Genomic DNA, 144,179 nt, shown 5'->3' with positions numbered 1-144,179 from the left:
TTCATAAAGACATTGTTATTCAAAGACTTTATAAACAACCATCTCATTCCTCAGAATCAGTCACTGCAGATGCCACCTCACGAGGCAGTTTGTTCATATACTGTAGGAATTATACTTTTACTGTGGTGGCAGTTAGTTCCATGGGAACTTATTCCCATTCCTCCCAGGCAATTTCTTTACCATTTTTTTGATACCCGCAGAATACATTTCTCTTCCTGTGATTCTTTTAAGTGGAGATTGCTATCCCAATTTTTACATGCATTGTTCTGGAAATTGTTTTTATAGGTGTCTTATTGTTGATATATTTTATTACAAAATCACTGTGAGGTGTACATTCGGAAATGCGTTTTAAAAATATGTTGATCCACATTGTGAAACGCTAACATGTTTAATCAAGCAGCATAAATTAAATTCAATCTTCCCCCAGTTAGAAACGCATCTTATTCCACAGAGAAAATAATGTCAAATCTCATAATGTCAACCCAGGCAAAGGGGTATACGAAGCTGAAACACTTGCAGCTTTATTTTCTCATTGGTATTGGTAAAATGGTGAATTGTATCACAATATCTCACAGTTTGTTTCAGTGCACAGAACCAATAGGTTTTCCTTCTGTCTTTCATAGCTTGAGATATTTCTTAATCAACTTTAGCTTGCTGGATCTCCTTTCTTTCAGGTGATGTTCCTGAAGGTGGCAGGCAGGGGACCGAGAGATGGAGAAACGTAGTAAAGCAGAGAGTAAGTGCTATGAAATACAATGAGAAAAGGGGAGAATGTGGGATTCAGAAATACCGCATTTTTCACTCTATAAGACACACTCCCCCCCCCATAAAGTAAGGGGAAATGTGTGAGCGTCTTATGGAGCGAATGCAGGCGGGAGGCTCTGCTCAGCCCTCCCTTTAAAGAGCCCCGTGGAGCGTGTGTCCTTCTCCCTCCTCGGGGAAAAGCCCCCAAGAGCTGCACACATCCTCCATGCGCTATTTAAAGGGAGTGCGGTTCTTGGGGGAGCCTTCATCCCACTGCCCGGGAGAGGCTGCGTGCGGCTGTCCCGGAAGCCAGAACAGCAAGAGGCTATCCCAGAAGCCAGATCCCTCTTGCTGTTCTGGCTTCTGGGATTCAGAATATTTTTTCCCCTTGTTTTCCTCCTCCTCTGCTGCATCTTATAGAGGGGAAAATACAGTACCTGTTAAGGGTTAGGAAAGAAAGGTGATGTAGCTGTGAGTTGGAGGCATGAGAAATGCAGAGAGATGAGAAAGCAAATCAAAGGACAGATGGGCACGCAGAGAGACTGGTGGCCCTGCAAAGAGGTGGGCTCAAAAATAGAGCAAAAGGAGGAGGGAAGGATTCCAAGAACTCTGTGGTGGTGCACAGAAAGAAAAGGAGATGTCAACAGAGTGGGTTAAAAATAACATACAGAAACCCAGCCAGATTATTGTTAACTAAAATTCTACTCCAAAATGCTTGGGAGTGCTCAGTGCTCAGTGTTGTGAAACAGCGCTCCCAATCTGAGGTCACATAATTCCAATTTTACTCTGGTCGCAAAAGCCAGCGTGTGACTTCAGAGGTCTGCCTCCTAGCCAAAGGAAATAGCTTGCCGCTTCTTTGCTAAGCTCATGCACCAATGATGCCTTTAAGGGAAGCCAATTGCCCCCGTGACTGTACTCTTGCATGCTGTGGTTTCGCTGGAAGCCCAGAGCCCTTCCTCTAAACAAGGATGCGTTCAGCAGGCGCCGAAAAGAGTTCAGTGAAGGCTCCTGCTTGATAGCAAGAGACAGGGAGTTCCAAAGAGTAGGTGCTGCTACACTAAATGATTGGTTTGAACGGGTGTTGTGTAATGCCAATTGCATTGTGTAATGCCAATTGCATTGCAGTGTTGAGTGGCCACATGTCGGATAAGGTGATCTTGTAGGTAAACTGGTCCCAAGTTGTTAAGGGCTTTATATGCTAATAGTAACACCTTTAACCTGGCCCAGTAGCAAATTGGCAACCTGCACAGATCTCTGAGAACAGGTGCTATATGCTATATGCTGACAAGACAGTCATCCTATAGTGTTCTGCACTAACTGCAGCTTCCAGTTACAGATAGGTAGCCGTGTTGGTCTGCCATAGTCAAAATAAAAAAATTCCTTCCAGTAGCACCTTAAAGACCAACTAAGTTAGTTCTTGGTATGAGCTTTCGTGTGCATGCACACTTCTTCAGATACAAATAAGTTCCATTTTCACTAAGATCTCAAAGTAGCTGTTTTACTACAAAGGAATTTCAGAAATAGACTGGAAAGAGAAGCTGCTGAATTGCAACTCATTACCAAACTTAAAACCATGGAGAGACCTGGTCTGAACAAAGACATTGGATTCTTATCTCATTATACATGACTAAGCCATTTTTCACCTTCTCACCCCTTGCCTTTTCCTGTAAGACCTATTGCAGTCGTTGAGTCGTCAACAGGCTCAGCTATCTGCCAATCTCCCATTCCCACCACCCTTCTGAGTAATACCCCTCCCCACCTTCTCACTATATAGAAGGATCTGGCAACTTCTGTTTCAGTGTATCTGAAGAAGTGTGCATGCACACGAAAGCTCATACCAAGAACTAACTTAGTTGGTCTTTAAGGTGCTACTGGAAGAAATTTTTTTATATTGCAGCTTCCAGATAAAGCATGAGGTCTTGCTAAGACGTATAAGACCAAATGAAATAAGTGTTGGAGATGTAATAAGACTGAGGGTACATTCTATCATAAGTGGTGGCCTGTAAAAGGGTAAAAGAGTATTGGGAAATAATTCATAATGAACTGGGGGGGAAATGTTTAAAAGTACTTTCCCCCCCCAAAAACAGAGTCCTTTTTGTTGGGAATAACTCAGACAAAAATTCCCAGGTGTCGGAAAAGGTTATTTATGTATGCCACTACTGCGGCTCGTGTTTTGTTAGCCCAAAAATGGAAAACGAGCAAAGTCCCAACTAAAGAAGAATGGCAACTTAAACCGATGAAATATGCACAGCTTGCGGACCTGACACACAGAATAAGAGAACAAGAGGAACATACGTTTAAAGAAGACTGGAAAATGTTTATTGAATATATGAGGGGGGATTGTGTACACTTGAAAATGTTGGCCGCATTAAGATAAATTCAACAGTGTAAATAAGTTTTGATGGATGTAATAATGGAATATTGAATGGTTTAGTTTATATAAAATATGCAGGGATTTATGTTGTGCAAAATAAATCATGGAAAGAGAAGAAGGGAAGTCATTGATATTTTAAGGTTGTTTAAGTGAATATTCTAAAATGTAAAACTGAAATTTAATTAAAAAAATTAAACTTGAGGGAAGCCCCACACAGAACACATAGCAGTAATCCAATCTGGAAGTAACAAACACATGAACTACTGTGGCAAGGCTTTCCCGGTCCAGCAATGGCCATAGCTGTCAAACCAACCACAGCGGCGGTGGAAGCCTCTCAGGCACCTGAGGTGGTGCACCCAGGGGCGGGGCAAATTGCCCATAGGGGCAGGGTGCATGGTTCCCATAGGGATGGCCCACCCCATGGGCGCTGGGCGCCCCATCCTGCCCACTGTTCGCTCAATGCCCTCCCCAGCTGTAGGGCGGCTGAGGCCCCACAGTGCACCTCGTCCCTATGGGCGCTGTGCTTCCTGTTCTGTCCCTATCGACGTGGTGGCAATCTGCCCAGGGGGGATTTTGTCACCCCCCCGTCAGTAATGAGACCCCACACCTGCCGCACCCCCCCTTTCTCTGCCACTGACCTACCATAGTTGGTAAAAGGCACATCTAGCTGCACATCTAGATAAGCAAATTTGCCTTTCTAGTCTACCTCAACCTCCAGTGACAGAGCTGGAGCCAGAAGCAGCCCCAGACTGGGACCTGGGATCAGACTCACAAAGCAGCTCAGGGTTGGGAGGGGCAGCGTGAGGAGCAAAATGTGCCCTCGAAGAAACTGTGCCTGGGGCAATGTCCCCCCTCACCCTGCCCATGCTACGCCTCTGTGTTGAGATAGAAAATGTTCCCCAAAGTTTGGAAAATCCTGGTGTACTTTGAATAAACATTCACAAACTTTTCTATTGATGACAATCAGCTAAAGAGTTTGAGGATCTATACAACTGTGTAACATGCAGAAAATAGCATTCTTAGAGAAATCAAAGACTGGAACTGAGGGAAGCCAGGGGGGTGGGGTGGTTGATTTTTGTACTCTGGAGCCAAGTGAGGATTCCTAGGTAAGATCCTCCCTCTATTGTGTGGGCAGGTAATCCCTCCCCTACCTGGCCTGGTCTCCTTGGCAACGCTTCCCCCAGGTGGGATTGGACAACTGACTGAGGTAGGCGGAGACCTCCAGGTATCCCACCTGAGGGAAGGCAAAGCCAAGCCTATGCTGTTGGAGCCGCTCCAGATCTAGGGGCTGCACGCGTCCACGCAAAGGGCGCCCCCCATTTTAATCGGGGAGCGGTCATTGTGTGGGAGGTTGGGGGGGAGGAAGGAAAAATGGGGGGGAAATAAGGATGATATGTTTCTGGATAATATGTTTTGTTTTAATTTTGAATAAAAATGCTAGAAAAGAAAAGAAAAAAGAAACATCCTGGTGTAGGAATAAATAATAGTTTGCTTCAAACCATTGCGTATTTCAGGAGCCTACGAACAATGAGATGAAGTGTGAGGGAGCCAGTGGTTATTCTCTTTGAAATAAATGTGAGGAGAGAGCGATGAAGCCAAAGCAAATCTTCTGCAAGTCCCCTTGGGGCCACGGTGGTCTCTAGAGGCCACATTTCAGAGCCTGAAGAGATCTTTGAACTTATGAAAGTTCCTGTTTATAGCACAAATGGGTAAGTGGTGCAATTTGGAGCGGGATAATATTTTCCTTTCACCCTAGAAGAAGTGATAGATAAGACGTTGTCTAAGTATGAAGAAGAAGGCGTTGAAACTACTTCCCTACAAGTATTGGTCAGATATTATTACGGAAGAGTAAAATTAGAACATGGAAAACCTTGTTCAAAATGACACGGTTCGTTTTAAGCTGGAATTTACCATTTATTCAGAATCAAATGCTGCATAGATCTATGCCTAAAAAAGAGACTTGTGTTCTTGGGTCTTTGCTGTTATTAAATTTCAGTATGACATAATTTGTTTAAGACTCAGCTTAAGTTATTAGCTTTGTTTCAATATGTATTTTTAATGTTAATGTTTGAACTCTGTTTTCTATAATACGTATGCACATGTTTATAAAGCCATTTTCACTAATATAATGCACTTCTGTAAAGCGTGTTCTCCTTCATGGAGAGCACGTGTTGCGGTGGGGGCCGCCAGGACACTCCAAAGTTGGGGGAGGGCTAATTGATCGTTGGCCACTGATGCGATTGGGGCTTCCCTAGTTGTTGGGAAAAAGTTAATGTTGCCATTTGTTGATTGACAGCCAGAAATGCTAAAACTCCTTGCACAAGGCTAGAGCTTCCTCTTTTCGACAGTGCATCGGTTTGCCCGTCCCCCCCCCTCCCTAGAATTAGGGTTGTTCGCTTTGACCTTGCTATGCCTGTCATGGGGTTGTCTGCTCTTGGGGCAGGGGCCCGGTAGGAATTTTGTCCATCTGGCTGATTGGCTGGGGCCATTTGGTTTTTGCCTACTGCGTAGCAAATCGTCACAACTTGTAAGGTTGCGGTTAGGCATTGGTTTATGGTTTGGTTGGTTGAGGGGCATGGATTGGCTGTGCCTGCCCCTCTAATGCTGCTGCTGCAAGGGATTCCGTTAAAGGAATTGGGGGCTAACTCTTGCTTGTCCACTCTGCCAAGGGGGCTCGGGCCATGGAAGAGCCCCTGGTTGCATTTGGGGTGAGGGCAGGTTCCCTGCTCTGCGTAACCCCCAAGTGTATTCCCCTTTTCTGACTTTTGCATCGTGCGGAATGTCAGTCTGTCCCCATGGTGGAGGCAGATAGTCGCAACCAATGCCTAAGCAACCACTCACAAATTTGTATTTCAATAAAGTTGTGGCCAAAATTATGCCAAAAATCTTAAACAAAAATTCTGTGTGATGTGTGAGTTATTGGGGTGGCCCTGGGGACCTCGACACGCAAGTTATTTTAACTAAGGCACACTTTCCCCTAATATAATAATTTTTGTAAACATTGCATGGGTGGAGAACTGCATCAAAAAATTCGGATAAGTGTGACTCCTGGAAGATGGCTGTGTTTTAAAATTTGGCATTCAATGTGAACCAAATCAGATTTCTCCCTTCATTGCCACTCTACACACATTTTTTTTTTCCTTTCAGCAAAGGCTTTTAAATGGAACAAACAAGAATAATAGAGACTATGATTTACATCCTAGGAATCTGAATGAACCCAATTATAACTTGGTTTAAAAATAAAGAGATGGGTTTGAAGTTATCTCCAAAATCATTATAAAAATTAATTAGTGAGCTGTGAAAAATAATGAACCATCTTCTTCATCCCATGTTATTTTTGGATTATTTGAAACGAAAGTACAAGATGAAGAATCAGTTAATTATGTGCCAAGCTGTTTATGGCAACTTTAAGTAATCTAGTTTGCCTTTTCTCATTGCAGTTTCACTGCTCTCCTGCCTTGGATTAGTGATATTTCCAAGAAATGCAAGAATAAGATGTGTTGTTATACTCTGGTGCCATAGACATGCCTTATATGCCAACCAGAAAGCTAAAATAAGTAATAAGACAAAGATTATTTGGCTCTCTCTCTCTCTCTCTCTCTCTCTCTCTCCCTCTCTCCCTCTCCCTCTCTCTCTCTCTCACCCCCCCAAACAAACAAACAAACAAATAAATAAATGTGCTTTTCCTTAGCTTCTTAGAATGTGTTGTCCTTGGATTTTAAGGCACAGCGATCAGAAGGCCAAACAGACCTGAACTATTTATGTCCCTTTTTTTCTGGGAATTGTCCTCCCCACCCAGTCAATTGGGGAGAGACCACAACTTAGAGAGAGAACACAGAGTTAGCATGTGCAAGGCCCCCAGAATCGGACCTCCGGAAAATAGTGGCTAGAACTGATAGCAGGATGAGGAAAGGCTTTGGGGAGCTGCTGCTAGTTAGATGAATGTGTTTTTATTTTTATTTTTATTATATATATGCTTACATATGGTATAATTATTCTTAGGGACATGGGTGGCGCTGTGGTCTAAACCACTGAGCCTCTTGGGCTTGCCAATCAGAAGGTTCGCAGTTCGAATCCCTACAACGGGGTGAGCACCTGCTGCTTTGTCCCAGCTTCTGCCAACCTAGCAGTTCGAAAGCACACCAGTGCAAGTAGATAACTAGGTACCGCTGCGGTGGGAAGGTAAACGGTGTTTCCATGCACTCTGGTTTCTGTCATGATGTTCCATTGTGCCAGAAGCAGTTTAGTCCTGCTGGCCACATGACCCGGAAAGCTGTCTGTGGACAAACGCCAGCTCCCTCAGCCTGAAAGCGCTGCAACCCCATAGTTGCCTTTGACTGGACTTAACCGTACGAGGTCCTTTATCTTCTTCTTCTTCTTTTAAAAAATAATCTTAGGTGAATCTGCTGAACTACTGAATCATGACATAGCAACTTCCATTTATGGGGGGGCAAATGGACTTTTGCAGTGATTATTTTGCACGTGAAGATCCCCCAACCCCCCTCCAAAATAAATCACACAGGACACAGAATATTTGTTTAAGATTTTTGGCATTAATTTGGCCACAACTTTATTGATTACAGCATGTGAGTGGTTGCTTAGGCATTGGTTCGGACTACCTGAACCTGACCGGCAGGAACAGGACTGACAACTGGAACCTGCAGAGGTCAGTAAGGGAAAACATACTGGAGGAGCACAGAGGCAGATTTCTGTCTCTTAGTTTACCCCATATGCTCCCAGGAACTCTGGCCTGGCCCTACCCCTGAGAGGGGATCGGACAGAGCAAATCGAGCCCCTGGATTCCTTTAACGGAATTCTCTAACAGCAGCAACAAAAATGAGGGGCAGGCACAGCCAATCCATAATCCCCTCCACCAAAGAATGAACCAATGCCCAACCGCCAACCTTACAAAGTTGTGGTGATTTGCTACACGGTAGGCAAAAACCAAATGGCACCAGCCAATCAGCCTACCGGGCCTCTGCTCCAAAAACAGACAACCCCTAGATAGGCACAGCAAGGTCAAAAACACAACCTTAAATTATAGGGAGGGAGGGAGGGCAGGAGATCCACTCCACGATGTGAAAGAGAAAGTACTTCGCCTTGTGCAGCCCCTTAGCTGCCAATCAAACCCCAACCAACAGAAATTTTCCCCAGCAACAAAGGGGCAACCAATGAGGTGCGTAGGGCATCCAATTGGGCCCGCCCCTGTGACAAGAAGGCAGTTTAGCAATCTCACCGCAACACGTGGCTCTCCATGATTTGGAGGACACAATTTCTAGAAATATAGGTGCTGGTACTCACCATGAAGCCATTACATTAAGTGCCACACTTTTTAACAACAGCAACAACAAAAGAGGTGCCGGTATTGCATAGCCTTGAGTACCCCCTGGAAAAAGCACTGGACTTTCAGTATCTATTGGCAAAAATGGCATTTTTATCCACCAAAATGGATATAAAAATACAAGTCACTGCATCCCTGCACCCAGTTGTGCATGCTTCAAAGTCACTGACAAGTACATGTAGTACAGTCATAACTCTTCTTGCAAAAGCTTCATGTTGCATTTTTTCAGGTTAAGAATGTGGCAAACCCGGAAGTGTTTACTTCCGGGTTTCGCCGCAAGTGCAGAAGCGTTCTGCATGGTTTGCACATGCACAGAAGCGCTCTATCGCGCTTTGCACTTGTGCAGAAGCGCCGCACTGGTTATGGACTTTTAGGGGTGCGAACGGCACCCCGGAACAGATCGTGTCCACAACCAGAGATACCACTGTATATGAAACTAGTACACAGCAAATATTAAGTACCAGGTGGAATGGGAGACACCAAGAAGATGGCATGTCAACAAGTGACTAAAGGGGTTTTTCCACTTGCTTTGTGGGTAATAATAATTTTTCCTGAAAATCTTCAACATACAATACAATTACAATAGAATTACCAGAGCTGACATTTGTTCATAAAATTTATTGCAGAGCCATTAACATCAAGCCAATGAATGCAGTTCCGTTTATGAAAGATGTAAGCATAATAATATGAAAACCACACCATAATCTTGGGTAAGAGAAAACATAAGGAACAGAGCATGCAAGAGAAACGTAAAACACAATGATTAAATGTAAAAACTAAATAGAATGTGAAAATGCAATCGCAACCTTTAAACTTAACTGTACTAAAATAGAGAAAAAGACTGAAGCATCAAATAAAATGATTATTATAAGCAATAATTATGGCATGTGAAACTAGCAATGATTTCAACTTCACTGAAACTCCCACCAGCCAAGACTGGTTATTTTTTTTCTTAATATTTAAGACAAGTTGCTATATAACTGCACTGCAGCAAAGCTTTAACTACAGCAAAAGTTTAAAGGAACAGTATTTAGAGGAACTTTGAGCCAAATAGTTGTAGTAGCAGTAGCAGTAGTAAAAGTAATAATAGAAAAAGCAAGAGTAATTAACTAATACATTTAAATTGCATGCAATAGTTTAAAAGTTAATTAAAAGAATGTTAAATGATACAGTGTTTGGGTATAAAATAATTCAGCATGTGTTCATTATAGCAGGTGAAAAGTCAGCTTTCAGCTTTCACATTTTGGGCAAATATTTGGGCATGTATTTGGCCATTGGCCTTGGTAAAGCACAGCCAGGCAGTGAATATATTGCTAAAGGAAGAGGAGAAGTGATATTGGTCAGTGACAACATTAATCAGATTTATTTATTTATTTACTTACTTAAAATAAATTCTGTAAAGCGTGTTCTCCTTCATGGAGAGCACGTGTTGCGGTGGGGGCCGCCAGGCCACCCCAAAGTTGGGGGGCGGGCTAATTGATCGTTGGCCACTGATACGATTGGGGCTTCCCTTGTTGTTGGGAAGAAGTTAATGTTGCCATTTTTTGATTGACAGCCAGAAATAGTAAAACTCCTTGCACGAGGCTAGGGCTTCCTCTTTTCGCCCGTGCATCAGATTGCCAGTCCCCCCCTCCCTAGAATAGGGTTGTTCGCTTTGACCTTGCTATGCCTGTCATGGGGTCGTCTGCTTTGGAGCGGGGGCCTGGTAGGAATTTTGTCCATCTGGCTGATTGGCTGGGGCCATTTGGTTTTTGCCTACTGCGTAGCAAATCGTCACAACTTGTAAGGTTGCAGTTAGGCATTGGTTTATGGTTTGGTTGGTCGAGGGGCATGGATTGGCTGTGCCTGCCCCTCTAATGCTGCTGCTGCAAGGGATTCCGTTAAAGGAATTGGGGGCTAACTATTGCTTGTCCACTCTGTCAAGGGGGCTCGGGCCACTGCAAGAGGTCCTGGCTGCATTTGGGGTGGGCTGAGGGCAAGTTCCGTGCTCCGCGTAACCCCCAAGTGTATTCCCCCATTCTGACTTTCGCATCGTGCGGAATGTCAGTCTGTCCCCCATGGTGGGGGCAGATAGTCGCAACCAATGCCTACGCAACCACTCACAAATTTGTATTTTAATAAAGTTGTGGCCAAAATTATGCCAAAAATCTTAAACAAAAACTTCTGTGTGATGTGTGAGTTATTGGGGTGGACCTGGGGACCTCGACACGCAATAGAAATAACATACAGTGGTACCTCAGGTTACATATGCTTCAGGTTACATACGCTTCAGGTTACAGACTCCACTAACCCAGAAATATTACCTCGGGTTAAGAACTTTGCTTCAGGATGAAAACAGAAATCGTGCTCCAGTGGGTGGCATGGCAGCAGCAGGAGGCCCCATTAGCTAAAATGGTGCTTCGGGTTAAGAACAGTTTCAGGTTAGGAACAGACCTCTGGTACAAATTAAGTACTTAACCCAAGGTACCACTGTACTTCTGAGAAATGACAGATCTGAATCGAAATGCCCTGTTGGGTTCACATACTGTTGGGGTTGCCCAAATGTCAATTTCAGAGTCTGTGTTTTGGTACCTAGAGACTTTCTAGGGTGCAGAAATGTGAAGTGATGGCACTGAAATCATATCTTCTTGTCAGTGTGAGGTGAGTTACTGGATTGCTCATCCCCTCCCCACACTGAGGAATTTTGTTGATTCTTTTAACTTCTTGAAATCACAAATTGAAATGACCAAAACTATCTGAAGTTATTGCTTTCTGTATAATTCAATTCAAAGTCAAAAGATTTGGGGGTTTTTTTTGCAAAGTATTTGAAAGCTAAGCAAGGCACAATTACCCTAATTTCTTGCATTTCAAGCATTCTCTAGACTGCATACTGTGCAATGGGTTGTGGGTTTTGGGGTTTTTTTTTTGCAAGTTAAATATAAATGCTGCATATACATCTCTTCTAATTAATCCAAACACAATAGATATGATCAGTTTGAAATTGCATTTCCAGAGACAGTATTCCTTTCCCTTTAGAAACAACTCCATTTGCTTTTTTCTCTCTCCTAAGATGCCCACACACAAAAAGAATATGCATCTCCACAAATTTGGCAGCTGGTGGTGGAACAGGATCAGTCTGCTCAACTTAAGAAACCACATACCCTGAAGACCACCTGTCAGGGAACTGACATCGGAGCGAGAGGCGAAGGGGAAGCTCCCAGATGATGCTGGCGAAGGACCCAGCACCAGGGGGAGAGACAGCTCAGTAGAGGGGGAAGCCAATCAGCGCAACACTGGGGATAAAGGGAGGCAGACGGGAGAAGTGGAGAGAGGGCTCAAGGACTCTTCACTGGACATCAGTGAGGAGAGCCCAGGTCCTCCGCTACCCACGCCTTCCCTGCGCAGAAGACTCCCGCGCAGTGAGAGGAGGAGGAGACTGGGTGTCAAACAACTTTTATGCTGGAAGAGGTTCAAGAAACGCCCACTGACAGATTCTGCCAGTGACTGAGGCAGCCACGATGAGAAGGGGGTGTGCAGTCAGAAAGGTTTAACAAGGCAAATTAACTGAGAAAGGCACCAGTTTATGCACAAGTAACTCATACCCATTACACCACCTACCATTCCTTTTTGCTAAACTGCACTATGAAAATGAGGATTCTGCTCGAAAATAATGATATCCTGGGAAAACCCTGTATGGCTGCATTTGAATTGCCCACGGGCAAACAATTTCTCTTTAGCCCCACTTTCCATCAGGAAGTCATTTGCCAAGTCTCAAAGGGAAATGAAGAATTTATGGATGAACTGCTTGGGCAGGCAGCAGCGTTGTTTATTCACATTATAATTATGTAATTGCTGGCTATGGGCACACCAAGGTTGTTTAGGTAATGATGCTCTGAAATATGTTGCTCTTAATAGAATTTCTACCTTGTGTGAGGTTGGCCCAATTATTGGACAAATGGGAATTTTGTCTGGATCAGTAGGCCTCCAAGTTAGAATGAAACACACAAAGCACACCTTGATGTCAGTGTTACCTGTTACGCTGTGAGGCCAATTCAGAGAGGTATAAATGATAGAAATGAACAAAGGAACATAGGAAAATACCTTATTCCGAGTGAGACCATTTTGTGTGTTCAGACCCAGAGACCTCCCCCTAAATAAATCCACACTTGACTCAAATTCTAGTTTTGGTTTTTTGCGGAATTTAGGCCACATCTTGATTGATTACAGAAATTGAGTGGTTGCATAGGCTCTGGTTCAACTAGCTCCCTGCACCCTTGCAGGCAGCGCTGACCAAGGGCACCAGCATATGTCAGCCAAGGGTGAACAGCTGGGAAGGTGAAAAGCTGGGAACAGACTATGTTCACCACCCAGATGTCCCCCTGGACTCAGGCATGGGCACAACCCCCTCTCGGGGGTTGACCAAACCACGTGTATCTTTAAAGTTTTGGGGGCCCGGCCTAAAGGAGGCTATAACATATGCCACAGAGAACACCCGGGCCTCGAACTTGGACCAGCAAATTGACCTAAGTTTCATACGGATTTGGGACAGCAGCTCGTAAGAAATAGGCTTGCAGCCTTTGTTACTTGGAGGCTGCAGTCAACTCCAACCTTCAATTGCCCTGCAGACCATGAAGTCACAGCACGAATCGGTGGAAAAACATGGGTCTACTGAAGAATGTGATAGCGGCTATGTGTATCCTCAAAGTTTTCGAGGCTCAACCTAGGCCATGAAGGTGTGTTAAGTATTGCAGAACGTTTTCTGTGGAGGGTGTAACATTAGTGGAAAGGGAGGATACTTTGGACCTGAACCCCATGAAATCACACCAGACCTTCTTATATGATCTAAGTGTAGAGGGTGCGACAGATGCTAATACTCCCTTAATCACTTCACGTCTCCAAGGTTCCACAGGTGCTCCGGAACGGGTTCTGGCAGTGGCTGAGCCCTGGGAGCTAATGCTCGGAAGCGAGGCACTGGAGGACGAATGATCGGAGTAGGCGCGACACCCTCTCGGAACGCGATGACTGCTTAGCCAGTATGTTGACCACCACCTGGTTATCAGTTCTGAAGCACACCCGGCGATTTTCCTCAGTCCAAATGTGAACAACCACAACTAAGGGGGGGGGGGACTCCAGAAAAGTGAGATCCCGCGTGATAGCCTCGCCTTGCTACTCTGCTGGCCATTGTTGAGCGCACCAGCGTCCCCTAAAGAATATACTGAAGCCCAAGGACCCAGCGGCATCAGTGAACCTGGAAATCGGAGGACAGGTTGAGGATTTCCTGCCATAAGGAGACTCCATTGTAGCGTTCCAGAAACGTGAACCAGATCTCAAGGTCTGTCTTAACCGATTTTGGGAGTCTAACCCTGTGGTGCGGTTTGTTTGTTTGTTTGTTTGTTTGTTTGTTGCAGCATTATGATAAATTCAAAAGTGTAAATAAGTTTTGATGGGTGTAATAATGGAATACTGAATTGTTTAGTTTATATAAAATATGCAGGGATTTATGTTAGGCGAAATGAATCATGGAAAGAGAAGAAAGGAAGTTTTTAATATTTTAAGGCTGTTAAAATGAATGTTCTAAATTGTAAAACAGAAAATTTAATTAAAAAAAACATATTTAAAAAAGGAAAAGAAATGAACCCTCTAGGGAAGAAGCACACTTCACCATGGAGGGTACAATGCCATGGAGAAGGTTCTTCTGGGATTGGTCTCCACCAATATACGTTAGTTGGCCCCACCGGCAAGGCCTCTTCCATTGGTCTTAAAGCCCAGGATGGGCACTATTGGAGGCTTTGTGACTGACAGCTGTACCTGTATTTTCTAACCAGGGAGCGACTTTTCCAGTGTTCTTGGTTCACATTCCTTTTGAGAGTGCACTGAAGTAACCTATCAGAACTTGTTCCAGTATTTTCAGTGCTGTTCTACAAGCCAACTCTCTTAGGAGCAACTGGAAGAGTTTTGGAATTCTTGATGTCTGCATATCACTTTTATGACTTTATTTTTCCACTTCAAACAAATCCTTTCCTAAAACTGAGTCTGTTGCATCCTAATTATTATTTATTCTTAGTGTCGGTTGTTGGTGTCTCTTGCATTGAGTGCTAGTAAGCTTCCTTCACCGTTGCCCTATTCTGGCACGAGCTGCATTTAAAGTCAGTGTTAAGTATTTGTAGGTTTCTGTGTTTGCTGATCTTTGTTGTGTGTAACACATTGTGCTATAGTGTTATGCAAGTGCTACATTAGTGTACGTTTTCACATTTTAATAGTGTGACATCTGCTCAATCAAGCATGAAACAGAAGAGGCAGAGATGGCAGGATCCATTTGCCCTCCAAATCAATTCTGAAGGCATCTAGAACAAAACCTTCTGAACCTGTCTGAAATGAGACAGACGCAATATTTTTTAGTTGTTTTGATTCTTTGTCATTTTTTTATTATGTTGTGATATTTATGACATTGTATGGCCCCTTTTGAGCTCCTTTCTGAGGAAGGAAGGGATAAAAAATGAATAAATGATAATATCACTCCTTCCTCTCCCTGTTGCCTGCTTGGCATTTTCCTTTTTCCAGTGAGCTTTGGAAACATTCAGAAATGATCAGCATCAGCATCATCAGCACTTATTTATTAATTGCCTTCTAAACAATCGTCCCAAGCTGATTTACGCATAAGTTTAGTTTTTTAAAAAACATAAAACCAGAAACATAAAACCAGAATTTGTATAAATTGGGTGAAAGCACCTTGCTCATGCAGGTGGCACTGTGGTGTAAACCACTGAGCCTTGGGCTTGCTGATCGGAAGGTCGGTGGTTCGAATCCCCGCAACGGAGTGAGCTCCCATTGTTCGGTCCCTGCTCCTGCCAACCTAGCAGTTCGAAAGCATGTCAAAGTGCAAGTAGATAAATAGGTACTGCTCCGGCAGGAAGGTAAATGGCGTTTCCGTGCGCTGCTCTGGTTAGCCAGAAGCAGCTTAGTCATGCTGGCCACATGATCTGGAAAAACTGTCTGCTGACAAAAGTTGGCTCCTTCGGCTTGTAGCACCCTGCTTGTGGTTAACACTTAGCTGGAATGAAATATTCAATGCAGCAATAGAACAATTAAAATAATAATTTATTTGTCAGACAAATAAATGACAGGCACAGTGGTATATGGTTACCAAAAGCTCTGCCCACTGCAGCCCTGATGGCCAGCACTTATATTTCCTCAGCCCAGCCCCCTTGCTCCTCCTTTGGCTGCCTCTGTCCAATCAGCCTGGTTGAAATTCCTATTGGCTGTTTGCTAGAACCAATCATAAAAGATACACCCATTTCCTATTACCTTTTATGGGAGACAAAGAGCTATATTTCCTTCTATCCATAAATGGCAGACAAGTAGCCATATATCTTACATTTGCCTCGACAAGGCACCTTAATTACCAGATCACCTTTTGCCTTATTGCCCTATTGCCCCTTCACTCCAAAACAGATGGCTAAAACAGATGGCTCATGGTAACAGAGATCTTGGGTTCACCTTCTCACACACCATCAATGAAATAAGAATCTAACATAAGAATCTAACATTTCTTACTTTCTAAATCCTTTGCATAATTACATTTAGCCAATAAATTTCATACATTAACATAGATAGCTTTTTAGAAGAAAAGGCCTTTGCAAAGTAAAAAAAGGAACTCAGTAAACAGCTTCAAAAGCAACCTCTTCAGTTTACAACTTCCTTTCCCAGCCAGCTGCTTTCCCCATTAGCTCTTGCCCTTTAACCTTAGGAAAATATGACTCGAGTCTAATGGGAGGCACATGGTATTATTTTCTAATAAACAATAAATCTTACTATTTACCAACTCTTAATTAGTGTTTTTGCAGCTTGATTGTATTCTGTAATTTGTAGGGTCAATGTAACCTTTGCTCCCAGCCTGTATTTCCCTTTTACAACTTTGAGAAATTTGTCTCCTGCTACTGCTATAAATCAGGGGGGCCCTTGAGCAGGAAGATAAACAACTGCCAGAGTACTCAGCCAGCTGCTTTATGTCTGGCATGAAACATACAAACATTTGCAAATATATCTTTAAGCTCAATTTAAAATACAGGCCTTGATCAGATGCCTCAGGCTAGTAAAGCGAGATGAGCGCCGCAACCCCAGAGTCATCTACAACTGGACTTAACTGTCAAGGGTCCTTTACCTTTACTTTTACCTTGCTGAAGCAGGTCTGAATTTCAGGCAGTAAGTGGCAGAGGTCGATCTCCTGCTCTCCTGACTTCTAAGCAGGGAGCTTGGTGCTATGCCATGCAACATCATGGAGCCAACCTGCCACTCTTACAATTTCATGCATGCACAGCACCAAGCTCCCTGCCCCTTGACCCCCCTCCCTCTGGTAAGCACTAGTGACAAATTGTGTTCAAAAGCTGGGGGAGAAACAGCACCCCACTGACTGCTGCCAGTTTCAGAAACAGTCTCCTTTGCATGGCCAGGCGCGACAGCCCCAGCCCTCAGGGAACGTGGGAAAGGACTCCGACAATGTTATGGAATTAAAATTAGGCCACAACTTTATTAAACTTCCAAATGTAGGAAGACCTTGGCTTAGGCCTTGGGCGGGTATCCCTCCCAGTCCCCCCCCCAGCTGGGGTGAACTGGGGTTCATCAGGGTAACTGGGATATAGGGGTGCTCTGCGAGACATACGTGTAGCAGGCAGCCCAGCCCATATCCCTGCATATAGGGTCGTTCACTGACAACCTATCAGTGTATGGCCAGTGACCCTGGAATTGCCACCGCAGGGGGGTGAGTCACCACTACACCCTCCCCATTATAGGGAAGAAAAGACTAAAGGATTCCACCCAAGGCCATAACTGCCAAAGTTGTGACGAATTGCTACGGGGAAGACAAAACCTGCCAATGCAGGAGAATTTCTTCCCAGTCCTTCAACAGCAACCAGTCAAAGACCACAATAGCGCCAGCGAAACAGGAAGAAAAAGTTAACCTGCAAACAAGAAACATTAAACAAAGGGAGGGTAGGGAGGGTGAATCTCCAGAGCCGTCTGCCTGGCTAATACTGGCTTCTCCCCCTACTTATAATGGGTCTGGTCCCACTTCCCAGGAAATGAAACTTAAAGCTGAGGCTAGGCGTGAACCTCTGAATAATACACTGAGAAGCAGGCCTTCTACTAGCAAGTTCCCTGGGAACTGTAGCACGCGATTCCGCAAAAGGCACCCACAATATAGTGTGAGTGCTTATTCCTTTAAGAACATAAGAAGAGCCTATTGGATCCATCCAGTGGCCCAATTAGTCCAGGATCCTGTTCTCACAGTGGCCAACTGGACGCCTGTGGGAAACCAGCATGCAGGATTAGAGCACAAGGACAAAACTCTTCCCTTCCTGTGGTTTCCATCAAATGGTGTTCAGAAGCATTGGTTCCTCTAGTTTTGGAGGGCACAGCACAGCCGTCCTGTCCAGAACCCATTGGAGTACTTCAGGCAGAATATGCTCTTGCGTGGCAAGGCCCAGAGCCCTCCCCCATATCTTGGATAATAAAACACACGGACACCAATATTTGGGTCAAAATAGGCCACAGCTGTATTGAATACAGTGGTACCTTGGGTTACATACACTTCAGGTTACAGACGCTTCAGGTTACAGACTCCGCTAACCCAGAAATAGTACCTCAGGTTAAGAACGTTGCTTCAGGATGAGAACAGAAATCGCATGCTGGCGGTGCGGTGGCTGCGGGAGGCCCTATTAGCTAAAGTGGTACCTCAGGTTAAGAACAGTTTCAGGTTAAGAATGGACCTCCAGAACGAATTAAGTTCTTAACCCGAGGTACCACTGTACAGATGAAAGAGGTTTGGCTTGGGCATGGGGCAATCAAAATACTCCTGGTCCACCTGCTTGGTCAATCCAGGTGGGGGTTTCCTAAGACTTACATCCAATAGGGTGACCCCCGCAGTTTTGTTTTGTTTCATTTCGTTTGTACCTACGGGGCCGCCTCTCCTGGTTTGCCCTGTGGAGGACCTTAAGGTCCATAAATAACAACACTTTGGAGGTCCCGAGCCTCAGGGAGGTTAGACTGGTTTCAACTAGGGCCAGGGCCTTTTCAGCACTGGCCCCGACATGGTGGAACGCTCTGTCACAAGAGACCAGGGCCCTGCGGGATTTGACATCTTTCCGCAGGGCCTGCAAAACAGAGCTGTTCCACCTCGCCTTCGGCTTAGACTCACTCTGACCGCTTACATGGGTTTTGGTATATAAATTTTCCCTTGGCTTTTTTGCTGGCCCATGTAAGACCAGCATGGATAGCTGGCTCGGGTGAATATCTGATGTTTCCTCCCTTTATGGTCTTGATTTATGGGCTACTACTAAAATGAGGCTGCATTTTAAGCTGTATTTTAAGACATATTTTAATTAACTGTTTGTTTGTTATTGTTGTTGTAAAAATTCAAGAAAAGTGAGATCCCAGGTGATGGCAGTGCCCTGTCAGGAGCTCATCCTACACTCGAGTAGGACCCTGGCAGAGACACATGCCCAACTGGCATGTTCTCTCCCTCCTGGTCGATCATTCAGGAGCTTCAAAGGCTTTCTTCTGCCCGAACATCACAGCGACTGATGCCAACAGACATCGGCACACTTAGGGATCTGCAGAGTTTGCACAGTCCGTGTAACAGAACTCAGTAGCTCAGCATTTGGCTAATCTATGTTTATTTACATATAAACACACACGGAGCACCCTCCCTCCCTCTCTCTCTAGCATCAGACAGCAAAAAGAGAAAGGACAAAGGACAATAATCCCACTTCATGGAACACAGTAACACAAACATCCTGTCTCCATCACTTCCCACACTGTGGAGTCAAAACATACACCATCATGTGATAGACAACAATCCCATGACTGCAATCACGGAGCAGGAATTCTAACAGTGACACGGTCAAGACTCCCAGTGACTCAGGTAGCTTTGCCACACCCCTGCTGCTCATAGGGAGTGCACAGGGCCTGGCCTGCCTGAAACCCTGCCCCTCTGGGAAATGCAGCAGTTTTCTGAATACCTCAAAGTGCCTTGCTTTATCTCAGTATGCAGTCTTCTTCTGAAGCCAAGCCATAACCCTAATGGCAACTATCACTTCAGCCTGTATAACATCTGACTAGCTCTCCACGGGCAGTGATTTTACTGTGGAGTGGAGGTGGATACACAACGCAAATGTGGCTGTGTGCAGAACTCAATGATCCGCTGCACCTTCTACGGAACCCGCAAAAATGTCCCCATCGCGAGAATGAGCTTTTGGCCAGTGTCAAACATTGCTTCACTTTTGTCACATGTGGTAAAGGAAGACTAGACAGATTCACCAGTCATTGCCACCCAGGAGAGAAAGCCTCTTCACAGTTTTCTATCCATTTGTACTTAAAAGAGTCGACAAGACTGTCCACCTGAAATAAAAATGTCCTGTCATGCTTTAGCACTTGCTTGTTCCATCAGGTATCTGTCTCTCAGCCATCTCAGAAGCTGCAGACAAATGGAGAAAATGGGAAAGAAGAAGCCCTTCCTAACTTCAGAAGGTGCCTAATGGAGCATCATATTAGAAAGTCATCTTCCAATACCCCTCATAAATTCAAGCCAATTCACTTAAAAAGCATGTCAGTCTCATTTTATTCCCACAACATATCATGCAGTCTATTCCAGGTTTTCCAGCCTTTTAACTGTCTAGAACTTTCTTTAAGCTGTAATCCCATGGTCCATGGGAGGGTGTCCAGTGTGTGTGTGTGTGTGTGTGTGTGTGTGTGTGTGTGTGCCATAGGATGTTTAAGTCTTGCTCTCCAAGATGTCCAGTCCCCATGTGGACTTGCTTTGCGGTGCATTTTGTCTTCTGCTTATTACAGTGCATTCTTTGATCATGGATTCAACATATGCAACTGTACAAGTCCCAAAGAGTAATGGAAGGAAATAACTTAATGAGTAGTGTGGTATACACCTTTGGAAGCTAAAGGTAAAGGTAAAGGTACCCCTGACCATTAGGTCCACTCACAGATGACTCTGGGGTTGCACACTCATCTCACTCTATAGGCTGAGGGAGCTGGTGTTTGTCCGCAGACAGTTTTTCCAGGTCATGTGGCCAGCATGATTAAGCCGCTTCTGGCAAACCAGAGCAGCACACGGGAACACTGTTTACCTTCCTATTTATCTACTTGCACTTTGACGTGCTTTCAGATTGCTAGGTGGGCAGGAGCTGGGACCGAACAATGGGAGCTCACCCCGTCGCAGGGATTCAAACCACTGACCTACTGATCGGCAAGCCCTAGGCTCAGTGGTTTAGACCACAGCGCCACCCGTGTCCCTCTTTTGAAGCTACCACTACTCAAATATTTTTGGGTGGCTTGAATGTGGAGTTCGCACACAATTTGGGCGTTACATTCATACTATATTCTTACATATACACTGCAGTTGTTACTTCTTCGCTTCAGGATAGAAAATCATCAGCTTGACAAGTATCTATTTGCTGTCAAGGATCTTGACAAGCTTCCTGTACAATCAAATTGGATCCCAAATGTGCTCCAAGGACTTATTGCAAGATGCGAGTCTTCAATTATGTTCTCCCGCTGACCTCATTCTTTGTTTACAGACTGGAAATACATTGGGGGGGGGGCATATTCCACAGCTCTGTACAGAAATATGCCAATCTGCTGTCATATCCCCACTAAATTAACTACTATGAGAACTATGAAAATGGATAGATGTTCTGTGCTTGGAGGAAGCTATCTGAGAGGAACAACAGTGGAGGTGAGAAATCAAGACTGAAGGGGAAATGGGACTTCACTATCAAAGAGCTTAATTCTGTCCCCACCTCCCTAGAGTGGCTTTCAGACTTTATACCTTCAATGAACCTTTTCTACGTCAATTTGTCTAGCATGGAATCCTTATGCATTATGCAATATCGTGGTGTAGGGTAGAAACAGCTAAATTCCGGTTTATGACGGGGTCAGATCTATCCTTCAGGCTGGTCATAAATTTTGTTGCATGTTTGGCCCCACTTCACAATAACAATTGTATAAAATATAATACAGAATACAGAATTGTATTTCAAAAATTATAAAATAATTATTTTATGAGTACAGTCAGCTGTGGCCTTTGAAGGCCCCTGAGTGCTCACTGGAAGGACAGCTCCTGAAGCTGAGGCTCCAATACTTTGGCCACCTCATGAGAAGAGAAGACTCCCTGGAAAAGACCCTGATGTTGGGAAAGATTGAGGGCACAAGGAGAAGGGGACGACAGAGGACGAGATGGCTGGACAGTGTTATAGAAGTGACCAACATGGATTTGACAAAACTCCTAGAGGCAGTGGAAGACAGGAGTGCCTGGCGTGCTCTGGTCCATGGGGTCACGAAGAATCGGACACGACTAAACAACTAAACAACAATAAAGGAGTCTCAAAGTGGCTAACAATCTCCTTTCCTTTTCTCCCCCACAACAAACACTCTGTGATGTCAGTGAGGCTGAGAGACTTCAGAGAAGTGTGACTAGCCCAAGGTCACCCAGCAGCTGCATGTGGAGGAGCAGGGAAGTGAACTTGGTTCACCAGATTACGAGTCCACCACTCTTAACCACTACACCACACTGGCTCTGGAACATGTGCCAACTAGGAGGGAAGAATCAGATGCAGAAGAAATGTCAGACCTGGAGGAAGAGGAGGAAGAGGCCGGCCAGGCACGTGAAGGGCCAGGTGCTTCACACTCCCCTCTCTCCTGCACCAATGTCTTCCAGTACTAGGAGGGGATTGAAGAGGGAGGAGCAGAGGCAGCAGAGGAGGAGTGGTTCCTACTTGTGCAACTGCTCCATAGAGCACAGACCTGGGAATATCTGCCTAGACCCTAGATTGGTGTGTGTATCTGGAACTATAAAAGTGACTGTGTTATCTTTGAAAATAGAGTTATCTCTCTGCCATGTGCATTCCTTTGGCTGGGAAGTGCTGTGGACATTGACATCATGTTTTGTTCTGCTATTTGTAGCACACCATAACTTTTTAAAATACATATATATATTTTCCCACAATGCAACTGTGGCTACAAACACCCCCAAAAAACAAATTGAATAAGTAGAATACAGAGTCTTCTCTTCAATGTAATTCTTAGCCCTTACCACCCACAGCAGCAGGCAGAAATGTTCCTGCAAATCTCCTCCCTCCTTTCAAGTCAGTCCTCATTCACACACCCTATAATTAAATTAGAATTAAGAGAAAACATAAAGGAAGAATTTTGTCTGCAGTTGAAAATGACGGGAGAAGCACTTTAAAATATTGTAATTAATTGAATTTGTTGACATGGATGGTGCAGCCAATTAAGACCCAGTGCTTTGGCCCCAGGGCTTTCATCTGAAGCATCAATTAGATGAGAATCCATGCAATTACCCTTATCGGGGTGCTCTAAAAGAGATAGGAAAGGCAAATGCCAATTTTGTCGTTTCTCTTTGTGCATAAAGAAGGGAAACTTTTGAGTAAAGGTGCCTAATTAAATGTCTACTAAGAGAGCTGTGATGATCACAAATGAATGTTTTGATACACCCTGTTTTCATTAGTAAAGGACTTGGAGGGGAATCTACCAGGGTATTCTCCTGCATCAGGAAAATGGCTCAACACGGGTCCCTTCATATATATAGATGATATAGATATGGATATGGATATGGGTATCCATCCCAGAAATTGTCAGTTACCTCCCCTAACTTTCCTCCCTGCAAATATGCGTCTTCAAACAAACACCTAATTGAAAAAAAGCATATAGAAAATATTGGCTCAGTAGCTTATAAATTAGTTTATTTAATTAGCTATTTTTTAAAAACAACAACACAGATGCAATAAACAGATTACCCTTCTAACCCTTTTCTTGGATGCTGAATGGAGATCACCTTGAGCTAAAGAGTGAGGAAATGAATACTAATGCATGCTGGCTTTATTATGCTGGGCTAAACAGGAGTTGGTCAGGTGTCCGACTTCATGAGGAATTATACTGCCATTTGTCCCCTTCCAGCAAAAGGTTCCAACGCAACTCAAGAGATCATTCAGAAGGCCAGGGTTTGCCACCACACATGATCCATATTTTCATAGGTTAATCCCAAATTGGACCATTGGATTCCAGTTCAATATTGAGGTGGGATATTGGTCAATACAACAAAAGATAGATCCAACTGCAAGAGGCAGCAAGAAGCTTTTAATGTGTTCCTACTGTTCCTACAGTAGACCATCAAAGACTTTGTTCTGCCTTAAGAATACCATTTGCCTAACAGAGTACCCCAGCCCACAGAATAGTGTGTTTGTGAGTGTTTTGAAGACAGTCTGTGAACCATTGGTTTGGAATAAAATGACTGTGTGGAAGCTTCTAGAACAAGCATGTTTATGTCCTGATTCTCCTGCCACCAGAGGAAACCTTCAGAATACTCACAACTTCTGGACAGTGGTCAAGTTTTTCAAGGTTCAAACCAACAACAAAGTTCAGACAAATAAGACTTAGGAAAGATAAATATTTAGGTTAAAATATTTCCCACCATTAATGAGCCTTAGACTTTTGAATGGCCATGAATGTTCACATGACATTTAAAGTTGTTTCATTTACCTTTGTATGTTGGTTTAGTGAAGTCAAAACCTATTTAACTAATATGAGTGAATCTTTATTTGCCCCTTTTTCCTTTTTTGAAGAGAAAGCAAATTGAAGGAATTAAAGAAAATCTGATTGGATTAGTTTAATGAAGGCTGACATTTTCAGCAATGTGGAACAAGATAGTTGGCTTCCTTGGATGCTTCTGAGACATAAGCTAAACATCCAACCATTCCTGGCTTACATAAATATTAAAGAATGCTGGCACAGAGGCACTCAGTTATCAAATGAAGATGTACAGATAGGGAACTAGCAAATATCTTCTACTCAGCAACAAACTGACACTGGTTAATAAATAACAGTGCAATGCTGTGCATATCGACTTAGGAGTGAGCCCTATTGAGTTCAATGAGACTTACTACCAAGTCAGTGTGTATAGAAATCAAAGTTGGAAGAAGACATTGCTGCAACCTGCATATCCAACTGGAGAACTGGGTCAAAGAGTACCCCCACATTATAGACAGTGATACCTCGAGTTACAGACGCTTCAGGTTACAGAGTCTGCTAACCCAGAAATAGTACCTCGGGTTAAGAACTTTGTTTCAGGATGAGAACAGAAATTGTGTGGCAGCAGCAGGAGGCCCCATTAGCTAAAAGTGGTACCTCAGGTTAAGAACAGTTTCAGGTTAAGAACGGACCTCCGGAACGAATTAAGTTCTTAACCCGAGGTACTACTGTACTTACTCTGTTAAGAAGAGTGCAACTTATCCAAATGCAATTATAGCATCAGCCTGTCCACTGTTGTCTGACAAACACTGCGACTTTTCGGGGATACTGTGCCTTTAATTAAACACTTCCTGTTCCCAGTTTTTGCCAGCTTTATTTTTTCCCATTAAATGTTGCTGGGGAATTAGTTATCAATTATCCATCACCCATCTAATAATTTGTTTCCCTATATTGTTGTTGTTGTTGTTGTTGTTGTTGTTGTTGTTGTTGTTGTTGTTGCTGGGGAATTAGTTATGAATTATCCCTCACCCATCTAATAATTTGTTTCCCTATATTGTTGTTGTTGTTGTTGGTGGTGGTGGTGGTGGTGGTGGTGGTGGTGGTATCTTCTTCTTCCTCTTCTTCTTCTTCCCTATAGTGTAAAATAACACTACTGCATTAGTATAAAAAAGAAAGAGCATGTAAGGCAACCAGTAAATTAAAGTGCCCACAGAAACTACTGCTCTGGTTTTGGGTGGGGCTTGGACCTATCTGGACCTTGAATATCAGCAATTCAGCTCTTTGACAGGGAGTCAAAAGAAAGACCTGAAGCACAGTACTGCACAGATCTGAGTCTTTTCTGTTCCCCAAACAAGCTCTGCACAAATCTGGTCCAACTGGCCAGCATCTTGTAGGGGAAAACACAAGAGCATTAGAGAAACCCGGGTACCCTGTTAGGTCAATGACAGTTCTCTGTTCTTTCTGGCATGCAGACTGGCTCTCTTTAACGGAACCTGACTTCTGGACTATTGATGTTTGTGTATCAGATTTGGCCAAGCACCAGATCTTCAGGTTTGGCCTTTCAGCTGACTCCGGCTTCCAGCTGGAAGTTTTGCCTTAGATCTCCTAGTGACAGTTGCCCTGTCTCTGCTCAGAGCTCTCACGTGGTCATTCGGCTTAGCTTTAGCTTCAGATCTCATGATAAGACCTTGGATCATTTCAACATGTCTGTTCTGCCTGAGAGACTGGATATTCTTCAATGATGCCCAGGGTCTATTGGGACTCTGACTAATTAATGGGTAATTAATCAGTAATTAACCAGCTGCTCTGAACCAGAATCAATAAAAGAGAAATAACTTGTAAGAAGGAAAAAGAAACGTGGGCGGGAAAGGGCTGCAGCTTGATGTTCAGGAATTAACTGGTAAAGCTTTTAACAGTATGGAGGTAAACATTGTGAGTTTACAATTCACTTTGTTAAAAAATATTTTTTTATTAATTTTAACATATAAATTATAATACATACCACAAAACTTCACATCTTATACAATCTATTTTTGGACTCCCATCAGCACCTCCGATGATCCACCATTCTTATCACTTCTTCTGCATTTCTTTCATTCATATTGCCTTTAATTGTCATAACTAACCATCCTCCCCTTTATCCATTTTTGCAATAATTCAAATAATCCACCTCGCAAAACTTCTTGCAAACCTACAAACGTAATCTGATCATCACAATTACTTTTCAAATAGTCCATAATTTTACTCCAGTCTTCTTTGAATCTCTGGTCCCACAGATTTCGAATTATTCCAGTCAATTTATCCGATTCTGCATAGTCCATCAATTTCATCCTCCATTCTTCTTTCGTCGGTAATTCTTCTTGCTTTCATTTTTGTGCCAATAGTATTCTTGGTGACTTTACAGTTCTCACTCATATGGGTATGTGAAAGTCCACTGTGCAAGTTGGACTTAACTCTTTATTTGCAAGAACATGATCTGCACAGATTTGGCGGAGTGTCTGACCTAATGAGCACAGCATCCCTGGTAGGTCTTGCCCTATGGATCAGTTGCCAAGACTGGCAGTCCCTGCTTCTCAACAACTGTCCCTTCCTCTCCAAGGTATTTCCAAAACAATTTGAGACTGTGCTTACACGAAGCCTCCACCCTTTTTATGGGAGACCAGGGGAAAGGGGATCTTGTCACAGCAGGAAGTGAAGTCACCCATGACTCTTTAGCGGCCTGACTCATCTCTGCCTCTTGACCTTCCTCCTCCCACTTTCCTGCTTCAGCTTCTGAGTCTGAGTCTGGACTTATCTCTGCCCTAGACTCTCCCAGATCATTAGGCCCTACCCCTTCAGCTTCCAGCACCTACTCTCCCCAGTCTTCTCCCTCTGACAACTCATCATCATTCCACCACCACTTCCTAGGCTCTGAGCCATCTTCTCTTGGGGGTTCTCCAGCTGGTCCCCCCCCCCCACGTTTGTCTGCATCCAGCCAGTCCATGAAAACAACCATATCTCCACCACCACCACCATCATCTTATCACACCTTATGTCTTCTTAGATGTTGCTGAGCTCCTTCAATCATCCCTGATCATTGGTCATGCAGGCTGGGACTGATGGAAGTTGGAGTCCAATAATATTTAGAGGGCCACAGGTTCCACATCCCTGGTTTATAGCCTAGCCTTCCTCCTGACATACTAGTTTTCTGGCTGCATGTACAGGTTTGTTAAACTATACAAAAGAGTATTCAAACAGGAATTCAGTCTGCGGTCTGAAATTGTCCAGTGCAGAAATAATAATAATAATAATAATAATAATAATAATAATAATAATAATAATAATAATTCATTATTTATACCCCGCCCATCTGGCTGGGCTTCCCCAGCCACTCTGGGCGGCTTCCAACTGTGTCACACAGTTTTGCCAGTTATGTAGCTCAGAACCAGTTAGTGACACCTTGCAGAGGGAAGGATCATAGCCTTCGGGGCATTACAGGCACTGTGTCTGAACAACTTAATGAACTCAAAAGAGAGGATGTCAGGATGCAAAACACACCATTTCCCAGAACAGCTGGTACAAAACCACTGAAGCCACATGATGTTATTATCACCTATACCTTGTATAGAACTACAGCAGAACTGTCAATTCTGAAGAGATACCATCAATCTGCATTCTTCTGAAACAAATATAGATGTCCGAAGCACCAGGACCTCTGGCAGCAATCCAGCTGCCTTTCACTTACAGCTTAATTTATTTTGTACATGTACTAATTGCAGTTGCTGCATTTATTGACCCACAAGCTGTACAAAAGGAACAAGACTCGTTATTAACAAAAGAAATACGTTAAGTCATAAAAATATCAAGAAGTCTTGAATGTCCCTTTCACAACCTCCCTTGGCTTCTCATTAACAGCCCTCTATAGCTGGGTAAAAATGGTCAATTGGAGTAGAGATGGCTTGCACGGTGTAACAACCCATACAAATTATGAATGGATAGCGACACATGCTAATTGTAGAGTCACTTCATGAAGTCCGCAGGCCATTTATTGCAGAACAAGGGCCCAAGTGTTTCCCTTTGTAATGTATAATAGCTCTTGCATTTAAGGGAAAGCTTCTTGTTCCATCAAGCAGTACATGCTGCTCTGTAAATAATTCAAGCCCTTTTTTCTTGGGCAAGGGGAAGGCGAGAAACATTTGCTCACAGGACTGCCTGAGTGCAGTGACCCCAGAGCTGTGCTTCTTTGTTATGTCAGACTTTTAAAATGTGTTTTTGAGCCATGAGTCATTTTCATGCTCATGTATGCTCTTTGAGTTATCCTAAGGAAATCCCTAGGGCACCTTTTAGCATAAAGGCCAGAAACCCCTGACAAAAATGGCAAAAAAAACAACAACCCCACAGCAATTTAATCTCCAAGGGGAAAGTCAAGAAAAATAGAGTGAATGTTGCGTTACGTCTGCAGCATTCCTTTACGATGGTGCAGGAGGTGACCTCGCTGGAATTTTCAACCAATTCAGTAACAATATTGCAAAGCGTGCATCATATAAAATACAGGCAGTGAATTTTTTCTAGAAAAATTGGTTCTGGAGCTCACCACAAACTTCTTCCTTCTTCTCTTAGAACGGCAATAGCACCCACCTGAGAGATGCTGGAGCTGAGCTCTGGAGAGCTGGGGAAAAAACGCCCTGAGTATAGTTTCAGGTATGAATGACATGTTTACTAATCCTAGTGTCAGTTTCAAGAACTGAAACTTACAGTCCTGTGTCAGGGGAAGAACCTCAGGGAGCTTTTTGAGTGGGGGGGGGAGCAGCCTTCATTTCATGTTGATCATCTTCTTTCAAGCAAGCTTCCATAACTTTTACTCACAGTGATAGACGGGGAAATACAAAGGCAAGTATCCTACCAGTTCTTTAATTTTATTTCAAGGAGTTGTGGAGCGCTTCACATTAAAAAGATTACAAAGTGACTTACAGGAAAACTCAGAATCAATAATACAACTATAAAATAGCAGATAAAATACAGGAAATATCAGAGCAATAATACAAGGATAAAACATCATGAGTTTGGAAATGCCCTGATGAAAGAATTTTAAACATTTTAGGGTCCCTGTACTTATGTTTTCTGCTGTTCTGAAATGATTCTCTCCTTTTTAGAGCCTCTCGCTGCACAATTTCTGGCTAGGATCCCACACCCTACTGTGTTCTTTTATAGTTAGCTAATTCACATTTTCATATTTATTTAATGGTCTTTAAAAAAAAAAAAAAGAGGAGAGTTGAGGCATGATTTCCATTAGTGCTCCAAAAAGCAATGAAATTAAAAATGCATCTTTAGGAAGGTCCAAATCCAAAAGGTGTTGGGGAAGTGGCCCTCCCATAGGTTTGCTTAGGTGCTGGGGCTTCAGCAAAATTGCCGTTGGTCTTGTACTGAGAAATAAGGCAGATACAGCTGTGAGGTGCTTTGAACTACTTTGAATTATGCTAACTACTTATTGATATTATTTAGAGATTTCCCCTTCATTTCCATTCAGTGGCGTAGCGTGGGGGGTGCAGGGGGGGCCGGCCGCACCAGGCGCAACATCTCGGGGTTAGGGTTAGGGGGCACAAATCCACGGGTTAGGGGGCGCAAATCCATGGGTTAGGGGCCACAAATTACTTGCCTTGCCCCGGGTGCTGACAACCCACGCTACGCCACTGTTTCCATTTACTATCTGCATTTTAATGGATCAACTTCATTTTGATACTGAATCTTAATGTAGCAAAAATAATACCTGCAAATGGTTTACAGTGGTACCTCTGATTAAGAACTTAATTCATTCCGGAGGTCCGTTCTTAACCTGAAACTGTTCTTAACCTGAGGTACCACTTTAGCTAATGGGGCCTCCCACTGCTGCCGCACTGCCGGAGCATGATTTCTGTTCTCATCCTGAAGCAAAGTTCTTAACCCGAGGTACTATTTCTGGGTTAGCGGAGTCTGTAACCTGAAGCGTCTGTAACCTGAAGCATTTGTATCCCGAGGTACCACTGTACTTCTGTCTGGTTCACACACTTGCATTTGGGGCGGGGGGAAGACCAGCTGCTATGTAATAATATTTCATGGATAAAAGAATTGCTCATTATGAGCCTTTGGATAAATGTAAGGAATTGTGTCCCACCCAGTCATTTCCAAAGGGAAAGGCATTTCATTTTCCAAATCCAGTGGATTAGACAGCATTTACGCCTATTTTATGTTAAACTATTATTAACTACTGTGCCATTGAGTCTTAGCGCATGCTTACACCTATTAGGATGAATAAAGGGCAGTTTATGCTTGTTCATGTCAGCGTCACTACTCGTGAGGTGAAGGAGTGTCCTGGTGTGTCATCAGATCTCCTTTTTCCATGGAGGAATTTCACACATCCGGCTTCTGCATTATTGGAGAGCACATGCAGGCCACACAGTTCACAAGTAATGTAACTGTTGTGCAAGGTAAAAAAAACCTAAAGGACCCCTGGACAGTTAAGTCCAGTCGTGAACAACTCTGGGGTTGCGGTGCTCATCTCGCGTTCAGACCGCTGGAGCCAGCGTTTGTCCACAGACAGTTTTCTGGGTCATGTGGCCAGCATGACTAAACTTCTTCTGGTGCAATGGGACACTATGATGGAAACCAGAGCGCACTGAAATGCTGTTTACCTTCCCGCCACAGTGGTACCTATTTATCTACTTGCACTGGTGTGCTTTCGAACTGCTAGGTTGGCAGGAGCTGGGACAGAGCAATGTGAGCTCACTCTGTTGTGGGGATTTGAACCACTGACCTTCCGATCAGCAAGCCCAAGAGGCTCATTGGTTTAGACCACAGCGCCACCCACCTCCTAACTGTTGTGTTACCCAGGAGATGTCCTTGTTCTCTGGTGTGTGTGGATCCCTTGACCTGTAAGTCAGGGTTTGTATCCAACCATGGCCAGGCCTAATTGAGCTTCTCTTCCAGGTCTTTAGGAGACAAGTAAACAGATTTCTTTTGAAATTTGCATTTGAGGTGTGAGGTAGGTAATTGCTTTTCTTCTCTGAATTAAGTTACCTACAGGTTTGATCTTATATGAAATTTTGAGGCAAAGGAAAAGGTGCAAGCAGTTTCAAGACAAGCCGAAAAAGCAATACTATTCCCCTTGGTGCTTTGCATGTCCTTTGATTCAAGTTATTTTGAAAACTTCCCACATATTTTTCAGGAAAATGGACCTCATTGCCATGAGAAACCTTTCAGACTTCATATTTTCTTGTCACTGACAGCATGTCAGGCTACATTTCACTTAGCTTCATTTAACGGGCCTCTATACATATTCATAAACAGACTTACAACATTATACTGGCATCTCAATTATCAAGCTTTCCTTCTTATCCACTTTAGAAACTATAATTTAATATGGTAGATTTCCATACTGATTTATGGAACTATGTACACAGAACGGCGTATACAGTTCAGAATCTGTGCTGGGTGAATGAAAAAAAATAAATACAAAGCTTGAAGGAAACAGTATTTTTAGACTGCTTTTTAGGTCTCAGACAGTTTACACATATAATCAATGTAAAACATGGCAATCAAACCATTGTAAAACAGCAACATACAAAGATAATTAATGCACAAACCAGATTAAAACACATTTACCAAACAGCAGATTAAACTGCAATAAAAGACAACCTTTTCTTTTAGACAACAGCTCAGAGGTTTTTAAGCCAGTAGCATTCAAAGGCCTTATGGAATGAAATAAAGGGCTGTCAACCTGGCACAAAATCTGATGCGAATTTAGCGGCTCATCCTCAGGCAAAGTTTATGAAGAAAATAGTTTTAATAAGGATGGTGAAATGTTTCAAGGCTGTGTTATGTGTCTGTCGATTCCTAAGTTGCCATCAGGTCTTACTGAAAGTAAATGTGAAGACAGATAACACATCTAAAGAATTCTAAGGCACACCCAAAAGTTTCCATGAGATTGAAATACATTTTCCAAACAGATGGCTCTCACCAGATTTCACCTGAAATGAATTTGGAAGTTTTTCCTCACATGACTTCAAGGGGACCCAAACATTTTGATGAATCTGTTTTGTCAGACTTCAGAATGGTTCATAGTGAAATTGATATTTTCTATGTTGTACAATACAGTGGTGCCTCGCAAGACGAAATTAATTGGTTCCGCAAGTTTTTTCTTCTTGCGAGTTTTTCGTCTTGCGAAGCACGGTTTCCCATAGGAATGCATTGAAAATCAATTAATGCGTTCCTAGGGAAACGGCTTGTCAGGCTGGCGGTGCGGAGAAGGGCTTTTCTCCCCACCGCAAGCCTTCAGGACAGGTACGGGAACAAAGGGGAAGGCGCGCAGCGCTTTCCCTCTGTTCCCGGGGCTTGAGTGGGAGGAGGGTTCTTCCTCCCCACTGCCAACATTCAGAACAGCATTCTGAATGTTGGCGGTGGGAAGGAAAACCCTCCTCCCACCCCAAGTCTTCAGGAAAGCCATCCGAAGCTGGGCGGCGGGAGGAGGCGTTCCCCCCCCGCCCGGCATCGGAAGGAGGCGTCCCCCCGCCGCCCGGCATCGGAGCTTCGTTCCGATGCCGGGCGGCGGGAGGAGGCGTTCCCCCCGCATCGGAGCTTCGTTCCCCGCTGTCCCGGAGATTTCCCTATGGGCTGTCATCTTGCGAAGCAAGCCCATAGGGAAATTCGTTTTGCGAAGCGCCTCCAAAACGGAAAACCCTTTCGTCTAGCGGGTTTTCCGTCTTGCGAGGCGTTCGTCTTGCGGGGTACCACTGTAGTTGGAAAATCAATAAAGAAGTTTTTTTTTTAAAAGGGGATAGGTGTTTCATAGCACCTTATTTAATACATGGAAACCCTTGCTTCAGTTGTGCTTAATGTGTCTTTACGAGGGAGAATAGTGCAGAGAAGGGCATCATCGGTGCCTCACATCACCATTCTGGTCACCTCTGTACCAGATCATGGTGGGTGAACTTGAGAAGGAACAATGTTGTAAGTTGTTGTAATGTTGTAAGTCCCGCTTGGACTACTGCAATGCGTTCTACGTGGGGCTACCTTTGAAGGTGACCCAGAAACTACAATTAATCCAGAATGCGGCAGCTAGACTGGTAACTGGGAGTAACCACCAAGACCATATAACACTGAAAGACCTATATTGGCTCCCAGTACGTTTCCGAGCACAATTCCAAGTGTTGGTGCTGACCTTTAAAGTCCTAAACGGCCTCAGCCCAGTATCCCTGAAGGAGCGTCTCCACCCCCATCGTTCTGCCCATATACTGAGGTCCAGCTCCGAGGGCCTTCTGGCGGTTCCCTCACTGCGAGAAGCCAAGTTACAGGGAACCAGGCAGAGGGCCTTCTCAGCAGTGGCTCCCACCCTGTGGAACGCCCCCCCCATCAAATGTCAAGGAAATAAACAACTATCTGACTTTTAGAAGACATCTGAAGGCAGCCCTGTTTAGGGATGTTGTTATTTTTTGATGTTTTATCGTGTTTTTAATATTCTGTTGGGAGCCACCCAGAATGGCTGGGGAAACCCAGCCAGATGGGCAGGGTATAAATAATAAATTATTATTAGTATTATTATCCTTCTCTACTCACAAAGAATATTGTAGGATGACTGGGATGTCCACAGAGGGTGGGGCTAGCTGGCTTGTTTCTGCAGGCCCCTCATGTGTTAATGAAGGTTTCCTCAACCCTGGCCCTCCAGATGTTTTGAGACTACAATTCCCATCATCCCTGACCACTGGTATTGCTAGCTAGGGATCATGGGAGTTGTAGGCCAAAAACATCTGGATGGCCGAGGCTGAGGAAGCCTGTGTTAATGCACATGAAATATGACTGAATGGATCTGGGTTTGGCAGCTATTATTTGGACTTATTTATATACATGGAATGATTAGTAGTTGGGTCCTGCCATTTTCTTTGCTGCTGTTCTACAAAAAGGGAGAGCAAAATGTTCACTTAGACATACATATTTTTTCCTGAACCAAAAGTTGTTTCATAAGTTCTCTCTGTCACATTGTATTTCTCTTTCCTATGCTTGTCACATACTTGCTGTCACGCTTCTCCTGTGGAGCAACTTGTGCAATTCCGTGTCAAATCGCCATGACACTATGGCCAAACCAAGAAAAAGAAACCGTATCTCTGCTTTACGTCTTGGGCTCCGGTTGATTTCAGCTATCTGAGCTAAGTGTGAAAGTTCACGATTCAGACAACATAGCACAGAGTTCCCATATTTCTCTCTCCCTCCCCACTTTTCAGTGGGGAGGTTTTGAGTGTGAGCAGAGGAAGTGGTTATTTTAGCCATTTCTTATCCAGTTATTTTTTCCCCCTTCAAATCAGAATGACCTTCCCTAAGCTGCTTTTTCCTCTGTAAGAAGGAAAAACAAGAGAACCCCAGATCTTGTCCCATGGCAGTTGGGGGATGATGTTTATTCTGAGATGAAAAATTCAAAGATGAAAGGGTTAGACATTTCATAGCGCCTCCTCTTTTGCCACCAAGCGGAGGCTACTTTGGGTTAATAATAATTTTTAAAGTGGATACTATCAGAATGATTGTATTTATCATGTAAATCAGGGCTAGAGAACCTGTGGCCCCTGCAGTTGTTATTGAACTACTAGTAGTAATTAGTAAGTTAGTTAGTTTATATCCTGTCTTTTTGCGTGGCAAGTTCCCTCCCCCAATGAAATGAAGACACAGGACACGTTAGTTAAGGTTAATGGGCGTAAATGGCCACAACTTTATTGATTACAGAATTGAAGGTATTGGCCTTAGGCATTGGTTCCTATGACTACCCGGCATGGGAACCGGGAAGGGTTGAACACAAACCGTGGGGGTGTCCTGCTGAAGTACGCCAGCTAGGACCCCCACGGGTGTCACCGCTCGTGGGCGTGCCGGCGGCCCTCACCTTACTAGGTCTCGGACAAGGCAAACGCCCCCGGAGTCCTCTACCGGACTACCCTTTTCTCGGGGAAGGTGATGGCGTGTCCTTCCCCCCCAACCATTTGCATAACAATAGACCCCTGCCAATGCCTAACCATCACTCGAGCAAAGCTCGCCGCCAATACCTTCAGGCCTGTAACCAACCCCTAATCCCTACTATGATATCTCCCAACCATATATCGTTCCCGGCATCGGACAAATGCACGCCATCCCGCCTGTAGAGGGCCTCGTTGCTGAACTGTATGTTTGGGTGTCGGATGATGCACCCGCCCAAGGCCACCACTCTACGTTCCACTGCCCGCTCTAAAACTTTCCTTGCTTTATTCACACCAACTGGGCTCGCACAGTCCCTCCATGTCCTCCTCTCAAGCAACGAGGACCACAGTATTTTGATGTTTGGGTACACTGTCACCAGCTCGGACAGGTCATAAAAAATGTTCCATCTGAGATCTATCGCCTTGCGATATGCGAGGTCGTTCTCTCCTAACTGAATCACCAATGCATCAGGAGGCCCCTCAGAGGCAGCTCTTGCCATCACTGCTGGCTTAAACTCACTCCAGCGCATCCCTCTCCGCACTAGCCACGCCAGCTCCACCTTCGCAGGCAACTTCAGATTTTGCCCCAGCCCTGTACTCATGGCCCGAATCCTGGCCCAATGTACTATACTGTGGCCCACCAACCAGATGTGCACCTTTTTAGATCCTGGAAAGCAAGCAGACAGGGAAAAAGAGTTCAGCGGTATACTTCTTAGTCATACGTTATTTCTGACATAAGCTTTATAAGCATTGGATCTCCACCTCCCCATTTCCTTAATCCTGTTGGTGGAGAGCCCCAGGTGCACTGCGGTGGTGGCCGCCCCGATGCGGAAAGAGTGTGCCGCAAACTCAGCCGCTGGTAGCCCACATGCTGCCAAAGCCATACGCATCACCCTGGTGAATTGCTGCCTGGCCAAACGCGACCCGTCTGCATGGATCAGCAGAGGACCCGGGACCTTGGGCCTTAGATATAGAAAGCGTCTCGTGTCCCTTACCGGACAGGGACCCTTGTCCTGGGCTGCTGGAAGGCGGAGAAGAGTCCCTTTACCCTGCTGGTCTGTCTTTGAACTCCGCACCCTAACTATTAGGTCCGACTGCGACAGGGTCAGGTCGCTTAATAAGATGCCCCTCTGTGCATGGTTAACCCCCCCTTCGCAGACGACCTCCCCAATACGTAGCGCGCCAAAAAATGATATAGAGAACGCAGCCGAGAATAGGCGCGCTTCATACTTAGACCAGCACACCGAGCGTAATGCTTTGTGCATCTGTGACAAGATGTCATACGTTATAGGCCGCCTCCTATCTGCGCTAGGGGGGTGCTGTCTGCGCCATCCTTCCAGTGTCTTGCGTACGATAAAAGCCGCGCACGGGTCGGTCGCAAAAAAGGCTTTGCAGAAGTAAGAAATCCCTGCCGACTGGATATTAAGGGTCTTAGGCGCCCTGCCTAACTCTTTGAGGTGAGCCAAGTAGTGGAGGACCTCCCTCGTTGAAGGTGTAGCGAAGGGCCTAGCGCCCGGTGCTTTACTACGGAATTTTAGGAAATCGGCCCAAGCCCTCTTGTACGAACGCATCGTGGACGGAGCCACAGCACCGAATACTCCCTTCATTACTTCTCTCTCCCAAGATTCCAGAGATGCTCCGGGAAAGGCATCGATGATTGCTCCGCATCCGGCGCTAATGAGCGAAAGCGCTCCATCTGAAAACGAGACAGAGCATCCGCGATGTCATTATTAACGCCAGGTACGAATTTGGCCGAAAAGTATATGTTCCGTTCCAGACACAGAAGTACAAAGGATCGTAGAAGGTTTCCTACTCTGGTGGAGCGCGCGGATTGCCTAGCCAGGACCGCAACCACTGCTTGATTGTCTGTATTGAAACAAACCCTATGGTTGCTAAACTGCTCCGCCCAAAGATGTACCGCTACTACTATCGGGAAAAATTCCAAGAATGTAAGGTCGCGGGTAATGGGCTGACCCCGCCATTCTGAGGGCCACTCTTTGGCACACCATTGGCCTTTAAAGTAGACCCCAAAACCCAGCGACCCTGCCGCATCCGACTGAACTTGGAAGTCAGTGCTCAGTGCCATGGAGTCCTGCCATAGGGATATGCCGTTTTACTTTCCCAGAAATTGCAACCAGACGCCCAGGTCGGCCTTAACTCCTTTGGATAAGCGTACCCTGTGCTGTGGTGCCTTAAGACCCGCCGATAATCTGGCCAAGCGGTTGCAAAAGGGGCGCCCCGGTGCCACCACCCTACATGCAAAGTTCAAATGACCCAGCAGCGATTGAATCTGTTTCAGGGTAATTTTCTTTAGGGGCAACAGCTGTTGAATCATTGCCTTAAGTGCCAAGAGTTTATCTGCTGGCAACCGTGAGGTCTGGGCCACAGTATCCAGCTCAATACCCAAATACACTAAACACGTGGCCGGGCCCTCCGTTTTGTCAGCAGCTAGAGGTACCCCCAATTCCCTTGCCAAAGCTGTAAAGGCCTCTAGGAGTGTTGAGCACCGTGCTTTACTGTCAGCCGCCAAAATGAAATCATCCAGGTAATGCGACACGCCCAACGACCCTGTTCTGTGGCGTAGTGCCCAATCCAGAAATGTGCTAAAGGATTCAAAGGCCGCGCAAGCTACGGAGCAGCCCATGGGCATCGCCTTGTCAATAAAATAAGCCCCTTCGAATGTAAAACCTAGCCATCGGAAGTCCTCTGGACGCACAGGGAGAAGGCGGAAGGCCGACTCGATGTCGCATTTTGCTAAGAATGCCCCTTGCCCAAATCTCCGAATCATTTTTACTGCCTGATCGAAGGAGGCGTACTTCACTGAACAGAGCTCCTGGGGAATTGCATCATTGACTGAGCCCCCCTTAGGGTAGGAGAGGTTATGGATCATCCGAAATTCCCCTGGCCTTAAATAGCCCAGGCCACGCCTCCCCGGCCCGCCGATTGGCGGGCAGGGGGAAGGCGGAGAGGCACGCCCCCGGGGATTCCCTGGCTCTCGCGGGGCTAAACTCCAGCCCCGCGCTTGTGGGAGGGGCCAGCCCGCAACACCCTCTCCTCCCGAGGCTCGGAAATGGCTTTCTCTGACAAGTACTCAAGTTGGCGTACAGATAAAATAAAGGTACCCCTGCCCGTACGGGCCAGTCGTGTCCGACTCTAGGGTTGTGCGCCCATCTCACTTAAGAGGCGGGGGCCAGCGCTGTCCGCAGACACTTCCGGGTCACGTGGCCAGCGTGACGAAGCTGCTCTGGCCAGCCAGCACCAGCGCAGCACACGGAAACGCCGTTTACCTTCCTGCTATAAAGCGGTACCTATTTATCTACTTGCACTTAGGGGTGCTTCGAACTGCTAGGTGGGCAGGAGCTGGGACCGAAAGACGGGAGCTCACCCCACTGCGGGGATTCGAACCGCCGACCATGTGATCGGCAAGTCCTAGGCACTGAGGTTTTACCCACAGCGCCACCCGCATCCCCCACAGATAAAATAGGAACAGATAAATACCGGATATCTGGAAGGTCACTCGTGATATGGGCTGAGCCCAGACCCTATCGTATCTGTTTGCTTTTACACAAGTGTCAAGAACGCATTCAACATTTCTCATGCACGCTCCTATCAGGCTCAGAAATAACGGTAGGAGAAAGTTCACATAGGATTAAAGGGACCCCTGACCATTAGGTCCAGTCGTGGACAACTCTGGGGTTGAGGCACTCATCTCGCGTTACAGACCGAGGGAGCCGGCGTACAGCTTCCAGGTCATGTGGCCAGCATGACTAAGCCACTTCTGGTGAACCAGAGCAGTGCACGGAAATGCTGTTTACCTTCCCGCCGGAACAGTGCCTATTTATCTACTTGCACTTTGATGTGCTTTCGAACTGCTAGGTTGGCAGGAGCTGGGACCGAGCAATGGGAGCTTACCTCATCATGGGGATTCAAACCACCGACCTTCTGATTGGCAAGCCCAAGGCTCTGTGGTTTAACTCACAGCACCACATAGGATTGCATCCTTACTAATTGCACACAGTTCATACAACCAGAAGGGGCCTTATACAGGGGTCAGCAAACTTTTTTAGCAGCGGGCCGGCCCACTGTCCCTCAGGCCTTGTGGGGGGCCAGACTATATTTTGAAAAAACATAATGAACGAATTCATATGCCCCTCAAATAACCCAGAGAGGTATTTTAAATAAAAGGACACATTCTACTCATGTAAAAACATGCTGATTCCCAGACTGTCCGCAGGCTGGATTTAGAAGGTGATTGGGCCAGCTCTGGCTCCCGGGCCTTAGTTTGCCTACCCATGTTATAGACTATGCAAGTCCTTTTTCCTACTCAGTGCAAGAAATTTAGAGGAAGAGAATCCTCAGCAGGTGGTGATCTGGCTATCAGGACAGTCCCACCTGTACTTAACGCAGTACTGTTCCACTTTAAACAGTAATGCTCTTCTTCCAAAACATTATGGGAACTGTAGTTTGTTAAGGGTGCTGAGCATCGTTAGGAGACCCATATTCCCCTCACATAACTAACATGCCCAGATTTCCATTGGAAGAAGGATCGACTGCTTAACCACTCTGGAAATGGTAGTTGTGTGAGGGGAATAGAGGTCTCCTAACAAGTACCCTTAACAAACCATAGTTCCCAGAATACTTTGGGGGGGAAACCATGTCTGTTAAAGTGGAATAATAGTGCTTTAAATGTGTAGTGTAGATGGGACCCAAGTTCCAGGGTACAATTCATCTGGGTCTGATGGACTTAAAATCACTTATGGTAGCTAAGTGTTTCTGAACCAAGTCATTAACAGTCTTCAATGCAACTCTGATCCTTCACCATTCACACTGCTTTTTGTGAGCTTGCACACAGTTTCTCTTTGGGGACAAGATGGAGTGCAGCACTTCTCACCTTCTCTTTGTCCTCCATTAACATTTTATCATCCTTTCTGAGCGGCAGACTCTGCCACTTGCTTCCATTTCCTCTAGCTTTGAATATAGATGAAAAGGCCCTCCTTGTTGCTCCTAGCACGCCCTGCCAGCCTCAGCCTGTTCTCAGTTTTAGGTGTCTTGACATTGTCTCCACCATCAGAGTTTCTCATCTGTATTGCTGAGCAGCTAAGCACTGAACTCATACTTCCTTCCCAAAGAATGACATTTGGCTCACTTATACCAGGCGATACTTATCTGGAAAAAGAGGTGCCAGATCTCACTATGAATGCCTCCCTTGTTCTCTGAGAATGGCAATGGCGTCCTCCTGAGAGGTGCCAAAACTGAGTTCCTGCAAGTTCTGTCTGAAAAAAAGCCCTGCTTATACACATACTAAAAGCTTTTGGGTTCCAATCAGCAATTCCCACCAGTAGGCAGGAGACTGACATGTGTGTACTTTTGTCTTTCAGTTTTGTGCTTGCTCCAACCTTACGTGAAAAATCGTGTCCTCATCACGGAGGGCATGTGTTGTGAGATATCCTGAGACTGACTTCACTTGTTGGTGTGGGTGGGATCGTTTGGATAGCCACAACAACCCGATTGGGTCCTTGGTTGCTGGAGTAATCCTGGCCAATGGGGTTGAGAGAATTTGCAGCCGGGGGACCTATTTATGCCGCTGCACACTGCGTTGAGCTTCCTCTTAGCGCCTCATGCATCAGATCACCCGCCCACTCTCCCTATATTTAGGGTCCATTATGACCTTGCTACTCCTGCCAACCTGGCAGTTTGAAAGCACACCAGTGCAAGTAGATAAATAGATACCACTCCAGCGGGAAGGTAAACGGCATTTCCATGCACTGCTCTGGTTTCGCCAGAAGCGGCTTGGTCGTACTGGCCACATGATCTGGAAAAACTGTCTGCTGACAAATGTTGGCTCCCTCGGCTAGTAAAGCGAGATGAGTGCCGCAACCCCAGAGTCATCTGCACTGGACTTAACTGTCGGCCACGACTGGACCTAATGGTCAGGGGTCCCTTTACCTTTACCTTTACTTATAACCTTACTATGCTGTCGTGGGTCGTCTGCTGTTGGGGCTGGGGCCCAGTAGGAATTTTCCCATTTGGCTGATTGGCTGGTGCCACTTGGGTTTCGCCTGCCACGTAGCACATCATCACAACTTTGCCCACAGAAAACATAGATGGAGGGGACAATTTCACCAAATTTATCCAGGGGAAAGGTGGAAGCAACCTTCTGCTCACTATGAGTTTTACTCTCTTTTTCAGTTGTTGAAAGCTTGGCCACCATATTTCATTGTGGTTCGAGGACCCGATCCCCGCGTAGTGGAATGAAAACACAAGGACACATTATATAAGGTTAATGGGCAAGAAAAGGCCACAACTTTATTGATTACAGCAAGTGAAAAGGTATTGGCTTAGGCATTGGATTACATCAGCTGACTCCACCCCCTCAGAGAGGGGTGAGTCTAAAACAGGGGGGTTTATTCACCAGTAGGTGGAGCCTGTTGATGCTAATCCAACTATAAGTTCTCCCCTGAAGTCACCGAGGGTCGTGCCATGGCCTCCCGCCAAGCAGGCATTGGACAGAATACACGACCGCCAGATTCCTTTAACGGAATACCCCAAAATTGAAGGCATAGGCGATGGGACGACGAAAAGTGAGGCCGGAAGGCTGGTGCCGCAGCAGTTTGGGCTGCTAAACACGCCCCCTCTCAGGCACCTGGTTGGGTGCCTGCCCGTGGGCATAGGCCAGCCAGGTGAGTGGGAGGCAGGGGCTAACGCCCCCTGCTTGAGGTGGAGTCCGGCTCCCGACCACAACCACTCCCCTCTCTTGCAGGAGGAGAGTCTTTCTCGGAAATTCCCAGGACCAAGCATCCATGTTGTTATTTGTAACAGATCTCTTTTTGTTAAACAGCAATAAAAGTATTATTCTTGTTAAACCAATGGCAAATGTTTCACCACTTTATTTCAGGAGTGGCCTCAGGGAGGAGCAATTATTGCTCTGAGGATATGAAGAGCAGGGGAACTCAAAATTAACTGACAGCTACTCATCCTGAAATGTCAGGAGTTAGTCGCAAAAGTTGGTTCATGTCAGATCAGTACAAGCAGCCAAAGTGTCAGCGCTGATTCGGGCAAGAAGTAATGAAGCGCAGAAAAGTGCAGCTCCTAAGGCTATTGTGGCCTCTTGTTAGGAGAAGGCTAAAATCCCAGAGCAGCAAGGATTAGTGCTGCAGGCTGTCTGCATTGTTGAAAAGCATATGGCAGGGGGAGGTGCTATATTGGAAACTTGGGAAGTTCATTGCCTAGTCCTAACTTCTCTGAGGTAATAAACTTGTATTTGGGCTGTGCCACTTCAGGCTGCAAGCTGAATTGTCCTCCATAGAAAAACTGAGGTAAAAATCCACACACGTAGAAAACTGTCTGTCAGAGAGAAGGTTAGATTTCTAGGTCAAGGGGTTTATTTTGGAAGGAGTACTTGAACAAGCGAGTCCCTGCCTGCGGTAGGAAGTGGCACAGATGCACTTTTGCCACCTTAGTGATAACTAGGTTTGATTCATTTATTGTTCCTATATATATATATATATATATATATATATATATATATATATATACAGTGGTGCCTCGCAAGATGAAAAGAATCCGTTCTGTGATTCTCTTCGTCTAGCGGTTTTTTCGTCTTGCGAAGCAAGCCCATTGAAGGATTAGCGCTATTAGCGCTATTAGTGGCTTTTAGCGGCTTATCTGATGATCGGATCAGCTGATAAGCGGCTTAGCGGCTTAGAAAAAGGGGGGGAAGGGAAAAAAACCAGCAGGAACTCGCAAGACATTGTCGTCTTGCGAAGCAAGCCCATAGGAAATTCGTTTTGCGAAGCACCTCCAAAACGGAAAACTCTTTCGTCTAGTGAGTTTTCCGTCTTGCGAGGCATTCGTCTTGCGGGGCACCACTATATATATATATATGTGTGTGTGTGTGTGTGTGTGTGTGTGTGTGTACAAACAAACATGAGTCTGACCAAACTGTGGGAGGCAGTAGAAGACAGGAGTGCCTGGCGTGCTCTGGTCCATGGGGTCACAAAGAGTCGGACACGACTAAATGACTAAACAACAACATATATAAGTAATGGCAGTAGCATCACTGCAGGAGGGCAGTAATGGGGGTGCTAGTGCCAAGAAGCAGCTACAAGTTGGCTGAGCATTACTAGAGGGGTGGGAGCCCTTTTTCTATGAAGATCCAGTGACCCACATGAAAAGTGGATTGGGGGTCGGAGCTGATGGTGGACAGAGTTTGGAGCACTATATAATTTTATTTTGCTCTCTCTTTACCACTCCATTTATCTCCTTCACATAAACACACCAGCACTCTCTCTCTCTCCCCTCCCCATTTCTACCTGGCCTGCTTCCAGGTTCTTCACCAGCAGCACCCCATCAGAGATGCCTGAGTCGTGCTCTCTGTTAAAAGTTGCTGCAAACAGTATTTACAAAATGTTTTCAAACACAATGCATACAAACAACACATTTTATGCATATTTTTTCTTATACCTCCAGCATGCTCATTGTGAACTTATTGCTGTTGGTTGTTAGTTGTGCAGTTGTTGCTGGTCAAGCAGAAGAATGTGGTTGACGAGTCCAAAAAGCAACAGTTTAGGAACATCCCTCCTTCGTAGCTCTTGAGTCATGACCCTTGGTCCCTGATTGAGGGCCAGTAGGGATTTGCTCAATAAATAAGTCTCTATTCCAAGTCCCTGCCATCTGTCAAAGATAGATGGGACACAGAACCAGATAGGCTCATAAGGGGAAAATATGTATGAACTTACCACCCTCTCCATTCCTCTGTATAGTCTTGAAGGAGCCCATCAGAATTCACAAATTTCCAACAGTAACAGGTTGGGGAGCTGATTTGATCATTATTCTCTTTGGGCTGACTCAGATCATTATTCTCTTTGGGCTGAATTAATTATTTCCTTTCCAAAGCACAGAATATATATATTTTTTTGAAATTTCTGTCAGTTCCTAGGAACGTTTGTGTAAAAAGTTCAGATGTGTGCCTGTTTCTGCAGGACTCAAAGGTTGACTGAAGTATGAGTGATACAGGGCAGTGATGTCGGTACCCATTAATATGCAGGAAAAGAAACAGCAAAGGAGTGGTCAGTGTACATTATACATGGCTTCTGGTGTCTATACAAATGCACAGAGTTTAGGAAATAAACAGGATCAATCTTCGTACAGGAAGGGAAATATTTAATAGGTATTACTGAAACCTGATGGGATGATACCTCCAACTAGAATGCATGTATTGGAGGGTGCAATTTATTCAAAAAGAACAGACAAAATAAGAAGGGAGAAAGAATAGCATTATAGATAAATGATATATACATCTGCAAGGAAATCTGTGAATGGAGTTTGGATGGTTGGTTGAGAGCACTGATGGCTGGTAGAGAGTTATAAAAGGGAAGGGAAATAATAGCAGTATCATTGTCTGCTACAGTTTGGAAATCTAATCTAGTCTTCTTGGATGGTACTTTACTAGATTAAATTACCGAACTATCGAAAAGGGGAGCTACAGTAGTCTTCAACTACTTTGATTCCTGTTGGAAATTGAAGTCTGCTAAGAATGAAAAAAATCTAATAAATTCCTGACTTGCCTTGCTGACAATTTCATCTCCAAGAGGGTGGGAAAAGAGACAAGGGAATTGGCTGTCTTAGACCAGATTCTCATCACAGAAGAACTGCTTGATGGGATGGGAATCTTGGATGAATGATACTGAAGAAATGGGAAAGTGGCCACAATCAGACATGCAACTTGGACTTTTCATCAAGAACTGCACAAACGAGGTATGGTGGTTTGAAATATTCAAGCAGGGAATTTGGGATGGTTTGGTATTTCTTAAAAGAACAATCACAAACAATTCCGGTGAGGAAGAAACTGAAAGTCATCTAAGGAAATCTGGATGGCTGCATGCATGAGAAGTTTTCAGATGAGCTCAGGTTGAAAAGATGCATGCAACAGGAGGAGGGGCAGGGCAGGGGTGGAGACGCTTTTTCAGGCCAGGGGCCACATTTCCTTCTTGTCAACTATCTAAGGGCCACATGCAAATGATGGGAACGGGCAAGAGGCAAAGTGGGCAGAACAGCAAGCAGGCCAGTTTTACATTCGTATACACTGCCCTCCATCCGGACAAACAAGAGGAATGACAAAAGTTCAAGGATGCTTTCTAGCCAGGAAGAAAATATGGATTATGAAGGATCATAGAATCATAGAGTTGGAAGGGACTCTGAGGATTACTTAGTCCAGCCCCTTGTGATGCAGGAATATGCAGCTGTCCCTTACAGGGATCGAACCTACAACCTTTGCATTCTTAGCTCCACACTGAGGGGTGTGGCCTGAGGAGGGTTTCAAGGGCCAGATAGAGAGGCCTGAACAGCTACATTTGGCCCTCAGGCCTAAGGTTCTGCAGGCATTTAAAGCTTTGTTTCAGAGGCCGAGGAAAAACAAGGGATTAGTAGGTCCCATGAATATAGAAGAAAGACAACAGAAGGTGCCTCCAGACTATTTGTGAGTGGGACTCAATGCATACCAGCAAATTCAGACTGTGCAGTTAAACAGGATTTGAGGCCTTTAACAACAAATTGCTCTTTTTGCAGTAAGGAAAGTGGTGAGAAAATGCACTGAAAAGTTCAGGACAGCAGTTGCTTGAAATTTTCTCATGTAACCTCCAAGCAAACAAATCAGAATGGATGCTCAACAAACAGCCATCATCATATAATCTCCCTGCTTTGTGTAAACCTTGTATAAACAAATAGGCATGGATATTAAATAAGAAGGTCAACTGGAAGCAACCATGGAGGAGGACAAACCACTCAGCTCCTACTTTGCTTCAGTCTTCTCCCACAAAGGAATCTGCCCAACCTGGGAGAAATAAATCGAGTGATGAAGTGAAGGAGCTGCAGCTCAAGATAAATAAAGAGGTGGTGAAGGAGCAGTTACACACTCTAAATAAATTGAAAACTTCAAGGCTGGATGGATTGCTTCCTGAGATGCCAAATGAAAATGCTTATGTATTCTTGGTTATCCTTTTTGAAAATTCTTGAAGAACAGGAAATGGGCAAATGTCACCATCTTCAAAAGGTGGGTTGGAGATGAGGATTCAGGAAACTGCTGTCTGGTCAGTTTCCCTTTGATACTTGGTGAACTCTTAGAAAAAGCCATTAAGCAGTCAAATTGTGAGCATTTAGAGATTAAAAACACTGTGACTCTTTATAAAAGTATTTTTACAGCACCTTTTAGAGTTTAGCTGTCTCAAGAAGGGTTATATAATACAATATATGATGCGTTTTATTTATGGTGCTGGAGGAGACTCTTGAGAGTCCCATGGACTGCAAGAAGATCAGATCTATCCATTTCTGAAGGAAATCAGCCCTGAGTGCTCACTGGAAGGACAGATCCTGAAGTTGAGGCTCCAATACTTTGGCCACCTTGTGAGAAGAGAAGACTCCCTGGAAAAGACCCTAATGTTAGGAAAGATGGAGGGCACAAGGAGAAGGGGACAACAGAGGACAAGATGGTTGGACAGTGTTCTCGAAGCTACCAACATGAGTTTGACCAAACTGCAGGAGGCAGTGGAAGACAGGAGTGCCTGGCATGCTCTGGTCCATGGGTTCACAAAGAGCTGGACACAACTAAATGACTAAACAACAAGAACAACAATATAATCCAGAATTGGGCTCCACAGTCACTTACGGACTCACTGTTAAGACTGTGTTCATGGAAGACAATCTTACTTCACTACAAGTGATCGCCAAAGAAGAAGATATAATACATTATAAAATACAGTGGTACCTTGGGTTACAGAATCTTTAGGTTACAGACACTTCAGGTTACAGACTCCACTAACCCAGAAATAGTACCTCAGGTTAAGAACTTTGTTTCAGGATGAGAACAGAAATTGCACAGCGGTGGCGCGGCGGCAGCAGCGGGAGGCCCCATTAGCTAAAGTGGCACCTCAGGTTAAGAACAGTTTCAGGTTAAGAACGGACCTCCGGAACAAATTAAGTTCTTAACCCGAAGTACCACAGTACATTAAAAACCACTGAAATATTTCTTAAAACAGTTACAGGAGAAAACAGCAAGAAGCTGAAAACATAACCAGGAACATTTCAAAAAGTTTGTGTGAAACAAGTTGGTATAAAACTGGAAGTCAGTCATTTAAAAACAACAAAAAAACACAGCAAATAAACCCCTTTAAGAAAAACCAGTGGGAAGCAAAGAGGCAGCACAGGTTCCTGACAAACAAGTAATGCCAGACTAAACCTGTCTCCTTTTTCTATAGCAGCATTCGCTCGGTAAATCAGAGCAATGTAGATTGTCTCGATATCAGCATGGCTTCTTGTTGGCAAGCTGGTGAAATGTGAGCTAAATGATGCAACTGTTAGGCAGTTGACAAATTGTACCCGCAACAATGCTAATCAATGGTGTGTTGTCAACCTAGAGATAAATGAAAGGTAGGCTGCCTCAAGGCTGTGTCCTAGATCCAACGCTAACATCTTTGTAAATGACTTAGACAAAGGATGGTCATCAAATCTACAGATGGCACCAAACTGGCTGTGGTTGCTAACACCATAGAAGACAGGAACAGGATTAAGATGCTACTGATAGGAGATATAACCTAACAAAATGAAAGGATGGATAAAATTAACAAAATGAATTTGAAGTCAGAAGATATTATTTAAATATTTCAAGTTGTTGTTGTTATAATACCCTTCATCCAAGGATCACAGGGCAGTTTCCAATACAAAAAATACATAAAGTAGTAACAATTTAAAAAGTATTGCCCATCCCACCAGTCTAAAAGTCCAGAAACAGTAGAAAAAAAGAATAACTAAATATAGCTTTAAGAATATAAAATCAACACCAAAGGCAGAGACCTTTCCACTCAGCTGGAGAAGCCAGTTGAAACAACAAAAATGTCTTCTGGAAAATACAGGTAGTGGACACCTGCCGTCTGTCAACAGGATCCATGGATGTTGTTGGTAGCTTTGAGGACCGAGGTCAAAAAGGGATATAAAACTTCTTAATAAATAAAGCCGCAAATGACAGCTTTGCATGAGCAAGATGTACTCAGGATGGGTAGGCTGCAAATGATTGAATTGGAAGTAAGTTTTTTTTTGACAACAACTAAATGAGGAGATGGTTCAGCCCATTTATGAACCAATATGAACTCAACCCCCTCCACACACACATACATAGGCACATTTCATGTTTCTCTGTGTGTGTTTTCTGTGCTCATTTTGGTTCTATTTGGAAAACTTTGAGCATAGGTGCTCATATGGTTGAGCATCCCTACTCAAATGCTTGAGGCATGTTGTTGTTGTTTAGTCGTTTAGTCATGTCCGACTCTTCGTGACCCCATGGACCAGAGCACGCCAGGCACTCCTGTCTTCCACTGCCTCCCGCAGTTTGGTCAAACTCATGCTGGTGGCTTCGAGAACACTATCCTACCATCTCGTCCTCTGTCCTCCCCTTCTCCTTGTGCCCTCCATCTTTCAAAAATTCAAAATAATTCAAAAATTCATAATTCAAAAGCATCAATTCTTCGGCGATCAGCCTTCCCCTTCATGGATCACTGCCTTGCCATGGCAAAGGGGCTTGAATAACTCAGAGAAGCTATGAACTATGCCAAGCAGGGCACCCAAGATGAACAGGTCATAGTGGAGAGTTTTGACCAAACGTGATCCACCTGGAGGAGGAACCGGCCAGCCACTCCAGTATCCCTGCCAAGAAAACTGCATGGACAAAGACAACAGGCATATAAAAGTTATGACGCTTGAGGTATACCTAGCTGCTATTGTTAGATTATTGATTTTCTTCCCTTTTGTATTTCAGCCCCTGTCTGCTCATGCAATGCACATGGGCAAAATAAGGAAAAGGTGCTCCTTTTACTTGCTTTTTGCAAAACACCCTGGCAAAGGCTGTTTTAGGAAAACAATCTAGCATTGCTTTTCTGCAGGCTCTGTTTTTAAATCTCCATTTCATTTTCCCCATTATTAAGAGTCTTAACTCTTGAAAAGCAAAGGAATAAAATTAATGATCATGGCTTCAAATTGTTATAGTTGCTAAAGCTCAGAGATAAAGTTTTTACATTTTAGTTTAAATGCTTCATCAGGAATTTTTATAATGCTATAATTAATCTTGTTAGCTAAATTGTATTTTTTTTTTGCCCTTTTGCATTACACATTAGCATCTAAAACACATTCACAAAAATAGAACCATGCTCTTAATATACCTGCCAGCTGCAGAGAAAATGAGGTAACTTTTTTCTAAACTAATAATAATAATAATAATAATAATAATAATAATAATAATAAACATTAATTGTGTGGCTAGCAGGCTTATCAGGGATTTATCAGAGTGTATAGGGAAGGGGCCACGATCCTGAGGAAACTCCCCCCCCAGCACTGCACTCCCATTGGTTTAAGGATGGAAGCAGCTTTAGGATATGTCTGTGGTTTTCATCATAGCTGTGATGCAGAAGAGGAAAGAGAGCTGCCTTATAGACAGTCAGCACATCGGTTCATCAAGGCCAGTTGTCAGGTTTAGCACTTCTCTCAAACAAGACCCGGAACACTAGCAGTTTTACTAAAGGTAAAGGGTAAAGGGATCCCTGACAGTGAAGTCCAGTCGCAAACGACTCTGGGGTTGCAGCACTCATCTCGCTTTACAGGCTGAGGGAGCTGGCGTTTGTCCGCTCTGCAAACAGTTTTTCCAGGTCATGTGGCCAGCATGACTAAGCCGCTTCTGGCGAAACCAGAGCAGCGCACGGAAACGCTGTTTACCTTCCTGCTGGAGCGGTACCTATTTATCTACTTGCACTGGCGTGCTTTTGAACTGCTAGGTTGGCAGGAGCTGGGACCGAGCAATGGGAGCTCAACCCGGCGCAGGGATTCTAACCGCTGACCTTCTGATCGGCAAGCCAAAGGCGAATGGCACCCCGGAACAGATCAAGTCTGTAACTAGACGTACCAATGTAATAAACAAACAAATGACAAATTAATGCCATGTAATTATTACAAAGTTCTTCCCATCTGAATCTCTCCCTGTATTTGAGGGGACTGGACTGAATTCTGCACTCTTGTTTGTAGAGTGTCACTGATACATTAGCAGTTCACCATAATTCTGTTTCTGATGTCTACCCTTTGTTCCAAGCACTGGACATCTGTCACTTGCTACGGTTTCCAACCTGGTGCTTCTTTTTCCTGATGTCCATGAGTGTAATGGTGCATTGATTAAAACATTAAACAAAAAGCAAATCTTAGTCAGATCACATAATTGCTTCAGGATTCCTTTGAGTGCAGTGCATTTAATCGGCACACACATATGCACATACTGATCTCCCCACCCAGAGGAGTATTATGAACTGTTCCCAATGCAGTACTGCTGTCAACCAACCACGATTTATTGTTCAAACCGAGGTATGCATTCTGTGTCATGAAACCAATACGGGCGGCTGAGAAGCAGAGCAGCACCGGCATTTTGCGGTGGTGTTTTCAACCCAGCAAAGGGAATGTTGTATAAAGAAAGAACATTCTTGTAAAAAAGAAAATAAACGCCTGTTTTTCAGTGCAATATTGCATCTCCCACTCCTCTCCTTTTGTAACAGCATTTGTGAAGAGAGATTTAGGAGAGGGTGAGGGATCACACTGCAGCCATCAGCAGGCAAACATTTCTCCCCCTGTTTGTGTTTCCTCCCAAAATATAAGCGCAGCCATTTTCACAAGGCATTTGTTTTCTTTAGTTGCAAAAAAGGGTCCATCTCTTCTGAAAAGCCAACAAACTTCTGAGGATGCTCATTTTTGCCCACCCCCTGCACGAACTGCCAGGCTCCATCTATAACCCATGCTAGTTTTGTTCCCGGAGCTGCCAGATTCCAGCAGTAGGAAACTAGTCCTGTCCTGCCTTAGGGGCCCAGTACTGCTGAAATCAATAATTTGGGATGAATCCTTATGTGGGAGGCATGTCAGAAAGGAAAAGTACAATGCAGGCTGTTCTGCAAGGCCAAAGGGGGGAGGTGGATTGCCGCCAACAAATCTGACACTGGTATACACTTCAAGGTATAGTATATTCCTATTTCCAGCTGTCTGCAAAACACTCAGCACAGCACGATGTAAATTCCAGCACAATGTCAACCAAAATGCAAAAAGCTTATCTGCATAACGTCTCCCTGATCAATCACAGCGCTGACAACCTGAAATACCGTTATTTCCTCCCAGAATGGGAAGAAAATGCCTTTTCGCCTGCCACTTAAGGTATCTCTCTACTGGCACAGGCAGGGTTTCATCCTGACATCACCCATGCTAGCATTTTAAGGCCGAGGTGCTAATTAGCAATCAGGCTGATTGCCTGTTTCACCTTCAGAAAAATCTGATTTCTCCTTCTGGAATATAAATCACAGAGGCTGGACTTTAATCTGGCTGCTGTCAGTAGCAGAGCTGTATGTGCTTTGCATCCACAAGGACCAGCTGTCTGTCCCCAACATCACCCTTCAGAGGATCTCAGGTGGAAGGGCTGGAGTAGGGACCCTCAAAACCTGAAATTTGGGGAAGTGGGAAGTGTCTGCCATTCATGGGAAACTGTCCTGGAGAACTGGGTCAGGCCAGACTTCATTTATAGTGTAGGGAACTGAGGAACCAGATAGGTTCACACAGTAGTTGATGACAGTACACAGACACCTCTTACCAGCACGGGACAAGCAACTGTTGGGGCGACTTAAGACATGTCCCATGCAGTATACATTTTTCTCTTGTTTTAAAATATTTTTTATTGGTTTCATTTATTTGACAACGAATACAACAATAGCAGAGGAGGGAAGGCGCACACGCTTTCCAGCCATGTTACAAACTATTGTCTGTCATTTTTCTCCATCTCATGTTCTCCATAAAAAAGCAAAGGTCCAAAAGAAGAAGAAGAAAAGTCCCTTCAAAATCTATAGCTGGGCAATGCCTTGATCAAGACCGGTGGAAATGTTGCAAAATAGTAGCAAGCTCTTGAGTTCTGTACACCTCCTCATCAAGAAAATTGTTATGCAGAGCAGAAGTCTGGAGGAGGTGAAGAAAATTGAAAAGCAAAAACAAATTTCAAAAATAATGTTGGTGCCGTCCAACCATCTAAGGGACTCCAGATTTGTGTAATGTTTACTCCTTAGCCTTTTCTTCTCCTGAAGATATCCCCCAAGGCAGCAGAGGGCTACCTTCCTGGTTGAAGAGCCCCACCTGCCCCTCACTTCCCTCTACAAGAAGTGCAGAAACCGCCTTCTTGACCATTGGACCCACTATTGGCCTCATCCACTGAATCTGCTGAGGCCTGTCTTCAAATGCAGGGGAAGTCTCTTAACTGACCAAGGGTGTGAGACCCATCAGCTACTCTCACCTAGTTCAGCCTGCTAGTCAAAGCTGGTTCCTGAAGGTGGGCTGCTTCTAAGGGTCACAGGTGACAGCTGACTGCAAAGGTGGACAAACTACACCAAAAGGTACTTCGTTGTTGTTTTTTATTCATGTAGCCGTATCCAACTCTTCGTTGTGGGATGTAAACACAGGAGCAGTCAATGACAACATTCCTAGAGTGTACATGTTAGAACATGGGGAGGGATGTCAGTCCAGCAAGCAGGTAAACTTCTTGGGGACGGACTTCCTCCACATGTGACCAGAGGTGGGTGTGGCCTCACCTGTGCAGGTAAATGATAAAAGCACAGGGCAGGCAGCCATCTCTCTCTGCCATCTTCCTTCGATGAGGAAACATCTAAGGATGCTCTCTTGGCTCCCAGCCAAGAGAGGAGATAAGGACTATCTTGCTACAAGATAGATTCTGAATGTATGTAACCTTTTTAAGCTGTCTGCTTTCTGGGATCATATTCTGAGCAGAATGTGAGTAAACTCTTTTATACTTTTATAAAGACTGTGTCGTGTCTTTTATTTTAAGAGGGAACAAAAGGGGAAATTACCAGAGTAATTATTATAGAGGTTCTAGCGAACCTGTGCACATGTTACCGTTGCGAACTTAAAGGGGGGATGTCTATAAACTCTGCTGATATTTTGGGAACTTGTTAGCACAAGTTGGATAAGAATATAATTAGTCAATATATCCTCTCCTGCACCCCAGAACATTCCCACATTCGTGACCCCATGGACCAGAGCACGCCAGGCACTCTTGTCTTCCACTGCCTCCCTCAGTTTGGTCAAACTCATGCTTCGAGAACACTATCCAACCATCTCGTCCTCTGTCGTCCCCTTCTCCTTATGCCCTCCATCTTTCCCAACATCAGGGTCTTTTCCAGGGAGTCTTCTATTCTCATGAGGTGGCTGAAGTACTGGAGCCTCAGCTTCAGGATATGTCCTTCCAGTGAGCACTCTGGGCTGATTTCCTTCAGAATGGATAGGTTTGATCTTCTTGCAGTCCATGGGACTCTCAAGAGTCTCCTCCAGCAGAGGTACTACCCTTCCCCTAACATCCCATATGCAGATTGCTGGTCCTAGTCAGGGTAGGTGAGGCCTCAGTCGGTAGATTTTGGATGTCATGAGAGGACAGAAAATATTCTTTTACCACACAGTTACTTATTTCTTCTATTTTTAAAATCATATTTCTATGTAAATTGTCATTTACCTTTATATACCACAAGGCTCAGTTCAGGTCTGTATTTAACAGGTAACGTACAATGAGAATGTTTGGAACCCTTTTTAAAACCTCAACTACTTTTTCTTCTTCTTTATTTTTATTTCTTTTTTCTTTTTTTTCTTTTCTTTTTTCATAAATTGTAGTGCCATGTGTATTGTGAGGTATACAAAGTATCTTTGCTTCAGTTGCCATCGTTTTCTTTTTTGTTACAAAGAAAAACGGAGAGTGCTGCACAGTGGTACCTCAGGTTACATACGCTTCAGGTTACATACGCTTCAGGTTACAGGCTCCGCTAACCCAAAAATAGTGCTTCAGGTTAAGAACTTTGCTTCAGGATGAGAACAGAAATCGTGCTCCGGCGGTGCAGCAGCAGGAGGCCCCATTAGCTAAAGTGGTGCTTTAGGTTAAGAACAGTTTCAGGTTAAGTACGGATCTCCGGAACGAATTAAGTACTTAACCTGAGGTACCACTGTATACATGTTGTATAAATGTATATTTTGAAAAAATAATAAAGATTTATTAGAGAGAGAGAGAGAGAGAGAGAGAGAGAGAGAGAGAGAGGACAGAAAATATTATTGTATTTTTACTGTGTTGTGTGTTTGTGTGGTGTTCCAAAAGGACATCTGGTGTTGGTTACTATGCTCCTTAAATACGGGGAGAGGTCTTTGCTTCACTGCTTTAAGCAGGAAACTATGTTGGGTTGGACTTTACAAGAAGCCTACATGTGTGCAGCAGGAGTTGACTGCATGAAGCAGTTCTTACGATCATGCACTGATTACTCCTTGTCCTGAAGGTGCTTCGTTGGAGATGTAGTGTTGCAGTCACAACTTTCTGGATGGCATTCTAGATTTCATCAGAAAATGTGTTGCACTGTTTAGAATGCACACCAGTTTTTGAAATCGTTAGGCTGATTATGCCATTCTAAATCCACATGGCCAGCCTTTCAAGTACTGTTTCATAAATGGAGGGTGATTTTTGATTATGTCCCTCACTTCAGGGTGCATCCCTAATGGGAAATTTAAATGAGGAAGATAATAGCAGATGGATGTTCGAAAACTGTATAGACAGTCTGATTGAGTTGCAGACTTCAGGTGATGGATAGCGTACTTGAATATTCACTCCCCCCCACCCAAACTCCTGGGAAGCTAGTACATTAAGGAGGTTTAGATAATGTCACACTTCTTCCTGACACGTCTTCTGAAAAGTGCTAAGAATGTAGATGTGGAGATGTTCCACAACGGGGGCAAGTTCAGCCCAAGAATTCTGGTCTTGACTCTAGGCTTCCTTTAACTTGACATGCAAATGGAATAATTAAGATGCCAGTGGATCTCAGAGGGCTTAATGGGACGAAGTGATCTCTACAGCATGTTGGGCCTAAAACATTTAGGGATTGTGTAATGAGCACCTCAAATTATGCTGTAAGAATGATGTCTCTCATTGCACAAATATTCTTTGGTGGAAAGGTTTGGTGTCTGAAGGCAGAATTAGATCGTCCACAGTTACATTTTAACAATATAGTTATTGAACTATTCACCAATTACCCTCCTTCAATTGTAAAACAATAAATCAACACCATAAGAAGCCAACTATAAAAAAACACTCAGAAGTAAATTCTGCCAGATAACAAGCAATGTCAACTACTATTATAAGTCCACGATCAAAAGCTGCTGAACAAATATTATTGCTTTTCAACTATCAAACACGTTCAAGCAGCATATATTGAAATTCAGTATTATCAGATGCCATATTTATTTGAATGGACATTCCCCCATGTTCAAAGAATATTTGACATAATCGCCATAGAAGAGAATTTGGGGGAGAACTTTGTTGTGGGCAAGTTCATTCCCGCAGTCAAGAAAGTAGTAACAATGGCAGTGGGGCAGGTGATGTGAACTGTGAAATGGATATCTAGAAATAGGTAGAATAATTTTTGCAGGGAGGAGGTTCCTTCTGTTAGCCCTAACTGAAGATGTGAGAGTCTGGGAGAGCCCATGATATTCTAGAACCCATGTGGTACAATGGGCAGACTACTGGATTTGGAAGATCTGGGTTCAAATCCTTCCTTGACATGCCACTCTCTACCACACAAAGTTGTTACAAGGGAAAACTGAATAACTCCAAATACCTTCTCATCTTGTACTCCTTTGAAGGAGGAGCAGGGTTTCAAATGTTAATTATAATTCGTATTAATTGTGAAAGGCAACCCAAATAAGCTCAGCACTGCTGAATTGTTTGAGGCGAGAATAAAGTTTTGACTCTTGTTTATTCCCTATTCCAACTCACAGCAGAGATTAGCAGGAGAACAAAGAGTTTGGCAAGCTTCCCCCTTCTATCATTGCAGAAGAGGAGAACATGAACATATCCAATTACTGGCTCTGACAAGTGGATTCAACACCCAGCAGGAAGAAGTAGGGGCAGGAACTCTACTCTGCCCAAGCAATCATCAGTCAGCAAATTGATTTCTGATGGTACAGAAAGGAGAGAAGAAGAGTGGAGATTAGGGAGAGATAGGCAGAAGTATGAACTTTAAATTCCAGATTTGGACCTGGCTAGAGCTTCTGCAACCAAACACTATCAACTTGATAAAGACAGATAAGTGGCTTCCTGTGTGGGGACAAAAGGAAAATTACAGAAAGCATTTTTCATGTGCAGTAGTGGAGAGTCGGCAGACAGAAACTCATCAAAGGAATAGGAAATAAGCAGGGTCTTTCTTTCTTTCTTTCTTTCTTTCTTTCTTTCTTTCTTTCTTTCTTTCCTTCTTTCTTTCTTTTTCAAAGTAACCATCAGATTGACTACCAAGTGGTTGTGTGTGTGTATAGGATAGCTGTGCTGTCAGATACTTATTTTCTATGCCAACATTCATTCTTGGTGGTTGCTTGAAGCATGACAGCCCTGTTCATGTTTTCTGAAATTATGTCTGTGAAGGGGTTGTGGGGCTATGCACTCTGTCCCCTCTCCCCTCAACTTCCCATGTGGAGCAGGAAGCTCTGAAAGGAATTGTAACAAGAGTTCCCATCTCTCAGTAGGGCTCTGCCCATGTTCAGCCAAACATACCCACAATCCCTCTTCAGATCTTCCCACTCAACATTGGAGTCTTGAGTTCTCTGCCCTGTGGTCCCTCCAGAGATGCCATTTCAGAACATCTGAATTTTGTCTTTCCTTAACAGAAGTCATTTGGGTTGCTAGTTATGCAAGTAAGACTGTGATAAGGATGAGTTGTGGAGTCATGATGTCTAATGGCACCTAAGGTTGTGGAAAGCAGTGCATCATCTTAAGTAGTTCCTAGAGGAAAAAGGCATTTGGGATACTCTGTCCCAGATTAAGGCTAAAAATCTGTGCATAGTTACTTAGGCATTATGCCAACTGTTTGAAAGACTACTGTATTTTAATATTTTGTTGGAAGCTGCCCAGAGTGTCTGGGGAAACCCAGCCAAATGGGCAGGGTATAAATAAATTGTTGTTGTTGTTGTTGTTGTTACTACTATTAATACTGTAAATAGTGTAGAAAGCAGGCAGTCTCCCAGGGGTGTGGCACCCCCTTGGAATAAAGACTCAAGGCTATAGGCTACAACTTCCTTAATTTCCATGACTGATCTGCAACATTCTTAAGTAGATAACCCAAAGGGTGCTCATCAATGGTTCCTCTTCATCCTGGAGAAGAGTGACTAGTGGGGTGCCACAGGGTTCTGTCTTGGGCCCGGTCTTATTCAACATCTTTATCAATGACTTGGATGATGGACTCAAGGGCATCCTGATCAAATTTGCAGATGACACCAAACTGGGAGGGGTGGCTAACACCCCAGAGGACAGGATCACACTTCAAAACAACCTTGACAGATTAGAGAAATGGGCCAAAACAAACAAGATGAATTTTAACAGGGAGAAATGTAAAGTATTGCACTTGGGCAAAAAAAATGAGAGGCACAAATACAAGATGGGTGACACCTGGCTTGAGAGCAGTACATGTGAAAAGGATCTAGGAGTCTTGGTTGACCACAAACTTGACATGAGCCAACAGTGTGACGCGACAGCTAAAAAAGCCAATGCAATTCTGGGCTGCATCAGTAGGAGTATAGCATCTAGATCAAGGGAAGTAATAGTGCCACTGTATTCTACTCTGGTCAGACCTCACTTGGAGTACTGTGTCCAGTTCTGGGCACCACAATTCAAGAAGGACACTGACAAACTGGAACATGTCCAGAGGAGGGCAACCCAAATGGTCAAAGGCCTGGAAACGATGCCTTATGAGGAACGGCTAAGGGAGCTGGGCATGTTTAGCCTGGAGAAGAGGAGGTTAAGGGGTGATATGATAGCCATGTTCAAATATATAAAAGGATGTCACATAGAGGAGGGAGAAAGGTTGTTTTCTGCTGCTCCAGAGAAGCGGACACGGAGCAATGGATCCAAACTACAAGAAAGAAGATTCCACCTAAACATTAGGAAGAACTTCCTGACAGTAAGAGCTGTTTGACAGTGGAATTTGCTGCCAAGGCGTGTGGTGGAGTCTCCTTCTTTGGAGGTCTTTAAGCAGAGGCTTGACAACCATATGTCAGGAGTGCTCTGATGGTGTTTCCTGCTTGGCAGGGGGTTGGACTCGATGGCCCTTGTGGTCTCTTCCAACTCTATGATTCTATGATTCTAGATAAAGCTAACCTCCGTTACATAGTCTGGGCAACCATCAGCCATGTTAAAAAGTTTATAGAGGTAGAAGGGGTACTTTATCTGAAGCATCTGAACTTGACATCTATCAAGAGATACCGAGCTCCCGTGACATCTAGTCAAACCTGGGCTAGCTTATGACATGTTCCCACAAGTGACTGGTTAATAAAATTGCCTTCCTTTTCAATCAAAGCTGATACAGTTTAATTTAGATAACAATTCCTTTGCTGCCACAGGGGCTCATGTCAAGCTTAGAAGGCTGAGGCAGCAGGCAATATTAGCATAGATATTAAAACTGCTCATTACATGTGCAACATGATCAAAGGAGGCAAGAGAATGGCACTGCGATGCTCAGTAAAGCTAGGAGGGACCTGAGTTGAGACAGTTACTCAGGAGGACTATGCCTGCATATATTGCCTTCAACAATATATGCCTTCACAAGTGTTGGATGACTGTGTTATGGCAGGACACTGAAATCAACATCTCAAGCTTTCCCTGCATCTCACATGAATGTGAAAGGCACAACGCCACCTTAGAAATTCACTAGTATCAATTAACACAACTCTTTGGTTGTTTCGCTTTGAAGGGAAACCTCGGAAATCACTTAATTTTGCTTGTAACAACATCTAGCAAACTAGGGATGTAGTGAAAACCCACCCCCAAGAAATTTTGTTTTGAACCCTTTTAACTCCTCATTTATATTACCCAATGGGGACTCCCCTAATTTCACTTCAAAGTTCACTGCAGCCAAATTTGGGGACAACACCTTTGAGGATTTTTGCTAGTTTTACAAGTCGGAAAAAATCCACATCTTTTAAAACCCTGCCATCATCAGAGACTGTGTGTGTGTGTGTGTGTGTGTGTGTGTGTGTGTGTGTGAGAGAGAGAGAGAGAGAGAGAGAGAGAGAGAGAGAGAGAGAGAGAGAGATTAGTGGCCTAATTCATTTCTCAGGTGCCAAGGTACTGTTTTGTAAATACATTTCTATGTTAACATTTGAAGTCCATTCTGGCAATCAAGGGCAATTTTCATTTGAGAAGGTGTTAATAAACACCTGAATGTGCTTCCCTGAATGCCAGCCATGCAGGTGCAAAATGGGCAGATCTGCTCACAGCATATCTTCTTGTTGTTTACAAATGGAGTAAGAGTTTCAGGGCAAGGGAGTTCAGATTCAAAAGAATCAAATATTGTAAGCTGGGGAAATTTGGATTTCAAGCATGCTATTTTTGAACTTTGCTGGCATTGCTAATGAAGCACAGAAGCCAACCATATGAAACTGTTTCACACCACAGTGTTAATGTATGAATTTGACAGCAAAATAACATGCAGCAAGAATCTGGAATTAGATTAGAGATGGTGGCGTACATTGAACTGGAGAAACATCTGGTTCATGTTGGACCAGATCTGAGAGTCAGGTATAAATTGGTACATCCTGGGTCCCCATAATGCCTTTGCGCTCCCAAGTCCCGGAGGCATACATCCTTGATACGGCATTTGAGTAACAGATGAGATCCTCCCTGCTACCCAGCCACTTCAAATGTGGGGATAAAGGAAGATGTCATGAAAGGAAGGCCAAGACCTTCTCAGCCCTGGCACAAGGTAATGATGTCAACATTGTAAACAATGGCATAGAAACCCAATCTGGATCCAGTCCTGAGTGAAGATCAGTCTCCAGATCTCCAGAGAAAGGAAATTTGTTGTTGTTTAGTTGTTTAGTTGTGTCCAACTCTTCGTGACCCCATGGACCAGAGCAAGCCGGGCACTTCTGTCTTCCACTGCCTCCCGCAGTTTGGTCAAACTCAGGCTGGTAGCTTCGAGAACACTATCCAACCATCTCGTCCTCTGACGTCCCCTTCTCCTTGTGCCCTCCATCTTCCCCAAAATCAGGGTCTTTTCCAGGGAGTCTTCTCTTCTCATGAGGTGGCCAAAGTATTGGAGCCTCAGCTTCACAATCTGTCCTTCCAGTGAGCTCTCAGGGCTGATTTCCTTCAGAATGGATGCATTTGATCTTCTTGCAGTCCATGGGACTCTCAAGAGTCTCCTCCAGCACCATAATTCAAAAGCATCAATTCTTTGGCGATCAGCCTTCTTTATGGTCCAGCTCTCACTTCCATACATCACTACACCTAGAGAAAATCAGTCACACTTTAATCCCATAGGGATACGTTAGTCATGAGTAACATGAATACTTTGGGTCATATCCAGTACTCTTTTTCCCTGGGTGTAATGTCTAGGATATTAATCCAATTATTGTAGAACATAATTTTTTGCAGGCTGACCCAATGCTAGATGACAATTCTTGAATATGCATCCTTTAATGAGGAACAGTCTATACAATATTGAGTAAATTATTGGATACCCTGTAACTAAAATGTATCTTGGGGATCCTTGTAGGAGGGCAGAGCGCCAGCTGCCAATATGGTTGAGCCATAAAAAATTTCTATAGGCAGTCAAGTGGAAGTCATTTTTAAAATTATAAACCATCTGCTGAGGACAGAGATCTATAAGCACCAGGAAAACCAAAATGATCATTAAAGCAGGGAACACACTAGATGTGAATTGCAGGGAGTTTTTTAGTCTGCGTTAAAGGGTTTTTCAAATTTACAGCTGTTAAATGGGAAAATAAAAGGCCATTTGCCCACTAAAATGGGTCTTTGAAGTCAAGGAATAATAATCGCTGAATATTAAAATCATTCATCTCTCCAACTTGCAGCCCTCCTACTTTTTGCCGCCAGTCTCCTGGAGAATGCTGCTTTCTTGCATGTTTCCACTAACTGGACTTTCTTTCCTCCAATTTTGCCCCTGACTCCCATCCAATCTGCCTTCTGCCCCCACCCAATTTCCACTGAATCTGCCCTCACCAACGTGATGGATCTCCTCCATGCCAAATCATTAGCACCAAAGTCCAGATTTTCTCTATCCAGCGCTGTATCGCTTAATTTTGAAAATACGGCTCACACTTTATGCTTAAATATTATGAACGGAAATAAAGTTGTGGGGCATTGATGCCCTGGTGACTTGACACATGTGTACTCTCCTCCAAAGCCAATCTATCTATTACATTCTTGGAGGATTTACTATTTTGCTTCTCGGATTAAAATTTGTAAAGGCCCGTATGACACTTTCACGAAGATGGTTAAATATACACTATATAACTTTACATTACATTAAGTTATATATGGATGTTATAACCTCTAGTCAAGAGACAAACCAAATAAATTTGTTTCTTTGGCAACAGCAGACTATCTACCACTCATTTCTGCAGTTTTTCCTTTCTGTGGATTACCCTTTAAGGAAGAAAAGGCCCCAAGACATAAAGGCCTGAATTGACTAGATAATAACTTGAATACTTTTGGTCATGTCCAATCTTCTTTCTTTTCCCTGGGCTTCACGAAGTTGGACCTTTGGAAGAAATGTCAGAAATAAACCTTTTGCTTGCAGCCAAAGCCGCAAGTGTGAAAATAAATGAGGTTTCGACTTGGCATCCTGCCACTTTTCTAGAGATAAGTCAGAACAAACTGCCTGTTTAAGGATTGTCCCTAAGAGTTCTTGCCATAATATTTATCAGGAACAGAACGTGCAAAATGTGAAACAATTCTTCCTGGGGTAGTTTTATAAAGCCCTCGATATTTCACAGCGCTGTGCCTTAAGCAAACATTGCAATTAAGTCCATTCCTTAGCATCAGCAGGGATTCAAAAACGAAAGTATTGAAGAAACATGAACACATCAAAACAGATACTCACCACCTATGCATTTAGGCCAGGGGCCAATTCAGGCATTATTGTTGCAGCTTGGAGGCATCAGGAGACTCAGGCAGGGAACACTGGCAACAGGACCAAAACATTTTACTCTCTCTCCCACCCAAATGGTTTGCGAGAGAGTTGGAGATGCTGGCATTCTCTCTGCAGCCATGGTGGGTCAATAGAGGCCGCCATCTTCTGGTGCGGCCAGGGGAGGGGATGGTCACGTGGTCGTACCCTCCTCTGACCACAACAGCCTCTCAGGTATGGACGGGCTGCACATGCAAGGCCAGTCAGTGGCAGGGGCTTGGGGGCTGCTTAGGTTGTTGCTAAGGATGTCCCTGGTGGGTCAGCTCGGGCTCAGTGATGAGATTTGGAGTTTCCTCCTCTGTCTGAAACTTTGTCTGGATCGATGATGGACTTCAGGGTCACGACACTGAGTTTGAGTGAGATGACCTTAAGGTCCAGAAGGGTTTTGCATGGCCTCATAATGCCTGATTCAGAACAGACTCCTCAGTTTCAACAGCTTCTTACTTGGGGAGCTCAGCCAAGCTCTTATCCACTTAGCTAGTTTGTTAACATTATCAGCTCGTCTGCCCTACTACTTGCGTGTCGAGGTCTCCAAGCCACCCCAAATAAAACACAATTGGCACAGAATTTTTGTTTAAGGTTTTTGGCATAATTTTGGCCAGAACTTTATTAGAATACAAAAAAATGTGAGTGGTTGATTAGGCACTGGTTGCAACTATCTGACCCAGCACGGGGACAGACTGACATTCGCACGCCCGTGAAGTCAGAAAGGGAAAACATTTTGGGGAGAGAGATGGAGCTGGGTACCATGCCCTCACCTCTCCCCAGATGCTCCCAGGGGCTCTTGCATGGCCCTAGCCCCTTGATAGGGGTTCGGACAAAAGCATGGTGAACCCCTGGATTCCTTTAATGGAATACCCTTGCAGCAGCATCATTGGAGGGACAGGCACAGCCAATCCATACCCCTCCACCAATCAATTCATAAAACCAATGCAAGTTGTGACGATTTGCTACGCAGTAGGCAAAAACCAAATGGCACCAGCCACCAGTCAAATGGACAAAATTCCTACCGGGCCCCTGCCCCAGAAGCAGATGACCCCATGACAGGCATAGCAAGGTCAAGCTAACACCCCTAAAAATAGGGAGGGTGGGCGGGTGATCCGATGCACGCAGCGAAAAGAGGAAGCTCAACGCTGCGTGCAGGGAATATATAGGCTATGGCTGTCAGTCACAAAATGGCAACATATAAATCTTCCCAACAACAAGAAGAGCCCAGTCAAAATGGTGGCCAACACTCCTTTACCTGCCCAGCAACAGTGGGGTGTCTTGTTAGCCCCCACCGCAACACGTGCTCTCCATGAAGGTGAACACCCTTTACCACAGGAATGGGGTTGAAGATGAATGCAGGAGCATTAAAGGGTCTGGAGAATACGGGGGACAGTGGCTTTATAAATAGGGAAAAGAGGGAAAGGGTGCTTAGTGGTTGCAGTGTGTTAGGAAGATGCAGGAGGTTGCCCTGAAGGATGGGGGGCTGCAGAAGAGAAGAGAGAATAGGCTTCATAATGGAGTTGGGAGCATGAAAAACAAGCTTAGTAACTGCATGGTGTGGGAAGGGGAATCTCTAGGGGATGAATGTGGGGGAATTGCAGGGAGAGTTTGTGAGTGGGGTGAGCAGGGATGCAGCCCCTAATAATGGATATATTTTTGTTTGTTTTTGCATTAGTCAACTGCTGTTCATTTGTATTTTAGTGCTCCTTTTTATATTTTTGCATATTGACTTTATTGTTGACTGCATGTTTGATTATAGTAGCGGGTTTGTAAGCCACCCTCCCTATCCTTTCGTAGAAAGGGGAGAGCTGTTTTATTTTTTTTAAAAAACCCAATTCCTAGGAAGGTGGGTAGATCAAATGGCAGGTGAGCGCCTCCACAAATACCAAACAAGAAAACACAAGTGGGAAGAACACAGTGATTATGTCAACTAAAATACTATGTTTGTTGACCTCAGAATGCAGTTATTTGCAGCTTGCAAATGCACGGCTTCTGCACACAATCCAATCTACTGTTATTACCTCCCCCATATTAACTGCCATCTTTCTGTGCTAAATTCAATTCCTGAAGGGAAAATATAACACATAATGAAATGGCAAGTGGCATCTTTGGTGAGGCATGGAGCAGAGTGCATTATTGTTACTAGGCTTTTATGACTCCTTGTAAATTCTGCACTTACTAGATCTGTGCTGTAATTTGTTGATCTCCAGGGCAGGCACACTTTCTACCTCCCTGTCGAAGTTTTCATAAAATATGATGAGGCAAAAGCACAATCTTTGGGGATTTCCTGACCCTTCCTGTTTGATTGTCTACCAAAGGCAGTATAGGAAACTGACTACAGTAGCCAGCTTACCCCTTCCACCTCAATACTTGCATTCACAAGGCTTTTAGCCAGAAATGTACTTCTTTATGATCAAACTCCACTGACAGCCTTGCATCCAAACCATTATCTCCACCCCAAAACCAGGAGATACTTCATATCTTGGAATCTAACTTCACCCCCTCCCTCTTAGCTCCCAGGGGTGGGACACTGCTTCTGGAACCAATTGCCACATCTGCCATCTGCCTGACATACTCTGTGGGGAAATTTTCCTGAATTTAAATGAGTCTTCCACAGCACAACTTCCTGGTAGATCGTATTCATTACATTAGAAGAAGAAGAAGAGAAGAGTTTGGATTTGATATCCCGCCTTTCACTCCCTTTAAGGAGTCTCAAAGCGGCTAACATTCTCCTTTCCCTTCCTCCCCCACAACAAACACTCTGTGAGGTGAGTGGGGCTGAGAGACTTCAAGGGAGTGTGACTGGCCCAAGGTCACCCAGCAGCTGCATGTGGAGGAGCGGAGACGCGAACCCGGTTCCCCAGATTAGGAGTCTACCGCTCTTAACCACCACACCACACTGGCTCACACATTACTTTCGGGTTTCCCATTTCCACAAGCGTTTCTAGTATAAAAACACAAAATGACATTGTAGCATTAGACACAGAATCACAGCACTGCAAGGCATTCATAAGCCAAAGATGTTGGCTATTTCTTTTTCCGTGATACCTTCTGTTGATGGATCTCAACCAAAACTCTCTGCTACCGGCTGCTTAGTCCGTGTACTCCAGGATGATGACTCAGGGACATAACGTGCTGAACAGTAACTTGATTTGTATTTGCTTTTATTATATACATAGCACAGTTTTGTACAAGTTACTATATACACAGACTTGATTCAAACTCTACACACCAACCTCTGAACTCCAATACCAAACTATTGTGTCATGCTGCTTATAAGGGAAAAACTTTTAGCCAATCATCACCTGTTGCTAGGCTTCCCTATCACGAAGCAGACTTTCTCACGTACTCTTCCTTAACTTGGCTTCTTGCCAACTCACTAATTGTCCACTTCAAAAGCTGCAGTTTCTCACAAACCTCAACACCTTCTTCTTCTTTAGCAATGGCTGATATAGGTAGGGATCAAAGGTAAAGGTAAAGGACCCCTGGAGGGTTAAATTCAGTGAAAGGCAACTATGGGATTGCGGCGCCCATCTCGCTTTCATGCTGAGAGATCCAGCGTTTGTCCACAGACAGCTTTCTGGGTCATGTAGCCAGCATGACTAAACCACTTCTGGCACAATGGAACACCATGACGGAAACCAGAGCACACAGAACCGCCGTTTACTTTCCAGCTGCAGCAGTACCTATTTATCTACTTGCGCTGGCATGCTTTCAGATTGCTAGGTTGGCAGAAACTGAGATAGTGCAATGGGAGCTCAGCCCGTTGCGGGGATTCGAACTGCTGACCTTCTGATCAGCAAGCCCAAGAGGCTCAGTGGTTTACATCACAGCGCCACCCGTGTCCTCCACCATTGTGGGGTGATTGAGAGGGGAAGTGTATTATTGCTGAAAATCAGCTGGAGATGACCGTGAGTTGAGTCAGCGTGACTTGCCTAGCACATAGAGGTGTGTGGCTGATGATGGCTTCTTATGCCAGAGGGTGCTGCTAGCTAGTGAGTGGCAATGGATTCACAAGATACTGGCTGATCTCCATTGCCTCCACCCACCTTCATCATCCAGCAACACTGCAGATAAATACCTGCTTATGAACCACCTCCCTGACCTTCTCCCCTCCTGCCCAGTATTATATCCACACAGTAATTTTTGTGGGTAAAGGGAATGCACCTGAGTGTGTTATGTTACAAAAACTGAGGCTGTAGTTTTAGTCTTGCTGGATTTCATGGGCTGTTACCACAACATAAAAGCATAAACCACTAATCTATATTTCCAATTGTGCTAGGCTCCTGTATGCAGCACTAAAGGGACTGTACATTTTTCTTGAGATAAAAGTATTGACCAAACAATTATACTGTGGAAATGGTGGATCATTACGGGCAATTTTCTTGCAAAACTAGTAATTCAGCTGTTCAAATATGATTGCATTGCAACATCTTTCTTTTCTCCTTGCATGGAGTTTTGAAGGAATTATCCACACAGGAATAGTTTTACTTTAAAAGAGAAAAGGCAACTCGAATAAAGATGTGGTGCGGTTTATTATTAACGAGGGTCTATTTCCAGTGGATATTATGCAGTTATTTCCAGTTGCTTGTGTTCTTCTCATCATTAGTACTTACTGAAAGGAAGATGAAAACCCCATTACTTTCATTGTCATAGCCCCCAATGCTTAACTGGCTAGTGATCACCTGAGGCAAAGCTGACCACTAGCACTTAAATGCAGATTTAAGTCTATTTATGAGAAGTTGGCATCTTCCTATTACACACACATTTCTACTGCCGGGTTAAAATAGCAGTGTATCTCACAAGCAAATATCCTTGCTCTGAGAAGATTTCTGACTCCACTCATTACATCTTCAGTTGGTGGTTGCCTTGGTGACATTTTATCTGTGCCAGACTGCATGGTATTCTTGTTAGCTACATGAACACCTCCAACGAGGGACCACACAGCTAGTGTTGTGAATTTAGGCTCCCATGAACCTAAGAGAGAGCCAGTGTGGTGTAGTGGTTCAGAGTGGTGGACTCGTAATCTGGTGAACCGGGTTCGATTCCCCGCTCTTCCACATGCAGCTGCTGGGTGACCTTGGGCCAGTCACACTTCTTTGAAGTCTCTCAGCCCCACTCACCTCACAGAGTGTTTGTTGTGGGGGAGGAAGGGAAAGGAGAATGTTAGCCGCTACGAGACTCCTTAAAGGGAGTGAAAGGCGGGATATCAAATCCAAACTCTTCTTCTTCTTCTAAGCAGATTTGGGCAGGAAGCACTGGGTGTTTGGAAGTGATCCATGCGGAGGACACATTTGCATCCTTTGTGAACACACACACCTCCAAATCACTCAAAAGGAAAGGACAGGGATAAAATATTCCTAAACAGTGACGCCCTCATTAGAGGGAGGCATTGATTCTGCAGAGTTGCTGATGGAGATCAAGAGGGTTATTGATGTTATATAACCAATCTCAAGGTAAAAACACAGCTTGGGCAGCCATTCAGCTTATTCATAAGTGTAATATTCAGTATCTTTACCCCAATGTATGTGTAGTGCTCTCCATTACTTTACCTTCAACTGTTGGATCGGATGTTGAAAAGGATAGGTTATCTGTACCCTTCTACATCGCAGGAATGCCTAGCAGGATTAGGACTGATTTCAGCTGAACATAAAGCCATACCTATCAATGTTTCCCTTTTTTAAAGGGAAATTCCCTTATTCTGAATAGGATTCCTCGCAAGATAAGGGAAAAGTTGAAAGCTATGCATAAAACTAGGAGAGGTTTATATTGCGTGACCAGGCGACAACAGCCCCAGCCCCCAGGGATCATAAGGAAAGAATAAAGACTCTGACAACGTTATATGGAATTAAAATTAGGCCACAACTTTATTAAATTTCTGAATGTAGGAAGACCTTGGCTTAGGCCTTGGGCGTTGTGCTGGTCCCGGGGGGAAGGTTAATGTTACCGTAGTCCAAGTTCAGTCCTAAGTCACTAGTCTGGAGATAGTCCACAAAGTGCGAGGTGAGGTCCAAAACAGGGAGCCGGGCGGGGACAGGAACACTCGAAGATCAGAAGCAGGAAGCCGGGCGGGGAACAGGAACACTGGAGGAACAGGACTGGATGCTGGCCGAAACAGCTCTTCAATGACGACGTTGCTCCCGCAACCTGGGACCGGGCTGACTGCCCTTTATCTTCTCTAAGGCCGGGGGCGGTCCCGGCCCCCAGGAGCCCCGCCTCTCCTGGCCTTAAGGCGAGCACTCCTCCTGGGAGAGACCAGTTCCCTTCGCCTCTCTGCCCTAAGCCTCTGCAGTTCAGGAGAGGCCGAAGGGTTACTGGGCCCCGGGGGAGGCTCACCTGTAGCCACTGAGTCCTCAAGCACCTCTGGGGCCAGAATGGTTTCACCTGGTTCCTGCTCCTGAGGATCTGGCACAGGTGCAGGCTCCTCAGAATCTAGGCCTTGCCCCAGTTCAGCCGGCCCTGGAGGCGGGGACTCCTGTGCCGGCTGGGATTCCTCCGGTTCACTCTCAGAATCGGAATCCCAGGCCATCACAGGCGTGTACCCCTGTTGGGATTCAAGCCATTATCAGGAGAAACTGGCCACTCTCCAGGCACCCGGCTTGAATCTCCGGTTGACCTCCCTGTCTGCATTCCCCAGCAGGATCCAGGCAGAGGTCACGATCGGCGATCCTCCTCAGCATGAGAAGAACACACCGCTCTTCCCTGCCCCCCCAGGCAGGGGAAAGAGATAGACAGAAACGTATTTACATGCCTTTATTTCTGTCTTTGCAGCGTTACAGAAAACACGTCTGCTCTCTTCAAACTCCAGCAGCCGAGAGACAAACTCCTCCTGTACTTCCTGTACAGCTCATATTACACTCTGAGCTAATTCCGGTGCTTCGCACTGTGAATAGACTGTCCCTCTGTTTCCCACGGAACAGTCCCAACATTCCCATTTATGTTTTGCTTCCAAGCTAGCAGCTCGCTGCCACATTGCTTCTATATCGTAACAACCCCTCCCAGCCCCCCAGCCAGGGGGAACTGGGGCTCATCAGGGTAAATGGGATATGGGGGTGCTCTGCGAGACACAAGTGTAGCAGGCAGCCCAGCCCATATCCCTGCACGCAGGGAAGTTCACTGACAACCTTTCAGTGTATGGCCACTGACACCCATATATAACCGCTTTAAGAGGGGACCCTGGAATCGCCGCCACAGGTGGGTGAGTCATCACTTCACACACACACACACCCATATAGGGAATAAAAGACTAAAGGATTCCACCCAAGGCCATAACTGCCAAAGTTGTGACAAATTGCTATGGGGAGACAAAAATGGGGCTGGCCCCACCTCCCTGCAAGAAACTTGATTATTGCGGCTGGGCGTGAGCCTCCCAAAATTAACACTGAGAGGCAAGCCAGCCCCTCTTTGCCAGTAAGCTCCCTGGGAACTGTAGCACCAGGTACGATCCCGCAAAGGGCACCCACAATGTAAAGTGTGAGTGCTCATTACAGTGATTTGACTTGGGACTCTGCTTCCAAGAAGGCTTGAAAGTGTTTGTTTCATTTAATGGGGAACCAAAGAATTAGCTCTTAGATTATTGATCTCTATACTAGTTATCAGTGACCTGGCTTTCACCAAGTCACCTCCTACCATGCTATCATCAATATGCTATATTAGGGTTTGTTTATTGGCTTGTTTGACTATCTCTGTTTCCATATAAGCCTCACTTATGGAGGCAACAGCTTGTTCCTTTTTGTTGTTGTTTAAGACTTAGTTTCAAACTATACAGATTCCTGCACATATGTGAATTAATAATAAATTGATTTCATTATCAGGGTGGTTTCTTCATATAGATATCTCAGCCTAGTTTTAAACCCCAGTGCCTGATGTCCATGCCATCCATAGGGTCACACCAGACACCCAATATCCTCCAACTGTCAGGGATGATATGCGGGTGCTAGCTGAGATAACAACACGGGATTCCAGCCAGCTTTTACAAGATTTATTAAGTGCAAAAACTACGTACAGTATGGAGCTCTTAAAAGCATGTCTTCCTCAGTCGCTATCAGTTGCCGGAAGTGGCTCGTGGCTTTTCCCTTTCCAGCATAGAAACTTCCTGAGCCCCACCCCCCTTTCCTCCTCTCCCTACGTAAAAACCGAAGCGTTGGAGCCTGTTCCTTTCTCTCTGTTTCCATGTTTCCTGACAGCCCCTCCTCTTCTCTTTCTGACGAAGTGCAGCTGCTCATTAAAGGTAGATAGATAGATAGACATTGACTTTGTGTGGGTTTCTATCAATCACCTCTTTAACATAGATTTCTTTAACATAGCTTGATTCAAAATGGCATCCACTTGCATCAAAACATAGATGAGAACCTGCTACTTGATCTCAGAAACCATCATGAAAAATTTGGTTATGGTATCTCAAGAGGTGTCCAAATTCTTACTGAACAAACAACTCTCCAAAATATATTGTTGATAAAATTGCATTGCAAACCCACCTCATTCTCATTCCCCGTGTCTGACTGAGGAGACCCAGTTCTCTCAAACCTATACCAATCCCCAGGAATCACATGCAAGTCTGTGGATATGAATGCATAAAATTTCAATAAAATTAACTTTGTCTTAATATATGTCATAATTAAATTGCCACATTGATACTGGACTCACTTCATCAAAATGCAAATATCAGTCAAAGCCTGATGGAGGAGTTCAAACAATTATAGGAGAAAGGGAACCAGTTCACCTTTTAATTTTACTTAGATTATCTTTTTAGACCAGATTTGGGAAATGAAGGATTTCCCACCATAATTTTGTTTAAATAAAGATATTGTGAGTTCCCATGTGTTTAAACATGGATGGGGAGGGGGGTGCAAGTTACACTTATACATAGAATAATGGAGAAGAAATGTTTTTATATTAAATCATGACTCATGATTTAAGCACACCTCAATTTGATTCTGTTCTAGAGCATCTAATCCATTAATTCCTGAGCATTTTGGCATCAGGAAGTAAATGCTTTGACTACAATTTGTTGTAGGTGAAGTTGTGTTCTGAGCCAGATTGACTAGACTATTAGTGGAACATTGACTGCTGAGCTAAATCAGCATCCGGACATCCTTTTATTCTGTAAGTGGCCTTGGGGCAATGGCTTCTGCAAACAAGCCATGGCTTTGTAAACTGGATTAAGTATGAAAAAAAGTATGAAAATCATTATGTAAATTCAACAGTTCGTGGCAAGACCATTCCAGAGCTATGATTTAGTGAAAGAATCTAGCAGAGTGCAACAGTCCAATCAGAATACCAGTAGGGAAGGGAATTAACTTCTCTGTTGCATCGGGTGTAATAATACAGCCGAGCCCAAATCTGAAGGCCAGGGAAGCAATCAAAGAAAAATCCATAAAATTCAGTTAACAATGGGAGAACTCCGTGAGGATGCACAGTATGGACTGCAATTATCGTAAACCTTCTGAACTTTTGTCCACACTCATGCATTCCTTGACAATCGACTGACACTCAAGTGTAGCACATTTTCACTTTTTTTAACAGATTGCAGCTCCATAGCCTGGTCACCTTGTATAATGTTGACCGGATTGGGAATATCAGCAGGGGAACCACACAAACCAGAACTACCCTATCTGTCGAAATTTGCACTCCTCTGAATTTTGTGATGCAGTTCTCCAAATAAGAATAAGTATACAGTGGTACCTTGTTCTCGAACGGCTTAGTTGTTGAACAAATTGGCCCCCGAATGCTGCAAACCCAGAAGTAAGTGTTCCAGTTTGTGAACGTTTTTTGGAAGCCGAACGTCCAATATGGCTTCTGCTTGAGTGCAGGAAGCTCCTGCAGCCAATTCGAAGCTGCGCCTTGGTTTTCGAACGGTTTCGGGAGTCCAATGGACTCCTGGAATGGGTTAAGTTTGAGAACCAAGGTTCCACTGTATACTTGGGGAACGTGTGTGCAGAAATACGCACATATTAGTGGAGTGTGTGTGAAATGCACACACATTGTATTAGGAAAAAGCACTTGCCAGCAAACATAAGTATTAAGCGAAATGACCTTCAAAAACGTATATATTAGGAGATATGTACGTGAACATGAGTAAGAATTTTCATGTGGACTTTTTTAATAGCTTGTACAACCTGATGTGGAAATGAGATGGAATAAACTTAAAAATTTAAATTGATTCACCCATCCTTACTACTATGTGTGTCTCTGCCTGCAACAGGTTTCAGCTCACACCTGGGTTTCTTCAGGAGTAGCTGTACCTTCAGCCAGTTTATTGGTGCAACATCCTCATATCTATATTTTGTCAACCAGTGATTTTCAAACTATGTTTTGGGGAACATCAGGGTTTCCCAGACATTTATTAGTGGCTCCCCCGTGAGAAAATACACAATACAATTTTCAGTCTTGGAAATATTGGAGACTAGTATTACTTGTCTCAAATATGCTGGTTAACCCAAGCCAGGGAAGAATACTACTGCCAAATACCCTTACCTCAAAGCTCTCACCCCCATTCCCAGTTAAGTTGGAATACACTTAATTGGCTGCCACCGCTATAGGAATTAAATCTTGACATGCCCACAATCAGGGCTCAACTGAACTTTGTTTAGATTGACTCATATTATATCAGGTGATTTACTAATTTCAAGTCAATTCCATTTGAGCCTGGGCCAGCCAGCCTGCCTATGTGTAGGAAGCAAGAAGGGCCCACATGGACAACTTAAGTACCACCACTGATCCCCTCCCCCTCCTTAATGTACAATGTTCCTTGTATTCTAGGACACATTTCTGTTGATATAAGGTGATAATGAAGCTCAACAGGAATGACCAACAGCCAGATGAACTGAGTGTGTGCCCTAGAAGACATCCTTTGTAAGGTGCAGGAGGCCATGGTAAATGTTTCCCAGTAGTTAGACATTTCACTTCGTCTGGTTTAACTGTACATACAAAAAGGCATGGGAATATTTTAAAACAGTGGAAACAAAATATAAAACATGTAAGGTTTGATCCACACAACTTTCTCCCATTCCAGGAGTTCCCTTCCTCCAATAGACAAAGTAATTCAGTCAGCTGAAGGAGCCCCTCCTTTGGCAAAAAACTCAGAAGAAGGGGAACTTTGAACTCAACCCATTAAATAGAAAATGCCCTCAGACTATTCACAAGAGATCTAATTGTTGTACCCACCTAAGTAAAATTGGTTACACATACAGTGGTACCTCGAGTTAAGTACTTAATTCGTTCCGGTTTCTTAACCTGAAACTGTTCTTAACCTGAAGCACCACTTTAGCTAATGGGGCCTCCTGCTGCTGCCGCGCCGCCGGAGCACAATTTCTGTTCTCATCCTGAAGCAAAGTTCTTAACCCGAGGTACTATTTCTGGGTTAGCGGAGTCTGTAACCTGAAGCGTATGTAACCTGAAGCGTATGTAACCCGAGGTACCACTGTATAGGAGCCAGCTTCTAGGGGTCAATATACCTTCAGGGCCCCCAATAAAATATTTGAGGGGCACCCCCCAAGTTGATGGGCATCACCGTTCAAATGGTGTGCCACAAATAGAAATATTTTCACTTTACTCTTGGAAAACAGTTACAATATTCTCTAAATGCTGAACAAAGCACACTTCTGTGTTTTCTCCTCCATGCCTAACAGCAGCTTCATGGTGGGGATTCACACTGGGGAATGGGTGGGTGGGAAAGCAGCTATTTTTTCCTTCCCCATCCCACTGCCCCATCCCACAGCCCTTCTCCAAATGCCAATTCCCCATGGCTGCTTTTAGGAAAACAAAGCTATGTTGGGATGGTGGACCTCCCATTCTCCGTGTCATTTGGCCCTCCATTCAGCCAAGACCAATGAACAGTCCTTCAACTCAAAATGATATTCTCAATGACTTTGCTGTTGATTTCAAAAACCCCACGAGTCCTATCTTTCTTCCCTTTAAATTGGATTCCAGTAGAGGAAAAGGTTTCTTTCTGTGTCGAATATTCAAAACGCAAAGTGCAAACATTGCAGTACAGATTCCCCCCCCCCCCCGAACCTTTATTCAGCACCAGCAATGTCAGCCTGTGCTTTATGATTTTATTTTACTTGCCAGAGCACCAAATTTGTTTGCTCTATTTCAGGTGCTGTGTCAGTTTGATCACATTTTGGGATAGATGGGTAGTTTGTACAGTCAGAAGTTGACGAGTGTTGGGAGATAACTCTTTCTGCAGTGAAGGGATTCCCCCTGTGTATCAGTTAATGGACAGAAACTGTGACATGAAGTCAATGAGAATTAATTTTGATATGTAGTTTAAGGAGAAAATGCACAACTCCCGTGACCCTGAATTACTTGAATACCCACAGTAGCATCTCAAAAAAATTTTTCCCCTCAAGCTCAGTTCCTTTTGCCTTCAGCTACACACAATTGCGGAAGGAGGATGCCAGAGGCAATGGGATTGTCTTTTAGCTTTGTTTGTTGAACTGTGGAACAAAGTCCCTAAAAATAATAGCCCCCCTCAAATACTTTATTTAGTTAGAGAAGTAGTATGGACAGCAACTTCCTTAAAAGACTCATAATTTTTTTAAAAAAGGGGGAGGAGTTTCCAATGTTACCATCTTCCCTCACACACCTTTTGAAATGTCTTTTTTTCCAGTGCAAGGAGATAAATAGGTACCACTCTGGCGGGAAGGTAAACGGCGTTTCCGTGCGCTGCTCTGGTTCACCAGAAGTGGCTTAGTCATGCTGGCCACATGACCCAGAAGCTGTATGCCGGCTCTCTTGGCCAATAAAGCGAGATGAGCACCACAACCCCAGAGTCGGTCACGACTGGACCTAATGGTCAGGGGTCCCTTTACCTTTACTATGGGGATGTAGTTTTGCATATGTCAGGATCATTTATATTTCCTGGTCTGGGGCTGTCAGCAACCCACAAAGCTGTATCTTTACTGTCCGGCTGAGTTACAGTGCTAGTAGTGACAGCTCACCTAGCAACAGCCTAATGCAAACTTTTTCAAACTTTTTCAGCAGGGGGCCAGTCCACTGTCCCTCAGACCTTGTGGGGGGCCAGACTATATTTTGAAGGGGAAAAAAATTAATGAATTCCTATGCCCCACAAATAACCCAGAGATGCATTTTAAATAAAAGCACACATTCTACTCATGTAAAAACACCAGGCAGGCCCCACAAATAACCCAGAGATGCATTTTAAATTAAAGCAGACATTCTACTCATGTAAAAACACGCTGATTCCTGGACCATCCGTGGGCCGGATTTAGAAGGCGATTGGGCTACATCTGGTCTCCGGGCCTTAGTTTGCCTACCCATAGTCTAGTGGTCTCTAAAGACGTAGCTGTCCTGATCCACTGGCCTGAAGGAGGGCTCAAGAGATTAGTTGGGTGCATGGATGCAAATGAAGGATGTCCCAGAAACCAGAGTGATCCTTTCTAGTGCTTTATATTAAAAACGTGCCTCAGAACAGTAACCCCTTACATTGCTACACCTAAGGAAACTTCCAGTAGTGCTGATGTTATCTCCATATGTTTCTTGATTGTTTCACTTACAAATCAGTGAGACAACTAATTGCCCATCAAGTAGCCATCTGCCTGTCTGGGACATAAATGCTGAGCAGATATGAAGGACACTGTTAGTCATTCCCTCCACTTCCCTCCACTCCCTTCAATTGGTATTATGAACGGAACTATTTTTTTCAGTATTTTGCAATGCTGAAACTAAACACGCTAACCTACCTCCCGGTTTGCTGTGTGACAGTCAGAAAGGGACTCCGGAAAGCTGACTCCAACTCCAGCTGAATTGTTCTCAGCAGTGATGTCCTGGCAAACTGTTTTGTTGTGTTTTTATGTAGGGACGCGGGTGGTGCTGTGGTCTAAACCACTGAGCCTCTTGGGCTTGCTGATCAGAAGGTTGGCAGTTTGAATCCCTGAGATGGAGTGAGCTCCCGTTCCCTGTCCCAGCTCCTGCCAACCTAGCAGTTCAAAAGCACACCAGTGCAAGTAGATAAATAGGTACCGCTGGGGTGGGAAGATAAACTGCATTTCCGTGTGCTCTGGCTTCCATCACGGTGTCCCATTGCACCAGAAGCGTTTTAGTCATGCTGGCCACATGACATGGAAAGCTGTCTGTGGACAAATGCTGGCTCCCTCGGTCTGAAAGTGAGACGAGTGCCGCAACCCCATAGTCGTCTTTGACTGGACTTAACTGTCCAAAGGTTCTTTACCTTTTACCTGTGTTTTTATGATTTTCTGGAATACCTTGTTTAATGTTTGGATTGCAATCCATGCACTTTGCTCTTCTGAAGAAGTTCCTTACCGCTTTCTCAGTGAATGACAAACTCACTAGACCTCAAGCATCCAGCAGGCAGCATACATAGACTCACCAAATCATAGAATTGCACAGCTGGAAGAGATCCCAAGGGTCATCAAGTCCAACCCGCTGCAGGAATCTCAGCAACAACCTTACAAGACAGCATAACACACTTCATTTTTTTTAACAAGGTCACAAGTTGAGCTCCATGGTTGCATATGCATTTACAATGGAACCTCTATTTACAACCATAATCCGTTCTGGAGGTCCGGTTATAACTAGAAACGTACATAAATAGAGGCACACTTTTCCATAGAAAGTAATGGAAAAGTGAATTGATCTGTTCTAGATGATGAAAAACACCCCCTAAAGCAGCAATTTAACACAGATTTTACTGTCTAACGAGACCATAGAACAGGGTCAGCAAACGTTTTCAGCAGGGGGCCTGTCCACTGTCCCTCAGACCTTGTGGGGGGCCGGACTATTTTTTTTGGGGGGGGGGGAAATGAACAAATTCCTATGCCCCACAAATAACTCAGAGATGCATATTAAATAAAAGCACACATTCTACTCATGTAAAAACACACTGATTCCTGGACTGTCCATGGGCAGGATTGAGAAGGCGATTGGGCCGGATCCAGTCCCCGGGCCTTAGTTTGCCTACCCATGTTATAGATCCATAAAATGCAGGCAATAATCAATGTACTGTACTATAAAATAAATAAGACGGTATTGTAGATTTAAAAAAATTAACATTTAATATATTTTTTTACGTTCTTAGGTGGGTGGGCTTACCTGGCTACAAGCTGGGGTGGGGCAAGGGTCAGTAAAGAGCTGATTCACTTTGGCCAGGGTCACTTTTTTTTCTTGCCAGGCCAGGTTCTTCTCTGGACTTTCTCATATTTCTTCCTCAGCACAGTTTGGGGCTGCAGTGTGCCCTGCTGTTCCTCTTGCAGGCGGCACCTCTTCCACAGCTTCAGGGATCCCACTGCCAAAGCCGCCTAAGATGCTAAAAAGTCTGTATAAACATGAAAGTGCTCTTTCAGCTTGTCACCACTAATATGCGGTTGCTTCAGCTGTCAAGTTCAGGAGGGCTGATTTACTAAAAGATGCCTCCATGCTTGGGCAGGCAAGCCTTGCAGCAAATTGAATTAAAATTACAAATTGTCAAAAACAGAGTGTTACGGTCTTCCTCTGGCCAGCTGAAAGGCCCATGTCACTTTTACATGAAATACAATATATAGTGTTGTGATGACCAGGTCTGTAGCCTCGCAAGTGCGGGAGGGAGGAGAGAAGAGCCAAACTGCTAATCCAGCTACTCCTTCTTTTGTCCTCATCACTGCCATCAAATAGGTACATACCTTTTCACCTTGGCTGGTTCCACTAAGCAGTCTTTAAAGCAAACAAGCAAATCCGCTCCACTTCCTAGTGGCAAGGAGTTGCGGTGGACCACATGGCCACCCACTCTCCTCCAGGGGTGGGGGGCAGAGTCCCATGTCTCCTGGAGGTCCCCAGCCATGTCATTGTTCCAGCCAGCCATTCCGCTGGTTGGGGGGCGTGACCGGGCCCCATTTAAACCGTGATGCGAGCCAGAGAGCTTCCTTCTGGCTCACTTCCTCGATCTCCCACCCGCCCTCCCTATTTTCAGGTTTCGATATTGGCCTTGCTTTGGACCTCGGTTAGTTGCCGTTGAGGGGCCTGATAGGAATTTTTTCCACTTGACTTGGCAAACTGGCATGGGCCATTTGGTTTTTGCCTACCACGTAGCAATCATCACAATTTTGTAAGGTTAGGCGGTTAGGCATTGGTTGGTCTTGTGATGGGGAAGGGGAGGTGTGGCCATCACCTGCCCCTCCAAGCTTATGGGTATTCTGTTAAAGGAATCTGGGGGTGTGTATCTTGTCTGAAGCTCAGGGCAGGTTTAGGGCCATGTCACGACCCTGTTGGGAACCCAGGGGGAGCTCAAGTTGGTTTACATTGACGGTGCTTCCCCTACTGGTGGTTGACCCTTACAGGACTCCATGCGTGGCAGGCAGGAGTCAGATATAGTTGGGTCAATTCCAATGCCTAAGCCAATACCGCTCACATTCTGTAACCAATAAAGTCATTGCCTAAATTTGCCCAATAACCATTAACCTAATATCTGTGACCTTGTGTCTTATTCATCAATGAGGGGGTGGCTATGGGGTCTCGACACGCAAACAAAAACCCTCTTAAACTTGTTTGCTTGCCACCTGACTGTCTGCACTGAATATTCTGGTGAGGAAATCAGGCACGGGGTGAACAACAAGGCCTCAGCCCAAATTTAAACCAAAGCAAACCAAAGTTTTCTGAAATGCTTCTTTAAGGCAGCCATTTCAAGTTCTTGAGAAGGTATTTTTAAAGGGAAACACCTCGATTTGAAAACTTAGGACATCCCAAGTGCCATGGAAGGAAGGAGACCCCCCCAATTCTTTTCAAAATGGAGGTGCAACCTCCTCTCTGATAAGAAAATATGGGGAAAGAGAACAAATGGGAAATGCTGTTTATCTCTCATCTGGATAAAAGAATAATTGTAAGAAGGGTTGCCATATGTCCTCTTTCCCCAGGACACGGCCTCCTTTTCATGGGTAGTGTCATCATAGCAATCCATAGTTAAAAGTAAAAGTCAGCGAATATATCCTCTTTTTTGCTCTTCAAAATATGGCAACCCTGTCTTGGATCAAAACCAGGATACATAAATGAGAAAACAGGTGTAAGATTTGGATCAAAGAATAACCAGGAAACAAAGGAATTGGATTCTGGATAACTTTCATTTTAATATAATTTCAGCAGATGTAAAGGAGAACTATATAAAAAACCACCCTATCAATGTATTTCACACCTTATAAATTGAATTTACAGTGGTACCTCGCAAGACGAATGCCTCGCAAGCTGAAAAACGCGCAAGACGAAAGAGTTTTCCGTTTTTTGAGTCATTCTGCAAGACGAATTTCCCTATGGGCTTGCTTCGCAAGACGAAACGTCTTGCGAGTTCTTGCGAGTTTGTTTCCTTTTTCTTTAAGCCACTAAGCCGTTAATAGCCGCTAAGCCGCTAAACCGTTAATAGCCGCTAAGCCGCTAATAGCCGCTAAGCCATTAATAGCTGCTAAGCCGCTAACAGCCGTGCTTCGCAAGACGAAAAAACCGCAAGACGAAGAGACTCGCGGAACGGATTAATTTCGTCTTGCGAGGCACCACTGTAATATATAAATTAGGATCAGATAATTGTTGTTTTCATAAGCCTGACAGGTTTGTGACAAAAATTGTATGTTTTGGTAATGTTTTATGCTGCTTTCAACCCGCTGTAACAATACTCCTTTATGCTCTTTATCTCTGGTGTATTTTATTAATAAAATATAATTTAATTTAGAAAATAGAAGTAGAAAAGGAAGAAAACAATTTAACCAGTTAACCATAAGCACAAAGGTAAAGAATACAGAGGAAATGCCCCCAGCAGAATCTAGTCTAGACTAAGGGCTTTTTTTTCAGCCAGAGCTCACCAGAACTCAATTCTGGCATCTCTCCAGTGGGCGCCATTGCCATTATAAGAGAACAAGGTGAGTTCATGGTGAGTTCTTGCATCTCTTTTTCTAGAAAAATAGAACTGACTGTTTCAGTATCCAAGACAATTATGTAGCACTAAGGGACGTTGGTGGCGGTGTGGGTTAAACCACAGAGCCTAGGGCTTGCTGATCAGAAGGTTGGTGGTTTGAATCCCCGTGACAGGGTGAGCTCCCGTTGCTCGGTCCCTGCTCCTGCCAACCTAGCAGTTCAAAAGCACGTCAAAGTGCAAGTAGATAAATAGGTACCGCTCCGGCGGGAAGGTAAACGGCGTTTCCGTGCGCTGCTCTGGTTCGCCAGAAGTGGCTTAGTCATGCTGGCTACATGACCCGGAAGCTGTACGCCGGCTCCCTTGGCCAATAAAGCGAGATGAGCACCGCAACCCCAGAGTCATCCGCGACTGGACCTAATGGTCAGGGGTCCCTTTTTAAGGGGGTTTCCAGCCCTCTCAGAGTCCAGCTTTTCTTCCTGGAGTATGGTTCCACTGTAGCCCTCTGATTTATTCTGGTTTCAGCTCCTTCTTCTTTCTCTAGTGCTGTTTTAACCCCATCTCTAACTCTTTCTGTTTACCAGCTTTAGTCACATATCTTATTTCCACTCTGCCATCCAACTTCTAGGCCAATCAGGGCAGAGTTCACATTAAGTTTCTGTTTCTCACTATTTGCTCTTCCCCATCTTTAAGTCTTGAGGTTTTGTTTCCCCATAAGCTTTCTGGGTTGAATTTTTTTTAGCCTTCTGTACCCAAACAGCACAATAAAGAAAGCTCAAGTGCAAAACTGTCTCTCTTCCACCTCCACAGAGTCACCTGATGTTCTAGCTTCCTTCCATCTCTAATTGGGATTGCAAGCATCTTCCATAAGTAATAAGAAGATGAAGAAATTAATTTGCACAAAAGAGCTATTCAATGATCTAAAAGGACCTATGCCAAAATATTAAAATTCAATCTGCTAATACAGTTGAAACCCAAAATCTGCTTTGCGGCCACTTTTGCTAGGAGCTGTAGATGTCATGCAGGGCTGTACTCAATCAATCTTGGTGACCACATGGGAGTTGTTCTTTAGGGTATTTCAACACTGAAATGTTCCTTGTCAATCCACATATCTCGCTGTTCCATTTACAGCTGAATCAATTTTATTTCCTAGTCTAGTATTAACATTTCATTCATTTGATTCATCATATAGGGGAATAATGCAAGAACTGACTGTATTAAACATGGGTAAACGCTGGGAGACTTTCTGGTTCGTGCATGGAAATAAAAACTACAGTATAGTAAAAAGCCATTTACTTAAAAATAACTCCTTAGTCTCTGCCTTCATCCTTCTGATTTTTATCCAGGTTATTTTCATAAGGACATCTCTGCAGAGTGTGTCATTTTCATAGTGGTTTTTTTTAAAAAAACCAGAAAACCACATAGAGGGAAGTGGATCTCTTTTAGTTCTTCTCCCAAAATCCATTTTAAATGCACCTAGCACAACCCCCCCCCCCCGATCCTTTTTGTCTATAGTGTTGCAAGCTTCTTATAGAAGGTACAAAGTAAGGCTGTGCAATTCTTCCCTCCCTACAAAAATCTGCTTCAGGGCCCAATTCAGCAATTCAGATTGGGCCCCAGTTTGGTCTGGACCTGATTGGACCCACCCTGGACCATGGATCCAGAAATCCAGTTCATGGTGGGTGCAAGACATCTTCTACCTCCCTTGTTCTAATGCAATGTTCTTAAGTGATTGGAACAGAGGATAATGACGAAAAATGCTTCCATTGCCTTGCATGGGCTCCAACTCTGCTTCTTAAACGAGAAGGATATTAATCCTTTCACAAACATTTTTACTTGGTATTGTATTGATTTTAAAATCTTATAATGCACAATTAGACAGAGTTTTGAAACAGAAAATTGCTCTCGGCTGCAGTGAGAGGAGTTTGTTCCTCAGTTCATTCCCAGCACTGCCCGCCTCACTGCGCAAACCTCATAAATAATTTTATCCTGTAATTAATACACTGATTAATTAACAGCACTGGGTAAACAATTGCCAGTCATAACAGATTTCATTAATTCACCCCCCTTTACTGTTCATGAACCATAAGCCATCTAATAAAATTATGTTCATTTCTGCAGTAGATTATACATTCGTACATATATGTGTGTGGATAGATATAGATAGGTAGGTAGATAGATAGATAGATAGATAGATAGATAGATAGATAGAGATCAGGCATGTCCAAAATCCATTTCGGGGCCTGCCGGTCGGTTTAATCTGGCCCCTGTGGCAGTTTATTTCCTGGGGTAAAATCCTAAAAAAAGTCAACAACTTCAATCCTAAAAAAAGGTTAACAACTTTGATCAGACCTTTGGTCGGCCCTGATGGCCCTTCACTTCATCAAATCTGGCCCTCTTTGAAAAAAGTTTGGACACCACTGAGTATAGATAGATAAGGATAGATAGATAAAGATAGATTAGATAGATAGATAGATAGATAGATAGATATAGATAGATAGATAGATGATAGAGATAGATAGATGACCTAGAATTGAAATGCCCTTCTTAAATAAGAGATCACAGATAAGTGTATACAATACAAGGCATGGGGATCTAAGGGAATACTAGGAGTATTGAACTTGTTTATAAATGGATGACTCCTCACAGCTAAATGCCATCTTTGGTGGCAGTTCTCTGGGTAGTCTGCAAAAGTGGCACATTTGTGAAGGTGCTGCCAAGTAATGAGGTGGGCTTGGCTTGAAGGGAGACACAAAAAAGGCCACTATTGATTGTTTAGTGTCCCATAGTGGGTAATATTCATGGAAGTACAAAATGGATCAACACATCCTGGACAGCAGACTAAAGAATATTCACATTGACCAAAATGGCAGCCATACAGGATTATGTTGGCAAAGGGCTTGTCCACAGTTCCAATTGCCCTGTGCCTAGAAAGCAGATGTCAGGAGCCCAGGCTGCTGTCTTGATAACACAGAACACAAGTTATAATTAGCTTGAAGATTTATTGCAAAACAAACAATCAGCCTCAGACGCTCTCTTGGAGCTTCTGTATCTTACGATTCAGTTGACCCTTCTGAGGAGTGCTTCCTGGTTCTGCAGAATATCCTGAACCTATGACCCTTACGTTTCTGGTTTTGTTTCCTGTCTAATACCTTTCCCATAGGGACGCGTGTGGCGCTGTGGTCTAAACCACTGAGCCTCTTGGGCTTGCCGATCGGAAGCTCGGCGGTTCAAATCTCCTCAGCGGAGTGAGCTCCTGTTGCTCTGCCCCAGCTCCTGCCAACCTAGCACTTTGAAAGCATGCCAGTGCAAATAGATAAATAGGTACTGCTGTGACGGGAAGGTAAACGGCGTTTCTGTCACGGTGTCCCGTTGTGCCAGAAGCAGATTAGTCATGCTGGCCACATGACCCGGAAAGCTGTCTGTGGACAAACGGCGGCTCCCTCAGCCTGAAAGCGAGATGAGCACTGCAACCCCATAGTTGCCTTTGACTGGACTTAACCATCCAGGGGTCCTTTACCTTTTTTTACCTTTACTCCTTGGGCTCATAGGATTAATTGCCTCCTCTTCCAGGGAGGAAATGTTTCCCCTCCTGCTTTCTGGGGCTGCCTGTGCTTCCTGAGTGAGTTGGCTTTTCTCCATCCCACTGTCTGCTAGCTTCTTATATGCATTCCTTTCTGTGTCAGGGGGAGGGGGAATAGACAGCCAACTGCTCCCAGCTGTCTGAGGGAAATGCAAGCTTTCCTGCTGCTTCTTAACTCATGCTGTGCCTCTCTACTCGGGGCAGATGTGTTCATGACAGCAGGGGTCCGAGCAGTTTTCCATTTGTCCCACACCTTTTAGGCATTGGTCCAAGTGGTTTTGCCATTGCCCTACCACCTCCCCCCAGGAAACCCACTCTTTAGCGCTAAGTTGGAGCAAATGGCAGTCTGTGAAAATCCTAGCTGCCGTTTGTTCCAACTCATTGCTAAAGATCAGGTTTCCCAAGGGGAAAGCAGCAGAGCAAATGGGAGTATGGATAAGCGAAACATTTTAAAATGTACTTTATCCCCCTGAAGCTTCCTTGGATAAGTGCCTATGTTTCACCTCTTTGTTGAAGAGGGTGTGGTGTTACAAGGTATTGTGCTGCACCTATGGTGGTAATGCCCAAGGCTTTAGATCTTCCTTAAGTATACCTTTCTTAAGAAACCAGAGGCCTTCCTCTTGGGCATTGTTGGCCAGAAAGTGTTAAAGAAGGATAGAACTTTCTTTATGTATGCAACTACAGCAGCAAGAATACTCATTGCAAAATATTGGAAGACACAAGATTTTCCCACACTGGAAGAGTGGCAGATGCAATTGATGGACTACATGGAACTGGCTGAAATGACTGGCAGAATCCGAGATTTGGGAGAAGAAACAACGGAAGAGGACTGGAAAAAATTTAAGGACTATTTACAAAAACAATATAAGTTGTATGAATGTTAAAAATTTACACGATTTGGAAACTATAGCTCCAGCAATTAAAGTTGGGAAATAAGAAATTATATTTTAAGTAAGAAAAGGTTAAAATCTAAGGTAATACTATGTTTAATTTAAGATATAAGTAATTGATGAAAAGTATGTCAAACTTAGAGGTATAGTATTCGAAAAGTACAAAATAAGGTACGAAACAAGGTAATAATTTGCTGATATTTTTATTATAAAGAATGCAGGGTAAGGGAGATGTGAGGAAGTCCAGTTAGTTATATAAAAAGATGTGATGAATTGTTGGTTTTTCTTCTCTATTCTTTTCTCCTTTCTTGTTCTTTTACTTTTTTCTTCAGAGTATGTTTCTAACTTTGTATTTGAAAACTTAATAAAATAATTTTTTTAAAAAATAGATCTTCCTTGGAGACAGCTTTGGTGTGGCAATCAAGGGACAATCAAGAGTGTCCGACACATAAAGTAGTTGTGTTTCTATTGCTGGTTGTGCAATGTTAGCTCTTGATTTTTGTATACCAACAACACTACAGGCTTATCCACACTTCCACTTGTCCCGTTGCTTTCCCCTGGAGAAAACTGCTCTTTAGCACTTAATTGGAGCAAACAGCAATTCGGGTTTTCCCCAGATTGCCATTTGTTCCTATCTATTACTAAACAGTGGGTTTTCTCTTGGAAAGGAGCAGGGCAAGGGGGCAACCACTCAGACTGATGCCTAGAATTCCAGATGTCAAGCAGAAAAATGCCCAGACCCATGCTTTCCAGGCATGGCAGAAGCGGAAGTTTGGAAGAGTTCTCAGAGGAGTGTTGGATGTTTCTGAGCTCATCTTGTCTCTATTGCTTACAGAGTATACCCAATCAAATGCAACCTATCTACCCTTCCTGTGGGCTTGGGGACCTGTGCTGTTTTGATATGTTGTCCAGGCTGTGCAAACCGCTTTAGCAAGATCTTGGAAACGGCAACCTTACACACATTTACTTAAGGTTAAGCTAACTGGACTCAGTGGGACCTGCGTGTGAACAATCATTAATAGGAAGGAACTTCACAAGTGCTGGTTGAGCCCATGTTGGATCTCACCTGAGGTGCTCACTTTTCTGTTTTAAGAATTTAGCTTTATTTTTAAATGTTGTACGTCTTTGATTATGCTTCCACGTTAGAGTGAATTTAAGCAGAATGCTTGTTTTATCTGGCAATACCTTGCATCTGAGCTTTTGTGGGGGGCAGTGATTATTTCAATTGGTTGCTTTGGCCCCCTGGCAGCTGATGGCATAGCCCAGCTTACAGGCTCGAAGGTGGCTTACATCCAGTGGCGTAGCGTGGGGGGTGCAGGGGGGGCCGGCCGCACCGGGCGCAACATCTGGGGGTTAGGGTTAGGGGCGCAAATCCGCAGGTTAGGGGGTGCAAATCCCTGGGTTAGGGGGCACAAATTACTTGCCTTGCCCCAGGTGCTGACAACCCATGCTACGCCACTGCTTACATCAACTAATAAAATGCAATTACTGTGCATTTGGAGTGCTTTTATTTCTCTAGCACACAATATATTGGTATTGCGAGCACATGCGCTGTACCCTGTCCGTGGAGCCTACCCCCCCCTCCCAAAGAATGAGACAAGAGACCAAAGTATGGGTTCAAATTGGCCACGACTTTATTGAACTTCAGAATGTGGGAAACTTGGCATAGGCCTTGGCATGTAACCCTCTCAGCCCAACTGGGACTGAGGATGTAAAGGGCAATGAGGTGCAGTGGAGGGGGGGACTGTAAAGCGTGAACTTACACAGCGTGCCCTCCCACCTTACCTCGGCCGGGAGTTTGACCTACATGCCGCCGCTCTAGGGCCAGGGACTCCCATAATCAGCCCTTTAACAGGCCCTGCAAACGCCGCTGCGTGGGGGGGGGGGGTTGCCTGAAATGCTTCCCCCCCAACTTGAAGATAGACTAAAGGATACCTTGCCAAGGCCTAAAAACCACCAAAGTTGCCAGGAAGAATGGAGCTTTTTACAAATTATCTAAAAAGACAACAAAATAAACTGGACTCCTTGGCAGGTTTTGAATAAACATTCACAAATTTATTGGTTGATAACATGATGGATAGACAAGGCAAGGATTGTTGGCTATTTGCAGTTTAGTAGCGCTGCAGAGAGCTTGCTGGGGAGACCATGCATAACAAGGAACTCAAAAATAACTTTAACAAGGTTTTAATAACAAAACAAAAACTCCTTTTACACTACAGATAACGACAACAAACATGACCCAACCCCCCCCCCCCCAGTAATGAGAGAGCTAGGTGCTGCTCCTTATATACTATGCCCAAATGCTGACACAGCCTAATTAACACAACCTAGCAGCACCTGCTATGTTTCACAGCCGTAAGACTGGGTCTCGTTATTTGCCCTGGCCCTTAAAGACATACACAACTTGTGAAACAATAATGAACCTTCACATTTTACAGTGACCATTCAACAAGGATATGTATAATTTTATAACATGCGGAGAATAATATGTGCAGAGAAATCAGAGAGAGGAGCTGAGGGAAGTCTCTGGGGGGGGGGAGGGATGGAAGGGGGGAAATAATGTATGTGATTATATGGTTTGATAATTTGTTATGTTGAAATTGCTTAATAAAAATATTTAAAAAGAAAAAAATATGCCTAAGATGTGACGATATGCTACGAGGAAGGCGAAACTTGCCAATGCAGGGAAAATTCCTTCCTGGTCCTGAATACAGCAACCATCTTATGACCATAGCAGTGCTGGCTGACCTGGAAAGCAAAACATTAGGCTGCAATAAAATATTATTAATTTGGGAGGGATGCGTGGGTGAACCTGGTAGAGGAGGAAACAAAGTGATGTTTGGCCAAAGGGGTCGGCCTCTTTCCCTTGCCCTCACCCCAGCCGGCCATCCATTGTCCTCCCAAGCCAGGACAATAGCCACCCTAACCCAGGTGGGAGGCACCAGACCAGGTAAGTCTGCTCAGCATCGCAAACCCTGCCCACCTGTTGGGAAAAGGTAAAGGGACCCCTGACCATTAGGTTCAGTCGTGACCGACTCTGGGGTTGCGGTGCTCATCTCGCTTTATTGGCCGAGGGAGCCGGCGTACAGCTTCCGGGTCATGTGGCCAGCATGACTAAGCCGATGCTGGTGAACCAGAGCAGCGCATGGAAACACCGTAGGAGCGGTACCTATTTATCTACTTGTACTTTGACGTGCTTTCAAACTGCTAGGTTGGCAGGAGCAGGGACCGAGCAACCCTGTGGCGGGGATTCGAACCGCCGACCTTCTGATCAGCAAGTCCTAGGCTCTGTGGTTTAACCCACAGCGCCACCCACGTCCCTGTTGAGAAGGGAGGGCGGAAATTCCCTTCATCCCCTGAACTCAAGCAACTGTGCTGAACATATTGTTTTGTTTCTATTTTTACTGAGCGCTGGGGGGGAAACTCCACTTTGTCATCAGGAAATTCACATTCAGATTTTAGCCATAGGCCATTTAGGGTAATTATGAAGATAGCTTCAGCAGCAGGTGACAGTAGGTTGATCATTAAATTACTGCTTGGCATATCTGAATCACTGCTTTTATGGAAAATGACAAATGTTGGCAACTTCCATTCATCTGCCTGGGCATTAGCCTGCCAATTTTTGAAGGCGGCGTCTCTGAATGGTATTAGAAAATTGAACAAGCGAATTTACAAAAGTCTGCATATTTAATTATGCAAATCCATCATCAACTTCCTTTCCTCTTGGAGCAGGTAGGAGGCAATCAAAAGCAGTGGTGGCAAATGGGTTAAGATAAAGGAGCAAGAAGTCTATCATAAGGCACAAAAACAGATATTATTCAGTTACAGATAGGTAGCCGTGTTGGTCTGCCATAGTCAAAATAAAAAAATTCCTTCCAGTAGCACCTTAAAGACCAACTAAGTTAGTTCTTGGTATGAGCTTTCGTGTGCATGCACACTTCTTCTTGTGTATCTGAAGAAGTGTGCATGCACACGAAAGCTCATACCAAGAACTAACTTAGTTGGTCTTTAAGGTGCTACTGGAAGATATTATTCAGTACTACAAAGGAACTGGGGATCTCATCCATAATGGGTTTTGCAGCTAAAAACCTAAATAGCTGTGGTTAGCCAGAAAGTGTGTGTGTGTTACATATCATCTCAAAGGCGTTTGGACAAAAAACAACAAAATTTAGTTGCAACAAAATCTAATGGAATTGAATGGGACTGAAATTTGCACCCACACCTTAGGTTGAGGGACTTGAAACCTCTTTATCAGACCAGGAACAACAATACAGTAAGATACCTAGGCTACTGATATCCTAAAACACATCCTCAATAAAAAAAAAATCAATATAAAATTCATATCAAGTGATATAAAATTTATATAAAAGGGGAAGGACTTCTAGTGAAAAGGCCTGCCAGGGTTTTCTGATGACTTGCGGTGGTTCCTATATTCTTCTAACAGCAGCCCACCTGGTAGGAAACTAGTGGAACAGTTTTGCCCATCCCAGTCAGCTGCTTCTGAGAAGATTGAAATTCAGCTGCTTGAAAAGTCTGGCTCAGTTCACATTTAGTCCTTCAGACTCTTTCAAGCTAAGCCTGACCTCAGTTTACTGCCATACCTCACCTCCACGACAGTCAGTCAGTCGGCGGAATGGAACACTCAAAATGCACAATTTATTAACAGGATTAGCCAGAGAGAACTCTCAGATACTCCATGAAAAGCTCACCTATTTCACAGGGTTGAGGTGAGGACAAAAGAGGAGCTGGAGAACCCCACACAAAACCTTGAGCTTACGATACCTGTAATAAATAGATAGTTAAAGGTAAAGGGACCCCTGACCGTTAGGTCCAGTCGCAGATGACTCTGGGGTTGCGGCGCTCATCTCGTTTTACTGGCCGAGGGAGCTGGTGTACTGCTTCCGGGTCATGACTAAGCCGCTTCTGGCGAACCAGAACAGTGCATGGAAACGCCGTTTACCTTCCCACCAGAGCGGTACCTATTTATCTATTTGCACTTCGTGCTTTCGAACTGCTAGGTTGGTAGGAGCTGGGACCGAGCAATGGGAGCTCACCCCGTTGCGGGGATTCGAACCGCCGACCTTCTGATTGGCAAGCCCTAGGCTCAGTGGTTTAACCCACAGCGCCACCCACATCCCTTGTAATAAATAGATACCGGCAACCTTTTAACTTCAGCTCCTTTATCTGACCTACTTGCCTTTTGGCGGTGGGGGTGGTGTTGATTCTGGTTCATGGAGGGCATTGCATAAGAATTCCTTTCCAAGTACAGTGGTACCTTGGTTTGCAACCGCTTTGGATTACAACCATTTTGGATTACAACCACATCAAACCCGAAAGTGTGTGTCCCTTTTTTTGGATTACAACCTTTTTTTTTTAATTACAACCCATATTTGGGGGAGGGGAGACCCCATTGGCGAAAGCACGCCTTGGGTTGCAATCTGTTTTGGTTTACAACCAGACCTCCGGAATGGATTATGGTTGTAAACCAAGGTACCACTGTATAGAAATGCCAATTTACTACCCTACTTGATAGCTGCAATGCCTGACAACCACAGCCAGATCACATACACAGCGCCAAAGCATGAGGAACCCAAAGATCAACATTACATATTTATTTTCCTCCTTCTTCCTCTCCATTTGAACCTCCCTTTCCTTCTTCTTTTTTTTTTACTGTCAGATAAAAAGCCTTCATGTAGCCAAAGAGCATTGTTCTCATTGCATTAAGAGCAATGTGGTTGTGAAAAACAGACTTCCACAGAAGCCACAATGAATTGTGTAGGGTTGATTTAAATTTGATAAGGTCAGCCTTGGTACTCCAAAGAAAGTCAAAAGTAAAACAGTAAGAATGAATGAAATGCCATGTTCTTAGACCATCTGATATGCTGCTCAAGTAGTTACAGGAAATCTGGATCAGTTCCAACTTAAGGGCTCTGGCAGAACTGGGATGTGGAGAAAGTTTGAATAAAAGGGTTATCCATCAGATCAGCCACATTTCAGCCATATTCACCATAAAGAAGAAAGATCACCTAACTAATGATTGGTTGAATCTATCCCAGTCCACCATATTATGCTTTGGTCTGTGGATGTCCCAGAGTACATACATCCCCTTTTCTGTATGGATGATTTTTAGGATAACAACAATAATAAAAACAACAAAAAGGGCTAGAGATGTAGAGGGCTGTTCTGTATTTTTTTTTTTTATTTACTTGATTTTAACTGTGTAAAGCTATTCCAAAGCACATCATTTCTGTTGTACTTGATAAAACCCATTTTTTCAAAATGGTACAGGAAGCAGGCTGTCACTACCTGTGTAATTCTGTGCACAAAGGATCATTTTATGTACAGTAATACCTGCACGAACGTCCGCCTTGTCTAGCATCCATTCCGGCAAACATCTGCAGCAAACCCGGAAGTACCAGAATGGGTTACTTCTGGGTTTGCCGCTTGCGCATGCACAGAAGCGTAAACCACTCTGCGCGCGTGCGCAGACGTGGCACTTTGCCCTGCGTCCTTTTTGGCTAGCGGCTGGGGCTCCAGAATGGATCCCAGCCACAAAACAAGGTATGACTGTACAACAAAATGGCTGCCCCTTATGTTGTACTGCTGGGAGGAAGGTGGAGAGGAAACCAGCACAACTTGGCTCGTCCTCTGTGATGCCCTTGGCTCTGCCAACACCCGTCTCATCATGTTTGGCCATTATCATCGGCCACTGGCAAAGCGTGTTCTCCATAACAGAGAGCACATGTTGTGGTGGGGGCCAAAAGGCCACCCCACTGTTGTTGGGCAAAACTGGCCACATGCCATGATTGGGCAAGGAGTGCTGCTGGGGAGAATGTTATGTTGCTAAATGGTGGGAGGGGTCAGAGGTCTTAAATACAGGGCTCGCAGTCTGGGGCCTTCTCTTGGGCTGCGTACACCCACCCACCCTCCCTGCTAAGCCTGTCATGGGGTTGTCTGCCTTGGGGCAGGGGCCTGGTAGGAATTTTGTCCATTTGGCTGATTGGCTGTTGCCATTTGGTTTTTGCCTACTGCGTAGTAAATCGTCACAAGTTGTAAGGTTGGCGGTTAGGCATTGGTTAAAATTGGTTGGTGGAGGGGTAAGTGCCTACCCCTCCAATGGTGGTGTGGAAAGGGAATTCCATTAAAGGAATCCAGGGGCTTGCCATTCTTTTCGTCCTTGTGAGGCATCAGGCATAAGCCTGCATTTTATTAATGTTTGATCAGGGCTTGTATATTAAAGAGGGCTTAGATTTTTAAAAGTTTCATGCCAGGCAAGAAGGCTAGCTGCTTAAGAAAACACTGACAGTGTTTTCTTCCTAGACAAGGGGCCCCTTGATTGATAGCAGAAAACAATTCTCAAAGTCGTAAAAGCTGAAATTACAGACTGAGTAAGGACACTGACCCTACATGTTATAGAAGATAAAAAAGGCAGAGATAAACATAATTAATAGTTGGTAAATAGTAAAATAATGCCAATGTGCCTCCCAGTAAAATGAGCCAGATCTTCTTTCCAAGGTTAAAAAGGCCAAGACCAAATGGAGAAGATGCTGGCAGAAAGAGAGGCTTTTTGGGAAGTCTTTTTAAAGCATTTTTGGGAAGTCTTTTTAAAGCTGTTTCTTTCTTAAACTGAGAGAGTTTGAAGAAGAGCTAATGAAAGCAGCTGGCTGAAGCAGCTGGCTGAAGGGGGGGGATGTAAACTGAAGAGGCTTCTTTTAAAGCGGTTTTTTACTGTGTTCCTTTTTTTACTGAGTTCCCTTTTCTACTTCTACTTTACAAAGACCTTATTCCTTTTAAGAGGCTACCTGTGTTGTGTATTAAATATATTGTCTTAAATGTAATTATGCAAAGGATTTAACAAATGCTAGAAGAGTTGTATTTTGTAATTAAGTCAGCCAGCAGCCTAGCCCCCCTGCCAGACAGGAAGACGCCATCCGGGCGGTCCTGATATATGGCTGTCAGACATTTGTTTGGAAACCTTCAAATGAAGGAGATCTTTCAATGTTGATGTGAAACTCAAGATCCTTGACATATGTTTAAGATAAAAATTTAAGATTAACCATTTGTTTTAGAAGGCAATAGGGCAAGGAGGGCAAGAGGTGAGCTGGTAATTAAGATTCCTTGTTGAGACACATGTAAGATATATTACTACTTATTTGTCATTTATAGATGTAACAATATATAGCTCTTTGTCCTCCATATAAGGACAGGAGGATATGGGTGTATCTTTTGTGATTGGTTCTAGCAATCAGCCAATAGGAAATCCAACCAGGCTGATTGGACAGAGGCAGCCACAGGAGGAGCAAAGGGGGCTGGATTAAGGGAATATAAGGGCTGGCCATAATGGCAGGAGGCCAGGCCAGAGCTTGGTAACCATATACCACTGTGCCTCTCATTTATTTGTCTGACAAATAAATAATTATTTTAATTTCTCTATTGCTGCGTTGAATATTTCATTCCAGCTAAGCGTTAACCACAAGCAGGGTGCTACATTTTATGGTGCCGTGACTCGGATAAGTGGTCTGCTGGAACGCAGCCCCTTCGCCCTATTGGGCAGGGTACAAGAGAGAGGATCTCTAAACTGCTTACCCAAGCGCGCACTGGTAAATTTTTCCAGGGGGAACGCAGAAGTCTCGTCTGTCTGATACCCTGCTCACTGGCGGCGACGGACCGGGGGGAAACGGAACCAACCAAGGGTAAGTGCACAAAGGGATTTTTGGCCCTCCAATTAATTGGGAGGAAGAGAAGTCTTGATCAAACTTCTGCGTCTCAGTAAGTGGGAACTGAGTACGCTAGGTGGTTGGATACATCAGATGGTGGTCTGGTGGGGGAAAAGGAAAGTTGGGAGGTAGAGTGTGTGGTGAAGTATCTAGCGCATTGTATGTGTGAGAAAGTACAGAGCAATCTGTAGCTGACCTGAGTGTGGAGTGGGCAGTACTTCGGTTCCTAGTAAGACGACTTCACTAGGCAAGGAAACCCACGAAGCGTGTGTGTGAGTGACTGAGTGGATACTTCACAGGGCCATACAATGGGAGTTGGGGGTTCAAAAGGGGAAAATACACCTCTTGAATGTATGTTAAATAATTTTAAGAAAGCCTTCTCAGGGGCGTATGGAGTCAAAATGACGCCAGAGCGCCTGAGAACGTTATGTGAATTAGAGTGGCCAAAGCAAAATACTGAATGGCCATCTCAAGGAACCTTTGATATAAATTTAGTAAGCAAACTTTGGTCTAACATCGCCAAAGAAACTGGAGGGTGCCCAGAACAATTTTCATATATAGATTCCTGGCTGAGCACATTAAATAAAAATCCTCCATGGATAAGGGAATGCAAAGTCCAACGATGCAAATTATTGGCTGTAAAAGCCGAAGCTAGGTGTGCTGGTCCCGGGGGTAAGGTACCTTGGGTGTAGCAGAGTCCACACGAAGAGGGGCAAGGTCCGAGGCAGAGAGCCGGGCGGGGAACAGGAACGCTGGAACAGGAGGCTGTGCAGGGAACAGGAACACCGGATGGTCGGGAACAGGAGGCCGAGCAGGGAACAGGAGTACCGGATAGTCAGGAACAGGAAGCCGAGCAGGGAGCAGGAGTACCGGATAGTCAGGAACAGGAGGCCGAGCAGGGATCAGGAACACAGGAAGGTCCGAAGCCAACAACGACGTTGCTCCCGCAACCTGGGGCCGGGCTGACTGGGCTTTTATCCTCTTCTAAGGCCAGGGGCGGTCCCGGCCCCCAGGAGCTCCGCCTCCTCTGGCCTTAAGGCGAGCACTCCTCCTGGGGGCAACCAGTTCCCTTCACCTCTCTGCTCTAAGCCTCTGCAGATCAGGAGAGGCTGAAGGGTTACTGGGCCCTGGAGGAGGCTCACCTGTGGCCACTGAGTCGTCAAGCCTCTCTGGGGCCAGAAGGGCTTCACCTGGGGCCAGCTCCTGATGCACTGCCACAGGTGCAGGCTCTTCAGCATCTAGGCCTTGCCCCAGTTCAGCCGGCCCTGGAGGCGGGGACTCCTGTGCAGGCTGGGATTCCTCTGTTTCATCCTCCGAATCGGAATCCCAGGCCATCACACCATCCCCCCTCCCAGGCCCCCCCCCTCAACCGAGGGTCCGGACCCGGCTTGCCGGGGTACGTCGCATGGAACTCTCGGAGGCAGGCAGGTGCGTGGACGTTGGCCGCTGGTTCCCAGGAACGGTCCTCCGGTCCGTACCCCTTCCAGTCAATGAGATACTGCAGCTTTCCCCTGCGGTATCGGGAGTCCAGGATGCGTTCCACCTCGTACTCAGGCTCTCCCCGAACCAACACTGGCTGTGGTCGGGGACGGTTCGGATGGAACTCGTCGGGTGGGGCCACCGGACTCAAAAGGGACCTGTGGAAGACCGGGTGAACCTTCAGGGTTGCGGGTAACCGGAGACGAAATGCCACAGGAGAGACTTGGTCTACGATAGGGAACGGGCCGGTGAAGCGGGCGTCCAACTTCCGCGAAGGTCGAGAGGGGTGGAGGTGGCGAGTGGAGAGCCAAACCAGGTCACCGACGCGAAGTTCCGGCCCCACCTGGCGGTGGCGGTCGGCCTGGGCCTTGTACGCTTCCTTGGCCTGGTGCAGTTGCTCCACCAAAAGCTGTTGCTGGGACTGGAGCTCTTGAAGCCACTCCGTCACCGCCGGGACCGCGGATGTCGGCAGCACCTCTGGAAACAGCCGTGGATGATAACCATAACTGGCCTGGAACGGGGTCTGCTGGGTGGACGCATTCACCGCGTTATTGTAGGCGAACTCCGCCAATGCCAGGTGGTCGACCCAGTCATCCTGCTGGTAGCTGCAGTAACACCGGAGGTACTGCTCCAGCACCGCGTTCGCCCGTTCCGTCTGGCCATCGGTCTGTGGGTGGTAGGCTGACGAGAGGCAGACCTCCGTCCCGAGGGTCTGGTGTAGTGCTCGCCAGAACCGGGATGTGAACTGAACGCCCCGGTCGGACACCACGCGCTCAGGTAGGCCATGCAGGCGGAAGACATGCTGAAGGTACAGCTGAGCAGTTTCCTTGGCTGTGGGTACCGATGGACAGGGAGCGCAGTGCACCATCTTGGTGAAATGGTCGGAGAAAACCAGAAGGCAGGTACAGCCACGAGACGAGGGTAAGTCCACTACAAAGTCCAACGAAACCGTGTGCCAAGGGCGCGGTGGAACTGGCAATGGCTGAAGTAGGCCGGGGGGTCGCCCGGTAGGACCCTTGGCGCGCCGGCAGACATCACAACCAGCAACGTAGCGAGCCACGTCAGCCTTCAGGCGGGGCCACCAAAACTCTCGACTGACCAGATGGGTGGTCCGATACCGTCCAAAGTGCCCCGCTGCTGGGGCATCATGGGCCATCCGGAGAACCTCCAGCCGTAGTGGCCCTGGCGGGATGTACAGACGACCGTGGTGCAGCAGAAGGCCCTGATGCAGGACCAGCCCCGGATACTGTGGGCTGGACCCTTCAGCCAGCTCCCGGAGTCGTTCCTGGGCCCAAGCGTCGACCCGCTGCTGTTCCCGCACCCGAACCTGCAGTGGCTGCGCCTCCTGGGTGGCCAGGAATGCAGCCGGAGGTAGGATCGTGGTGGGTTCTGCTTGCTGTACCGTGTCTGTGTTGTCTTCAGCTTTCTGGGACAGGGCATCCGCCTTCTGATTCTGAGAGCTAGGGATGTAGCGGATCCGGAACTGGAACCGGGAAAAGAACAACGCCCACCGGATCTGTCTTTGGTTCAGCTTGCGGGTGGTCTGGAGGTACTCCAGGTTCCGGTGGTCGGTTCTCACCTCCACCGGATGTCGTGCCCCCTCAAGATGGTGGCGCCAGACCTCAAAGGCTACCTTGATGGCCAGTAGTTCCCGCTCCCACACAGTATAGTTACGCTCCGCTGGTAGGAGCTGGCGGGAATAGAAGGCACAGGGTAAGAGTGGCGCTTCAGGACCAATCTGTTGAGACAAGACGGCACCGAGAGCCGTACTAGAAGCGTCGGTCTCCACCACAAAGGGTCGAGAGGGGTCAGGATGTTGTAAGATTGGTGCCCTCTGGAAACAGGCCTTCAACCCCTGAAACGCCTCCTCTGCCTCCTTGTCCCAGGAAAACGGCGTCTTTGGGCGCAGTAGCCGGGTCAACGGGGTGGTGCGATGAGCATAATCAGCGATGAAGGTCCGGTAGTAATTGGCGAACCCCAGGAAACGCTGTAGGTCCTTGCGGTTCCGGGGTGCCGCCCATTCTTGAACCGCTGTCACCTTCCCCGGGTCCATTTGCACCCCATCTGGAGAGAGCCGGTGACCAAGGAAGTCCACAGTCCGCTGATGGAACTCGCACTTGCTGAGCTTTGCGTACAAACGGTGCTCACGCAAGCGCTGCAGCACGGTCCGGACATGTTCCTCATGGCGAGCCGGGTCACGGGAGTAAATCAGTATGTCATCCAAATACACCACCACGTACTTGTCTAACAAGTCCTGAAACACGTGGTTGATGTAGCGTTGAAACACAGCAGGCGCGTTGCACAAACCGAAAGGCATAACCAAATATTCGAACTGCCCATACCGGGTGCCAAACGCTGTCTTCCACTCATCCCCGGCTCGGATCCGAATCAAGTTGTAGGCCCCCCGGAGGTCCAGCTTGGTGAACACCTGTGCCCCTTGCACCCGCTCCAGCAGCTCCGAGATAAGGGGCAAGGGGTACCGGTCTGGGACGGTAATTTTGTTCAGGGCTCGGTAATCATGGCAAGGGCGGAGTTCCCCACATTTCTTCTTAACGAAAAGCACTGGTGCCGCGGTAGGCGAGGTGGAAGGCCTAATGAACCCACGCTCCAGGTTCTTGCGCAAGAAGTCCTGCAAAGCCTCGCGCTCTGGCTCTGTTAGGGAATATAAGCGACTCACTGGTAAAGGCGCTCCGGGTTGGAGGTCTATGCCGCAGTCAAAAGGCCGATGCGGCGGCAGCTGGTCTGCCCCCCGTTCCTCGAACACGTCCTGGTAGTCCTGGTACACGGCTGGGAGCGTGGGTGCTGCCTCCTCTGAGGGCGCGGCCGCCAGCGTTCCGGATTGAGCATGGGAACATGGGTCTGGGAAGTGCACGGTCCGTTTGACCCAGTCAATCTGAACGTTGTGGGCTTCCAGCCAGTCCATCCCGAGCACCAGGGGGAAGCGGGGCATAGAGGCAATGTCCAAAGTTCGCAACTCCCGGTGCTGCTGGAGACACAGGACCAGGGGCTGGGTCTCCTGAGTAACGGCACCTGAACGCAGAAGTCGTCCGTCAATCGCTTCCACCTGGACCGGTACTGGCTTGTTCCGAAGTGGCACCTGATGATGGGCGGCAAAAGCAGCGTCCATATAGGAGCGGGTTGCCCCTGAATCTACCAAAGCATGGGTGAGGATCCAGGGCCCACCTGGAGGGTATAAACGTACCGAAACCATAAGATGTTGCAAGTCCATTGGTGCGGGCCCATTCTGTACGGTTTGGGACCCCCGGTAGCTAGGGCCATCAGCTACTGGGGTTGGCGGTTTCCCTGCGGCTGGCGTTTCTCAGGGCAGGACCGAGCGAAGTGTCCACTTCCGCCACAGTAAAGACAGAGATTTCCCTCCCGACGCCGCGCCTTCTCTGCAGGGGAAAGGCGTGGCCGCACTGCCCCGAGCTGCATAGGCTCCTCCGTTAAATCAGTTGTGATCGTGGGGCTGCCGGAAAAAGCTGGTGCCGTGAACTGGAAGTGTCGGCGACCCCGGGCCTGACGACGATCCTCCAACCGGTCGTCTATTTGTAGACTCCGTTGAATGAGAGTGTCCAGCGTGGTGGGGCGTTCCATTGTGGCCAACTGGTCCAGTACCTCGTCCGAAAGCCCTTCGAGATACTGGTCCCGCAGTGCCGAGTCATTCCAGGTCAAGTCCTGTGCCAACAGCCGAAACTCTGTGGTATATGTGGCCACCGTGGTCTTGCCCTGTTTCAAACGCCGAATCGCCCGGTTGGCTTGACTCTCTTTCTGGGGGTTGCCGAACGCGGCCTCCAAACGATTGCAAAACCCCGTATAGTCTGCCAGCAAGGGGGAGTCTTGCCTGAGTAGCGGCAACGCCCACTTGGCCGCCTGGTCCTTTAACAAACTAATCAATAAGTGCACCTTGGTGCGGTCGTCAGGAAAGTTCCGGGCTCGCCCCTGAATATACAGCTTGGCCTGGGCCAGGAACATGGGAAAGCTGGCCGGGGCTCCATCAAATTTCTCAGGCAAAGCCACTGGGTACTTGCCCGGAGCCGGGGCGTCGGCCCCAGGAGCCGGTAGGGCTTCCAAGCGTTGCTGAAGTGCCACAACCGCGTCGCTGAGCTGCTGCACGGTGTGAGTCAAGGCCTGGTTCTCCTGGGCCAAAGCCACCAGTGCAGCCGCCTGTTCAGCCATGGCCTCTGGCTCTTCCCGAACGCACCCCTACGAAGGGGGAGTGCGGGTGTGGCGGGAGCAAACTGTGCTGGTCCCGGGGGTAAGGTACCTTGGGTGTAGCAGAGTCCACACGAAGAGGGGCAAGGTCCGAGGCAGAGAGCCGGGCGGGGAACAGGAACGCTGGAACAGGAGGCTGTGCAGGGAACAGGAACACCGGATGGTCGGGAACAGGAGGCCGAGCAGGGAACAGGAGTACCGGATAGTCAGGAACAGGAAGCCGAGCAGGGAGCAGGAGTACCGGATAGTCAGGAACAGGAGGCCGAGCAGGGATCAGGAACACAGGAAGGTCCGAAGCCAACAACGACGTTGCTCCCGCAACCTGGGGCCGGGCTGACTGGGCTTTTATCCTCTTCTAAGGCCAGGGGCGGTCCCGGCCCCCAGGAGCTCCGCCTCCTCTGGCCTTAAGGCGAGCACTCCTCCTGGGGGCAACCAGTTCCCTTCGCCTCTCTGCTCTAAGCCTCTGCAGATCAGGAGAGGCTGAAGGGTTACTGGGCCCTGGAGGAGGCTCACCTGTGGCCACTGAGTCGTCAAGCCTCTCTGGGGCCAGAAGGGCTTCACCTGGGGCCAGCTCCTGATGCACTGCCACAGGTGCAGGCTCTTCAGCATCTAGGCCTTGCCCCAGTTCAGCCGGCCCTGGAGGCGGGGACTCCTGTGCAGGCTGGGATTCCTCTGTTTCATCCTCCGAATCGGAATCCCAGGCCATCACACTAGGAAAGGAATCTTGCCAAATAAACTCAAACCCATTTTTGAGGGACCAGAGGAAGAGCTGCTTCCACCTCCACCCTATGCTCCACATCGAAGGGAGCCTAATCCAAACACTCCACCAGTTGTAACCCCAAGGCAAGAAAGTGGAATGAATAATGGGGCTGGAGTCACAGAACTTGATTCCTTGATAGATTATGAAAAATATCTTCAGGAGGCATTGGAGTCCTATAATAAAGCCCAAGCAGAAGTGGTTATTCCATCTGTGAGTCCCAGTAGAACTCCATCTACAGTCTCTTTTAGTGAAACAACTGATTGCCTACCCCAAACTCCTGTACATCCAAATCCTAGAGAATTATTACAGAAGTTACAGGGAGACCTTAATCGGTCAGCAAGCAATACAGCCAGGCGTATAAGGCTGCTAAAAGAACGCCTTGGGACAAATACCATCCCCTATGATTTGAGGCCCCTAGAGCAAAGCGAAGAGAAAGATCACGTAGTAGCCCCTCTCAGAAGAGTATTTGATGCACTTGAGGAGCCTGTGCTGGTTAACGGGCAACTCGGACCACGGCCACCTCGAACTTCGACCCTCCAGTACATTCCATTCACAACTACGGATCTGATGAATTGGAAAACACACACCCCATCTTTCGCAGAAAAACCTCAGGCTATGATGGACTTGGTGACTTCAATAATAAATACTCATAGTCCTACTTGGACAGATTGCCGCCAGCTCCTGAATACTCTGTTCACCACTGAGGAAAGGAGAGACATAATTGAAAAGGCACAGATATATTTGCGTGAGCAGGCCAGAGTGGGAAATATTTTTAATATTGACCGTCATCTCCAAGACAACTTTCCCTTGGAAGATCCTAATTGGGATCCAAACAATGTAATTCACCTGGCCCGACTTACCACCTATCGCCAGACGCTTGTGCAAGGTATCCGCAGGGCATGCCAGAAGCCCACTAATATGTCTAAAGTCTCAGAAGTAGAACAGAAACCAAATGAGAGTCCAGGAGACTTTTTAGAGAGGCTGCAAGAAGCCTATCGTATATGGACTCCTTTTGACCCTGAAGCCCCTGAAAACAGCAGAATGATTACTGCTACATTTGTGGCCCAGTGCGCTTCTGACATTCGTAAGAAAATTCAGAAATCAGAAGGATGGGAAGGGATGCTGATGAGCCAAATTATGGCCATTGCACGCCGAGTTTATCGGAATAGGGATGAGGCTGAGAAACAAGAGAAGAAGAAGTGGCAGAAGGAAAAGATGGTAATGCTAGCCACAGCAGTGAAGCAAGACTACCGCCCCTTAAATGGAGGAAGAGGGCGGGGAAGGAATCCACCACTGGGAAGGAATCAATGTGCGAATTGCAAGAAGGAGGGTCATTGGAAGCGGGAATGTCCTGAACCCCTGAGGTTGGAAGAAGTACGCCCAGGCCCAGGCCCAGGCCCAGGCCCAGGCCCAGGCCCAGGCCCAGGCCCAGGCCCAGGCTCCGGCCCAAGAAACCAGGGACGGGGACGGGGAATGATCCGAGATGGAAGATATCAGAGACCTGGACAAGGACGGAGTAGGGACAATGTCATTGGACTGGCAGAGGAGGATTTTACCCAAGACTAGGAAAGACCGGACTCCATAAAGTTAGGCTTCCAGGAGCCCACGGTCACGATTCAATTAGGGAGCCATTTAATAGACTTTATGATTGATACTGGGGCTGAATACTCAGTACTCCCAGAACTATTGCAGAAAAAGGCATCCAAAAGTGTAGTCATTAAAAGTGCCACTGGTCAGTCAGCTAAGAGGTCTTTCCTCCAACCTTTGGAATGCCAGATTGGGGGACATCGTTTAACCCATCAGTTTTTGTATATACCTGAGTGTCCAATACCTCTCTTAGGTAGAGATATGCTGTCCAAATTGCAGGCCCAAATCACCTTCACTCCTCGAGGTCCAGAAATGAAACTGCCATCAAAGGCAGCAGGAATAATTTCCCTCTCAGTACCTAAGGAACAATCATGGCGCCTAATGTCAGCCCTGCAAGTCCAACCCACATTGGATACAGAGTTAAACAAGCTCCTCCGAACTCTACAGGTGCCACCAGGAGTATGGGCCGAAAATAGCCCACCAGGAATGGCCAAGAATATAGCTCCAATTGTAGTAACCTTAAAACCTATGGCTACCCCTGTATCTGTAAAGCAATATCCTTTACCCCGGCGAGCAGCAGAGGGCATCCAGAAACATTTGGACCGCCTATTAAAATATGGTCTGCTTAAGCCCTGCCAATCAGAATGGAACACACCCCTTTTGCCTGTTCGAAAACCTGGGACAGATGAATACAGGCCAGTGCAGGACTTGAGGCTCGTAAACCAGGCTATCGAGACCTTGCACCCAAATGTACCAAACCCATACACCCTGCTGAGTTTGATCCCATCAGAAGCAACATTTTTTACTGTATTGGACTTGAAAGATGCATTCTTCTGTTGCCGGCTGGCACCACAGAGCCAACCTATATTTGCCTTCCAGTGGGAAGACCCTTTGACAGGAACAAAAGGCCAGCTAACCTGGACAAGATTGCCCCAGGGATTCAAAAATTCCCCAACTTTATTTGGCACTGCCTTGGCGAAGGATCTAACAAGTTACCCCTCAATACCTGGAGAAAAGGTGGTTCTGCAATATGTAGATGACCTTATACTAGCAGCAAAGGATTTTGAGACCTGTAAAGAAGGTACAGAGGAACTGCTCCACTTGCTCTGGGAAGCTGGCTACCAAGTTTCCCAGAAAAAGGCACAGTTATGTTTAGAAAAGGTCAAATATTTGGGCTTTGACATCTCACACCAACAACGAGCATTGAGGCCAGAGAGGAAAGAAGCTATTTGCCTTATCAAGGAACCTACCACAAGGAAACAACTCAGAGGATTCCTGGGAACAGCAGGGTTTTGTAGACTATGGATACCTGATTTCAGCAGTCTGGCCAAACCCTTACATGAAAGCACTCGAGGTGCAGAAAAGGACCCATTCGTATGGGGACCTGAGCAGCAACAAGCCTTTTTAGTTATCAAACAACGACTTATGGAGGCCCCAGCCCTTGGACTGCCTAATTCGGAAAAACCCTTTCAGCTGTATGTACATGAACAGAATGGGATTGCAGCGGCAGTCCTGACCCAGAGATTAGGAAGTTGGAACCGTCCAGTAGCTTATTTGTCAAAACAATTGGACTCAGTAGCAAAAGGATGGCCTCCATGCCTAAGGGCAGTAGCGGCCACTGCAAGCCTTGTCAAAGAAGCTGATAAATTTACCTTCGGCCAGACAATGTATGTGAATGTACCTCATGCTGTTCTGACACTCATGGAATATAAGGGTAGTTATTGGCTAACGAACCCAAGGATGGCTAGGTACCAAGGCCTATTGTGTGAAAATCCCAGGATTCATCTACGAGTAGTGAATATGCTCAATCCAGCGACTTTGCTGCCCCTACCAGAGGTAGATGATGAAGAATCACATGATTGTCTCCAAATAATGGATGAAGTTTATTCCAGTAGACCCGATCTGAAAGATGAACCATTGAAAAATCCAGATGTTGTATATTATACTGATGGTAGCAGTTACCTGCATGAAGGTGCCAGACGAGCAGGATATGCTGTGGTCACCAATGAGGAAGTTGTGGAAGCTGAAGCTTTGCCTGCTGGCACCTCAGCACAAAAAGCTGAACTTATAGGTTTAACTAGAGCTCTGCAATTGGCAGCCGGATGTAAGGCAAACATCTATACTGATTCTAAATATGCCTTCTTAACCCTGCATGCACATGGTGCTCTATGGAAAGAAAGAGGTCTAATAGGAGCCCACGGGAAGGCCTTGAAATATGGACCTGAAGTAGAAATCCTGTTAGAAGCAGTATGGGCTCCAGAACAGATTGCTGTAATGCACTGCAAAGGTCATGGACGAGGAAGGGATCCAATAACCAGAGGAAATCATGCTGCTGACAAAGCAGCCCGAGAGGCAGCCCAAAAGCCTGTGGGAGGATTTATAGCAGCCCTCATACCAGAGGTAGTTCCAGAAGAAGTTAAACCTCACTATACCCCAGAAGAGAGGAAGTGGGCTGAACAGGAAGGAGCAGTTGTGAAGGACGGTTGGATGATCCTGCCAGACAATAGGATTTATGTACCTCATCATCTAGCAGGCACAATTGTAAGAAATTATCATGAATCTACTCACCTTGGCGGTACTGCAACCAGAGAGAGTCTCAGTCGGAAGTTGTATATTATTAACCTATCACAATTAGCAACTTGCATTTCACAGAAATGTGTTCTTTGTGCTAAAAACAATCCCAGGCAGGGACCGGTACAACCTCCTGGAATCCAACATGTGGGATATGTCCCCATGGAAAGCCTAATTGTGGACTTCACAGAGCTGGTCCCTTCTAAGGGATTCAAGTATCTCCTTGTGTTTGTAGATACTCTTACCGGATGGGTTGAAGCTTTTCCCACCCGAACTGAAAAGGCACGAGAGGTAACTAAGAGACTCCTCACTGAATTGATCCCGAGGTTTGGATTACCTAGATGCATTGGAAGTGATAATGGGCCAGCGTTCATTGATCAAGTAGTACAAGAAGTATGTCGAGTCCTACAAGTGAAATGGAGACTGCATGCAGCCTATAGGCCTCAGAGTTCAGGGAAAACTGAAAGAATGAATCGGACTCTGAAAACCCAATTGGCAAAATTAACCCAGGAAACGGGATTGGGATGGGTAGATGTGTTACCCATAACACTGTTTCGTGTTCGGTGTGCACCCACAAAAAGACTTAAGTTGTCACCTTTTGAGCTCCTGTATGGGAGACCGCCCTCCTTTGTTCAGGATATTCCAGCTGATCTTAAACAAATAGGAGACCATGTGACACAGGGACAAGTGCAATCTCTCTCCCGTGTTTTTGTTTCTCTTAACAGGTGGGCCCTCGAGCGCACGCCGTGCAGCATTGCCGAGCCGATTCATCAGTTCCAGGCTGGCGATAGCGTATGGGTGAAAGAGTGGAAACGTGATCCACTTGCACCTAAGTGGCGTGGACCTTACACCGTCTTGCTCTCTACTCCAACAGCGGTGAAGGTAGCTGAGGTGACCCCCTGGATTCATCACTCCCGTTTGAAGAAGTCCGAAGGCAGTTGGACGTGCAAAGGTGACCCCTCTAATCCTCTTAAACTGACTCTCTCCAAAAACCCCTGTATCTAGCCCTACCGGGAACGGGCTAGGTCACGGGCAACATTAGACGACCGGCCTGCTGCAGCCACAACCTGGAAGCTGGCTGACCTGCGCACGCCTGAAGCTTGAGGAGCATCTGAACCAGCGATTGTGAAAGGAAAGATTCTCTTATATAATTAATTGACTGCCCACCCCCTTGTGGAACAATTATCAGAGATATTACTCATTGGGGATCCTCGGGATATATGTTTTGGTCTTGGTGGTTCCCCATTCCTGTCACTGGGGGAATTATATTGGGACTAATATTTATTTGCTATCACTATAAGGTAATCTTTTGTGGAAGGAATGCATATGCTAGACATCAACATGATTCTATTATTAATCCTGATCCCTTGGGAAGGGGAAGGGTCCTTGAATCTGGCCAAATTGACTAAATATGGATTCCGCCATGACCACAATATGTGGGTAGGTTTAGCTGAAATGGTAGCCAATGTTGCAAATAGGACCAATTGCCTTGTTTGCTCTCTTGGGCCAGATGATTCAGAGGGAGGTATGCCCTTATTACCGATACCATTAGATGCCATTGGTATGGTAAGCGAAATACCACACCAAACAGAATTACAGAATTTCCACGGATGGAACTCAACTAAACCATTACGAGTTATACCTGTACAAGGGGAATTCTGTGTACATAAATCATCAGATGCAGCTGATTCTACCATGATAGGCTCTTCTCATTGTCACTATACTTGGGATAATATTAAGAATACCTGGGCACACGATACTACCTATCGAACTCGGAATGCCTTGCCCTGTGCACCTCCTTTTATTCATGCATGGAAAGTGGTATGGAACATAACTGTGACAGAAAAAGGCAATCTAACATACTGCACTGTGAACTCTCTACCTCTTCTGATATTTCGCCTTCTGTACTCCACGTACCAAAAACCTCAGACCCGATGGTTGTGGTGGATATGTGGAGAATGGGCATACAAGAAACTCCCCTCCAAATGGAGTGGGACTTGTTTCCTGGGATGGGTATTACCACCAATGTGGATTATGCCTACTAATTTGGCCAAGCGTACACGAAGAAACGCTGATATTTCTCATATAGCAGGAGGAAGTACCCAAAGTTGGAGCGGTACTGATGATTGGCCACCAGAGCGCATTATAGCCTATTATGATCCTGCCTCCTGGAATCCTGGTGAGCTCATACAAGGGGCACGGGATCCTATTTATAATCTAAACAGAATAATTCGATTGCAAGCAGTAGTGGAACTTGTAACCAATGCAACGGCCCAGAGTTTGAGACTTATTGCACAACAGTTGGATGAAAGTAGAGCCGCCATTTTGCAGCTGAAAATGGGAATGGATTATGTACTTGCCAAGCAGGGAGGCCTATGTGGAGTCTTGAACTTGACAGGGAATGCCTGTTGCTTTAACATTTCAGATAATGGTGAGGCAATCCGTGTGTTGGCCACAAAGATGGAGAATATAGCACATGTCCCAGTACAAACATGGGAAGGATGGGATATGGGATGGCTCACCAATTGGTTACCTAATGTCACAGGACTCAAAGGGATATTATTGTCTTGCTTGTTTTTCTTGACAGTAGTGGTAATGGTTTTATGTATGATGCCATGTATCATTTCATGTTTTAGAAGTACAATTAGCAAGATGGTTTCAAATGAAACTCTACCTCATATCATGGCCCTATACAGAGCTTTACCTCAGGAATATGATGAAGGTCAAGCTATCAAGGACACTTGGGACGAAGGTCCTTGAGCTTGAAAGGGGGGAATGAGGCATCAGGCATAAGCCTGCATTTTATTAATGTTTGATCAGGGCTTGTATATTAAAGAGGGCTTAGATTTTTAAAAGTTTCATGCCAGGCAAGAAGGCTAGCTGCTTAAGAAAACACTGACAGTGTTTTCTTCCTAGACAAGGGGCCCCTTGATTGATAGCAGAAAACAATTCTCAAAGTCGTAAAAGCTGAAATTACAGACTGAGTAAGGACACTGACCCTACATGTTATAGAAGATAAAAAAGGCAGAGATAAACATAATTAATAGTTGGTAAATAGTAAAATAATGCCAATGTGCCTCCCAGTAAAATGAGCCAGATCTTCTTTCCAAGGTTAAAAAGGCCAAGACCAAATGGAGAAGATGCTGGCAGAAAGAGAGGCTTTTTGGGAAGTCTTTTTAAAGCATTTTTGGGAAGTCTTTTTAAAGCTGTTTCTTTCTTAAACTGAGAGAGTTTGAGGAAGAGCTAATGAAAGCAGCTGGCTGAAGCAGCTGGCTGAAGGGGGGGGATGTAAACTGAAGAGGCTTCTTTTAAAGCGGTTTTTTACTGTGTTCCTTTTTTTACTGAGTTCCCTTTTCTACTTCTACTTTACAAAGACCTTATTCCTTTTAAGAGGCTACCTGTGTTGTGTATTAAATATATTGTCTTAAATGTAATTATGCAAAGGATTTAACAAATGCTAGAAGAGTTGTATTTTGTAATTAAGTCAGCCAGCAGCCTAGCCCCCCTGCCAGACAGGAAGACGCCATCCGGGCGGTCCTGATATATGGCTGTCAGACATTTGTTTGGAAACCTTCAAATGAAGGAGATCTTTCAATGTTGATGTGAAACTCAAGATCCTTGACATATGTTTAAGATAAAAAATTTAAGATTAACCATTTGTTTTAGAAGGCAATAGGGCAAGGAGGGCAAGAGGTGAGCTGGTAATTAAGATTCCTTGTTGAGACACATGTAAGATATATTACTACTTATTTGTCATTTATAGATGTAACAATATATAGCTCTTTGTCCTCCATATAAGGACAGGAGGATATGGGTGTATCTTTTGTGATTGGTTCTAGCAATCAGCCAATAGGAAATCCAACCAGGCTGATTGGACAGAGGCAGCCACAGGAGGAGCAAAGGGGGCTGGATTAAGGGAATATAAGGGCTGGCCATAATGGCAGGAGGCCAGGCCAGAGCTTGGTAACCATATACCACTGTGCCTCTCATTTATTTGTCTGACAAATAAATAATTATTTTAATTTCTCTATTGCTGCGTTGAATATTTCATTCCAGCTAAGCGTTAACCACAAGCAGGGTGCTACACTTGTCCCTGGCATCAGACTTGGGCCGTGCAAGCCACCAGGAGCATGAGGGTGAGAAGTGAGGGACTGAGGCCCAGCTTCACTTTCTCCCCAAAAGTTGTTTCCCTCACTGGCTTTCGCTGGAATCTGGAAGTCAGTTCTGTCTCCCCTGACTGGCTTCTGCTGGAAACCGGAAGTCAGTTCTGTCCCTGGGGCAAGGACAGATAGTCGTAACCAATGCCTAAGCAACCACTCACGTGTGTGTATTTAAATAAAGTTGTGGCCAAATTCATGCCAAAAACCTTAAACAAAAATTGACGTGTGATGTGTGAGTTATTGGGGTGGCCTGGGGGAACTCGACACGCAACTGCAACATCACAACGCTATCTAGAACATGGGTAGGCAAACTAAGGCCTGGGAGCCGGATACGGCCCAGTTGCCTCTTGTTGTAATAATGCTAGCTCTTGCAGATGCACTGGTGCCTGTTATTCCCAGCCCCATTGAGCTGCCCGAGGCTCTGCATGCTTACCCAGTCTATGTGTTCCACCACAGTCCCCTCCTGCACCGCGCTCATGCTCAGAGCTTCCCTGGCACCAACTGCTATGCACAACCCTCACAATCCCCCTTGGTGTTGCGCTCCCTCCTGTTTGCCTTCTGGCTCCCCTCTCTTGAGTTCCGCTATGTCCTAACTGCAAAATGGGAGTGCAATCCACACCTGTTTGCACATGAGAACAACAACAGTATTTGCGTGTCAAGGTCCCCAAGCCACCCCAAAATGAATCACAATTCACACAGAATTTTTGTTTAAGGTTTTTGGCACGATTTTGGCCACAACCTTATTACAATACATAAATGTGAGTGGTTGCTTAGGCATTGGTTATGACTATCTGTCCTTGCCCAGGGACAGAACTGACTTCCGGATTCCAGCAGAAGCCAGTAAGGGAAAACAATATTGGGGAGAAAATGAAGCTGGGCACCAGACTCTCACCTCTCCCTGCATGCTCTCAGGGGCTTGTGCGGCCCAAGCCCCATGCCAGGGATTCAGACGAAAGCATGGCAAGCCCCTGGATTCCTTTAATGGAATTCCCTTGCAGCAGCAGCATTGGAGGGGCAGGCACCGCCAATCCTTACCCCTCCACAGTGGCGTAGCGTGGGGGGTGCAGGGGGGGCCGGCCGCACCGGGCGCAACATCTGAGGGTTAGGGTTAGGGGGCGCAAATCCACGGGTTAGGGGCGCAAATCCACGGGTTAGGGGGCACAAATTACTTGCCTTGCCCCGGGTGTTGACAACCCACGCTACGCCACTGCCCCTCCATCAACCAAAAATTAACCAATGTCTAACCACAACCTTACAAATTGTAGCGATTTGCTACGCAGTAGGCGAAAACCAAATGGCACCAGCCAATCAGCCAAATGGACAAAATTCCTACCAGGCCCCTGCCCCAAAAGCAGGCGACCTCATGACAAGCATAGCAAGGTCAAGCGCAAAATCCCCAATTCAGGGAGGGTGGGTGGGTGATCTGGTGCACGCATCAAAAGAGGATGCTCAAAGCTGCATGCCCAGTATATATAACCTTGGGCCCATCCCACAAATTGGCAACATCAAAATCTCCCCAGAAACCCAAACAGACCAATCAGTTCCTGTGGCCATCCAAACGGTTCCGCCCAGCAACAGAGGGGTGGCCTGTTAGACCCCACCGCAACATGTGCTCTCTATGAAGGAGAACATGCTTTGCAGCAGAGAACTAAGGCGAAAAGCTTCCACAGCTTGAACCTATGAGTCAAATGAGTGGGCAGAAGGAAATGTGCTGGGCAGTCCGTTTTCTGCAGATTCCTCTGACATTCCTCGCTATAATGACTATAGCATGAATGTTCTTAGGAAAGACCCTGTTTTATCTGTTTCTTGATCCAGTGCGTAAAGCTGTCATTTTATGATGACAACATTTTAAATCCTAATTAAAAATCACAGAGGTGGTGGTGTTTTTTCCTGGTAGTTATTTTTTAAATAACACATTTCTTTACTTTTGAAATCCCATGATGGAGAAAGAACTTGGAGCTTTGCAACTGAAGAAAGGGGAAAGTAAGAATTATCTTGCAGCAGGGGGGAGGACATCGGAAACAGAGCCATGGCATATAGGCAGACTTGTTTATAATGATAAAAGAACAGAGAGCCCCAGGAAACACCAACCAGCTGTAGTTCTACCTACTGCATTAATTAAAAGGGAATCAACACATAAAGACCTCTAAGTGAAATTGCAGTGCAGCCAGCTGTTAATTTATACTGAATAAAATCCACTTTCATCTTTTCCCCCTTAATGTCTTCTGACATTATTTTGGGGGGGAGGGGGAGGGGAGAGGGATGTCTTCAAGTTTTACATTTTTGCCTTGTCTTCCTTCTTAACTTCCAGGACTAATAAATTATGGGAATATAAATGTGGGTGAGAGAAACAAAACAAAACAAAAATAGGCAAATTCAGCCATAAGAAGATACACATTTGAGTATAACCCCATTTGCTCCAGTGAATCAACAGAATTATCATTTGTGAGCTGATATTTATAAAGCCTTTCTGCTGATTTTGTTTCAAATCAAGGCAAGGCTCAGAACAGCCAGCTTTCAAAGATGTTCTGTTCTGGCAGAAGCCTGCCTTTAGAATTACTTAATGAAACAAATCATTCCATACACCATAAACAAAAAAGGTAGGAATAAAAAACCCCAAAAAACTTCACTCCACATTTAAGTCAGTTTTTCTTTAGATAACTAGATGCTGGAATGGATAAAGGTGGTTATTAGCAGCTCTCTTGTAATTCATAATTTGTTCACTGAGTTACAGATATCAATGGTATAAATTCAGTCAAACGTTCTCCATTAATATGAAAATTTGAAGGCTCTTCAAATTCAGACTTAAAAGTAATGTGAAGTAGGTTTTAAAACAAATTTCTTCTTTTCTATTTTTTCAGATGCACGACATACATTTATTTTTATAAATATATTTTTATTAAGTTTTGCATGACAAATTTAATTACAGACGCATCATTCACCTCTTCAATTAAAATTCTCTGAATCCCTTGACTTCCCTCCACCCTTCCATGGTTACCATTTTCAATCTTTCTGTTTTCTTCTGCTTATCTTATTTTCTCTAATTTGTTAAAAAAAAGGTAGTAATTCATTTTTCCATTGTTTTTTGTACATTACAATCATTCTGGTTCGCCAGAAGCGGCTTAGTCATGCTGGCCACATGACCCGGAAGCTGTACGCCGGCTCCCTCGGCCAGTAAAGCGAGATGAGCGCCGCAAACCCAGAGTCGGCCGCGACTGGATCTAATGGTCAGGGGTCCCTTTACCTTTACTACATTCAGTGCAATAACAGGAGTGGTATTTGGGTGGGTGGGTGGGTGGGTGTGTTCAAAAGAAATTTGAGATGTACAGCAACCATGTTTCAGAGGATAAATTCATATTGAACTGTTAATATGAACAAGCAGGGTAATCTATACTACTCACAATAACTACAGCAATATTAACAGCACAGGTCAAACAGCCACCACCCTCTCAAGAGAAGAGAAGAGAAGAGAAGAGAAGAGAAGAGAAGAGAAGAGAAGAGAAGAGAAGAGAAGAGAAGAGAAGAGAAGAGATTTCTGCCTTTGACATGAATCTTATTTATTTATACCCAATCTTTTTCCCGGAGGGGGGCTCAAGGCATTAAGTGTACATGTTGATGACATGATTCTATGTTATGTATTCAAATGCATGTTCAAATTCCACATCTCATTCCACGTCATGTTTTCTTTCTTTCTTTCTTTCTTTTTAATCCAAATTTTCACAAATTTATCTCATTCAGGACTTCCTTCAACTTCTCTGACAATCATCCGTATTTATCTCTCAATTACACATTTCTTATGTTTAATATTGCCGTTAGTCTTCCCTCTTTCTAACTATTTCTTTTACACAATATATCTCAAATTTCACAGTGCTTCTTGGAACCCCACTAACGTTGTTTGAACATCACATACACTTTTCAGATATTCCGTAAACTTTCCCCAGTCCTCGATGAACTTTTGGTCTCGAAGATATCTAATTTTTCCAGTTAATTTATCTAGTTCTGCATAGTCTATCAGTCATGTTTTCATTGTGAGGTGGGGAGGAAAGCTTTCGTTTTGAACCCACTGCAATGTAACATCTTCCTAGAAATCGGAAATATCACACTGGTGCTTTATGTGTACATTCACAGGAAAACAACTTTTGAAGTCTGAAAACCCTCCACCTCGGCTCTGTTTTTTGAGGAAAGATGAAACCTTCATACATGTGAAATACTTATCTGAAGTGGGGCTTCTCAAACCTAATCCTTGATAACTAGAGCGTTTGAAGTGGCAGGCCTCAGCTTCTTCTGCCTCAGTAGTGTCAACACTACACTTCAGGAACATGAAAACAGTTCCTGACAGCTCCCTCAGCGTCAGAGCTGGAGCTGGGGGCAACTGTGGCAACATAAACATGAAGCCTACACCTCTTAAACAACACAAATGGTTGAACTTCCGTCACTCATAATCCTTCTTCTGCCTTGCACAGCCTCCTTTTTTTTTCTTATTCTCTGAAACATCTGAAGAATATTTTAACATTCTCTCCCCCCCCCCCCCCCCCGCACCGATGTCAACAGATGCCAGAATCCACATATCTCTGTGAGAGCCAAGGGGAAGCCAAACAGACATGCCAGACAATGGCATCTTAATGCACTGGCTACAGAGCTGTGATCGGTTTATGACCTCTGTCAAAACAGCTTCTCTAGCTCATGTAATATTGTGTAAGTGAACTGATTGCATGGCTAATAAAAGCTGGTTCTTTGGAATATCCCTGACGTGGGAAAGACAAAGAGGCACACTATTTTTTTTCAAAGCTGAGTGAACGGAACTGGGCACACCGCTCCTCTGTTGTCAACTCAAATTATTCAGAAACAGAATTGCTCCGAATTGTCACAGGTGGTGACAATTCAGAGCAAAAGTGGGAGGTGGGCAGGTGGGGATCTGATGATGTAACATCAACAGGGACATGCAGTTGAGGGTAGTTGAACCCTCTCCTATTTCCTGCCTTGCCATCGAACAAGAGTTTGGCCACCCAAACTATTCTCCCTAGCCTGAAGTGCTTGACACAGGTAACCTAGGGAGGTAAGGGGTCCGTTCCCCTCCACCTCACATCCCTATTGATCTTATAATCAGCTCCCACATCAAAATCAAAATGCAAACTAGGCAGAGATGTGATTAACCAAATGTGGTTGCCACCATCATGTCTAGTTGACACTTAACGACTAGTTTTCTTTCTGGTATATACTGGATTTAACTTGAGTTGCAATGTGTAATGGATTTATCAGCTTGATTGGAAACCTGTGAGTAAAAAGATACTCCTGATTAATTGGACATTTCTGTTAAGTTGTGGGTGAACATATCAGACGACACAGTGATTCTTCCAAAGCAGCTCTTTATTTGTAAGCTGGAACAGAACTGAACTGAGGAGCTCAGTCAGCCTGCTTATATAGAGCTCCACTAGAATGCAACAGTAACCATTTTCTGTAACTAGCCAATCACTGAACGTCACTTTCGATCCTTCATTTGCATAACTATCTACAGTATCCCCCTGCTGGCCCAGGGCGAGAACTTCAGTACATAACAATTTCAGTAAAAATACATGTATTAAGTATTTATATAAACATCAGTTGTCAAGGGCAACTCCCTCTTCTCTCACACAAATATTGTCTGTGACTTACATAGGTTACACAGATTGTTGAGTGGGGAGAGGGCAGGAGGATCGGCAGTAACTGGCAATCCCAGCAGGCTATGTGCGAGTCTTCACTTCAGGTGTTTTCTGTCCACCATGACCCCCTGCGTGCGGAGGCTCAGAAGACTTAGTGCCCATCTTGTTTTATGGCCAGAAATGTGCCCCAGACCTTTGAGTCCAGATGCCGGCGGTGGAAATAGCAAAAAGGAAGTTTGTTGCTTGGCACTGACAATTACTGGGTAATTGGGGTTCCCCTCAGAATTCTGTGACTATTTCACTCAAGCAGGAACCTCCACATTTAGGAGGAATACACAGGCAGCTCTGCTTTAGATTACAGTTATACCTCTTCATTTTTATATATTTTCTGTTAAGCAGTCAATAGCACCCAGCTGAGAATCCTCCCTTCTCATCAGCTGAAGCTTCAGTGAGATGCTCATTGTTACAAAAGTACAGTATAGCACTGAGAACTCAAAAGGCATGAATGTTTCAGGAAGGGAGTTCAATTCATAGTCTTCAAATTGCTCTGGGCAAGAACTGAAATAAGCAGTTTTTTTGCTGCTGAATTGCACCTTTGAGCTTCTTCCACGGAGACAACCAATTGCCCAAACAAAGCATGTTATCCAATGCATGCAAAGCGATAATTGTGCCACTGTAGTTAGCAAGTTCAGCAGCCCTTTAGCGGAGGACAGTGACAGATGCAAACATCTTCTTATTTATGCCTCCCTTTTCTGTGCAATTAGAGTTTATTTTCATATCGTTCGCTGTACGTGCTAATTGGACCGTCTTTTTAGTTTGCTTGATAGCAAATAATCAAAATGTTTTTCCCCATTATCGCATTTTACAACGTCACAAAAGGTGTACAGTTTGTTTGCTTATAGTTATACACTGCTCTATCCCAAATCCTCATGGTAGCTATGGAAAAAGGATTTGCAAACATGGACAATAAATATGTAACTCCTTTGTAGCTGGAAGCACCACAAGAGGCAATGCTCAGTTGCCTCAGGAGCCTGTGATGGGGGCATTTTACAAGCTGCTAAGATGCTGATTTTCCATGTGTAATGGGTGAAGGCTTTCCCATAGGTCTTTCCCATGGAATCTATATCAACCTCTTGTCAGGGTGCCAGTTCTGTGGGAATGTTCAGGGAGGCGGGAGAGGATATATTGTTTATTAATATCCTTCCTAACTTGCGCTAGCAAGTTCTTTTACTTAGCAAAGTTTTACATTCCCTTTTAAACGCACAGCAGATAGCTGTTTGCAGGCTTGTGTAAGACTCTCGCTATTAGGTTCCTGGTAAGTTCCCTTATATCCTTCTTAAAAGAATAAACACGCCACAATCTTGTTTAAAGTATATAAAAGAAGTTTACTCACATCAGTTCACAGATAGATCCCTGAAGGCAGACTTAGTTACAAATATATACATGTGGATCTTTCCCCTATGGGGATAATCCCAGTGTCCTCTGTTGGCTGAAAGTGAACAAAGCATTTCTAGCTAAAAAGCTGGTCCAATGATGGAGAAGTCAAAAGAGAGAGTGTGCTGCATGCCTTGTCCTTTTGTTACCTGAACAGGTAAGGTCACATCCACATCCAGTCACATGCAAAGGAAGGATGTTCCAGTCCAGGAGGAAACAGGAACATTTCGACTAGCTGGACCAAACATTCCCCTGCATGTCCACTCTAGGAAAACAAGGAATGTTGTACTTGACTGCTTCATATGTATCACATCCCACAAGTTCAGGGTGCACAGTTAGCACCCAACCAGCTAGCTGGATCACTTAAATATTAGCCCAGGCTCACAGGAAACGCTTATGAAAAGGCTCTCTGGAACTCAAGCACAAAATGCTCTGGAGTATCTTTGCTTCCACTGCTTCCTCCCTCCCAAGATTCACTCATACAGGCCTGTTGATGTTTGTGGCTGCTGTGATGGGCAGATGGAGCAAGGAAGGATCAATCTAGCTGACTTAGGAGGTGTGTGGTAGCAGCTTCACTTGCCTCGCAATGTAGTTTTTTGTTCTAATCAGCTTTTGTGGAATCAATTCTTACTCCTGGCAGTGGGATCGGGGGCGCCCTACCAGAGGAAAGGGCTAGCCATGCAGAAAGACAGAAAGCTTTCCCATATATCCCAGTTCTTAGGCTTCCTTCTCTAATCTTAGAATGTCATATCAGAAATATCTAAGAGGGTGCCAAGCAAAGCTCATCTTCTTTTAAGCTTCTAGTACTCAGGGTAGCTTCTTACTTCCTTGAGTGTAGACATGAGGGAAATTAGATGGATCTTTGAAGCTGGTCAAGTCAGCCTAATCTTTTCTAAAGCTCAGCTCATCCCTTCTGCTGCTAACAGCTTGTTCACTGGTGTGTGAGTGCAGGCCATTATGTTGATGGTTTTTGATGAGAAAACCACCAGACTACATTTGGGGGTCCCATTTGGTGCAGCCAACTCCCTAGCAGAATGCTTCCTCTGCTGCTCTCATAAATAAGAACAGGGGGGAACAATAAGGCCCAATGTAGGGTTGCCATACAGTGGTACCTCGGGTTACAGACACTTCAGGTTACAGACGCTTCAGGTTACAGACTCCACAAACCCAGAAATAGTACCTTGGGTTAAGAACTTTGCTTCAAGATGAGAACAGAAATCGGGCGGCGGCGGCGCAGCGGCAGCAGGAGGCCCCATTAGCTAAAGTGGTACCTCAGGTTAAGAACAGTTTCAGGTTAAGAATGGACCTCCGGAATGAATTAAGTACATAACCAGAGGTACCACTGTAGTTAAAAAAGTAAAATTCCTGACACCCACAAAGTTGTTGAGCGTTTTTTTTAAGAAACCCACTAAAATTGTGGGAACAAACCCAAATTATTGAGCTTTTGGGGGGAAACCTCCCCCCAAAATAGTGATTTTATGCTTTTGGAGCTGTTTCCGCTGCTTTTTCCATTGCAATGCCATACATCCAGGTTTTTCCTGACATTTTACTGATTCTGCAAAATTCCCCTGACACCATTTTTACACCTGAAAAGCAGGACATGTCACAAATTTTCCTGACATATGGCAAGCCTAGCCCAATGTCACATCCACAGCATACCTTTAAATTGTGTCCTCCCTAAAAGAGGGGACGTGTTGCGGTGAGACCTGGAGACTGACCTCCTGGTTGTGGGTGGGTATATTGGACAGCCACAACACACGATTGGTAGGTCCCTCGTTGCTGGGTTTAATCTGGCCAATGGGGTGCAGTGTAAACAGATCACGGGACCTATATATGCCCATGCACGTGACCCAGAGCTTCCTCTTTCGGCTCATGCATTCGGAACACCTGCCCACCTCTCTCTACTTTTAGGGCATTTTGTGATTGACCTTGCTATGCCATCGTGTGTCGACTGTCATTGGGACAGGGGCACGGCAGGAATTTCCCCCATTTGGCGGATTGGCTGTTGCCATTTGGGTTTCGCCTGCCACGTAGCAAAGCGTCACAACTTGTAAGGTTGCGGATAGACACTAGTTCATGTGATAGGGATGGGAGAACGCTCTCGCCATCCCTATGTGAAGGGTATTCTGTTAAAGTAATCCAGGGACTCAACTTGGTTTGGTCAAACCCCGAGAGTGGGTTGTGCCCGTGCCTGAGTGCAGGGGGACATCTGGGTGGTGGACATAGTGTGTTCCTGGCTTTTCACCTATCCAGGTGTTCACCCTTGGCTGACCTATGCTGGTGCCCTGGGTCAGCGCTGCCTGCAAGGGTGCAGGGAGCTAGTCAAACCAGAGCCTATGCAACCACTCACTTTTCTGTAATCAACAAAGTTGTGGCCTAAATTCTGCCAAAAACCAAAACTAAAATTTGAGTCAAATGTGTGTTTATTTAGGGGGGAGGTCTCTGGGTCTGAACACGCAAAGCACTCTTATGTCACTTTGACAGCCATGGTTCCCAACCCGCCAAATAATCCTGGGAACTGTAGATTGTTGAGGGCCTTCTGACAGCTCTCAGCACCCTTAACACACTACAGTTCCAAGGATTCTCTGGGGGGTAAGCCATGACTCTTAAAGTGATATGAGTGCTTTAAATGTCTGGTGTGGATGTAACCCAAATTAGACGGTCCTCTTGGGAGAACAGAGGAGGCAACTGCCGTGCCTGTCAGTTTCCCCAATGTCTGACTTGATTTTGGGTTTTGCCTTAGGAGAGAAGGATGACTAGAGTTGGTGGTCTCGCACCACTGTGCATTCAGACAGGTAGCTAGAAAAACCAGCAGCATTCCACCCCAGTTATTTCACAGAATTGCTATGAGGATAAAAATAGACTGTACACAATTTTGAGTTCTGGGAGAAAGGGAAGGAGAGAAATGTGATAGTTTGACAGGCAGCACTAATGCCACAACGAGGCCTATCAACATGATGCAAATATTAATTAACTATAAGCAAGGTTATGGGGCAGGAGGAAACTGATATTCCACAGTTGTGACAGATCTCAGACTATCCATAAACCTTTTCCCCCAAAAATATCTAATTCATGCATTCTTTTATTCAACAATTTTTCAACAATTTATTCTCACAGCAAAGCTCATTCAGATCAAACAAATGAATATGCAAATAACAGTCTCCTATTCTTCAAATTTATGTGACTGTATTTCTATTGCTAATAAAGATAACTAACCCGCAGAGAGTAAACTTTGACAGACATGAATTCATTCTGCTCCTGTTAGTTACAAATGTCATGTATTTGTGGGAGAGAAACAGCATTTGCTGGAGTTATGTGACAGGGTCAAGTTGCGCCAAATGCTTTTTTTTTTTTTGCTGTTCAAGAAGGAATGTGAAGGTAACTGAACATTAATGTTTTATTCAATATTTGCCTTTCCAGAGTGTTTGGGATATCTTAGTACACTTTGATTTTTTTGATTTTTTAAAAAAGCACCTAGAGAGCAATCCAAACCCCCAATCATTGCTGGAGGTTAGAACTTAGCAGATGGGTCCATCCCCTGACCTCTGCTGCCAAGGTTCTGCTGCTGTATAGACCAGGGGTCAGCAAACCTTTTCAGCAGGGGACCGGTCCACTGTCGCTCAGACCTTGTGGAGGGCCGGACTATATTTTGAAAAGTAAAGAAAAATGAACAAATTCCTATGTCCCACAAATAACCCAGAGATGCATTTTAAATCAAAGGACACATTCTACTCATGTAAAAACACCAGGCAGGCCCCACAAATAACCCAGAGATGCATTTTAAATAAAAGGACACATTCTACTCATGTAAAAACATGCTGATTCCCGGACTGTCCGCGGGCCGGATTGAGAAGGTGAATGGGCCGGATCCGGCCCCTGGGCCTTAGTTTGCCTACCCATGGTATAGACCCTCCATAATACACACTGCAGCTGCATAGAGCATAGTTGATCAAATGCTATCACAGTTTTGTTCCTACCAGTGGTAGGCAGCACAAGGTCTCACAATAGAGGGTTACTTGGCAGAGCAGATGCAGTCATGGACCGGCTGAATCCTAAAATGCTCCATTACCTTGAGAGGCACCTGGTTGGCCCATGCAGGCTGGAGTTGGTGTAATGAAAAAGAAAGGACCACTGCCATTCTGTTTTGCCAAGCCAGCACAAGTTGTTGCTCTTTTATTCCACCCCACTGATCCCAGCTGGGGGTCAGAACTGCCCTGCCCACAAGCAGCTTTCATCCTTCCTTCCCCTCCAAGTTAACTGGAATACAAAAACAGGGACATGATGTGTTTGGCAGAGGACATAATACATGCCTGGAGGGCCGAATCAGTTGAGTGGGTTGCAAGCTGTAGGGACCTGAGATGTCTGAAAATCCCATTCTGTGTATGTACGGTAAATCAAGTTTAAATACTGAAGAAATGCATTCCGTTGCAAAAATGGCATAAGGGCCTGACCATCTGCAGGAAGGTGTTGCTGTATCTCCTACATATTTCACTTCTCCCCTCCCTTTTTTCCTAGGCAGGTTGAAATTGGAGTAATCTGTCCATTAGCTTCTCAGGCACAGCCATGCTGCTGGCTTTGATCTCTTCATGCTGGACATGACCTCCCTGCGCATGAGAAATATTAGCACAGTGTTTTTATTTGTAATTGCTTAATCCTGGTTCTGGTAGCGTTTACAATCATGGGGGGGAATGTAGCCAATTTGAGTTCCAAAAATATTTGCAATTGAGAGGTCACCATGAGTAATGGAGACTTTGCGGAACTTTCGCAAGGCTCAGCTGTGATAAAAGGACCACTGAGAGAAAAATTGTTCCCTGTGCTGATTTTTTCTTCTCCTCCTCCTGAGTTCGAAGGAGCAGAACGTATGACAGTTCTGTAGCTCTACCAGAATGCGTGGAAAATGCTGTCACTTCACAGAAATAATGGCTTGGTTATTTAGTACCCGTGGCAGCAAAACAACCTATGTCTTCAGCATTTCTGAAGCCAACCTGCTTCTAGATACCACAACTCCATCTTACTGCATGCAATTAGAAGAGCAACAGAGGAGGAAATATATTCACATCACCTCTCCTTTCCCTTACTTTACCCACCACGGCAAGCCAAGGGCATTTATTGACCTAAGGTGGAAAATCCAAGGGGTGCCCCTTGCCTGCATGAATTAACACAGAGTATAAAGGTAAAGGTAAAGGGACCCCTGACCATTAGGTCCAGTCGTGACCGACTCTGGGGTTGCGGCACTCATCTCGCTTTATTGGCCGAGGGAGCCGGCGTACAGCATAACTAAGCCGCATCTGGCAAACCAGAGCAGTGCATGGAGTGCTGTTTACCTGCCCTTTGGAGTGGTACCTGTTTATCTACTTGCAGTTTGACGTGCTTTAGAACTGCTAGGTTGGCAGGAGCAGGGACTGAGCAATGGGAGCTCACCCTGTCGCCGGGATTTAAACCACCAACCTTTTGATCGGCAAGTCCTAGGCTCTCTGGTTTAATCCACAGTGCCACCTGTGTCCCTAACACAGAGTATAATGTTGTCCTTTTGTATATCTCCTGTTCATTTCACTGGAATGTGGAAGAGTATATTCTAGTGGACTGTCCCCTCATGGGCCAGATACATTTGTCTCCATTCTGCCACCCTTCGTAGTATCCAGAATCTGCTGTTTTAGTGAGCTGCCTCACCCTACTTCATGGTGAGAAAGACTCCAAGAGGAATCCTGCCAGACTAGACCAAGGATCTAGCCAAGTCAAGCATCATGTTTCAACAGTTGACCAAGCAGGGCACTTGGGAGCAGCTCACCAGGCCCTGGAGATTTGTACCTGACCTTCTCCCTGCAAGTGTTGGCTAGTCATGTACAGTGGACGCTCGGGTTGCGAACGTGATCCAGGTGGGAGGCACATTCGCAACCCGCAGCGTTGGCAACCTGCAGCGCCGTGTCTGCGCACGTGTGGGTCGCAATTCGGTGCTTCTTCGCATGCACAAAGTGCAATTTAGTGCTTCTGCACATGCACGAATGCCAAAACCTGGAAGCAACCCGTTCTGGTACTTCTGGGTCTCGGCGCATCCGTAACCCGAAAACTCGCAGCCTGAAGCATCTGTAACCCGAGGCATGACTGTATATTCTTCCTTTGTAATTTCCCCTTTCTTGCATTTCTGTTACATGGCCTTCTTAAATGTCAGCTCATCTGTAAGCTCCTTTATACAACCACACTGGTTTCTTCAGGTGCCTTCCACTTTTCTTTCTTGTTTGAATTGTCTGCATTTGTGCTTTCAATATTTCACCTTTAGGAAACTCCCATCCATCTTGGACTCCATTCTGAGTATTCTGTCTACGGGATCTTACCCAGTAGTTCCTTAAGCTTTTTGAAACCAGCCTTCTTAAACTCCAGAGTGCACGTCCAACTATACTCAGCCTTCCCTTGACTTTGTATCATGAAACCCAAGAGGACACGACTGCTTCCTCCCAAGGTTCCCTGTAATACTTCCCGTTGCGCAGACCTGCTCTCTGTTTGTTTAGTTTTTCATGAGTTTCCTTTTAATATTCAGTATTTTTGCTATTTTTCCCAGTAGTGATGTATGGAAGTGAGAGCTGGACCATAAAGAAGGCTGATCGCCAAAGAATTGATGCTTTTGAATTATGGTGCTGGAGGAGACTCATGAGAGTCCCATGGACTGCAAGAAGATCAAACCTCTCCATTCTGAAGGAAATCAGCCCTGAGTGCTCGCTGGAAGGACAGATCCTGAAGCTGAGGCTCCAATACTTTGGCCACCTCATGAGAAGAGAAGACTCCCTGGAAAAGACCCTGATGTTGGGAAAGATGGAGGGCACAAGGAGAAGGGGACAACAGAGGATGAGATGGTTGGACAGTGTTCTCGAGGCTACCAGCATGAGTTTGACTAAACTGTGGTAGGCAGTGGAAGACAGAAGTGCCTGGCGTGCTCTGGTCCATGGGGTCACAAAGAGTCGGACACGACTAAACGACTAAACAACAACAACATTTTTGCTATTGTTGGGCATTGTGGCAATTGGACTGGTTTATGGGAATAGAATGAAACACCAACTTTCAATTCTTAACTTTGTGCAGTGATGTGGGGTATCTTGGCTCCTCTACCAAGTTTTCACTATACAAGGAATGCTTGCAGGCATTGAAAAGTAAAAGGAACCCTGAGCTGAATTCTAACTTGAACCTCCTGGGGTTAAAATGCATACCTCTGTCGAGAAAATAATTTAACTCGTACTTCCATTTGTTTATGAACAACACACAGTACAGCTCAGGGATTAGAATCACCACCTTAATTTTAGATTCAGCATTTTCTATTTCAGTTTTTTTTCCCATCGAAATGTGCCTCTGAAATCTTTCAAGGAAGTAAAGAAAGGATTTTTCCCCCTAGAGATTGAAACCATAGCATATTTACGGGAAGAGGTTGCTGATGTTAGACTTCTTAAATTACAGTAATTCTGTTACAATGATATCATGTACATATTGCTTTTCCTAAGGAAGGGGCAAAACTACAACATTTAGCATGTCGTACTGATTCTTTGTCTGGAAACTGTTACGTTATATACCTTCTTTTAATAAATAAATGGGGGGATTCATTGCTTTCATAAAGCTTACTGCATGGAAATCGTTTTGGCAGGCATAACGACAGCCCAACTGTGAAATGCCACACATACAAAATCATAATAAAAAAATTCCTTCCAGTAGCACCTTAAAGACCAACTAAGTTAGTTCTTGGTATGAGCTTTCGTGTGCATGCACACTTCTTCAGATACACTGAAACAGAAGTTGCCAGATCCTTCTATATAGTGAGAAGGTGGGGAGGGGTATTACTCAGAAGGGTGGTGGGAATGGGAGATTGGCAGATAGCTGAGTTGAGCCTGAGATGAGATGATGTATTGAGCCATACAAAATCATATTAGCCACAACCCACAAGATCACTGATTGGTTTCATTCAGGAATGAAACAGAAAGGTACAGCAAATAGATTTCCCAGTAGTGTTTAAGCTCCCCCCCCCCTTTTTTTTAAAAAGTAGGCTCCCATGTCACCAGTAAACAATCTTGAATCTCTGCAGAATTTCAAAGGCAGTTTGCAACATGGCAACTGCTGCAAAAAGTAAGAAGGCTTTGAGTAATGTTAATTTATATAAACGTCAGTGGTTCCCTGATTGGCCCATTTGAATAAAAGCTTTTGGCGGGCAGTCCCACGCTGCAGTGCGGCTGGCTGGAGGTATTATACGGCCGCCGAGACCATATAACACTGGTCTTGAAAGACCTGCATTGGCTCCCAGTACGTTTCCGAGCACAATTCAAAGTGTTGGTGCTGACCTTTAAAGCCCTAAACGGCCTTGGTCCAGTATACCTGAAGGAGCGTCTCCACCCCCATCATTCTGCCCGGATGCTGAGGTCCAGCGCCGAGGGCCTTCTGGCGGTTCCCTCACTGCAAGAAGCAAAGCTACAGGGAACCAGGCAGAGGGCCTTCTCGGTAGTGGCACCCGCCCTGTGGAATGCCCTTCCAGCAGATGTCAAAGCGATAAACAACTACCTGACATTCAGAAGACATCTTAAGGCAGCCCTGTTCAGGGAAGTTTTTAACGTGTGATATTTTACTGTATTTTTGGTTTTTATGGAAGCCGCCCAGAGTGGCTGGGGAGGCCCAGCCAGATGGGCGGGGTATAAATAAATTATTATTATTATTATTATTATTATTATTATTATTATTATTATTATTATTACCAATGGCCGGCCAAGCCTTCGCATCCCAGCTGCCAGAGATGGCGGCCAATCCGCAAGGAGCTGCAACTGCTGCCCACCTGGGAAAGTGGGTAGACACATGCTGAGGAACTTTATAGCAGGGTTAGACCTCCTCCAGATGTTTTGAGCTACAGTTCTCATCGTTCCTGACCATTGGCCATGCTGCCAATTTGTTCTTCCTCTGGAAGGATTCAAAGGGGTTCGAACATCCAACCACAGCAACAGCAACCTGCTGTTTTTACCCAATTCCAAATCATGACAGCAGGTAGAAACAGGTAAGCTGAGACACTATGGCCAATTGGCTATGTCCATCAGTACTAATGCCCAGATTCTAGAATGAGACCTTTGAATCAGATGCCAGCTTTCTGGGTTCTTGTTTTTAATGATGAAATGCTCTAGTTTTATAACTCTCTGGGTATCTTCCATACAGTCTGTATGCTTTGTGAAGGTAGTGTAGCCCGCATTTTTTATTTTACATTTTATAAGTCATGTGGGTATCTTGTGGGAGCAGGAAGGTTGGTTTGTGCTAAGCCATGACACTCACAGCGGCTATTAATCATCACTCTGATGTTCTACATATATGGAAGACAGGAGGGCCAAAGGAGCTGGGACCCTAGGCAGCTGGCTGCTTTTACTATTGCAGAGAAATGAAAAGGGAAGCAAACTACATAAGGCATGAATAAAGCTAGCTTTGCCCTAGCCGGGGAGTTGATTAATGTCCCAATTATCTGAAGGCAGCATGGTTCTTGAAGGTTCTGCCTCCTACTGCTATATGACTTTCAAGAAGCACCGCCACTTGGAGCAGGGATTTAGAATCTTCCTATTTTTATGATGAAAACTGTGTTGAAGGCTGAAAATGTAGCTGGAGATACATGAGGCTTGCAATAGAATGATGAATCTGTCTCTCAACAGTTAGTCCTACGTGGCAATTGAAGGCTCTGTCACAGTCTCATGAACTGTCTTGGAATTTTGGGAAGGAGACCCGTAATATCTGTGTTTAAAAATCAAAGCAAAAACCTTTCTTCTTATTTTTTTTAAATCATGCTGAAGTTATATGTTAATCAGGGCAGGGCTCCAATGGAGGAATAGTGCAAGACTTGGTGTCTAAAGCAGGAATGTTTTCATAAAGCAAATTGATTTAGGGTTTGCCTGGGGAAATATCAAATGGGACGGTTCAGTGACTAGTTGAAGAACAGGCAGACAAGCACCCAAAGGGCCAGAGCAAAGTCCTGTTGTGCCTGATTAAGAAAGATTAATCCACATAAGAGACATGGGACTATACCATGTCCACCCCGATGTCTGCATGGGGTTCCACCTTCCCTGTTCCCAACCTTCCCATGTTGAGCAGGGAAAGGCTGAAGAGGACTATAATAATAATAATAATTTATTATTTAAACGCCACCCATCTGGCTAGGTTTCCCCAGCCACTCTGGGCGTTTTCCAACAAAATATTAAAATACAATAGTCTGTCAAACATTAAAAGCTTCCCTGAACAGGGCTACCTTCAGATGTCTTCTAAAAGTCTGGTAGTTGTTTTTCTCTTTGACATCTGATGGGAGGGCATTCCACAGGGCAGGCACCACTACCAAGAAGGCGCTCTGCCTGGTTCCCTGTAACTTGGCTTCTCACAGCGAGGGAACCGCCAGAAGGCCCTCAAACGCTGGACCTCAGTGTCCAGGCAGAACGATGGGGGTGGAGACGCTCCTTAAGGTATACTGGACGGAGGCCATTTTAGGGCTTTAAAGGTCAGCACCAACACTTTGAATTGTGCTCGGAAATGTACTGGGAGCCAATGTAGGTCTTTCAAGACTGGTGTTAGATGGTTGACTATATACCTACATACCCATTATTGATAAAGCAAGGTTCCCAATCATGCATAGGCTTCTATTCATGCTGAGTGATCATGGCTATGAGCCCCCTTCATACATTTCTCACCCAAAGAAGGAAGGGAAGGGACTGGGCAGATGGGAATGAGGACTTGGTGAAGCAGGGGTGGTGTGGTGGCTTCATGTGTCTACACAGGTCGGATGCCTGAAAAGGATGAATATCTAAGACTAAAACAGGCATTAGTTGACTGCAGCCTCTTGACTCATTAATTTGTAGCCATCCACTTGCATTTTGGTGTAGTTCTACTGGTCAAATGCACAGTTCTAGTGCTCCCAACAGACCTTTAGTATCGCAAGGAGGCACACAATAAGGAAGGAGATTAGTCGTGCTGATAGGAAAAGGATATGGTGATTTAGCAGTGTCTGCAAAATCTGAGATGTGCTAAATGTTGTGTGCACATGTATGTGTTTACATGTGTTGTACTTTCTATTTGTGTTGATTTTCATGAAACCAGCTATAATACCTGTAATGATTTAAATGTGTGAACGCAATGTATAGCCCCCCCATCTCTTCTGTATTTGCTACATCCCTCTGGTGAGAGATAAATGTTCCTGTGCTTTAATTAGGCAGAAGAAAACTAGGAGGATGCCTTCATTTGGCTTTTAGCTGTTTACATTTCATCAGTAAAATCCATACACTTTCACTGAGATTCAGCTATAATTAAAAGTGTTATTGAACTAAAAAAGCCCCAAACACTTCCCAGTGCTTATCTCACAATGGAATACTGCCAGAACCAAATGGAATCCTGCCAGCACCAAAAGTTAAGTAAAATCAAAGTATATCTAATAATACTAACGAGCTAAACCAGTGTAACCTTAGAGATTTAAACAGGTTGAACTAATATTACTGCCTTTCTTAGTGGTATTAGTGAAGATTCCATATGCAGTTGTCCTCTGCATGAAGTATCCTTCTGACATGTCCCAGCACCTCTGTGCTTTCTGCCTTCTTTAAAGCAGAACAGGAAGCATAGATGTCAACTTACAGATTTGAAAATAAGGCACCAGCAGCCAAAATAAGGGACCTGCAGCCTCACCTGTTCCAGGCACTCTAGTCTTCCTGTCCTCCTGCAGTCTGGTCAAACTCATGCTGGTAGCTTCGAGAACACTGTCCAACCAACTTTGTAATCAGAGGTTCAACTGAATAGAATCTGAATCAAAAGCACCACAAGGCCTATGCAGCCTCAACTTAAGATGGCTCCCCGGCCTCGCTTTGCACTGCAAAGTTTGCAGCAGCACGTGCAACAAGATGGCATCCAGCATTCAAAAACCCCCTCAGCTTGCATTAACTAGCCACACAAAAGGCATGCAAGCTCCACCCCCCAGTCGTTCTTAAACTTCTTATTGGGTGAGCAACACAGCCAAGCAAAACAGTTGGAGCCTCCCTCCTCCCTGGACTGCAGGGAGGGAGGGAGGGAGAGGAGCTGCTTCCTTTAAAATTTAAGGGACATCATTTAAGGGACATTTAAGGGACATCTATCACTAAGGGACAGCAGCGGGACATGGCGCTGGAAAAAGGGACTGTCCCTTCAAATAAGGGACACTTGACAGCTATGACAGGAAGAGATCCTTGCACACAGTCATGTTGATGCAGCTTGCTCCTGTGTGCACAAAGCTATGGTTTGGGCTACAAACTCCATACTGGCACCCTTCTGAAACTACACCCAGGAAAACATCACCAAAACAAACAATTGCCCTTCTCAAACCAGACTGGGGAGCTGGAGCAAATGAGAGAGAAGTCTCCCCCAGAAATTCCATGTGAATCAAACCCGATCTTTTGCTATTATTTATTTACAAGCATGACCTAAAAACTCAAGCTGGCCCCTGCTAAGTCATATCAATTGTTGTTGTTTAATCTTTTAGTCATGTCTGACTCTTTGTGACCCCATGGACCAGAGCATGCCAGGCACTCCTGTCTTCCACTGCTGCCCGCAGTTTGGTCAAACGCATGCTGGTAGCTTCGAGAACATTGTCCAACCATCTCGTCCTCTGTTGTCTCCTTCTCCTTGTACCCTCCATCTTTCCCAACATCAGGAACTTTTCCAGGGAGTCTTCTCTTCTCATGAAGTAGCCGAAGTATTGGAGCCTCAGCTTCAGGATCTGCACTCAGCACTCAGGGCTGATTTCCTTCAGAATGGAGAGGTTTGATCTTCTTGCAGTCCACGGGACTCTCCAGAGTCTCCTCCAGCACCACAATTCAAAAGCATCAATTCTTCGACGATCAGCCTTCTCTTTGGTCCAGCTCTCATATCAAAAAGTTCTCTAATTACCATATAGCCTCCTTTCTGGTGAGTCATTGACAGATCTGATCCCATCAGTGTATATGGGAAGTGATCATTTTTTGCCCCAACATCCATCCCCTCTTATCCACCTGCATTCCTCCAGAATTGCTCCAGAGAAGGCTTTTTAAAAGCCTGGTTTATTTCTTGGGAAAACTGTGTTTCCCTTTTGCGAGTAAGCAAAGCAGCAGTATTGCCAGATGTTGTACAGATTGTACAGATGTTGCCCCTGTGTCATAGATTATATGCACCTATGTGTCTTATATTTGGCAAGCTAATCCCCTCTGAAGGGACTGCTATTCCCAATAGAATATACAGGCATATGGTTTTCCTCCCATTCTAGTCAACAGAGAAGACATCCAGCTTCAGAAAATAAAATGAAGCGATTCTCCAGAAGAGGCTCTTGCTTCTGAGCTGAGGCAGATCTCCAGCCGTGCCAATGAGGAGGGTTTTGAGGCAAATATTTTCCCCCATATAGAAATTGCTTTGGTTTGATAGAATGATATGAATAAAATGTTTTTAAAAAACACATGTCCAAACCTTAGGTGTCACCTGCTTTCATTTCATCCATGGCAAACTTAATTAGAAGTGCATGGCTGAGCTTTCTTTGGAGTAAATATTAATCTTAAAAACTATGGAACTCTGTGAAACTCACTCTTTGTGTAGGAACAACTAACTTTCAGGTTCCTGACTGAGATCACAGCTCTGCAATCAATTCTAATTTCAATGTGTAAATTACATGGATTTTCATCAGTCACCAAAACATAATCAACGTTTATTCCTATTGATAATTTTAAATGACTATTTCAAGGAGGAGAATCTGTCTCTCCCCGTCTCTCTTCCCTCCTCACAAATTCCAATTAACACTTTAAATCTGCTGTGTAACTTGAATAATCCCTACCCAGTGTAAAGTGCCAATTAAGAACACTGGGAAACAAAAATTTTGTTGCATTGACACCTGCAGTTGTTCTAACCTAATTTTGACATGCTGATTTCATATCTGAAGTTGGTTTTGTTCTGTAAGATCTAGGTGGTTTTTTTTGCAATTCACATTTTTCACTTTTCACCATAATCTTTGTTTTTCACAATGCAAGAATTCAATATTTTATTAAACACATAGCCAAAGTAGTACAATATGAGTATAAAGGCAAGTGACTTATATGGCATTGAACATGACATGTATAGCATTGAAAATGACATGTATATCTATGTACAGTTGTAAGTATGCAAAAAATGTATTCCCTTGGGATACACAGAAGAAGAAGAAGAAGAAGAAGAAGAGTTTGGATTTGATATCCCGCCTTTCACTCCCCTTCAGGAGTCTCAAAGCGGCTAACATTCTCCTTTCCCTTCCTCCCCCACAACAAACACTCTGTGAGGTGAGTGGGGCTGAGAGACTTCAGAGAAGTGTGACTGGCCCAAGGTCACCCAGCAGCTGCATGTGGAGGAGCGGGGAATCGAACCCGGTTCCCCAGATTACGAGACTACCGCTCTTAACCACTACACCACACAGTGCACTGGGGAACAATTTTTTTTTCCATTTTCTGTTGCACAAGATTTTTCAACTATTCTTATATGTTCTTTCAATGTTGATTTCAAATCTGAAATTGATTTTCGTGCACATGCCATGTACATCTTTCAATTTCTGACTTTTGCCAATATGTCATATATACACTGGGGATAAGTCAACACTGACACGTTGATCTACCCTAAAAACATGGTGATTGTTGTTTTGCAAACTTAATTTTTCTTTATTTTTATAGTTTTGTAACCTAAATATTTGTATTTTTCACATCGGAACATGGCTTCTTCAAGTAGACAAAAATGTGTAAACAAGCCTGATGCCTTTTGTTATGCTATTTTTGTCTGGTCAATATGAAAGGTATCGGCAAGGAAAACCAACATACTGTCACCTATCCTAGTATTCCTTCGGCAATTAGATCTATCCCACTCTGAGAGGAACTCCCAATTCCAGTTTTTAAGGGATTTATCTCATCTGAAGATGAAGGAAGCGAACATGGTGAGGAGCACAACTGGATCATCTGTGTGGATCTCAAAATGGTCAACTTCTTGCTTTGACAACAGAAAGGCTTTACCAAGTACCTGAATAACAACAACTTGTAGATAACACTGGGAAACAAAAATAGCAGTCACTTGTGTGATCCTTGGGTTCTCACCAAACCACAGGAACCCCAAAAGGCATACTCTTCCATTTTCCTTTTGTCCTGTCTCTAAACATTTCCTCACAATTGTGACAAACAATATGCGGAGCCCATTTCTTGTCTTAGTCGCCCAGGGGAATTTCAAAACAGCTTTTATAGGCACACCTCACAAACGCTGTTGTATTGCGTCTTTGACGAGGAAATGCGTAGCAGCCGCATACATAACAAAAGGCATCAGGCTTGTTTACACACTTTTGGCTACTTAAAGAAGCCATGGTCCAATCTGAAAAATACAAATATTTAGGTTACAAAACCATAAAAATAAAGAAAAATTAAGTTTGCAAAACAATAATTACCATGTGGTTAGGGTAGATCAACATGTCAGTGTCCACTTATCCCCAGTGTAAATATGACATATTGGCAAAAGTCAGAAAATGAAGGATAACTATAGCATGTACACGAAAAACGATTTCAGATTTGAAACCAGTATTGAAAAAACATGTAAGAACCGTTGAAAAATCTTGTGCAACAGAAAATGGAAGAAAAAAATTGTTTCCCAGTGGAATCAGTCTTCTCCCATATTCCCATGAAACATATATATTTAAGATATTTCACAAATGATTTATTTAATTTTATTACTTGAAAAGCATGAATAGCCATGACAGGCAGGAATTGTGGAGAAAGTACCTACCTGTGTATTACCAAGACTCTTGGGATTGTGTGCAAAGTCAATTTTATAACCAAGCAATGCATCTGAAGCTCTCCCTGAGTCTGGGGATTGCAAATTAGTTTAATGTTCGTCTTTTTTTATCCTGCATTCCTGCGAGGCTATCCAAAATGGATTAAAGAAACCGTGTGCGTGTCACAAAAATCAAAGCAAGGTTAAAAACAGTTATGACAGATCCATGAACCATAGAATCCACAATAAGCACAAAAATTCTAATTTAGCAGACAGTGATAAAAGCTGAAAAGGATAACAGCAGCAAATTAAAATTAATATGAAATTTTACAAATTGTATCACAATAATCTTATCCTCTTGTAGGTGTATGTCATCTGAGCCGCATTCACAGCAGACCCATTGAAATCAATAGACTTAGATGATTGTTATTTTTTTTCCTAGCGGAAATCTAACTGGGATTTTACTTCTTATCATGCATAAGCCTTGATCATCCTGTGGAAAGGTTAGAATAAATGGTCTGAATGCATCTCCTTGCATAGAATGCATCCTGTTTCATGGGCACACAACACCTTGTTTAATGGTCACTCTAGAAATCAAGGATCAGCAAATCTATTTAATGATGGAAATTGCATTCATTTTAAAAAATACAAAAACATGATGGCACATAATATTAAAAACTGTTCTCTCTCCTTCTATCTGTCCCAGTGGAGGTCTGCCTGCCTTAAGCCTTGGGCTTGGCTTCTTCAAAGTTAAAATGGAGTCCCCCCCCCTTTAAAAGTACCGTTACATAATCACCCAACCAATATTATCCTAAAACTCATGAGCAGAACAGAATCCACAAAGACGATTTTACATATAAATGCACCCCCCCCCCCAATCTAGGATACAGATGGCTCATATTATGGTTTACATTCTGATCAAATTATATATATATATAATTTTCCCCCACTTCCCCAATGAACCCTTCCTCCCCCCCCCCAAGACTTCCCTCAGCTCCTCTCTCTGATTTCTCAACTCATATTGTTCTTTGCATACTGTAAAATTGTATAAATCCTTATATTATCTATCTACTGTATTAACCATCAGTAAATTTGTGTATGTTTATTCAAAACCTGTCAAGGAGTCCAGGTCATTTTGTTGTCTTTTTAAATAATTTGTAAAAAGTTCCCATTCTTCTTTGAAGTCACAGTTGTCCTTATCTCGCAATTTATATGTCAGTTTAGCCAGTTCTTCATAGTTCATCAATTTCTCTTGCCACTGTTCCTTTGTTGGGGTTTCCTCATCCTTCCATCCTTGTGCTATCAAGACTCTTGCCGCTGTTGTAGCATGCATAAATAAATTCTTTATTTCTGATAAAATTAAATATAGATGTGATTTAATTATATTGCAGATAGATTTACCAATCCATTATATCGCTCAAGAGGTCAAAGCAACTCTCCAATGAGGAAAGGTTGCAATAGGTGGAGCTTTGTTGTTCGGGGGGTGGGGGAGTGAGGGTGAGCACATGATAGAAGCACATGAAAATATATGTATGGCATGAGAAAGTTAGTGAGGGAAGCTTGTTTCTTTTTCACAATGCTAGAACCTGGGGTCATTCAATGAAGATAACAATTGAAAGATTCAGGACAGACAAAAAAAAAGCTAGTTATTCACACAGTGCATAGTTAAATTTAATTCGCTCACTCATAGAATTCTGACTGATCATATCATTGGAATTGCTGAAAGCGAACACAACCAAGGCAGATACCAGATCACTGGAAATGTTTTTATGGCACTTAGAGTTCAAAATGAAATACAGTAAGCATTATCATACCTTGCCAACAAAGGTCCATATAGTTCAAGCTATGGTTTTCCCAGTAGTGATGTATGGAAGTAAGAGCTGGACCATAAAGAAGGCAGATCGCCGAAGAATTGATGCTTTTGAATTATGGTTCTGGAGGAGACTCTTGAAAGTCCCATGGACTGCAAGAAGATCAAACCTCTCCATTCTGAAGGAAATCAGCCCTGAGTGCTCACTGGAAGGACAGATCCTGAAGCTGAGGCTCCAAGACTTTGGCCACCTCATGAGAAGAGAAGACTCCCTGGAAAAGACCCTGATGTTGGGAAAGATGGAGGGCACAAGGAGAAGGGGACGACAGAGGATGAGAGGGTTGGAGAGTGTTCTCGAAGCTACCAGCATTAGTTTGACCAAACTGCAGGAGGCAGTGGAAGACAGGAGTGCCTGGAGTGCTCTGGTCCATGGTGTCACGAAGAGTCGGACACGACTAAACGACTAGACAAAAACAACAACAAGCATTAGCATTGAGTGACACTTGTTTTTTGAACAGTGCACAGGTGTGAGCTTATATTGTAAATGGAGTATGGGAAGAGGTCATCATTTTCGTCTCCTCACAGTTTGACTTCCATGATGCACAAAATATGAGTTTATTTGTTTGAGGTCCTCACCAGTTATTCTTCATACTCTTTATACTTTCAGTTTTGAAATCTCTTAAAGGTTATATTAAGTCAAACTTTTAAAGTACACCTTCAAATATTCCAGCGCTATCTTCTCACAAATCAATACCATGGCTTTCCTTTGGATGTAACGGTGACAGCTTCTGGAGCTGGTTTGACTTCAGCATAAATTGGCAGTGAGTTTATTTCCCCCCAAATGCTATTGTTAACATTTTGTTTAAAGAGTGCTTGAGGAATTCAGTTTTAATTTTGCTTCTGGAACCTACAGCAAATTTGCCGCGTGAGCTTTCTAAGGGAGGGCAAGTGAGATGCTTAATTATGTGCCAAGTTCTTGCAAAACAACTTTCAAGGCTCAGGTAAGGGAGTTGGAAAACAGAACTGTTGTGGGTTCCTTGGCTCTATTCAGAGCCATTCTTGCAGGCTGTACATGTCTTGTTCCAATTACTTGCTTCACCTCAGGGTAAACTCTGGCTGGAAATGATATTTTAGTTTTCTTTAATCTACCTGTATGAAATGCAGAGCATATATTTCCAACATTAATCGGCTGCACAGTGCAGTTAGCAACCAATGGGCCATAGGAATCCAGAAGGCGACATGCTTTTTCTCCCTACAACTGCACGTCTCTGCTCCCTTTGGCATGGAGTGCTTTTGCTGCGCAAGGCTGATTGCAGATCAGAGGGTGAGCTTTAATATGGGTACTTTTCAGGCTTCAGCAAACAAAAGCCCACCAGATAATAGAGTGGAGAAAAGTTATACTGCCAAAGAATGGAAATGACTCTTGATTCCGAAACTTCAGTAAATGTTCTCAGTGATTAATACTGCATGGCTACTACACTTGATTTCATAGCATCATAGAGTTGGAAGAGACCACAAGGGCCATCGAGTCCAACCCCCTGCCAAGCAGGAAACACCATCAGAGCACTCCTGACATATGGTTGTCAAGCCTCTGCTTAAAGACCTCCAAAGTAGGAGACTCCACCACACTCCTTGGCAGCAAATTCCACTGTCAAACAGCTCTTACTGTCAGGAAGTTCTTCCTAATGTTTAGGTGGAATCTTCTTTCTTGTAGTTTGGATCCATTGCTCCGTGTCCGCTTCTCTGGAGCAGCAGAAAACAACCTTTCTCCCTCCTCTATGTGACATCCTTTTATATATTTGAACATGGCTATCATATCACCCCTTAACCTCCTCTTCTCCAGGCTAAACATGCCCAGCTCCCTTAGCCGTTCCTCATAAGGCATCGTTTCCAGGCCTTTGATTTGTACAGCTCCAAACACACACAGATGAAATAGAAAGTGCAATAACAGTTGAGTACATTTATTGTAGAAAGACAGCATCTTAAAAAGCAGAGACATTACCTTGCCAACAAAGGTCCGTATAGTAAAAGCTATGATTTTTCCCAGTAATGATGTATGGAAGTGAGAGCTGTACCATAAAGAAGGCTGATCACCGAAGAATGGATCCTTTTGAATTATGGTGCTGGAGGAGACTCATGAGAGTCCCATGGACTGCAAGAAGATCCAACCTATCCATTCTTAAGGAAATCAGCCCTGAGTGCTCACCGGAAGGACACATCGTGAAGCTGAGGCTCCAATACTTTGGCCACCTCATGAGAAGAGAAGACTCCCTGGAAAAGATCCTGATGTTGGGAAAGATGGAGGGCACAAGGAGAAGGGGATGACAGAGGATGAGATGGTTGGACAGTGTTCTCAAAGCTACCAGCATGAGTTTGACCAAACTGCGGGAGGCAGTGGAAGACAGGAATGCCTGGCGTGCTCAGGTCCATGGTGTCACGAAGAGTCGGACACAACTAAACCACTAAACAACAAATTGTAGAAAGAGATTGGGATTATCAAAAGGAGTCTCAAAGCAGCTAATATTCTCCTTTCCCTTCCTCCCCCACAACAAACACTCTGTGAGGTGAGTGGGGCTGAGAGACGTCAGAGAAGTGTGACTAGCCCAAGGTCACCCAGCAGCTGCATGTGGAGGAGCAGAGACAAGAACCCGGTTCCCCAGATTACGAGACTACCACTCTTAACCACTACACCACACTGGCTCTGTAATAGTGGCTGGGATAGTCTATCTACAGTGTTGACACACTTTCAGTTTCAATTTTTTGAAGGTAAATTTATACAGTGTAGAGACTTCAGTGCATGAATTGGCCTTGACCTGTATAGGCAATCAAATAAACATAAAGAGCCTACTAGTTGAGCAAACCTTTCCATTAGATAGACTATTGTTAGATAAGGTAATAAAAAGTCATGATTTGTCATACAGATTGCTACAAAGCTGGAGCCTTCATGTCTTCATGTGACCACCAGGACCACAGGGAACCAGAGTTTGATAAGCCTAGTCCACAGTTTACTGAGTCCTCTTTTTAGCTATTTTTATTCTTTTCATTTTATTCTACCTGTCAATGTGATACCAAGTTGCAGGAGTCCTGGAAGGCTACATATATATAAACACTGATTAGATAAATTAACTCTAGTCTCTTTTCCTGTATGGGTCATTTTCAGCTGTTTTCACTTGATAATGCTGATTGTGCAGTGAACCTATCTCAAACTGAGTTATTGGTAGATTTCATAATGGTGACTGGTCCTAAGAATAACAAGATCATGACATGTCACATCTGGAAACATTTCACAATGTGAATTAAGACAGCAAAAGAGGAGGAGGAGGATAAACCTAAGTATAAAGAAATTTTGACAAGGCCCTAACCCACCGGCTTAGAACTGAATAATGTAAGAAGACAGAGAAATGAGAAAGAGGCAAGTTGGTAGATACTGCAATATTTGTACAGGAATTGCCAATTATCAACTACCTCAAGTGATGTCCGATTCATTATACTTTCAAAACGAAGGGAGAGCTTGAGTGTCAATGTATTCCAAAGATATGCTGTGGCACCAGAAAGAGGCCAAATTTGTGTAAGAGAATTCATACTAAGCTATTTAGAAAGAAGGATAGAACCCAGCTAATGCACAGAACAGAACATAATGGTGTTCGCATTCAGGAATTAGTTCCCGTATCTCGTGGCCTTCATATATGTTCAGGGACAAATTTAGGTTTGATGAGGCCCTAAGCTACTGAAGGTAATGGGGCACTTTATATGTCCAGCTGTCCTTTGTCAACAAAAAATTGTCGCTGTTTTTTGAGTTGAATATATGCTATATGGTCATTTATGGACCTAATAGGTATCTAACAAAATATGTATTTTATCAAAGTAATTGTTGAACTGAAATTCAATTAAGAAGAAGTATATTAATAGTGAAATACGGTCAAGAAGAAGCATATTTTTGGGTGGTCCCCAAGAGAGTGGGGTTGTTTAGCTTGTTTAGCTTATATGTAAATCCGGCACTGTATATGTTGTGTGTCGAGGTCCCCAGGGCCACCCCAATAACTCACACATCACACATAATTTTTTGCTTAAGATTTTTGGCATAATTTTGGCCACAACTTTATTAAAATACAAATTTGTGAGTGGTTGCTTAGGCATTGGTTGCGACTATCTGCCCCCACCATAGGGGGCAGACTGACATTCCGCACGATGCGAAAGTCAAAATAGGGGAATACACTTGGGGGTAGCGATGGAGCAGGGAACCTGCCCTCAGCCCTCCCCAAATGCAACCAGGAGCTCATTGCTATGGCCCCCTTGACAGAGTGGACAAGCAATAGTTAGCCCCTAATTCCTTTAACGGAATCCCTTGCAGCAGCAGCATTAGAGGGGCAGGCACAGCCAATCCATGCCCCTCAACCAACCAAACTATAAACCAATGCCTAAGCGCAACCTTACAAGTTGTGACGATTTGCTACTCATTAGGCAAAAACCAAATGGCTCCAGCCAATCAGCCAGATGGACAAAATTCCTATTGGGCCCCTGCCCCAAGAGCAGACGACCCCATGACAGGCATAGCAAGGTCAAAGCATACAACCCTAATTCTAGGGAGGGGGGGATGGACAATCCGATGCACGGGCGAAAAGAGGAAGCCCTAGCCTCATGCAAGGAGTTTTAGCATTTCTGGCTGTCAATCAACAAATGGCAACATTAACTTCTTCCCAACAACAAGGGAAGCCCCAATCGCATCAGTGGCCAACGATCAATTAGCCTGCCCCCAACTTTGGAATGTCCTGGCGGCCCCCACTGCAACACGTGCTCTCCATGAAGGGGAACACGCTTTGCAGCATTCACACGACTGAACGCCATACCAAAACAACATCAACTCCTGCTGACTTTGGAATGTAACCAAAACATCAGAAATGTCTGTATTGATGTCAGTTAACAATTAACAGCCCATTCATTCTTTGACGTTTGTATACAGAGGAAATACATGATGTTCCCTTATTCTTATCTATAACCTATTCCCCCCCCAAAAAAACCCCCCCCCGACTCTACTGAACCTGATTACCAGAGGATAAAAGGAGATGAATATACATGAGAAAGGAACAATTCTTCTTCCAAACCATTGCCGACTCTCAGCCAATTGTTTTTACACAAATATTGGTGGAAAATTTCCCTGAGAGAAATCCCCACCACTCATCTTTCTTTGCAGACTAGTGAACATTGTACTATTTCTCCTTTTAATTATATTGTTATTCAGTCCTGAGGAAGAGGCCTCTTCTGAAGCTGGTATTTGCTTTGGGGTGTGTGTGTGTGTGTGTGTGTGTGTGTGTGTGTGTGTGAAATCTCCCAATGGCACCAAAATAAACGATGCCACACAAATTCAATTTTAGCAAAGTACACATTCAATGGATAACTTACAATGGAGAATTACTAATGGTGGATCGTCATCCAAGAAGAGAAGGCTTTTATATTGGCCCTGTAGGGATTGTTTCTTACTTAGGCAAATGGTATTCTCTGTTCATGTTAATGAACTGAAAGAAGAAATAAAATCAATGCCGATAGTTTGTAGACTATAGAAAAGTTGTTGGAATAGTAAATTGTGAGAATGATGGCTGCAATTAAGAACCATCCACATTCCTCTTAATTGCAGAGCAGCCAATGCAAAGATCATGCATCTCGGAATAAAAACATGGAGAACTGGGTGTCCTCCAAATATGTTGAACAGAATGGTTGTGCTGCCTTGGGGTGATGGGAATTGTAGTCCAAAACATCTGGATAGCACCATGGTTGTGAAGGATAATGTAGAATAAAGAGTATTAGGATGAACATTTCTAATGTGGATGATTAAATCTATTCAAATAAGGTTTGCAAGCTACGTATTCTACTGTTTTATTTCTTTTGGGGGACGTTAATTCCTCCCATGTTTCTTTTAAGCTTTTAATCTGTTTTATTTATTTTCCACATGTTTTCATTATAAATTAGAATCTATGTTTTTATTTCAATTCAATTCAAAATCCTTTATTAGGCATAGCACACCACACATTAACAAACAAACATCATATACAGACTGTATAAAATACGGGCTCAGCGAACATAATTTATCCCAGTCCTATTCTTAACTCCAAGAAATAAATCGATGTTGTCAGGGGTTCAGGAGCAGAGGCGAGGGCTAGGGAGGAAACAGAGAGCGAGGGGGAGGAGGCAGAAGAAAAGATGAGTGATGACGACGACCCGAGATCTCCGAGTCTTTCCAGTGAATCAGAAGATTCACAGAAAGGAGCACCAGTGGCCAGGGCAAGGGGGGAGACTAGGGGGACACCCCAGGAAGATAGAGCCAGAGGGGACTCAGAGGGGAGCAGTTGGAAATCGGGACCAGCGTCACCGCCAGAGAGCAGGGAAGAGGAAGGGTGCCAGGGATCAAGCGCTGGCAGCTCACAACAGGAGGGAGGGCACGAGTCAGGAGTGGCCACACCTCCATCGGGGAGCGAAGAGACGGTTAGACGGAAGGTGGAAGGTTGGGCGCGCGCGCCAAGTTCAAATGCACAGGAAGGTGGCGCAGTAGGCAGCCCGGAAAGGGAGCCAGGTCCTAAAGCCCGGCGCAAGGAGACAGGAGGGTCCGGGGGGTCAGCGTCAGAAGAATCCCGGAAGGAAGAGACCCCGGGGGGCAGAGAGACCCAGAGAAGAACAGTCAGGCGGAAAAGGTGGAGCAGGGCTAGGATATTAAGTTGGTGTACAAGGGGCGGAGATTCAGACGGAGCTTCGCCGATCTAAGCATAAGACGTAGAGTTGCATGCAGCAGCTTGAGAATGGAAACTGTAACTCAATAAAGACTTTTATTTAATGATCGCTGGCTAGCGTGATCCTCTGTGAGCTAGGATCTGAAAGCAACCCTGACAGTAAGCTCCGTCAGATTAAATTGTGGGCATCCACGGCCTCACGGAGAGGAGAGAAAGCGGGTGCCTACTAGCGAGCTCACGAACGGCAGACAATATGACGGCCGAACAGCAGATAGCAGAACTCAGAGAAGCAGTGTCACGACTGAATGCCGAGGCTCTGGCATCCAGGAAGAGAGAGGAGGACGCAGCTGCCGCCTACAGGGATCTCCAGGTCAGGTTGGAAGTGCTTACGAAGCAAGGGCAACAGACACCCAAACCAGAGGGGATTGGGTTGGGGAGACGCACAGGCGGTCTGGTCTCTCACTTCGATGGGAATCTGCAACAGTACCCCAACTTTAGAGCAGATGTAATGTGTGCACTGCAACTGCTGCACAAAGACTTTAGAGATGAAGAAGAGAAGGTGGGGTTCATCATGTCCCATTTGCATGGAGACGCTAAAGCATGGCTGCGCAATTTGTGGAGAGATAAGGATCCTGCGCTCCAAAATGCGGATGCCTTTATTAAAGCGATGGATGGGTGTTTTTTATCAAGCATTGACGTGGATCTGGCCCGGAAGGAGGTGCATGGACTAAGGCAAGGGAGGGCCAGCGTAAGGCAGTACCATGCCCGCTTTTTCGCTTTGGTCAGTGCCCTGGAATGGGACAGAGATTCGGCCCCTGTAAGAGACCTGTTTTGGGAGGGATTGCACAGCTCGGTTAAAGATGAAATTGCGAGGGGGGAGAGACCCCGGACCACGCAGGAGATCGTTCAGAGGGCGCTGGCGGTGGGGGTGCGGCTGGAAGAACGTCCGTGGAGCAGGGACAGACCACAAGAATCTGGAGCACTGGCGCACGGCACAGTTCCTGAACCAGAGGCAAATACGTTGGGCTGAGTTCTTTGCGAACTTCGACTTCCGAATAGAGTATGTCCCGGGGGACACCAACATCATGGCGGATGCTCTCTCCCGTAAGCCACAGTATCTGGAGGAGGCAACGCCAGCGGCCGCCATGCACATCTTCGCACCGACAGTGTGGGCGTGCGCGGCGGCAACAGTTGATCTGGAGGCGGTGCGACGAGCGTTGCAGGATGACTCCTTCGCGCAAGCAAAGATGGCAGAGGTGCACAGGGGCACGGCAGCGACCGACGAGTTCCAACTGCGAGATGGATTGCTCCTCCATAAAGGGGCCATCTACGTGCCGGGAGATGAACTTCGCGCCAAGGTACTGCAGCAGCTGCACGACGCGCCCACTGCCGGGCACTTTGGCAAGGAGAAGACGATGGAATTAGTCGCCAGAGACTTCTGGTGGCCCGGAATGAGAGGGGAAGTCGTGGACTACGTGGCGAGGTGTGACACCTGCCAGAGGGCCAAACCAGTACACAGACCGCCGGCCGGACTGCTGGAACCGCTGCAAACGCCGTTCGAACCATGGGAGAGAGTGGCCCTGGACTTTGTCACGGATCTGCCCAGCTCGAGGGGCAAGACGGCTGTGCTGGTGGTGGTGGACTTGTTCTCCAAGATGGCACATTTCATTCCGTGTGCGAAGGTGGCCACGGCGGAACAAACCGCCAAACTATTCATAGATCACGTGTTCAAGGTTCACGGTCTGCCGCGGTCTATTCTGTCCGACCGAGGGCGACAGTTCATCTCGAACTTCTGGCAGAAGCTGATGGGCTTCCTGAACGTCAAGATCAACCTGGCGTCGGCTAGACACCCGCAGACCAACGGACAAGCGGAGCGGGTCAATGCCATCATGCAGCAGTACCTGAGATGCTATGCGAATCAACAGCCTGCGACGTGGGTGGATTACCTGCCTCTCGCCGAGTTCGCCTACAACAACACGAAGCACGTGTCCACGGGGGTCACGCCGTTCTTCGCCAACAACGGGAGGCACCCCAGAACCTTCCCGGGACTGGAAAGAATGGGGGAGGGGGAGCCGCAGACAGCAGATGCGTTCGCGTCGGAGTTGCAGGAGGTCCACGATCAGCTGCGGCGGCACCTGGAGCTGGCTAAACACGCATACAAGGTACAAGCGGACAAACACAGAAGGCTTGGCAAAGAGATCCATGTGGGAGACTGGGTCTGGTTAGCAGCCCACGCAGTGCCAGCCAGGTCGTTGGCGAAGAAGAAACTAGGGCAAAAACAACTAGGGCCCTACCAAGTCGAAGAGCAGGTCAACCCGGTGGCTTTCAGGCTGGCGCTTCCGGAGGGTTCCAGGATGCACCCGGTGTTCCACAGATCGGTGCTCACTCCCTACAAGGCACCTCACAGGTTTCAGGAACCAGGAACGGCACCGAGTCCGCTCCGAGAGAGAACCGGGCACGGGGGAGTGGCACAGGAGGAGCACATCAACGAAGTCACGGAGATTTTGGACTCCAGATGGGGGGAAGAGGGGGTAGAATACCTTCTCGCCAAGGAGGGCACCCCGGCCAGTGCCAACAGCTGGGTGCCGGGCTACGCTTTAGACGAACCTCTGCTCAAAGAAGAGTTTCATGCCCTCTTCCCACATAGGCCAATGCCAGCAGACTTTTTCGACGACTGGCTTTTCACGCCCACGCTTTCAGCCAGCACGTTCTGGGGGTTCGACTCGGACGAGGAACCGACACGAGACGCCCGTTCTCAAGAGGGGTCACCCTCGGGATCTGCTTCAGAACCCTCGTATTGGTGGGATGATCGACCAGAGGAGCAGTGGCGCAGAAAGTGGCTGGAGGGTCCAGGACGAGCAACGTCTCCAGAAGGAAGCGAGGGAGAGACGGACATGGACGTTTTCGGGGACAACCCGGATTTCGAGCACGGCGGCACAGAGATGGAAGCGGAGGTGACCGTCGTCGACGAGAGCAGGGAGGAAGAACCGGAAGACTTCAGATGGAGGCCCGCCACGGGAAGCGAACTGTACCCGACATTCGTCCCCTTGACACGGCAGCACCCAGCTCCCGCACCGGAAGGAGGGGAGGGGGGAAGAGGGGGCTTCGAGGGGGGGATGGATGTCAGGGGTTCAGGAGCAGAGGCGAGGGCTAGGGAGGAAACAGAGAGCGAGGGGGAGGAGGCAGAAGAAAAGATGAGTGATGACGATGACCCGAGATCTCTGAGTCTTTCCAGTGAATCAGAAGATTCACAGAAAGGAGCACCAGTAGCCAGGGCAAGGGGGGAGACTAGGGGGACACCCCAGGAAGATAGAGCCAGAGGGGACTCAGAGGGGAGCAGTTGGAAATCGGGACCAGCGTCACCGCCAGAGAGCAGGGAAGAGGAAGGGCGCCAGGGATCAAGCGCTGGCAGCTCACAACAGGAGGGAGGGCACGAGTCAGGAGTGGCCACACCTCCATCGGGGAGCGAAGAGACGGTTAGACGGAAGGTGGAAGGTTGGGCGCGCGCGCCAAGTTCAAATACACAGGAAGGTGGCGCAGTAGGCAGCCCGGAAAGGGAGCCAGGTCCTAAAGCCCGGCGCAAGGAGACAGGAGGGTCCGGGGGGTCAGCGTCAGAAGAATCCCGGAAGGAAGAGACCCCGGGGGGCAGAGGGACCCAGAGAAGAACAGTCAGGCGGAAAAGGTGGAGCAGGGCTAGGATATTAAGTTGGTGCACAAGGGGCGGAGACTCAGACGGAGCTTCGCCGATCTAAGCATAAGACGTAGAGTTGCACGCAGCAGCTTGAGAATGGAAACTGTAACTCAATAAAGACTTTTATTTAATGATCGCTGGCTAGCGTGATCCTCTGTGAGCTAGGATCTAGAAGCAACTCTGACAGATGTACATAGATAATATAATACAACACAGTAACCAGTTCAGCAACAAACCTTTAAATAAGTATAACTGGTTTGATAAAGATTGTATCAACTATAAGAAAGAACTTAGAACTTGTCTAAAAGAAGCCTATATTACCAACTCTCAAGGTCTCTGGAAGACTTATTTTGAAATGAAAAATGCTTTTAAGAACATGCTCCTGGAAAAAAAATCTGAGTTTGCACTAGCCAAATGGTCTAAAATTGTTACTGCATTAGAAATTAAAGATACCAAAACTTTTTGGTCACTTCTCTCAATAAAAGATATCACTGATTTCCCTAATATAAGCGATGAGGCTTGGATTTCACACTTTACTGTTGTTTTTTATGATCACCAAGTTTGTAAAAAGGAAAATTTTAAATTTTCTCTGGCAAAAACCACACAATTTCAAATTACTGTTGAGGAGATGAAAAGGATAATTTTTTCGTTTATGTTTTTATTATAAATGTGTGAGAATGAAAATGCAAAGTAAAAATAAACATAGAATCATATTCTAGAGTTGGAAGGGAGCATCTAGTCCAAACCCCTGCAATGCAAGAATCTTTTGCCCAAAATGGGGCTCGAATCCACAATTCTAAGATTGCCTCTGTTGCCAAAATGTATTGGGCTGGCCCCACATAAAGGCTTCCAATGGTGACCTGGTCCGGTGCCCCAGACTCTGAGCTTTTATTCTCTTTTGAAGTAAGTCTCTTGCCCTTCTAGAAAGTAAGTTATTTTCCTGTCACTTGGGATGACAATCCTATCAGAGCCCCATTTGACCTCTGGAATGGGGAAATAGCCCAGGCAGTTGACATTATTAGTTCAGACTCTCCTCTCCCACTTTCACAGAGCTAAATGAGCTCCTTCGTAGCCCAAGGAGTTGACCGCAATGAAGTCGCAGTGGTAGCTATGGCAGTGGCAAATCCAATCGAATGTGGTCCAGAGCTTATCTCATAGTCTGCTCTCTTGAAGACAAATCACACTTTCCCATCACTGCTGCATCCAGTCAAGAGTTAGCTAGCAGAGCTTTTCAAAGTAGCCAGAGGGTTTCTACATTTTGAACCTCAGGAGAGCACCACTCAACAGCCTGCCAGGACCAGTTTGCTAGACAATTTGCAGATAATGTCACT

Source organism: Podarcis liolepis (genome assembly GCF_965112155.1).
Source record: "Podarcis liolepis genome assembly, chromosome: 13".
In the NCBI taxonomy this organism is placed as follows: Eukaryota; Metazoa; Chordata; class Lepidosauria; order Squamata; family Lacertidae; genus Podarcis; species Podarcis liolepis.
The sequence above is the reverse complement of the archived record's forward strand: the minus strand, read 5'-3'. Positions refer to the sequence as shown.